The 122,752-nt window shown below is 34.2% G+C and overlaps 1 protein-coding gene across 1 annotated transcript; it reads right to left on the reverse strand.

Moving 5' to 3' along the window:
- Positions 1–11,045: 11,045 nt before the first annotated feature.
- Positions 11,046–120,600, reverse strand: LOC129216881 (protein dissatisfaction-like). The gene is made up of 9 exons (XM_054851096.1): positions 120,422–120,600; positions 107,703–107,761; positions 70,912–70,992; positions 60,691–60,852; positions 40,293–40,731; positions 35,083–35,347; positions 20,670–20,925; positions 17,351–17,602; positions 11,046–11,275 (listed from the first exon to the last, which is right to left on the reverse strand). The coding sequence occupies exons 2-8, from the start codon at positions 107,710–107,712 to the stop codon at positions 17,352–17,354; spliced, it is 1,464 nt and encodes a 487-aa protein (XP_054707071.1). The 5' UTR covers positions 107,713–107,761; positions 120,422–120,600; the 3' UTR covers positions 11,046–11,275; position 17,351.
- Positions 120,601–122,752: the final 2,152 nt, after the last annotated feature.

A 122,752-nucleotide genomic window follows, 5' to 3' on the forward strand; every position in this document is an offset into this window, starting at 1 on the left:
TAGTTTAACATTTTTTTATAGTTTTTTAATTTGAAGGTAACTGAAAAATAATAATCTTACTGTAATTTGTGACTTTTTGCGTGTATATTAATTCAGAATTGTATTTGCTAAGCGTACCTATTTGCAGTCATAAATTTTCAAATTATCGTGCAACTATATATTTTCTATTTACTATTCAAAAATATATTCTTTAAGGAAAAAAAAAATACAGTCGGACCTCCATATATCGAAGTAGCAAATTGCCGGAAAAAAATTCGATATATAGAAATTTCGATATACAGAAACGATCTTATTTTATCATAAAAACCTCCTAAAACATTCAAATTAAAGCTAATTTTCGTGCATGAAACCCAATTTCTAATTTATACGAGCATCGGATTAAACAAAAGTTAATAACCGAAAAATTAACAGAAATTACATGTTTGTGCCTTCATACATCTTCATTCTTCGGCAGTTCAACTTGATCAGGAACATTAGGGGATTTTAGTTTTGACAATGTAATCGAGAGACAAGTAAAAAATCAACCTACTTAACTTGAATGATTTTTACTGAAGCTAAAAAGACTAGGAATGATAATCAACAGACAAAAAGGATAACTCGAAACTAATTTTAGTGTTACTGGTTACAACTAAGATTTGAAATAAACTTGAGGGAATTTAAGAACTCCAGAACAGAACAACGACCTATTTACACACCCCTCAAACCCAGATTTCTTATGAGTTTCTTAGCAACTTTTAGTAAAGATAATTTTCTCTCCTAACCTTCATTTTTTATGAGACAAACAGTCTGAAGTAGAAAAAAAATCTACGAATGTCTCGAAAAATTTTTCGATATATAGAGATTTTTTCGATATATAGAAACAGTTTTTCTGTGTAATGAACATTGAAATTTGCTGGAATTTTGATATATAGAAAATTTTGATATGCAGAAGTTCGATATATGGAGGCTGGACTGTATTTTTACTGTTTTATGATGAGAAGATTACATTCTTTCTATACATAATAGTTTTGAAATCACACTTGATTTCAAAACGAACAACACCTCGTGATTTGCAGCGAAAAATTTGACTCTTTTCGTTGCTGAGAACGTCCCGGTTCCCAAAGATAATAATGTCGGACGATATAAAATATCTAAAATATACAATTGTATAAAGAAAAGCTAAAAATTTCTCTTACTGGTGCAACGAGCAAATATGGGGTTTAGTTACTACCCATTCGAACTATACGGTACGTCACAAATGCTTCATGTGGCTTTCGGAGATTTCAAATACTTCTCATTTAATTTCAAAACTCTCATCATTTCAAATATCACCCGTCGAATGCAGAAAACAAGTTTAAATAACAGAGAACCTCTCCCGCGCATCAGAAGTGGGACGCTTAAGCCGCGACAATTTCGGCACAGAATTCGAAAGTGATTAAAAGGGGAGATAGTTCGAAATTTGTTCAAAGTTTTGTGGCAACAGGGACGTGCTTCGAAGGGCAGGAATACATCGGAAGAATGAAGTGCCTCGGTGCTTTTGAAAAGGGATTTAAAACTACTCGGAATGCGGGGTTGAAATGAAGCTTGTTTACTTCGAACTGTTATTGAGTTCAGCTTTTAAACTTGGTGTTGTGCTTCGGTGTTGATTAAATGAGAGCTTTTGGTCAGAAATGGAAATTAAATTTCTGCGGTTGCTTTCAGCTGAGAGATAGGCCGCACGAGTTTAGATGTAGGCAGGAATTTCGGAGATATTACTCTTATACGAGGTTTCAGTTGCTAATGTTTATGTTATGCTTTACTTTTCGATATAAGGTAGAGTTCAGCTAAATACTTGGTAGACCTGCAAAAATTAAGAAGCTGCTTTTATCAAGAAGACATTATGGTTAAGTATTTTGATCATCATGGTTACATTTTTTGCTTGATTACGCGTTTTTTTCTAAAAGAAAAACCTTATTAAGATAAAAAGAAATTCCCGAATGATTGACAAAATAATTGCTAAAACGAAAGATTCTCAGTTCTTTAACTGTAAAATATGACTTAATATTAAAATTCTTAACGTGTTTTAACACCTTGAAATCTATTTTACAGTTGAGGAGGCACTGATAACAGCCATACTGTCCATTCTAAACTACTTTTCTGAGTTCACGAAAAAAGTGTTTCTAAACCTTTAACGTAAAAATGTATTTATATATTTAAATAGTTTGATTTAGTCTCATTAATATTCTTAAGGAAAATCTTTGACATAAAAAGAGACCAATCAACTCGTAATTAAATTTTTAAAGCGAGACATGTCTTTATTTGATTGGATCTGGTTTACATGTTTTTCTTTGATTAAAATCGTTTGAAAAAAAAAACATTTACAGACGTCTAGCATAACCTCAACACTAAGTAGCACAAAGTTTGACAGTGCAGGTCAACAGGAGGTCGCGTGACAAAAATTAGGGCCTCCTATTGGACGAAAAGGACATATTTTGTGATTGAAGCAAGCCTATGGACATGTTCATGTGTCATTTAGGACTCGTAAGTTTTAGTTAGAGCATACTTTAAATATGATGTGAATTTCTTTGACTAAAACTAACAATACAGTGAGGAACCGTCCCATAATATTTGAATCAGCAGGTTTAACTTATTTTTTGTTGAAACTGGCTATGTGTGGTTTTGATTGGAACCTCCTCAGTTATGTTCTTTTTTTTTTTGTTCAATTTTTGTGCTTTTAATCGAAAACAAACTTGAGTTACTGCAGTTAATAATTATTTTATTACATTTCTACAATTTTTGCTTTGTTTGCAGAGCTTTCATATCTTTCATCGATTAAATATTTTAAATATAAATGAAACTACCCTCTGACTCTTAGACAAAAAGCACGAGTACTACTTTTTCGTCGCTGTAATCAGTAGCTTTTTTCAGGAGTAAACTATTTAGGTATATTCTGTAAATAGTTAAACTGAATAGGATTTTATTTCATTTAGGTAAGCTTTTTCTTCATGCTGAATGGTCAGCGTTTTAGGAAGTAGTATGTATGAATTGGCCAGAAGTTAAAATATTAAGCAGCTATTGCCTGTTGTTAGACGGCAGTAATATGGCTTTGGGGCCCAAATGCAAACACAGTAAAAGATACTCTTCTGACAAAACATAACGCTCATTACAGGTTGTTTATTGCAGCCCCTTGTTGGTGATATATGTTACGTTTTAACCTGCAAGACCTTTACTGTTGCAACCGTCAGTCCTAGAGGCATACTTCCAATTGCAAAATGTTCAAAATTTGATGTAGAAATAAGATATTGAAAGTTTGGAAAAAAAAAATAAATAAAATACGTCAAAAAATAACAAAATGTAACTTTTTATACGGGCCCCAGGTACTCTAATTTATGCTTAGAGAAATAATCTCCATGGGAAAGCTATTACTGCCACAAAAAACTTGACATTTATGCGATCAAACCTCAAGCAGATATTCCAGTTCAAAGTTTTAAGGGACCATACAAAAGAGGAGATTGGAACTTATCGCCCTTTCAGAAGAATGACAGATTGTCCAAGTAAAAAAAAAACAAAGTATTTATACTTTTCATTGATATCCGAAAAGAAATGCAAATGTTATGCCGTATGCAAAAACACTACAAAACCTCGAAAATTTGAGTAATCACACGTATAATTTTGAACACTTGTTAACTGCTATATTTTCCCCCAAAAGGTGTCGTTGACGGCGAATGTAAAGTGGTCAAAAAACTCTGCGTTTCATATCTCGGTGACTATTGGTCGAACTAAGTTCAAACTTTTTCTGTTAGAATAATGTTTCAATCGAGATTATTTCTTTAAATATAAGTGTTAGGAGACTTAGGGCACGTATAAAAAATTAAATTTTCTATTTTTTGACTCATTTTTATTTTTACGTCAAACTTTCAATATCTTAACTCTGCATCTGATTTTGAAAATTTTTTTGCGATTGAAAGTATGCATCTGGGACTAACGGTTGCGAAAATAGACGTCTTACAGGTTAAAACGGAACACCCTGCATATATATATATATATATATATGACTGATTGGTGAAACTGGTTTTGAAAATATTCTATTTATACGCTGTTAAAATTGAGGGTTACATATATCATTTTTTAGGGTAATAAGTTATAGCATCAAAGGCACCCCCTTAAGAGTGTCATTTTGCCACCTGTGACACTGTGGCACCCTTAAGGGTGGCATAGGAAGATAAATGGCATCCTTAGAAGTGCCTTAGGTTGCTATACGGAACCAAATGACACCATAAAAGGGGACATTGGTGTGTAAAAGAAGCAAAATGGCACCCTTGAATAGGTGCCGCTAGTGCTACAACGTTTCATCCTGAAAAGTGTCATGCACAACAGGCAGTTTTAACTGTGTATAGGAAAATAACATGTTTTTGAGGCAAAAAAATCGCAATCAAAATCTCAATTTTAAATTTATAACAAAGCAACCAAAGCTAACGTTTAAAAACCGACCTACTGGAAAATTAATAGGGGGGGGGGTAACCCACATGGCCCTTGGTGTTAACACGTATTGTCAATCCTAATACATACTTTTTACATATGTAAGGGCTGTTATGATTCCCCCCCCCCCGAAAGGAGAATTCTGGCGGTGCCATTTTCCACTGGCAATGGTATACGGAAAAGTAGGCTAGTTCAGTTCTCAAGGAATTTCCTTTCTCTCTATAAATACGCCATTTCAATCATTGCAGTTTTTGTAAAAAATTGTGTTGCGCTTGCGATTAAGCTGGTAAATAAAGTATTGGAAGAATACTTTCACCAATACCGTCATAAGAGTCTGATCTTCGACAAGATATGCAAGTATTCACACGAAAGCAAACTAGTACCCTTTAAAGATACAGAAATTAAACACTTCTGACTGAATTTAAACTGCATCTCATGACGCACTTTGACGAAATCCAGAGTCCTTTAAAAGTAATTACAGAGCACGTAATTAAATTTCTCATTTCCCAAAGGATAACACCATAAAGTAAAATGTCGCGGCCACAATAATCTCCCAATGTTCATTCTCATTCCAGAAGCCGCGATGAATAGGACGTCGAAATTTAATTCAGAGTCTTAATGCCTCGACTCGGGGGCAAAATCGTAGCGAATATGATTTACCCGAGAACATTAGGAGAGTCTTCTAGAATTGTAATTGGACAAGCAGAAATTCCCTGTTTTAAATAGTGGGGTCTTGGTTTAGGGGAAATTCATTAAAACCTAATAAGAACCACGGCGTGTGTTGATGTTCTTAAATAAACTGGCCTCAAAAAGTTAAGGTACAACCGGTTTTTTGCGTCTGATTTGCAAATGAATGAATGTAGAAACAAAAAATTTGGAAGATATGTGCATTAAATAGTTTTTTATTGAATGCCTCATAGAAATTTGTGTTAAGTGTATTGCAAAAACGATTTATAATAAAAAAAAAGCAATCTTCGCGGAAAAGTTCATCATTGGGGAAAACAACACATCATAGTGTTATGTAGTAAAGTGTCTTAGAAACAATACAAAAATGGATTCTAATAAGAAATGTGCCCCCCCCCCCCCCCTAACTAGAATGCATAGACGGCATCAAGTTTTCATGCTATTTATTAAGTTGTCGGTACCAGAATAGGAAGCGAAGACCGGACACTGAGTAAGCTTGGTTCTAGCTCATGTAACGACCTTGGAGAAGGGTTTAAAGCAGCAACCTGTCAGCTAAGATAGTCCCAAAGGTGTTCTATCGGATTCAGGTCTAGAGATCTAGCTGGAAATCGTTCGCTCCAAACATCCTATGTTGTACGTCAAACTTCGTTAATTTCTGAGCATTAGTTTCACCCCTAGACAACTCGAAATTAGGGTCGTTTAGTTATCAACACTCTGTACATACATGTACATACAAAGACATATATGCAAAATATTTTTTACGGATGATTCTGGGAAAAACGTATAACAGGACATATCAAATCAACTTCATGATGAAATGAAGCTCATGTTTACCCAACATCGCTGCTCATTCGTCTATAATGATACACACTGGCCTCAAAAAGTTAAGGTACATGTTTTTCAAAGCTTCTGTGCTGTTCACAGACGAGTTCAGATTTACCTTGGAGAGTGATTCAGTTCGTGTACTGATCTCGAGCGAACAGTGCACTAAACACCATCAATCCAACACTGTTGAAAGACACAGTTATAGAGGTGATGGAATCACATAGTTTGGGCAGGGATCTCGCTCGGTGGTCACACTGACCTGCATAACAATCCGAGCTCGGTGAGGTCGCGCATTATCATCCATCAGAATGAAGTCATTACCAATAGCACCAGCATATGGACGGGCATATGGATTAAGGATCTCTTCCCGATATCTCAGACCAGTCAGAATTCCTCTATGGAACACATGCACGTCAGTGTGACCACCGAGCGAGATCCCTGCCCAAAATATGTGTGATTCCATCACCTCTATAACTGTGTCTTTCAACAGTGTTGGATTGATGGTGTCGTCTAGAGCACTGTTTGCTCGAGATCAGTACACGAACTGAATCACTCTCCAAGGTAAATCTGAACTCGTCTGTGAACAGCACAGAAGCTTTGAAAAACATGTACCTTAACCTTTTGAGGCCAGTGTGTATCATTATAGACGAATGAGCAGTGATGTTGGGTAAACATTGGCTTCATTTCATCACGAAGTTGATTTGAGAGGTCCTGTTATACGTTTTTCCTAGAATCATCCGTAAAAAATATTTTGCATGTATGTCTCTGTATGTACATGTATGTACAGAGTGTTCATAAGTAAATGGCCCTAATTTCGAGTTGTCTAGGGGTGAAACTAATGCTCAGAAATTGACGAAGTTTGACGTACAACATAATGAAGGATTATATGTTTGACATAGTTTAAAAGAGAGTTAATTTCGCCGCCAGATGGCGTTTTTACTGAAATACATTACTTCCCGATCATCAAACCTCGATCCATGTGACTTTTAGCTTTGGAAGCATTTGAAACGTCTCGAATGACTTTTCCGGGCCCCCTTCCATCTTGTTTATCCCTATATTTCACGCCGAGTTTGAAAAATATTGGGCCCCCTTCAGGGTCGGGCCCGGGCCCAACAGGTGTCCCATCACCACCCCCTGTGCACGCCCCTGCATACCACGACTGGTTCGTAGCACTTCGAAGAGCATACTGCGGTCAACTGTAGAACAGGCTAGCTCACGATTCCAGAATGGTAGACGAAAATGATCGATGTCATGTTGAACATGTTTTAATGCAAGATTTACTTTAAAACCACCATAATTCTCTACATAGTATAAAATGAAGTCTCTAAAAAGCGTCTGTATGTTTGAACTCTCAAAACTCGAAAACTACCCTTCCGATTTCGCTGAAACTTTCACAGTTTGTTCTTTTAAGTCTTGAAAAGGTTTGAAAACCAGTTTCGAAAAAAAAAAAAAATCAATGAATAGTTCTTTTTTTTATTCCAATTTAGGCCCAATTTTCACATAAATTCCCGAATATGGGGGTGAAAAATTACTTGCACATATTAATTTTATGTATCGTTGGAAAGAGTAGAATTTCCTGCGTTTTACGCAATTTGTTTCAATGCTCTGACCTACTTATGGCGGGAGTTTTTTGCTTTTCTAGCTCGACTGCTTAGCTGAAATTTTGGCACTACTTTCTTCATTGAAAACATTAATAAAAAGCGAAGGAATTGTCCCACAATTTTATTTTTGACACCATTGGATAGAGTGAGATTTTTTACTCCAGATCTATCTCAAACTATGGTCGAAAAACTAAGCTTCTATCTCCAAAGGAAAAAAAAAGTTACGATCCTTTTTAAATCAAGTTCAAAAAATCTCATCTGCATTCAAGTTGTTAACCATTTTATTTCCGCATTTCCACGGTTACGCTTTTTGAACCCATTGTTTCTTTCCACCTTTCTTTTAAACTTATGTTTTGTGTTTCCATGGTTACCCTTTGTAAATCCATCTTTCTCATTTTATTTTCTTAACTAGTGGTACCCGCACGGTTTTGCCCGCAATAGAAAAATTAAAAGGTCTTTTGGTTTTTCAGTATATTTACAAATAATTTATGGTGAATTTTCTCGCCATTGGCTTGTACCCATGTTACGGTTCCACGTTAGGATAATTTCGTATCTCGCCAATGGGCATGTGCCCATGTTACGGTTCCACGTTATGATAATTTCGTTATTTACTCGTCCATCTTATGATAATTCTGTTCTTAAAATTGGAATAGAAAAAGAACCACATCGAATTTTCGAAAAATCGCTTCGAGGTGCACACCCCCATGCTACAAATTAACTTTGTGCTAAATTTCATGAAAATCGGCCGAACGGTATAGGCGCTATGCGCGTCACAGAGATCCAGACATCCTACAGACCAGACATCCAGACATCATACAGACATCCAGACATCCTCCGGACATCCAGACAGAGAGACTTTGAGCTTCATTGTTAGTAAAGAAGGTATTTTAATATTTATCGCCATTGTTTGGAAGGGAAATTTAGCATGTTTTTTCTTTCTTTTATTTAAGCGTGATTGTTGAATATACGTCACTTGACACAGTTTTTATTTTCAAGGTAGACCGGGCAAAGGCGGGCAACGCAGCTAGTGTATAATAAACGTGTAACTCGTAAAAATGAGCCCTCTGCTGGCGAAATTTAGAACTATTTTTTTCTTGTTTTTTGATTCTCTCAAATGAATTCCAATCCATTCATTATGTTGTATACGAAATTTCGTTAATTTCTTAGCAATAGTTTCGCCACTAGACAACTTTAAAGTAGGGTCGCTTAGTGAGGGATATCCTGTGTTTTACTCACGGTACTGTTTCAGTTATATATGTATGAACAATTAGGTGGTCCAAAACACAAAAATGGTCAAATTTTGCAATTTTTTTTTTATCATTTCAAAAAAAAAAAAAAAACAAATTCCCTTTTTTTTCTTCTTAAAATGACGTTTGAATCTTGTTTCTATCTTAATTAGAACGGAAGATATAATTATTTTTGTTGCATGAATTTAATTAATATTATTTTTAACTTAAAACTTTAAACGCGTTTTTCTCCATGATGCAATTTTCCAGATTTCTTGCATTCAAACTCTTATAAGTCAAGAACTGATAAAGGTGAAGTATTGAAATTTGGAGTATGTCTTTTTCAAACAAGTTACTTTAAATTTAATTCGGCAAAATTGAAAAAAAAAAAAAGAATGTGTTCCAGACCCCCCTCAATGCACAAATCATTCAAAATTTCCCTACTTTAATTTGCAAAAAAATTTTGGTGTGCGCAGGAAAAAAATTTACTGGGCTTACATGCACCCATCTCACCAATTATGTTAAGAAACGTATCAAGTCACCAGTTCAGTGTTAAAGAAAACGTTAAAATGAAAGTGCCTCTCAAACCGTAGAAAAAATAATTTAATCTAAAATACGTATTACATCTAGAAAAAAACAAAACCCTCATCCTCCCTAGAAAAAAAAAAATTAAATGTGTGTTGCAGTAAGAGTGAAAAGAAAGTTCCACTCCTTCGGCCTAGAAAAGAAGTAAAATACTTATTACAGTTAGAACAAAATAAAAATACCCCAAGCCCGAAAGGAAAAATAATTGAAATGCGCATTACTATTAGAGTAATACGAAAATTACTCTCCTCCCCCTGTACAGAAAGAATTGAAATAACATATACATGTTTATAATTGAATCAAGCTGAACACTTAGAAAAAGGGTTTATTTAAAAACTAAGTTTAAATTAAAATAAAATAAAAATAAAAATCCCCGTAAAATAAAGTATTTGACAAAAATGCACATTACCATTAGAATCGAACGAAAATATCCTCACATTTTTTCCTTATGTCAAACAATTTAGTAAAATAGGCATTACGGATTGCATTTTGAACAAAATCAAGATCGATTCCCGCCCTCCCCAACTGAAAAAAAAAATAAATAAAATGAGGAAAAGACACATTACTATTCGAACAAAAAGAACATCCCATTTCCGCCTTTTCCAGAAAGAAAAAAAAAATGAAGTACGCATTACAATTAGAATAAAATGAAAATTATGCTATTTGTCGCAGATTAAATGACTACCGGTATTTACAAGAAGTCGGTATGTGAGAAAATGTCAAAAAATAATGAAATACTCTTTTGTGCATATATATTGTGCATTTTCTTGAAAAAATGGAGAGGTAAGTATTTCAACTTTATTATGTTTATTATTTTTGATAACTTTTTCGATTTTCTCTGGCAACAAGTGCTTGTTAGGTTTCTTGTTTTCGTAATTTCCTTCATAAAGAGTATTTTAAAAAAAATCCAAAAACACATGCATTATATACAGTGCTGGCCAAATTATTAGACTAAAGATTTTTGTTTTTTGTACACTATTTGTTCTAAAATACTATTTATTTTACTGTTAAAGTACAGTACATACTGTACACTGATTATTACGTTATTTAAGCATAATTTAATGTTTGCAGGTGGCAGCACTGTCTGCTTTGTTTATGTTCTTTGTTTATCTACCTCCCAGGAACATAACCTCAATGAGCTTAAACAGTTCACTAGTTCTTTTTATTAGTGTGTTCCGTTATATTTAAAGTTAGTTTTAGGTAAGTAGTGAGTATGTGTATGTGTGAGTATATATAATAGTGAGTATAAACAGTTTTTTACCTCTTTTTTTAAAAAGTTAAGAAATGATGTAAACCTTGTGAAAAGTATGCTAAAAAGACTTAAAATGCTCATCAAGAACAAGGGAATGCATACTAAATATTAGATAATTATTTCACCGTTCTTTAATGTGTCTATAGTTATGTAATCAAAAAAAAATTAGCTTTTAAAACAGTCTTAGTCTAATAATTTGGCCAGCACTGTATCTATTTTTTGTGGTGATTGAAAGAGGGTAACAGAAAAATTAAATCGTAATTAAATCTTTTTTAAAATACGGCCTTTATAAAACAAAATACGTAAGCTACGTTTTTCGACAATATCACTTGGTAAAGCGTAATCGAGACAAAATAACTGAACATTTGTGTGTGATACGTTTAACATTAAAGACACTCCAAACACAGGCTGTAGTTGCTGTACATAACACTGAACACTGTACATTTATTTAAAAATCATTTAGATGTGAAGTGTACATTCATATTCCTGTAAGGTAACTGACGTAACAATAACATCTTTTAAATGATTTGGAACATTTCTGCAATTCGTTTCACACATCTTCAGCAGCGAGATTCCTTCTTCTAGAGAAACAGTTTATAAAGTCGTCTCTTTGACGCGTGGAATGTAATGAGAAATGATTTCTGCGAAGGCGTCGATGAACGCAGCTTGGAGAAAAACAAAACAAAACAATTAGAACTTGATATCAATAGCATATTAAGTGATCTATATCTGATATTATTAATAACAAGAAGGAAATACTGTAAGGGCATTTATTTTTGCGAAAATGAGTCGCGAATCCAGTCCCGATATCGTAATCTGGCACTGGACACATCAGATAACTTTTAAATGGATAAAGATTTTTTTTTTTAAACACCAAAGTGAAGGTGCTCAATATGCGCACTTTTGGATATACGGCATATTGTCGATTCAGAGCGTCGGTGGTTTTGCGAGCTAAACATTTCGCGAATTTTATGCTAACAGAACTGAAAGTTGAAAAATTCACAGAAAAAAAAAGAGTATTTTGTGAGGCTTAAACTTTTGCGATTACGCAAAATTAAAACTTCGCAAAAATGAGTGCTTTTAAAGGAATTACTCCTCGATATTAAAAGCATTATTCAGGGTGCATTATTCAAAAATAATTACTGGTTTTGAAATTTTTGCATTTTTAGAAGAAATATCAAACGCAGACTCATCTGGGGCCTGATTACTGAGCAGGCCATTCAGGCCGTGGCCTAGGGTCCCCTCCTTAAAGAGCCCCTAATGGCTAAGGTTGTTTTCACCTATGTCTAAAATCGTAAAGTCTGCAGGAGCTCCGAAAAAGTGTTTGGCGTTGGCTCCCGATATCGTAATCGGGCATTGGACACATCAGATTACCTTTAAATGGTTAATTTTTTTTTTTTTTAAACACCAAAGTGAAGGTGCTCAATGTGTGCACTTTTGGATATACAGCATATTGTCGACTCAGAGAAACAGTAGGATATCTTACTGTAATTTTGAGACTCAGACTTACTGTTTCTCTGAGGCGACGATATGTTTGCGCGGTTTGTTATTTTCGTCTGATATGCAGTAACAGCAATGTGATTTTCCTTTCAGAGAAACAAATCTCTTTGTCTTTTAAATGTTTATACCATTTTCTAATCTTCTTGTTGCCATGGCATGGCTCCCCAAAGTCCTCATCAGGTTGTTCTCGATGAAAGCCATTCCGGGTGGTCATTCCAAGCTCGTCAGCTTGCGAGATCGAGATTTTCGCTCACGTGATCGGTTGGGACGTAGAAATGTTGCGAAGTAGTATTCTAATCTACTCGAACCTAGCCACAAGCTAAGTTCTAGTAGACTAGAATACTACTTTGCGACATCTCTACATCACAACCAATCACGTGAGTTAAAATCTCGATCTCGCAAGCTAACGAGCTTGGAATTAGTTACCTGGTTCATACTTTGCGGAGAGTTGAACACCAGACGCTTTTATAGTTCAGTTGCCATCTGCTCAAAAACTGTTGCGGCGGACGATCAAAATGAATTAAATCCCGAATAGTTTTGACTTTTATGAAATAGGGTCGTTCCTGCACTACCACTTTTCTTGCCCTTGCACTTTCAAGGAAACCTTTTAACAAGCTGCATGTTCTGAAAACAATAACGCCTACTCTATTAAAAATTCAGGAGAATTTTAAGCTATAACTATAGGACGGACTGTTTACAGTTTAAAGAAAATCTTACAGTTAACTTAAGGGGAATCAGTACCCTAAATGCTTTCAAAAATTCGATTTTATAATTTTTATACATTTTGAAATTCTATTTCAATCCCTTTTTAATGATACAAACTTCTTTATCGTGCTTATAAATAAGGTTAAATAAGCTTTAGAAAAATGTAAACCTATTTTGATGAGGTATGATTTTCCCCTTTTAAAAAGCAATATCTCGAAATGATATTTTTGAAACTAAATGTTTCTTTTTCTCAAAAACTAAATTGTGTTAGGATATGAAATTTTTACCACCTATTCCATATATCTAATTGCATATACTGAAGTAAATTTTTTCTCATATCAGAAAAATATTTTTTTATAGAGCTGATTTTGTATTGCAAAATTTCATTTTTTGAAAAAAATACAGTGACTTACACATAAGAATTAAAAAAAAAAAAAAAAAAAAAAACTAAGCTTTCTTTCTGTAAAATTTTACTTCGGTATAGAGAAAAAAGTCTACTTAAGGTACGGAAAAAAATTCATAATTGTATCTTTAATAGCATGGTGCGAAGCATACAATTAGTCTTTCTTCCATTCCTTTCGCGTACCACTCAGTGTAGGGGTGAGGCCGTGGTTAAGTTAAACCAAATTTTTTGATTAAAGTATCGACCAATGCCGTAGCTACGTGGGGCTGGGGGGGGGGGGGGACGGTGTCACCCGTGTGGGTGGGGGTGACACCCAAAGTGGAATTGCAAGTTTTTGAAGAATATGAAGCTAAAATGCATTTTTAAGACAGCAAATTTGAAAATTTTTCGGATGGAGAACCCTCGGGCCCACTCGCTCCCACCTCACATCATGGGATGAATACTATACTCAGGATTAGGTTCATATAGTTAGTACTTAGACTTGGTAGTGACTTTTACTGAAAAACTGAACCTCATTATCTTTCCCTGTGTTTGACATACGTTTGAAATAATAAGATACGTTTGATAACGTGTTTGAGATACGTTAAGGGGCCATCTATTTCATACACAAAGTTACTTTTTGCTGCACATTTGAGTCAAGGGCAAGTTACATAAAAAGCGATTGTAGTTTTTATTGGTCTTTTGTATTTTTTTTTTTTGATGTTGCCCACTAAAAATGTCATTACAATACAGATTTAGTTGTTTCTGAAAATTATTAGGACTCGACCGATGCTTCGGCCTGGCCGATGCATCGGCGCCGATGGTTCAACAATTTAGCCATCGGCATCGGCATCGGCGGCCGATGCTAACTTGCAGGAAACATCGGCCCATCGGCCTTAAAAAACATCGAAAAACCGATGGAATTGGCCGATGTTTTTGAAAAAAAAGGACCTTTGTTGTTTTACTTTTTAATACAAAGTAAAGGGGGTTATTGTTTTCATATAAAATTGTTTACTTAAACTTCAGTATGAATTTCTATTTTAGTCACCGCTGTAAGAATTTTTAATACTGCATTCAGGTACCAAACAAGTTAATTATTTCTTTGTTTCTTGCGGCTGGATGTACGTATGTACCTCTCATAAGTCATAACTCAAAAATGGTAAGCTGTAGAAGGCTAAATTTTCGCATGTGGGATGTGCGTACGTTCCAGTTGTACACTTCCCTTTTTGTTTTCGATCGAGTGTTCTAAAAAGCCTGTTTACTCATTTTTTGTGGCTATTAATTACTTATTTCAATGCAAAACTAATATAGCGTCTCAGACTGACGATCATTTGGTGATATATTGCCGAATTGGAGATTATGGAAACAAATATGAGATGGCGAAACCGGTTTTGTTTCATTTTGTTAGATTCCCATTAAACCGATGGTAATTTTTCGATATTTCTAATATGAATCATAGTAATGCAGTCTTTTCTGTATCGCTTCTGTGAACTACAAGTTTGGGGCCCGTCGAAATACATTTTTGGGCCCTATTTCTCTATCACAGAAGTTGTAAAACATTTATCAGAACCATTTTTGTAACTCCTACGGTGTCCCTATGGTTATGGGGCTTCTCGTGCAATTGCAACATTTGCTATATTTTAAATCCGCTACTGCACGTCAAAACAAACTCGGGTGTAAGTTTTAAAAGGGTTTTTCTGCTTTTCTTCCATTCATAAAATTAGAGATTTTTTTTTCAAGCTTTATCTATTGTTTAGGAAGAGTTTAGAGCATTAATGTAAGAAATTGATTAAAGACGTTTTGAATGGTGACATGATTCGGAAATCAAAGGCACTTTTGAATTTTTTCTTCGGAAGTGCTGAAGTAGATTCAGGAACTCTTCCGAGGCGTTGGTGGTAGCGGTTCTGTACTAAAAAAAATGAGGCCGAAGTTTAATGTTGTGAGTTTCTCCAAAATCAGAGGGTGACCCCCCCCCCCCTAACCCACCCTCGTCGTTTCAAGCATTTCTTAAATATTTAGCGATTATTTATTTTGGTCAAGAAATGTCACTTTGCGTATTACTTATACTTGTTTTACCTATATTTCGTAATGCGCCATCTTTTTTGCATCATTAATAGCGATCGATTTTTTTTCTGATGTAAGTAACTATTTTTATGTATTTATATAAAATCAATGAATAAGTTATTTTCGTTTTCATCATATTTTTAATAATATGTTATAGAAAAGTTTCAAGAATTTTCTATAATGCATTTTTTTAAATTTCAGAAAATTATTGTTAAATTGAAAAATTCAACTAGAATTTGTTTTTAATTCTTCATAAAAGATTAAACACAGGGGTGATTGTGAGTACATCAAAAAATACCTGAAAGTTTCAAAGCGAGAACGGGGGGGGGGTAATCTTTGGCCCCTATTACTTAAGTGCACCTTTGCCATAGTTTTAAATAGTTCTGAGTCAAAATATTGCGTGCACATTTAATTAAATTTTTAATGGATTACAAAGTTACTTTTGAGCTGGTGTTATACAAATTATCTTGACATTTGTCCATCTTAAGGGATAGTTGTCCATCTTAACGCTCTTGCAGGTATATTTGATGAGTATTATATAATTTAAAATAAATTGCGGAGGTAGGGAGATAAAAGCATAACGAAAAAGGAACATAGTTCCGGTATTTTCAGACATGAAAATACCGGAATTACGTCCGAAAATACCATAAAGTCGGTAAAATACCGGACCACAATCACCCCTGTAAACAATCAAATTATTCAATATTACGTGTGCAAACATCAGATCAAGTAGTATATGTATTCAGTTATTAACATGGTTTAAATACTGAGTTTGTTTATTGTAGCAGCGTTTTAAGAACCTCGCTCTTTTCATGGTTATTTCTTTTTTCTGCAAAATTCATGTCACTGTTATAGCTTTTATGAAAAATGCAAACTTTTCTATTCATAAATTTTAAATAAGTATAAAAATATTCCTATTATGATTCAATTTTGTAATTTATCTGTTACCTTCTTTGTTTAATTTGATGACTAAAAAAGTCTACGTGCAATCTACGTGCCAGGAGTCCTTCTAAAAGCTATACGAACGTTAGCAGAAAAGCATAGTCGTTCAAGGTGACTATTTTGTAGATAGAATAACTTCGGTAATGTGAACTATTCAGGGTAAGGTTTTATACAACTTGTCCTCTAACTTTTAGATTATACTACGTACGTATGAGTTTTCAACTTACTATCTCATAACGTTTTTGAGTGACGCTAGTTTACGCGCATGAAGACATCACAAGGGAATTTGCGATAATTAACTAAGGAGGCGTTCAAAGTGAATATTTCGGTCATTTATATGTTCTTAGGTACATATGCATGTACAGATGTGCCGAAAAAAACTTGTGAAGTTTAAATTGGGTGATTGTAAAATAGAAATTTAGGTCGAAATCTGATTTTTTTTTTTTTTTTGTGATTAATTCCTTATTCGTAGAAAGGAAGTAAAGTGAAATGAGTCAATGATCCTTTAAATCCCTGACAGTCTTATCAATTTATTTCTGTTAGATTTTTTTTTCTTTTTGCCATCGGCCAACGGCATCGGCCATCGGCCATCGGCAATCGGCCATTTGGAGGAAAACAATCGGCCATCGGCAATCGACCATCTTTGAACAATCGGCCTACAATCGGCATCGGCCCATCGGCCAAAAAATTCCATCGGTCGAGCCCTAAAAATTATATGAATTTCCTGTTCACATAAAACATTAAAACCTTTTTCTCTTTGCGTTTTGGGGGAGGGGGTTGACTCCACAAATTACCACCCCGAGTGTCACCCATGCTGGGTACTATACTGATGTATCTCTACATCAACAATGTGTGCATAGATAAAATGGAGTTAAAAATATAAGATCTTTGGATATATTTTTAACTCCATTAACACACCACATTTTTACCTATTCGCACACTTGAGTGGTGTCCAACAGAAGAGCAAAATTTTTAAAGAGAAATAAGGATCAGAAACAATGTACAGAACGATCGGTCACATGTCTAATATTTCCAATGCACATCCACTGCATTGTTCAACAGATGTGCAGTGAATCTATAGGAAATTGTGGCTAAGTTCAGTTTAAGTTTTAAACTAATGCATTTGAATAATGAATTTTGCACTTACTTCACTCAAGTCTTTCCATATGATACATGTCTCCTATGAGTCTTTCAATGGGTATGTCCCCTATGGTGTCTTTGAAGAAAAGTTTCTCTACGGCCTGCGCCCCTACGGCCCGCAAACAGGGGATGAGCAGCAATAGTCGTCCGAAGCGGGTCGGCTGTCGGGGGTATTTGTGGCGCACGTAGTCTCCCAGGATGCATTGCGCCTGGTCCTGGAGCATCTCGACAGGGTGCACGTCACACAGGCCTACAGTTTCTGTTTAAAGAGAGAAAATATCATATAGTCTACGTTTGTATTTTGGAAAAATAAAAAATTATACTTTTTAATAAAAAAAAGTGAATTAATATAGTACGTAATAGAGCAAGAGCCCACGAGTGCCAGACCTACGTCATAGTATAAAGGCCCAAAGTTTTTCTGCGTAAAGACCTCACAGCAGGTAAAAATGGTTCGCTGTTATTTATGCTGAGTCACGCTGGCTTTGGCAGGAAAAAGATAGCAAAGTTGCAACAAAAACTGAGTCATTCCATGTGAAGCGACCATCTCCGATTTCAATTTTTTATAGAGGTGCAGACATGCCTTTAAAACTCACCTGTTCAAATTTTCAGCTTCCAAGACCCAAATCCTGAGGTCTAGGATCGATAAAAAGATTGGGGCTAAAAATGGCGGGTTAGGTTTGTGAAGCAAATTGCCATGTTTGGCACGGTTTTCCCATTGGAGGCTATTTTGGAGCCCACTTTCTTTTTTTTTAAGGTATCCTAGATATTCATGATTTGTGTCTTGGAAGCTGAAAATTTGCATAGGTTAGTTTCAAACGCATGCCTGCATCTTTGTAGAATGTCCTCCAAATCGGAGATGGTTGGATACATACCACAGGATACGTGACATGGGATGAATCTATGATGTTCAGCTTTTTGCAGCAATTTTGCTCACCTTTGCTACCTGTTTCCTGCCAAAGCCAGCGCGACTCAGCTTATTTTTAATAGCGAACCTTTCTTACCTGATGTGGTGTCCATACGCAGAAAAATTTAGGGCCTTTATACTATGACGCAGGTCTGGCACTCATGGGCTCTTGGACTACAAATAAGTCTAGTTTTTATTTCTTCATTGACCTTTTTATTTGCAATAGTATGTTTGTAGTGGGGTCTGGGGTAGTAATAATAGTTAAAGCCTCTAAACTATGACGTCTTGACCTCATATTTATGCGTTTAGGAATGTGAATCCAGTGAATAAAGTGACTTTTCAATCATTGGAAAGAATAGGTGAATCAAGTCACGCACAAAATGGATGGACAATGTGGAAAAGTTCTTAAAGAACTTTGATACAAAACAGATGGAGAACATTGACGTTGAATAGATTAAGAATGGGGTAAGCTGATTGACACATCCTTGGCTGGGACTCCGCTGTAGAGTTAGTGAAGAGAATTTGCAGTGGGGTTTGTCAATTTAAGGCATGGTATAGTGTTTACATACAACAGAAAATCAAAGTTAGTGTTTGCACCGTTCTTCTGATCCTTTCACGCTGAATGAAATGGATGAAGCCCTAAACAGTACCAGCATGAACTGAGTAAGAAAATCCTATAAGTTGGAGGGAAATCTTGGCACATCATTTTCATGTGGGAGAGGTAGCATCAAAGAGGTATTGAAGCAGTTGGCGCTGTTCAGAAAATCTTCCAGCATAAAATGCAAGTCTTGAATGTTACATTTTGATCGAATTTGATGAAATAACTTGGAACAATTAACATAACTAATGAAAGCATTCGTTGTATTTGAGGATTTCACTGCACGTATCCAAAGTGTAACTACTTTCAGACCTTGGTGTCAGTGGTTCATTCAGGGAACATCCCGGATAGACCACGATCTACAAACCCATTAAATTAGCTATAGTTAGTTATAGCTTAAGCTATATCATAGATATTCAGCAGTCAGTTGACGATGGCAATGGTCATTAATTCGTTGAAGCCTTACCAGGTGTAAAAAGGAGAATAGCCTTTCGTATCGGCACTCAGTAAGATCTGGCGAGAACTGCTACTGAGTGCAGCGTCAGTAGTCAGCTGAGTATAAGTCAATAATGATGCAACTTCTTTTTGAGCTTGTAGGTCGTGGTCTACCACCAGGAAACATCCTGGGGAAAAAGAACCAGCTACAAGTCCAAAAATTAGCTATATATTGTTGCTATTCAATAGTTAGCCAAAAATGGGATAACTATTACTTCTTTCAAGTTCTGCAAGATCTGAAGAGGACAATAGCTTTCACTCAGCTGCACTCAGTGGCACCTGGAAAGAGCTGCCACTAATTTTAGCGTCAACAATCAGCTGAGTGCGGACCAATAAATTTAACTGCTTCTGGAGATTGTAGGCTGTGGTTCCTCCAGAAAATATCCTGGCTGGATGACGATCTGCAAGCCCAAAAGCTATATTATAGTTATTTTTAGTCAGATAAAGATGACATGATGATAGATGGTTGAAGGCTTACAATTTCTATAAATGACAGTAGTCTGTAAGCAGCAGCACAGTGTCATTTGGTGAGAGCTATCACTGAATTAACCCGAGATTGCTCGCGCAAGGTATGACATACCCACATCTTCGCTTTCAGTCAAATTTCTCCCCACCTTTTTTTTTTTTTGGAAGTGGACGATTCTTTGAGTAGCTGACCTATAGATCATAACCTTGAAGGGGTAGAAACGGTGGGGACATTCTAAAATTAATTTCTTTGGAATTGACTTCTACGGGTGTATCATACCCTGCGCGAGTGTTTCTGCTACAGTTCTGAACTAACGCATACGCAATGCTTCCAAGAGACTTAAAATCAAACTAAGATCTAGTGAAGACATTGCATCCCGTGCTAAAAAAGCAAAGTCAACGTACAAAAGCTGTACTGAAAGTCCCAATATGAAAGACAAAAAACAAATTTGTGTGTGAAGATTGTGACAAAAACATTTGAATGGACCATATGGCATGCATTTGCAAAAAAATGTAGAAATTGAATGCAAGTCTTTTAAGAAAGTATTTTATAATTATACTCTTTTCTCTTATTTGCATTTTCAACCTTTTTGAAAAAAAAGTGAACTCAAAAATACTAAAAAACCTCCTCGGGTATGAGATACCCTGCGCGAGCAGTCTCGGATTAAGTGTTAGGAGTCCTTTGAATATCCGTGAATTTTGAGTATGCATCACCAATGTAACTACTTTCCGAGCTTGTAGGGCCTTGTCTACACCAGAAAAATCTCGAATGGTCCACGGTATACATGCCCAGAAAGTAACTATAGTGTAGCTATTCATTAGTCAGCTAAAGATGCCAGAACTATTAGCTGGTTGGACTCTTACCAGGTCTGAAGAGGACAATAGCCTTCAAGCAGCTGCACTCTGTGGCATCTGGCGAGAGCTGCCGGAACCTCCTCATCACCTCCTGGACGTAGTGCATGTCCACCAGGTTGGCAGTCTCCTCGCCCTTTTGTTCCGCCGTGGCACGAGTCAGCGCTAGGGGAGGCCGAGGTAGCGAGCCCAACAAGTCGAGGGTTACAGACCACTGCGCCATGTTCAATAAGTAGAGATCTTTCCAGGATTCCTCTAGTAGAATTACCTATAGAAATAAAAGATTACAGCGTGTCTTTGTCGGTAGAACTTCATATTAGATATACTATCTATATACAAACTTCATATAATTTCAGGAATGATATAGCTATAGACATTTTTCTGAAACGCTAATACTAAAAAAAAAGTTGTTTTCGAGCGTTCGAAGCTTGTTTCGAGTTGATTCATTATAGTAACAAATTAAGCTGGTTGATTTATTCAGCCCTTGAATAGAGCTCTGTAAATGAAGATTCTTCACGAAATTTTTATATTTAGTGTGTATCAAGCCGAAAGTATTAGTAGTTTTTGGTATTTCCAAGTGACAAAAAACTTCTACAAAAGTCAGTCAAAACTAAGTGGCACTGCTTAGGAAAACAAAATATGATATAAATTTTACAACAATTTTATCAGCATCGTATAGTATTATATTTAAAATATACTTTTCAACAAAATTACCGCTGTTATTTAAGCATTTGTAGAGGCGTGGAACAAGCTTTCTGATGCCTTTTATAAAAAAAACCATCCAGTGCATCATCAACATTCTTAGGCTGCAGCTTAAACATTGTCATCCGAGGGAAAGTTCTCCTTCCCTGAGATCAAAAACAATAAAGTCAGAAGGTGAAAGGTCTTGCTTAAAAGTAGATTTTATCCCACACTTCCTGCTGAAACCTTTTCAGAAGTCGCACTCTTATCTTGCTGCTTGCGGTCTAGCATTGTTATTCAGAAGCACAATGCCTTTCGAAAGTTAACCTGCCCTTCGCTTTTAAGGTAAAGTTCGCAATCTTTTTAGTATTTTACTATAAGAAGGTGCATTAATGGCGGAATCTTTGGCATGAACTTTGTATGAAAATTTTTTTGTCTGTCGAAAAACAGCGTCATTATCACCTTTCTCGCAGATGCAAGAGTTTGGCTCTTTACTTGAGTCTGGGAAGTGATTGTAAGAAATTATATGCTCCACGCGGTTACATTGCGTAACACTTGACAGGGATCCCAAGATTAATAATTGGGATCTCCATAATTGCGTAATGGGACTTTCTGCAATTGCCTACTGCGCAGATGCACGAGAGCGCCCGAGCTCATAGACAGTCGTGAAGGCATGACTGGAAAAAATCTTCTGACCGAATAGCGGGATAACTTTACGGCATATCTTTTGACCGCTATTCGGGAAAAAGAGCAAATTGGCTGCCCATCATGTATATTGTGTCAGTGAGTAGAAAAATAAATTAGTTGTGTGTTGTGAACATGGTCTCTTCAATTCGCTCCCTCTCCAAAAGTTGATTTATGAAAAATGTGAAAAATAAGAAATAGCGAAGGTCCTCTTTATCAGTGGTTTCCACGAGTAAGAGAAAGTTTCTGGGTAATTTCGTTTGGTAATGGAAAACAGTGTTGTAAAAAAGAGAGAGAGAGAGCTTATTCACATTTATTAGCAGGCAAAAGGAGTTTTAGAGACATAAATTTGACACAAACGATAAAAATAAACCTTTGTTAAATGTGTAGGTTTTCATCTTTTGATAGATCTTTTTGCTGAAAAGACATAAGGTAGGTGCGGGTATTAAAGCTTGTCGGCTAATAAGGCCTGAACTACAAAAATACAATTTAAAATGTTCGTATCCACTCAAGGACGCATTCGTAGGTAGCTAGCAGTCATAGTTAGCACTTCATACTAGTCGCGACACTTTGCTCACTTGTTGCGACCATTGCGACGCGATTCGTTAGCGTGGAGTTGTTTTGCAACACGAATAATAAAAAATCGTCTGATGGAATGTTAAGTACTAATTTTTGTAATATTACACTATTAGATATAGTTTTGCTCTCCCGTTTTCTGTTGTCAATGCTTCTATCGATCATTGTGATGTCTGAATTATAAATATAAACCAATAGTTGTACTTTTGTGTACTTCTTTGTACCTGATGTCAGCGGCTAATAAAGCACACAAAATTTGATCGTAGGCCTTATTATACTCCTTTGTTGCAACAATGTTTGTCAGTTTTACATATTATTTTAAATCTTTCTCATTATAATATGGATGTTTTACTAGTTGGTTCAGTGTTATAGTACTACCCCAAGCAGACTTTCTAAAAAGTTTTACCTCATGGCTTACGGTTCTTGTTCGGACAATGAAAAGGACAATGTGCGGCTCGCTCCATTAAAAAGTACAGCATTTCAAGGGCTTATGCCTACACCAGATAAAAATTATGGAAAAAAAAAAAAAACACACACACACACTCACCAATTGTTGGAAGAAAAGCTGTTAAATATCAGGGAACCCCAGTCATCAAAGACTTGTTTGACAGAAACAAGTAGAAAAAATAAAAAGACGTAAACCCTCAATGAAGAAAATGATATTAAGAAAACGATGATCTTTGGTACTGTCACACACTTGTGAGAGAATAAGATGAATAACATGATACTATATCTAAAATGCGTCAAGTGGTATCATAAGGAATGCGTTGGTGTGACAGTCGATGACAAAGATAATTTTGAGTGCCCTGACGGTTGTTAAATATAGAATGTTTTTGTCATTTTGAAGACTTTATGCATGACTAATGCATATATATTACAAATGATCTAAATTATCAATGTTAGAAGCTTATTTTGATTATTTAAGAGTGATAAAGTTCTTAGACCTTATTATTCTATCATAGTATAATTAGCCCCGATGACAAGGTTTTAAAAAATGTTTTATTCCATGCTTGTTTTCTGCAAAACTGGTGATTTTTTGTTAGTTTCTTGTAGTATTTGATCTGTATGTTTAATTAATACTACAATTTGTTGATTCGGATTCATAGTTTTTATTTTATTGCCTATCTTCCGCAGATAATCCTTATCACTCGCACCTACCTTACATCATGTCATAAACGTGATTTTTACAAAACCATTTGTGTTTTAGGGAGATGGTTTTAATTTGATTAAAAGTAAGGTTCAGATTTTTTTGAAAATAGAAGGTGAGGGCGGGGGGGTTGTCAAAAGTTTACTGACTGGAGGGAAAAAACACCTTTTCATATTAAGTCTTAAACTAATTCTTTTGTATCAAAACTAAAATTTCTTTTCAGAGTAAGTTTCATTCTTTCGTTGATTCGGATTCATAGTTTTTATTTTATTGCCAATCTCCCTTAGATAATCCTTATCAACCGCACCTACCTTACATCATGTCATAATCGTGATTTTTTACAAAACCATTTGTGTTTTAGGGAGATGGTTTTAATTTGATTAAAAGTAAGGTTTAGATTTTTTTGAAAATAGAAGGTGAGGGGGGGGGGGGGGGGAGTGTCAAAAGTTCACTGACTGGAGGAAAAAAACACCTTTTCATATTAAGTCTTAAACTAATTCTTTTGTAACAAAACTAAAGTTTCTTTTCAGAGTAAGTTTCTTTTTATTTTCCTTTAAAAGCATTAGAACTTCATGACCAAAAGGAGAAACATATCTCCAAACTAGATTAGATTATAGGATAAAATGTATCAAAGAATCATCCTTCATAAATATTTATCCACAATGTTTCGTGCTTAGAGTACCTATTTTAATGGAGCGATAATAAAAAAATGACACGAGAGGCAGCTACTTTTTTTTTTCAAAATCCTCGTTCCACTTAAATGCGCAAGAAATACTAATCTTCTGCAAATGTTACACAATTAACTGAAAATTGAACGCTTAAAACTTAAATTGAATTTGCTTCTAGAGAGAGAGAGAGGAAACAGAAAAAAACATTCTAAGAAACTGTAAAAAAAATTCTTCGATGCATCTAATCCAGTCAAAACACTGTCACAACTTCCTTAATCCTACCGTGTTTTTGAAGTGGAAAGTAAAAAGTGTTCTTTTTTTCTTCAAATTCTCATTTTTTTCCTTCAGACATTTTTTTCAAAGTGATTTTTACGGCTGGTTGTCGTTTTTTCAGCTCAGTCCAAAGCGGCAGTGTGAAAAAGATCACTTTGAGATCTGAGTTTTTTTAAGATACTAATTAATTTTGCTCTGAGATGAAAGCGTAAAAGGATAAAAAGTTTCGACATCTGAGCTGGCCGCTAAGGTAAGTATGTTTAAAGCAAAAACGAGTTTTCATTACGTGCAGGAAGGGAAAAGATCAAATGCTTTTCTTTAAGTTTTTAATCTGATTAAAAAAGTGAGGAACATACTGGGGTAGTTACAGACATTCTTCTTAGATATATAACGAAAGGTATCAACGGATACACTGCATTACAACTATAAAACTTTTTGATTATTTACTCTGTTGAACTATTGTCTAAGGATGCACTTGCTGTTCTTTTTTGTCCGTGTCAGAAAAAATATTATCAAGTTCAAAACTGAAACTTTAAAACAAAGAAAAATTAGAAATTGATTCATGCATGCAAATAAAATTAAAACTAATTTTTAACTTTCTGACAAAAAAAAAAAAAGTATTCCAAAAACCGGAAAAATTTTGAAAATGCTTGTTAAAATTAAAAAATTTCAAATGAAGGAACGTTAGTTTAAGTTAGTATAAGTTAGTTTAAAATACATTTTAAATGAAGTTCATTTTTTATAAAGTTAACAAATTGGTTTTTAGGCTGAAACACATCACATGTGGATTTGAGGATTTTGGGCTTCGCAAACTCTTCATTTTTAAAATTCTACATGTTTTTCAGGCTCTCCTCGATTCACGTATTCAATTTAAAAACGTTTCTAAAAGCGTTTAAATAGTTTTTACTCTTGTTGCTCTGTCGAGAGAGGACACATCTATGGTAAAACGGAGATGTAATTGAAAGTGGAATTATGGAACACATCTGTGCAAAAATGAGCGGGGTTATGATAACGTGGTCGCTTCGCGCGATTGGTTTTCACCAATCTCAACGAAGATGAGATTTGCTCGCAAAGTGAACGAGTAAAAGAGCCGATGGATTGGTTTAACGTTTTAATGTAATTGAACAAACGAACATCATAAACTTGCAACAATTACCAAGTTTCAATTAACTACCAATTGATACTTAGTAATGTAATGTTTTAAACCGAAAAGGATCCGGTTCAACTTCCAGCTTCAATTTCTTAGTATAGCGTATGTCTCGTCTATCTTACTTTATGATTGTTGGTGTGTGAACTAAGCTTTTCAATCTTTGATAAAAACAAGAATGAGTAAATGTCAATATAAAGTTGATTTTTTGATAAAGTTAGCGAATTAATGTCAAGCTTGAACTCAAGCAAACATAGATTAATGTATTTTGGGCTTTTGAAATGCTTCAAATAAATCAGGTTTTCGACGTTTTCCTTCATGTAGGTGATCAGCTTAAAAGTGTATTTAAAATATTTTTTCACCATTTAGGTTTCGTTTCAATCATCTAGTAATGTATTACTAGCTGCTTCTCCCGATTTTGCACGGTCTACCTCGAAAATAAAAGTTATGTCAAGTAACTCGTGTTCAACAGTCAGGTTTGAACATTAAAAAAAAAAAAAACGTTAAATTTTGCTGCAGATTGCGGAAAAATAACCAGATAGGAATTAAATCCCCCCGATTACAGTAAAAGCCTCAAAACAAAAGCCAGAATTTTATTTGTTCGAGAAAAAATTCGGCAACAACGTTAATTCGAGAAAAAATGGCAACAGAGCTTCATTTAATGATTTTCTTCACGTTACAAATTTCAATAAAAGCATTGTTACGGAAAGTTAAGATGAAGCACTGAATAATAAATTGAATGGAGTAAAGCTTTCGAAAAATAGGGATTTTTATGTCGAAAACTAAGCATCATAATTAATAGTTTTTAATTGATATATCCGCTGATTATTATCGGAGGATTATGTTAAATAGCCAAACATAAAGACGGGAAAATTACGAATCTATCGATACCTGATTCGATGGTCAGTTCACAATCGTTCGGGAGAAGTAAATCGGACAGAGATACATACATACATGGTACGCTCAGTTTTTAATTTTTCAGGTAGGAACACAATCTCCAAATAAGGATGGGTAATATGATTCACAAATACGAGTAAAGAAAGCTCGTGTCCTTCCGCCCCTCCACGACCACGAAAAACAAAAACACGGAACAAATGCTGTCCAAGTGAAACGATACGCCATAACGTGATAAACGTGATGCAATTTCGCCTTCATGTTATCTCAGACCAATTTCATTTCCGGTAATTTTGATTCGTTGCGGCAGTCGCATGGAATGCCAAATATGCAAATCGCATTTCGTGATTTCTCACCTTTCTCGAACATCTTCAGAACTTCGGATCGTTCTCGGGAAAACACTTTCCTTGGAATCATCTCTTCCCATCTTCCTAAACGGCGGGTGATATTGGAACGCTTTGCATACGTTGTGTTAAACAAAACAAAAAAAAAAAAAAAAAGAGAGCGGCTAAAATGCCATGAGGATGCATAGAAGAGCGTCATTGCGGCTTTCTACTTTCCATTTAAATAAATACGCTGTGGAAATGACTCTCATTTGCATTTCTTTCAAGTTGAAATGGAAATAAAGGGCATCATTTACTGGCGCGATGGATTTTCCTTTGTGGTAAAAGAGGCTTCCGTGTTGCCTAATAGGGTACTTTGCATTCAATACGCCCTGGTGTTTCGTCATCATCATCATAAACTTAATAAAAGTAGAAGATCGGACTAGTTTCTATTTCGTCGGAAGGCTCGTGCGTGGACAAGGTTATCCGGAAATGAGCTGTAATATGTGCTAGGATATCCAGAAATGACACTAAATAAATGTCATCTTTACTAATAATAAAGCTGAAAGTCTCTCTGTCCGGATCTCTGTCTGGATATCTGTCAGGATCTCTGTAACGCGCATAGCGCCTAGACCGTTCGGCCGATTTTTATGAAATTTGGTACAAAATTAGTTTGTAGCATGGGAGTGTGCACCTCGAAGTGAGTTTTTGAAAATTCGATTTTGTGTTTTTTTCTACTCCAATTTTAAGAACATTTTTCCGAGCAAAATTATCGTAAGATGGACGAGTAAATTACCAAGTTATCATAACGTGGAACCGTAACATGGGCAAGCCAATTGGCGAGGAATTCACCATACATTATTTGCATTATTTGTAAACATACAGGCAAACCAAGAGTCCTTTTAATTTTCTACTACGGGCAAAGCCGTACGGGTACCACTAGTGTTTCATATTTTAAAAAATATTGGCAGTGAAAGTGTCAAAATTTTCGTGTTTGCATGTTATTTTAAGTAACAGATTTCATTAAATATTATTGTAGAAACCTGAGAGTTGTGTACAAATTTAGATGGCATGATTCTCCACGCATTTTCTCCATCTCAAAATCCAATTTTCTAATTTTTAATTCATCGATATTTATTAAAATGTTTTATTTATTTTTGACTTATTTGTTTTCTTCGCGATTTTTCCTGTCATTATTCATTCTTTTTGAACTTTTTTCTGTAAAGTAGGCTAAAAATGATAAAAGTGAGGTGCGAAGTTAAAATATTAAAAGTTTTACACGAAAGAAAAATCTGTCGAAAGATACGCAATCTAAATGTATGTATAGCCCCAGGTCCGTACAATAAAATTCAATAAAATCCCCTACTCAAAATAACAACACAAACACAGACCAAAAAAAAAAAAACGAAAATCTGATTCTTTCCGAAATTCGAAACATGACCCATTTAGTAACATATGCTGTTTTACACTCGTTTTCTTTTACTTATTTTCAAGGGCCATATAATCGCAACGAAGACGAATCTAGAAATATTTCTGGGGGGGGGGGGAACCACAGGTTAGGGCTTGAATTCTGAGGGTGCAATGATACCAGGAGTCTGGGGGAGTCATATCAAAGAACATCCCCAGAACATATAAGGGTCCGGTGACTTTCCTTCGGAAAATTTTGAAATTTACCTTAAAAATGCTGGTTTTTAGTTGATTTCAGTTAATTGGAATGATGTGCAAGAACTTAAAACCGCTCATATGATTTTTGATAAAGTATATTACAAAGGTCATGTTTTTTTGACTTTATCAGCCATGATTCTTTCAAAGTAAAAGCAATTGTATTGATGTACCATTTAATACCCACTTAAAGAGTATAAAACTATTACATGATACAGCATTGAATGATAAATAATTCATAATAAAGTGCTTTTCTTTTTTTTTTTGTAATTATGAATTTACTTTTAAGTAAATTAGAATTGCAGCTGCGAAAAAAATAATCTATTTTATTTTCCTAACCATGTTACCTGATTAATTATATATATATATATATATATATATATATATATATATATATATATATATATATATATATATATATATATATCCATATATTTGCCAAATCCAAACAAAAATGTTGTGGGTGATGAGCAACCTCGCACTCCCGTAAGTCCGCCTGTGGAGGGGCGCATTGTATAAACTCTATCTACTATACTGCCGTGTGCAGGTAAAGGGCAGTAACAGCAAATTTTTCTTTTTTTTTTTTGCATTTTTGTCATCTATTGTACGTTAGCTTTATTGTAGAAGCTTGCTTATTTGGTTTCCGATGAAAAAAAGGCGCGAAAAAATACTTTAATTCTAAGATTTCCCTATAGTTAACATTGAATCCGACACACATTTCTTTAAATATCTCGAAAACTAATTTCTGCAGATACCGCCGTTTACCTGCACACGGCAGTATACCTATTGCATATTGCGAAAATATAGGTCTTTCAGATTAAACGTGGAAACGCTGTGTGTGAGTGTGTGTCTGTGTATAATATACTTACAGAAATATAAAATCTTCAATTTTAACTCATTATAAACTTAACAAATAAATGTGTATTTAAGGTGCGAAGCAATTTGTATCGCGTCTACAGATCCTTATCGAGTGGTCTGAATGGGTATTTATTTTAAAATAACCCTTCGGCAGTGCATAGAGAAACTACTGCGGTTTCCAAAGATTCTGTTCGCTGTATGTCAATCAGTTGGCTTCTGGTTTGTTGTGAAATCAAACAAAGCTGAAATCTCGTTATCTTAACCAAACATGGGAGAGCGAATTGCTGAAGTCGAATGGCAAGTACGGAGTTTCACTAATTTAATCTCTCTGCAAGAACATATGTATAAATACTGCTTGATGTCAAAGTCCTCAGACGTATTGTTTCCATATCGTAAGAGGTCTAAGGACCTTTAACCTTCAAAATTTTCGACTTTCTGGAAAAAAGATATGTTATGCATATTTTAATTCTGAACATTTTGATACCTTATTTGTTACTATACACAAAAAACTTTCCAAGGTATCGTAAAAATACGTACCCTCTCCCCGTAGAGATTTATGTTAACATCAGCCCTTTAAGTGTCTTTTTCTCAGGTGCCGGTTTCTTCGGTTTTCTCGTTTTGCGCGCATGATATCTCAGAAAATCTCTTATACATTTCCGTAAAACATTTAATGTATGTTTATTTGACTTATATTTATGACCTGAACCTAAGTTTAGTTATTTTTTAAAAAATTATTTATCTATGTTTTTGAAATTTTGTAAGTTAATATCGAAAATCTCCAAAATTTTGGGCAAAAATATATTTTTTTTAAATGTTAACTTTTATTTTTAGTTAAAATTCAGGTTCAGATCATAAAATAAACTAGACAAATATGCATGAAAAGTTTTACGGAAATATATAAGAAACTTTCTGAGATATCATGCGCGCAAAACGAGAAAACCGAAGAAACCGGCACCTGAGAAAAAGAGGCCTAAACAGCTGCTGTTAACATAAATCTCTATGGGGAAAGTTTACGCACTTTTACGATAACTTGAAAAGTTTTTGGCGTATGGTATTAAATAAGGTATCAAATTGTTCAGAATTAATATATGCATAACATATATCTTTTCCAGAAAGTCGAAAATTTTGAAGGTTAAAGGTCCTTAGACCCTTAACAGAAAAATTTCCCAATAAAGTTTTTGCAATTGAAAGAAAAACTAATTACTGAAAATGAATTAGAATTGTGAATTTTAAGTATTCAAATATTCGTGACAAAATGAAGTGAAGACTCAGCTGAAAACAAAAGGAGCAAAAATGTATCAATAATGCAAAAAAGTATGAATTTGCAAAATATTGCAGACATGAGTTTCGCGGTTACAAGGAGCACCTCGCTCAGTGGAAAAAGATGTAAGCATTTGAAACAAAGACATTCGATAAAAATCTGTTTATTTATTTGCCTTTTGTAGGTGTGTCTGAGTCTTAAAATTGTTTGAAAATATATACAGGGTGTTCCGTTTTAACCTGCAAGACCTTTATTTTCGCAACCGTTAGTCCTAGGTGTATACTTCCAATTGCAAAAATGTTCAAGATCAGATGCAGAGTTAAGATATTGAAAGTTTGAAAAAAAAATGAAAATGAGTCAAAAAATACAAAATTTAAGTTTTTATACGGGGTCTTAGGTCTCCCAACTAATTTTTAGAGAAATAATCCCCAATGAAAGCTACTACTGACACAAAAAAAACTAGACATTTGTGCGGCTAAAACTCAAGGAGATATTCCAGTTCAAAGCTTTGAGGGACCATGCAAAAGATGAGATTGGAACTTATCGCCCTTTCAGAAGAATGACAGGTCGTCAAAGTAAGAAGAACAAGTTAATTTTATTTTCCACTGCTATTCCAAAACAAATGCAAATGTTATGCCGTGATACGCAAAAACACACTACAAAACCTCGAACAAAATGAAAAATCACACCAGATGCACACATGTAATTTTAAACACTTGTTAACCCCTATATTTTCCTCCAAAAGGTGTTATTGATGGCGAGTGAAACGTGGTGTAAGTCACAAAACGCTGCGTTTCATATCTCGGTGAATATTGGCCGTACTAATTTTAAACTTTTTCGTGTTGGAATTATTTTTTAATGGAGATTATTTTCCTATATATAAGTTAGGAGACCTAGGGCCGGTATAAAAAGGTAAATATTGTAATTTTTGACTTATTTTTATTTTCGCTTCAAACTTTCAATATCTTAACTCTGCATCTGATTTTGAAGATTTTTGCAATTGGAACTATACATCTATAGGACTAACGGTTGCGAAAATAAAGGTCTTGCAGGTTAAAACGGAACAACCTATATATGCATTTACGTATTAAAATAAGTTTCAAATATTATGCTGCTTTTGACAAGTAAAGGGCAGCAACTGCAAATTTTTCATCTTTCTTTCTTTTTTTTTTTTTCATTTTTGTTATCTGTTGTACGTTAGCTTTATTGTACAAGCTCGCTTATATGATTTCCACAGACCCCCACCCCCCGCTAAAATAACGTCTAATTCCAAAATTTCCCTGTCGTTAGTATCAATCCCAAACGCGTTTCTTCAAATATCTCTGAAGCTCACTTCTGCAGATACTGCCGTTTACTTGCCCACGGTAGTATATGGTTACTATATTTCATTTTTTGTTTCGTTAAAAATTAATCCCTGACTCTTGATACAGTACAATCTCATTGTAACGAATACCGATACAAAGAAAAAGCTCGCTTCAACGAAATAATTGTTCAGATACATTTGAACTGTTGCAACATTTCTTGACTTCCAATACAACAGCTGAGAATATGAAGTCGGGGAAAACATATCAGTTTAAGAATTCATTTGCAGAATATATTAAAAACCTTTTATTTTTGAGATGAGACAGTGATTGCAAAGCGAAAGCGTCAAATCATTAATTTGTGCTATTAAGTTTTTCCCTTTTTGAGAGAATAACAGCATTTTTTTTTTGAGCAATCACGATTGCTTACTGTTCTCATTTGACTGTTTTTGGCGTTACGCTGATTTTTCCCACCGCCACCCTCCGCACCATCACCGTGGACCGGCTGGCTCCTCACGATGCTGCTCCTATAGCGAAAGCCGTCTCCAGGTTGCATCCATGTCCTACACACACGCGCATACATACACAACTACACACACACACGCGCACATACACACACACACAAACACATACACACACATACACACATACAAACATTTACACACACGCATACATACAGACATCCACACATACATACACACACATACACAACTACCCACACATTCATGCATGCACACAGACACAAACACATATGCCTACACACACATACACATACCCCCCCCCACACACACATTCATACACACACATACACATAACCCATACACACAAACACACACGCCTACATACACACACTCGTGATTACGAGAAACATAATTTGAATTCAAGATGTCAAAATTCAAATTATTATTATTTTTTTTGCATTAAAATATATGCCCCTATTCTGATGACGATACATCAAGAACTTCTTTCCCGTCTAGTTGGTTATGCAAATTGCGATTCTTGATTCCTGCCTAAAATCTCACATCCCCTTACCACAAGATTTTGGAATGAAAGTCATGGGACGAATACTAATAAGGACCATCCTTCCCTGAAGCACCCTCAAAACTCGCACCCGAGGCGCGGTTTTGATATTCAAATCGCCTGCGAAAAGAAGCGTCCACCTTCTAAAAATGGCGAAATTGCTGCCGGAATGTTAACACCATCCGGCTCTGATGGCTAATGAGAAGTAGCTTGTTGTGTTCCTGACATAAAACCGGGCGTTAATTGGACGATGAAAATGTTCCTCGAGTTCCAGAACCACGCCCACGCTGTTTCAGGTAGCACGCGGGGATACAGGCCAAAGTCCCGAGCTATTTGCGAAAAGTGAGATTAATTCGTGCGTTGTTAGTAACTGTTTAGTGTGGTTTGGGTGAGGGATAATGGGCTTTGTAATGTTTTGGCGGCGCGAGCACCTCTTTAAAGATCATCTATCAAAATTGTATTAAAATGGTAATTCGCAATCTGCGAAGAAGATGTAATTGAAGCTATGCATTGCATAAAAGAGGTAGTTTGCGTTCAGATCTCATTAGTTGGAAGCGTTTCGAGTTTCAGTCTTCTTGTAAGAAATATATTACTCGGCACGTTATTTTAAAATGTAATATTTCAGTTTAAACAGTTCATTTGTTATGTGTTATTTTCTGGAGTCGTAACAAGTACGATATAAATGAATCATGCCTGACTTTTGTTTGTTTTTTATCTGATGAATGGTGGTTCTTTAGAAGATAATTTAAAAAAATAATAAGTCTCCCATTACACTTTCAACAATATTTCCTGAAAAATTTATTAACAATATTATGCAATTTAAAATTATCAGAAAGCAATTCGGGGATTATATGCAAGAAAAAAAAATGCACATTAAGTTGCAATGTATGTTTTGCAAAAGCATGCGAACATTGACTGATTCAAAACTAAAAAAACTTTTCACTTTCTATATTGAAATATCCTTCGTTCCAACCTATTATACCTTTGAACATTCTCAGTCACTTCATCCACATTCTTCTAATGATTGCACTGTCTTATTTAGTCCTTTCTTTTTAGCATTTTAAGGTCCATATTTGGAAAAGATGCAAAACTTGACAATCTTCCCATTTTTTATTTTTTCAATCGAAAGAACTTAGTGGGAAGTAATTCAAGATATCACCAGAATTTCAAATGGGATGGCATCATGGGATAGAGGTGCCCCCTTTGTCTTTCACAGAATTATGTAAATCATTTATCATGTGCATTTTTGAATCACCTTATGCAGATTTGATTATGGTCGTGAGACTCCCTCGCTATTGCAACATGGTAAATCCGCTCTTGGCAGAATGAATAAACTTTCCTTTGAGGAAGTTATTTCCCCATTAAAAAAATTATTATTTTTTCTTGGTATTTTAAAAATACATGTATTGTTCTTGTAGTTCTAATACTATGTCTTTAAGAAATTTGGGGCACCTTAGCAAGTTGGGACCCCAGGCCTAGTCGACCTGTGCGGTAATCAGGGCCTGGTGCGGTAAAAGTTCAGACAATTAGACACGCAAATTCAAGAATTCTTTTCACAACATGAAAATGATTGAAACAAATACTTTTAATGCAGAAAATTTATACTTCAATCGAATTTAGAACTACATATGCAGATTTAAAAAAAAAAATATTGTGTGTATACAGTTTGTATACAATTTTCTTCCTACTTTCTTGAGGCTAGAATTCTATTGCTTTGGCCTCGATTTTCACTCTTATCCCAAGTTCTTATTTTCTTTCACATCAGTCGTATGCTTTCAATTTTGCGTGCTCAATCGCAAAAAAAAAAAAAAAAAAAAATCAGGAGTAATAATTCAGGTAATTAGACATTTGATTCATAAGAGTTCGGATAACTAGCAATCTACAGAATCGTCTCTATCTCTTAATGATTTTGTAGAACTCATAGACTTACCTGGTCAGTTTTGGACAGCGTCTGGAAAGTGGGCAAGCACTTGACCCACCGAATCACCATGAATAGGAGTCTGGCAGTGATCTCTTGCACCGATTCCCTGTTCGAGCCCATGTGCTGCGTGGGCCCGAAGCTCATGAGGGCTCCGGCCCTTTGTCCGCCCCCTTCCAGCGGGGAGCAGAGAGGGGGAGGGGGCAACGGGGGAGAGAATCCCGGGAAGTGAGAATGGTCGACTCCTAGCTTAGGTGCTAGTGCGTTGGGCTTGATACTGGAAGAGATCATTAAAAACAATTTTTATCATTCTTATGAGAATTATATTACTATACAAGCAGTTTAGAGTCACAAAATAAATGAATAAATAAATATATATATATGTATATGTATATATATATATATATATATATATATATATATATATATATATATATATATATGTATATATATATATATATATATATATATATATATGTATATGTATATGTATATATATATATATATATACATATATATATGCATATATATATATATACAGTCGGACTCCGATTTAACAAACCTCTATTTAACGAATTTCGCGTTTTAGCGAATCTTTCTTTTTACCTGACTAAAATGGAGGCAAAACCCCCTACTTTCCGAATATTAAACACCGAATAAACGAATTATTTTAACAGCCGAATTTTTTACTTTCTTTTTTTTTTTTAATTTGAGTTAGGAAATATTGGATTGTTTCCCAAATGATATATATTCACCTTGTGCGAAGCAGAAAAAGACTTCTCTTGGAATCAGCAATGTTTGACGAGCGAGTGGGCAACCAATGAATAGCCATTCTGTTGCTGAAAGCGATTTTTTTTAATGCTTTACATGGAATGGAATCTGTGAAAACATATCTCATGCAGCAGGATGAGCAGGATGTAAATGACACAGTATTTTCTTCTTTACTAATAATAAAGCTGAAAGTCTCTCTGTCCAGAGGATGTCTGGATGTCTGTAGGATATCTGTAGGATGTCTGTTGGATGTCCGTGACGCGCATAGCGCCTAAACCGTTCGGCCGATTTTCAGGAAATTTTTTCACAAAGTTAGTATGTAGCATGGGGGTGTGCACCACGAAGCGATTTTTCGAAAATTCGATGTGGTTCTTTTTCTATTCCAATTTTAAGAAAAAAAATATCATAAGATGGACGAGTAAATTACGAAATTATCATAATGTGGAACCGTAACATGGGTCGAAGCCATTTGGCGAGATACGAAATTATCATAACGTGGAACCGTAAGATGGGTACAAGCCAACTGGCAAGAAAATTCACCATACATTATTTGTAAATGTACAGGCGAACCAAAAGACCTTTTGATTTTTCTATTACGGGCAAAGCCGTGCGGGTATCACTAGTTTCTCCATAAAGTCGAAAGAGAATTATTTCGAGTAAAATATCAAAGAAATTGTCAAAATTACGTACAACAAAATTTCAAAGTAACTAGTGTGTAATAAGTTTCGGAATACCGAATAAAACGTGTACACTTTTGTGCAGTTGCTTATTAGGGCTAAAAGATAAAAAAAAAAGTGCAATTTTTAATTTCTTTTCGCACCCCGATATTACGAATAATCTAACGTATAAAAGTTTCGGTCCCGATGAATCCGTTAAATCGGAATCCGACTGTATATATATAACATATAAATAAATAAAACAAACAGATAAATAAAAATGTCACGGCGATATTGATACGACCAATGAATGATAAAACAAGTGTGAGGATCGATTAAAAGAGGAGATAACTGCTTTTGAATAGCTACAGATTAAATTCTTTTAAATTATTTAAACACCTTTCAAATGTTTTAAATAATTTAGCTCAATATTTTCACAATAGTATCCCTTTTCTACAACGTTTTATAGTATTTTAGTTCTAAGTCACAAACCGAGCTAACATTCACCTGATATGGCTTCATAGAACTTTTTTTTATCTTTCCGTAATATACGTGTGCATTTAAAAGGAAACTTTCTGGCTGGAATTCAACACATCAATCTTGTGAAACCGAGATATTTCCGAACATTTCCTCTCAACTTAGAAAAAATGGCATCGTTATTGTTCAGCTTGTGGTTTTGAGCTTTGTACCGATCGCTTTTTTGCATGTACAAAAAAAAAATTGAAAAAAGAAAAAAAATAATAAAATTAATTTGAATTTCGTCATCTTGAATTCAAATTATGTTTTTCGCAATCACGAGTGTGTGTATGTAGGCGTGTGTGTTTGTGTGTGTGTGTGGGGGGGGGGGTATGTGTGTTTGTGGTGTAAGGGGTATGTGTATGTGCGTGTGTAGGCATGTCTGTTTGTGTCTGTGTGCAGGCATGAGTGTTGGTAGTTGTGTGTATTGGTGTATGTGTGCGTGGAGGCGGGGTATGTGTATGTGTGTGTAAGCATATGTGTTTGTGTCTGTGTGCAGTCATGAATGTGTGGGTAGTTTTGTGCATGTGTGTGTGTGCATGTGTTTGTGTGTGTATGTGTGTAGGTGTATGTGTGTATGTGTTTGTGAGTGTATGTGTGTGTGCGTGTGTGTGTATGTATGTATGTGCGTGTACGTGCGTGTATGCATGCGTGTAAGTGTAGGATATTGACGCAACCTGGAGACGGCTTTCGCTATAGGAACAGCATCGTGAGGAGTCGATCGACGGGGGTGCTGGCAGAGGGAGGTGGTGGGAAAATAAAATCATAGGACATCAAAACAGTCAAATGCAAGCAATAAGCAATCGTGATTGCTCAAAAAAAAAAAGAACAACATCGAATTACAAATTTAATTTTAAGCACAGATATTTATCAAGACAAAAAGCATAAAACTAAGCTAGCCTATTGGCTCTGTGCACCGTTATAAAATTTGCAACATTAGTTACATTAATAGACATGGTAATGCTGTACCTCAAAGATTCTTTTTTTTTAAACTAAAGTTCTTCAGGGATCCACTTGCTCGCATTTATCTGAGCATTTAAAACCGATAAACTAAGCAATTGGTAGGAGCAGGGGTTTCGGGTTTCAAATGTCAAATGAATCTCGAAGCGATTTTTTTTTGAGCAATCACGATTGCTTATTGTTCTCACTTGACTGTTTTTGGCGTGCTATCATTTTATTTTCTCACCGCCACCTTCCGCACCATCACCGTCGACCGGCTCCTCACGATGCTGCTCCTACAGCGAAAACCGTCTCCAGGTTGCGTCCATACCATACACTTACACGCACAGATACATGCACGTACACACACACACAAACACACACACACACACAAAAACATACACACACGCATACATACAGACACCTACACATACACGCACACAAAAACATACACACACACATACACACAACTATCCACACATTCATGCCCGCACACAGACAAAAACACAAATGCCTACACACACATACACATACCCCCCACACACACATTCATGCACACAACTACCCACACACTTATGCCAGCACACAGACACAAACACACATGACTACACACACATACACATACCCCACACACAAACACACATACCCCCACACACAAGCACATACGGTTACATACACGCACTCGTGATTGCGAAAAACATAATTTGAATTCAAGATGTCAAAATTCAATTTTTTTTTTATGGAACCAGTCTATGTACTGAAATCTCATTCCCCGACCTTCCATGTGAACGGAGCTGACTTGTTAACAAAGTGAACTAAGGTACTGATTCACTTGAAGTGAAATGAACTGAGCAGAGTGAAGTGAGTTCAGGGCCCCAGGGATCTCAACAGCTCGTCCGGTGGAAAAAATCGTTCTCTCCTCGGAGATTTTCACTAGATTTCTTTCGTTTGTTTTGTGATTACTTTTAATAATTTTCTGTGATTTATTTCAAAGGTATATAAATGTGTAAGAAATAAAATCGCGCAATTAAATGTTACTATGACAAAACCATCGTACATACGAAAATCGTTCGACTAACGTATGTAATTTCTATGTAATACCTAGTGTAATTTAAAGAAGGAAAGAAAAACGTAAAGGTCCTCGAAAGGGTTTTTCATTTCCTCCAGTTTGTGTATAAAAAGAGGTTAGTAAATGCTGCTTTACATTTTTGCAAAAAAGAGAAATTAAAAAGTTATTAAAAAAACTTTAAAAACACTTTAAAAAAAGAAGAAAGTAAAAGAAAAAAAAGAAGAAAAAAATCCAGCCATTGAGTGAAATTAGGATGATATAAAGTAACTGAAGTGTGTAATTTCAAAAATATAGGTATTACGATTTTTTTTTTTCAACAACATATCAAGATTTTTTTTTTCTTAAATGCCTTTTTCACAGATATTGCAATACTTCGGTAGGGCAACAACTTGAGATAGTCAGAGTTCCCCCCTATGTCCCCTACATCAGCGTTTCTCAACCTTTTTAGACATATGAATCGGCAAAAGCTTTTGAGAAATTTGGGGACCGTTGAGGTTTTTTTGTTCAGTTATTTTTTTGGTTAAAAAAAAAAAAAAAAATCTTCAACTCCTGGACCGTTAAAAACTTTTGAAAAATTAACTTTGAACAGGTTCCTTTGTTATTTTTTTTGTTGTTCCTTTTAAATCCTCCTTTTTTGAAAAAACCAAAATCGGAAAAAGAAAGCTTTAGACTAGTGGTACGCAATACTGGTGATTTTTTTTTTTTTTTTTTGCCTACCGGTGGATTTTTCTCTTTTTTTTTTATAAACAAATAATAATAAAAAAATAAAGAAACGAATAGAACTTCAATTAGCGTTAAAGAACTATCACAAAATATATTTAAAATGAAATTATCATAGATATACGTCAAAAAATAAACATCTGAGAAAATTTCAAAAAATAATCTCAAAATTCTCGTGAAAAAATGTCGTGTAGAATATTATTAAAATTAATATTTTAATTTTCTTTTATTTACCTATCTTAGCAAAGATGTTTTTAGACTTTGATAAACCAAGATCCCAGACGGCCGGTCAAACATTTGTACGGATAGGTACAGGTCTGCCAAAACACCGATTGAGAATCACTGCCCTAAAGGCTTTAAAAAAACAGAAGTTATTGAAACTAAAATCTTTTCGCAGAGGAAAATTTGTAAATTTTTACCAAGTTTTTTTTTTGGAGATACCTACTCTAACAGCCATACGCTTCAATAACGATGCGAAAATACGATTGCATCAAACTAAGCTTTATTAACAACACTTTGTTTGTGGTTGGAGCATGTTATGACAGACTCACTTGACACTGTTCCATATGAGTTCCTGCGACTTCTCCGCGTTGAGGAGCATCTGCAGCAGCCCCGCCGAGGATGCTCCGAGGAACGCCGCAGCCGCCGCCGCCTGCTGCTCTTTTCCCGCCATTTGCGACGGCGGCGCCCCGAAGAGTCCCCCGCCGCCCGGATCCGAGGCCGCAGCCGCCGCCGCGGCGGCTGCGGCGGCAAGGGAAGAGGGGAGCTTCGACATGTCGAAGGCCAGTTTTGCCGCCGCCGAGTGGAAGGGGGAGGCCTGGGGGTGGTGGTGGTGGTGGTGAGAGGGCGAGGTGCTCGAGAGGCGCGCCAGAGGGTGGTGGCCCAGAGGATGGATGGAGTGGTGGTGGTGGTTGGATTTGGTGATCTGCCCGTGCGGATCGGATGGGTCTTTGAACTTCGGTTTTCTGGGTCCTCGCTCGTGCTGGACCGCTGAAAGAGAGAGAAGTTGATGTTAATTTGTGCCTTTTGCAAGCAATGGGGTCGTTTCCAAAATTTTCAAAGTACTTTTTTTCTGAAAGAGCATGCTTAAAAAAATAGGATTTGACCATTTTTTAAATAATTTGTTTAAGTTTAATATTTTTAAAAAATTGCATAAATCGGTGAGCTTTCATTATTTACACTTCTGTCGTGTGACATCACAAGTGATGAAATGCCATTCAATGTTGCCATTCACAGAGCAAGATATTTAATTCGCATCTTTACTCACGTGTATTGGCAACGATAGGGTTGATAGCAAGCGTAGAGCGCAATTTTAATTCGTTTCTTTATTATCATAGCGTGGAAACGCGGGTACAAAGATGCACCAAAGAGCATCATTTGTGACGTCATCAAGACCACGCCTTGTTTGAAAAATCGGGCATTTAAAAAAATTAATTAAAAAATAACTGTTGGGAAAATAAAAGCATTTTCTGGGCCCATGTTATTATTTTTTTCTTTTTGCTTATTCTATCAATTTCAGTGACTAAAAGTATTACTTTTGACTGAAGGAAACAACCCCATTGCGATCTTAAACAAATAGCGCAATGGAGATATTTTTTTAATGTTTACATTATTACTTTAAAGAGTTAAATTTCTGAAATTTATTTCTCAGGATTTTTCATAAATTGCAACGGTGTTCACGTGATGGTAAAAGCAAATTCAAAAGGACTTTTATTTTTTTTTTTCAGTGTATAAAAAATAAGCATTGGGGCACTGATCATTCGGACTTTGATTTACCGGATCGATCAAGTTGAGTGCGTAATACCTATCTTTAATAAACTCAATTATATCGTGCAAAGTTGTTAGAACATAAAGAAAAAAAAAACAATTGGTTTACATCTTACAATACTTATTTGTTTACTCACAGAAAATAATGTTGGAAAAACCATTTGGAAAAAAAGAACCTTTTTAAAACAAGCGTAAATATTACACTGTTACTTCACTTTTTAAAAATAAACGTGCTAACAGACTTTTTGTAGATATTTTTTACGTATCAATAGCATACAGTATTAAAAATCTTCCTGAAACTTTACAGTGAAAAGTACTGGTATTTATGTTTTGGCAGTACTTTTTACCGTAAAATCCCATTTTACTGTACAATTTTACGACAGAAAACAACCAGAACCCTCTGGGTAGTTGCGTTGAATAAAAAAGAACGAGATACAAGCAGCGGGTTTTAAACATGGGATCCTTTGATTCGTTGACCGGTTCTCTAATCTCTATACCAATTGAGTTGACTTTAACCCCTTTCAGATCTGGTGTCCGGTATACCGGACATACACTTTAAACAGCTGCTAATCATTTAATTAGTTGATTTTTCTGTAGTTGACTCTTTACATTCTACTTATTATAATCTGTGAAATAATTTTTCGTTTTGGGATTGACAACACTGACATATAAGGATGGAGAGATAGAGAGTGGCTCATTATTCTAACCATGGATTTTCATCTGAAAAACGAGTTTTTTTTTCCTGATTTTTTAAAAAATATATAATCTTTAATTAATCGTTTCAAACGCTTATATTATGTTTTATAATTGCTTGTAGAACATTTTATGATGAAGTTTGTTCGGTATTTTATCGTTTTTGTATATGAAATATTGATTTCAAAAATATAAGTCCGGAATATTGTACGTGCCATAATTCTTTTAATTTTTCTCCTACAAACTGAAAATTTTGTCTATAAGATACCCTTTACCATAGTACACTGTGTACCAAATATCAACATTTTTTGTCCAATATTTCATAATTCCGACTGAAGGGGTTAAGGGAGAGCAAGAACGGTGAATTATATGCTTCGCTCTATAAGTGATTGGCGCTACAATCACTTACTTTTTCCAATAAAATTCACTGTAGAAGTTTTCTGTACTGCAAACACTCCATTTTACAATAATGTTTGTCTTAAATTTTTCTGAAATTTTAACGGTGTATGCGCAAGTATGTACTGAAGAAATAACTTTCTAAAAATGTAGTTCGTGAAACTCGATGAGAATGCTCTTTATTAGGGCTCTCATATTAGGGCTTTTCTTAAAATACTGCAAAATATTTTGAAATATACAACATTTTTAGTTTATTTTCAATTTGCAAAATTATTTTAGTTTTAGTAATAAGTTCTTAGCGAGTGTTAAAAAACTAGTATTGTGAAATTTTAAAATTATTAATCAGTTTCAAAACGTCGAAAAAAATCTAAAAAAATCTATCCGACCTTTGTAACTAAATAATGAAATGGGAATGTAAAAGCATAATAAAAAAAAAAGAAAAAGAAAGAAAAGAAAAGAAACGTTAGAGAACAATTTTTGTTTTACGTTTTCTGTAGCAATTAGCTATTGATAGCGATGTACAATAGTAATAAAGCGTAACTCTTCTTTTTGACCTTATGAAGAAAAAGTAATTTTTCTAATCAAATCTAGAGCCAATTTTCTCAACACCTTAAATTTTGTAGGAGGCTGAATGGTTGATAAAATGATTTCTTCTTAAATCTGCAAGTTTTAAGCTTTATACAGCAACGTACATGACGAACAAAATATTTTAAAAAAAATAATCCGATGTTCAAACGTGTTTCTTTGTACACAGGTCGCAGTGTTTGTTTGATTCGTTTCTGTTTCCTGGCGAAGTTGATTTTATTCAATGGCGTACAGTCTGCCCACTGATGATATTTAATCAGCAAACGTCCAGTTAAGACGAATCTATCTGAATGAGGGGGAAAAGTAAAAAAATGATGCGCACATGTTCCGCTCATTTGAATGTGACTCTACTTAATTTAAAGGCTAACTTACATCTGCAAAAGCTGACATCCCTGAAATCTAATAGAAGCGTCCATTTACGCCTGTAAACCGAAAATTTGCCTTTCCATGTAATCGGTGGTCAGACAGTAGCGTTTCTTTCATTTATCCCATTAAAAGTAGAAGTTGATTCCTTTGAAGGGTTTTAAGAATTTATTTAAATCTATTTAGAAGCTATGTTTAATAAACTAACTGACAATACTGATTACTAGTGGTACCCGCACGGTTTTGCCCGTAATAGAAAATTAAAAGATCTTTTAGTTTGCCTGGATATTTTCAAATAATGCATGGTGAATTTTCTCGCCAATTGGCTTGTGCTCATGTTACGATCCCACGTTATGATAATTTCGTAATTTACTCGTCCTTCTTATGATAATTTTGCTCTTAAAATTGGAATAGAAAAAGAACCACATCGAATTTTCGAAAAATCACTTCGAGGTGCACACCCCCATGCTACAAACTAACTTTGTGCTAAATTTCATGAAAATCGGCCGAACGGCCTAGGCGCTGTGCGCGTCACAGAGATCCTGACAGACTGAGGGACTTTCAGCGTTATTATTAGTAAAAAAGATAGTGTGCGGCAATGTTGATTGCATTGGTTTCTATTGAACGACATCCTTAAACCAATCAGCGACAATTTTCGCTCGACTTTGTTCTACTAACCATCCATTTTGAATCTAAACGGCAATGTTTACTCTATGACAACAACCGGCGGAATCGATTCAGATGTGTTTTCGGAGTTGCTTCATGGAGCAAGTATTTATATAGGCATTCTTTTTACTAATGTCAGCTGAACATAATCCCGAGCAGGGGTGCTTCAGGGGTAGAATTTGGGGGTCAGTCTCCAGAATCCTTTATTTTAAACCGTATTGCCAATTCTAATGTGATGATATGTATGCACGCAGGAACTGTTATGATTAAACTTCCCACCCCAAGAGAAAATTTTAGCTCCTTATGACTAAACCTCATAGTTTAAAACGCTAAATGGGATAGTGACCCAAAGTATCGTTTCTTGTTTGTCAGCAGTTTATGTTCAACTGAAAGCAGCAAAAACAGTAATGAAATCCCTTTATCTACATGGAATCGGTATGTACTATGCATTAGCTTATTTGGTTTGTTAGTAGCCTGAGTTTGTGTGAAAACAGCAATCTTGATCTTTACTAATAATAAAGCTGAAAGTCTCTCTGTCCGGATCTCTCTTTGTCTGTCAGGATCTCTCTGAGTCCGGATCTCTGTCTGTTAGGATCTCTGTGACGCGCATAGCGCCTAGACCGTTCGGTCGATTTTCATGAAATTTGGCACAAAGTTAGTTTGTAGCATGGGAGTGTGTACCTCAAAGCGATTTTTTGAAAATTAGATGTGGTTATTTTTCTATTCCAATTTTAAGAACAAAAATATCATAAGATGGACGAGTAAATTACGAAATTATCATAACGTGGGACCGTAACATGGGCACAAGCCAATTGGCGAGATACGAAATTATCACAACGTGGAACTGTAAGATGGGTACAAGCCAACTGGCGAGAAAATTCACCATACATTTGTAAATATACAGGCGAACCATAAGACCTTTTAATTTTTCTATTACGGGCAAAGCCGTGCGAGTACCGCTAGTTATAATAATAAAATGCCTTTATCCTCACGAAATTTGGTGCATGATACTTTGGCTTGTCTTGGTTTTTTAGAGGCCTATATTAAGTGAAACCAGGAAAAGCAATAATAAAATGAATTTATCTTGTCTGGAATTTTTCTATACTGTATTTTGGCTTGTTAGTAGCCTATGTTTTTTATCTTCACGGAATTAGTGGATGGGTATAAAGTAACCCCACTTTGGATTGTTTGATTTGTTAGTATACTGCTACCGAGTGAAAACAGAAAAAACAAGATTAAAATACCTTTATCTTCACGGAATCGGTGTATGGGTTTGGGTCTTCAGTGTACCCCACTTTGGGTTGTTTGGTTTGTTAGTACCCTGCGACCGAGTGAAAGCAGCAAAAACAAGATTAAAATACCTTTATCTTCACGGAATCGGTGTATGGATATGGGTCTTTAGTATACCCACCTTGGGCATATTTGGTTTGTTAGTAATCTGCGACCGAGTGAAAACTGCAAAAGCAAGATTAAAATACCTTTATCTTCTTGGAATCAATGTGTACTACATTTGTGTCTCTTACATGTGTCTTTTGCATGACCATTGGCCTGCCGAAATATAAACTACGTGATTCCTTCCCTCAACGGGGTATTTTCAGTCAGACATCCAAAGTGGAGAAACTTGATTCCTCTCAAAGTTGGAAGGTCAGACCAGTACTCATTCCATCTCCCTCCGGCTAAAGACTGCGCAAACATGTCCTGACGCGTTGCCGGGATTATCGAACACACCCCTTCCGCGCCCTCGCTCTGGCAGACGATCTGATGCAGAGCCAGCCTGGCTTAGGCGCCTTTTATCAGAGCAAATAGAAGACATGGTCGGAAGAACTACTTAACAGAACAGTTACTCCGAGGGAGGGTCGTGACATCCGAGTGGGGGGTGGAATCGCAACCTGATATCTCCGATTATGTATCGGAAATCTTTGAGGAACACTCGTGCACGTTCTATCTGCTGGAGAGCCCCCTCTCTTTTTGTTTCCGAGTTTGTTTGCTTCACTTTTGGGCAGCTTCTGTCAAACTTTCTCTTTTTTTTCTTCCTCCCGAGGCAGAAAATCAATTGGTTATGAAGTCTTTGCCTGGAGATGGTAAGATAATCGTTCTATTTTAGAAAAGAAGCATCGGGTTTTTCGCATTGCCGATAACAACTTAGTTCTTTGTCTTTATTCTTGGGAAATAAGTTCAATAGAGTCTCAAATGCTTTTCGTATGTTTGAAATTAGTATGTGAGAGAGAAAATTTTGGCGTGATCTGGTTGATTGGACATAGCACATTGGATTTGTCATAGCACATTTATTTCTTCATCAACATTTCTTTGGATAACCAAATAGACTTTTTTTTTTCATTTTAAAAAAGCATATGGGGCATTCTATAAAAATGCTTACTAACCTTCAAATTCAACATCTACTGTGTTATTTTATTGGTTTTTAACTTATCGTAACTAAGAATAAAATTGGTTACCAATTTTTGGTCCTGTAAAGCATACATTGTACAATAGTGAATTAAATATACAGCATAAATAGTATAAACAGAGTAAGTAAGCACAAGGTAATTATTTCCCCACTCTTTTGCTTAGTTTAGAAAATTGGTAGGCACACTTTAATAAATAGTTTGGATAATTTTTTTCCATTCGAAGATCATCGGAAGTTTACTAACTGCTAGCAGGTACCTTTTAATGAATAGTTTGGATAATTTTATTCATTCGAAGATCATCATTGAGTTTAGTAACAGTAAATATGCACATTTTAAAAATTAGTATAGATAATTTCATTCACCTTAAGATTATCGGAAGTTTAGTTACAATTATTAAGTGTTGCAAAGAAAATGTTAAAAAAAAAAAAAAAAAAAACATAATGAGTAGTAACCAGATGAAAGTTTTACTTTTTAAGAAGTCATTAAACAGTTTAGTTGCTCACCACGTGAAAAGTAGAAGTTTTAATGAATTTATTATTAGATATAGTTTTTAACTAAAAATGATGAAATGGTGTAGAAAAAAGATCAATATCTTTTTAAATATCTAATTTTGAATTTAAAAAAATATTTCAAAAACACTTTTTTTAGACGCTTTTTGAAAATAATTTGATGGGAAACTAAGTAAATTATAATAAAAATAATATCAATAAATTACTAGTTACAACAGGAGCTGAGACTTTCAACTGATTGTCAAGTTTTAACTGTAATGAATTATCGCGTTCATTATCTGTTATACATTGTGTTTCTTAAATATTACGTTCATTACATCGAAAAACATTCACCCCATCCTCTAATGACAACATAAAATTAAGTTATTGTCTACGTTAAAAGTATAGGAATTATACTTTTATTAAACGAGCGATGCAATTTTGCTTTGGTTTTCCAAATGAGCGATAATCTACTGCCGTTTCTTACAACGAAGACAGGCAGTTTTCTCTGCGTTGACATTACGCTGGTGGAGAAACAACTTCTACAGCGATCATTCGCTTTCAGGGATACCTAAGATTAGGTACCCAAATGAATGATAATCTCTTGCCGCTGGTGGAGCGCGGACAGGAAGTTTTCTCTGCATTGACATTACGCTGGTGGAGAAAACACTTCTACAGCGATCATTCGCTTACAGAGCTACCTAAGATTGGGTACCCAAAATGAGTGATAATATATTGCCGCTGGTGGAGCGTAGACATGCAGTTTTCTCTGCATTAACATTACGCTGGTGGAGAAACAACTTCTACAGCAGAGATCATTCGCTTAGAGGACTACCTAACTTTAGGTTTGCAAATGTGAGATAATTTCTTGCCGCTTCTTACATCGAAGACAGGCTGTTTTCTCTGCATTGACATTACGCTGGTGGAGAAACAACTTCTACAGCGATTATTCGCTTACAGGGATGTCTAAGTTTTTACTTCCTTTTACAAAAAAGGAAGTATTGTATTCACAAAAAAAATTTCACTCAAAAATCGATCTTAATTTCCGTTTTACTCATCCCCGAATGAATATTGAGTTTTTTTTCGACTCGACCAGACGTGAATAAGTGCCTAAGAACGTATAGACACGCGAAATATCCGTAATGACAATTCCCGAGTTAATTACAATGAATTTTCTCGTGACGTCTGTATTTACGTATGTATGTATATATGTGCGTATGTATATCGCATAACTCAAGAACGGCATGTCCTAGAAACTTGAAATTTGGTACGTAGACTCCTAGTGAGGTTTAGTTGTGCATCTCCCCCTTTGGTTGCATTCGGGTGTTTCTAAAGTGGTCTTTTACCCGTTTTTTTTGGGGGGGGGGGAATCATTGTTAATTTTTATGTAAACTCAAGTAGTGTTATAATTTGTCGGACTCTTGGCGATATATCGCCAGTCTTTTGGTCACCAAGGGTGACAAATTTGGCGATTTTTTAAAAATTTGGTTTCAATTTGGCCACTGTTGGTGATATTTAGAGAGTAGACTATTGAATCACATTAAAAATGCCAATAATGGAGACATGACATTAAATTGGAGTAAAAGGAAGTCATGTGATGCACACATCAGCTAGTTTTTTTCCAGAGCTATGTAGTCGGAGTCGAGCTGATTTTCATGTAAAGGAGTTGTAGTCTTCAGTTGAAGGGTTTGAATTCTAAGAAGGGGAAGTAGGTAATTTTATCTGGAGCTCTTTTCCCGGAAAGGAGGTCTCTAAAACTCCAGGAGTCGGATTAGTAGTCGGTCACTCTCCCGCTAACTCCAAAGCCCTGCTTTTCCCACTAGATTTTGCAGTTTTCGATAGAGATGTTGGGTTCTTGAAACGTAATTCGAAATTATCTGGATTTTGTTCTTCATTGGTGAAAATGATACGTTTATTAAATATTTAATCGATTAAACATAATATTTTCAAAAAAATATCTTTTTTTTGGCTAAGTAATCTACAATGGAGATTTCTTTCATGCACGTGGTGTGACTATTATATTACAAGATTGTGCTGGGGGGAAAAAACAAATCTTCCCCGCCTTGACCTAGATGTAATTTCTTTCTTTCTATCGTTAAACTTTATTACTTATTTGTCTTGTAATATCTAATAATTGTACCAAGAAATTAATAAAATCTCTTTTTTTTATTTTGGTAGTGTTAAGTATTTACAAAATTTTTAAGGAAATTGTTCCGAAGGAATGACTGTTGAAAGATCAATTATATAATATTCACTATACTTTTTTTTCTTTTTTAAAAATTTATGAAATCCATCAGCTATAATTATAACAAAAAAGAAAAGAGAATACATTTTTGGAATTATAAGTTGTATGATCTTGTTTTTTTTTCTTGGCCTAGATCTTGGAAATGTTATGAGCCCGATATTGGAGTTTACGAAAAAGCCCATTGACACCACTGATTCAGAACGTTTGATGACATTTGGTCATGAATTTATAGACAGGTTTCTGTGGCCTGCGATAGTGGCCAGAGGGATTTTACTTGTTACTACTACAGAAAAACCGTACCTGTAACTTTTTAAAAATAGTTAATTATCTGTTGCGGTATAGTTTTTACTAGTAAATAGTTGTTTATTTCAATAACCTGTTAAACTATCTAAGTTCAGACATTGCTTTTCATTATTGTGCCGTCACAATCCATATCTTTGAAACAAGTATGTGTAGGAGAACAATGGGATTAAAAAAAATCTTTTTCTGCTTTGGAAACAACCAGATTTACATTACACAGCTGAAAATGGACAATGTTGGTATGTAGTATATATTGGCGTAATCTAGAAATAAGGGAATCTAAGTAAGTTTCACTCCGAGGCTGAACCAATGAGTAACTTTTCAGCGTAATCTAGAAATTATTTAAGGGAAACTAAGTAAGTTTCACTCCGAGTCTGAACCAATGAGTAACTTTTCAGCGTAATCTAGAAATTATTTAAGGGAAACTAAGTAAGTTTCACTCCAAGTCTGAACCAATGAGTAACTTTTCAGCTAGGATGCCTTATTTCTACCAATAACATGTCTGGCAAAAAACAGGAATTTTTCTCGCTATAAGTCAGTAACCTTCCTAAAATGAATCTAAAATCATTCTGAGGAATTAAGAAACTTTCCCAAAAAAGGCGAATGACGTTTCAGGATTAAATAAGGATTTTTCCAAGAAAACCGGGATATGTTAAAAGTAATGGCTTTGAGCCTTCCTGTTTTCAGGAAAGCTCCTAAATAACGTATGGCCCAAGCTAATGAAGATTTACAAAGGAATACCGAGCACCTTATTTAACTGCAATTCTTGCAAACACTACAATAATATCCAAATATGACATTTCACACTTTTTAGGGGCTCAGTAAATCTGGAGGAGAGGGAACGTAAGAGAGCTGATGGCAAAACTCCTAATAAGGAAACCGAATATATTTTCGCGCTGGTAGCTAAAAATGTTTTTCACATCTATGAGAATGCTCATGACACTTGTAGCGATTCAGGAATTTTTTTCGCAAGTACAATTGATTTTTACAGGAAACCATTGGAAACTAGTGAAATACCGGAACGTGGATTGGAAACAGTGGCGCACACAAGGGGAGGGTCCAGGGGGTCCGGACCCCTCCCATGGTCCTTGAGTATTTTACTGGAGCATAATCCTGTGTGTGTAGTACGTAAAGTAATTCCAAGCAAAGGTTACAATAATTACAAATTTAATAAGTGGAAAAAAATAAAATTCATTTTCTCTCTATCTATCCCAACAAATTCAAGCTATATGTGAAAATAAATTGTTTTAGAATGATCATTTTGCTTTGTTGTTTTTATTTTTAACTACGAGAAAAGTAACGACATTTATTGTTGTGCATTCTAGTATTTGTTATTGATAAATTTATTTTGCTAATTAATGCTAAGAAATTAATTACTTATTTTTTAAAAATGTTTTTTGCTCGGGAAAATCGATCAAAAGAACATGTTTGGATGCGTGTTGAAGTATGAAATGAGAGTAGTGGACCTTCGGTCTTGGACCCCCACCCCCCTTTTGAGAAATCCCTGTGTGCGCCACTGTTCGCAAGTATATATTTTTTGGCATCGATCATTGATTTTTTCTAGCTAGGATCTTGTGATTTCTAACTCATATTAAAAACAAAAAGTTGAAATGTCGGGACCATGTTGAGTACCTATCACTCTAGATAAGGGCTCTGCAAACATGCTCCCGGTTGGGATTACCAGACGATCCTTTTCCGTCGGCGCTACTTTGCAGACGATCAGGCCGGCTTACTCGCCTTTTATCAGAGCAAACAAGAGAGGACATGTGGACTTTAACCTTCTGTGACTCTGCTAGGTGGGTTATTCCTTTCAACGTTCGATTTAATATTTTGCTTTTAAATGCCAGAGGAAATAATGCAAGAGTTTTCTTAGATATGCATACATTCATGCACCCACACACGTGTTTATGTATATTTTATTGAGCAATCACGATTGCTTATTGCTTTTATTTGACTGTTTTGAGGTCCTATCATTTTATTTTCCCGCCATCACCCTCTGCAGCATCACCGTCAACCGGCTCCTCACGATGCTGCTCCTATAGCGAAAACCGTCTCCAGGTTGCGTCCATATCCTACACTCACACGCATACATACACGCACCTGCACAGACAACCTTACACACATATACATATATACACCTACACACAAACGCGCGCACCTACACAGATACACGCACACACATATACATATATACCCTACACACACGCACAAACACATACACACACACATACATACACCTACACAAATATACAAACACACTAACACACTCACATACACACAACTACCCACACACTCATGCCTGCACACAGACACAAACACATATGCCTACGCACACATACACATACCCCCCACACTTCTACACACATACACACGCTTCTACCCACACACCAATGTCTGCACACAGACACAAACACACATGCCTACACACACATACCCCCTACACATAAACATACACCTCCACCCCATACACACGCCTACATACACACACTCGTGATTGCGAAAAACATAATTTGAATTCAAGATGACAAAATTCATATTAATTTTCTTAATTTTTTTTTCCTTTTGTTAGATAATCTGGTTTTTTTGAACACATTTATTTGTAAAAATTAAGATTTATTATACTTCTTAGCCAGAGCAAGGTGGAACTACAAAATTTAGTAAAAGTTATCAGCTACGAAATTGAAAGTAATCTCAGCTTTAGTGAGAAGTTTACTACCTCCAGCTTTGTTAGGGCTATTCCGGACATATGTTCTCAAATAAGGGTGAAACTGTAATCTGTGGATGAGTAGCGAGCTATTTAAAAATTTCTAGTTTGTTAAGGTGTTCCCATGAAGTTCAAAATTAAATTCGCGGCTAAAGTCCAAAATGTCTGCAAATATTTGTGTCGAATTAAATTTGTGCAAGAGCCGTACTTTGAAATGAGGTTTTTAATTCAGGGGGGAAAAGCTTAATGATTTGCCAAAAACCGGTTGGAAGAATACAATTGCCTATTTAAATAGAAAAATAATATAATTCGATGTAAAATTTGGTGATGCGTTTTTTCTTTCTAACGCTATTAATAATAGAGTTCTTGTTGCAATCCAAAGTGACAATTATGAAATCTCTGCTTCTTAGCTCTTGTTTCGTGAACGTCTGAATTATTGAAAATAAATTTCAGTTTAAAGAAGCTTGGTTTATTGCTTTTTTTTACTGCAATTATTACGTAATATTCGTAATCTTGTAAGAGACGGAAGATAAACTTTCATCTAACCGAATACTGATAATAGTTATGGTATTTTTTGTGTGAGTGTATACGATGTTTTGACGAAATTAAATACCACTTAAAATTAATTGAAAAAGATAAATATATACGTTTTTTTTATCAATATATTTGCTAGACGAAGTACCTTTTTTTTTGATGACATTGTGCTTTTCTACTTAAATTTGTACATGCTGCGCTAAACACAGAATTGGTATCTGCAGTTTACCTCAAAATGAGAAAATGATGATTGAAGTTATACACCTTTACTTGATTCAGGTAAAACGTTATTCAGAAAATTTCACAATATGTTTCGAACGCACATGACCAAAAAGTTTGGATACGCCAAAATAAATAACAATCTATAATAGATAAGTTATTCAAATGCATTTTTTTTGCACAACATGTCAATTTAGTGCTAGATAAGTATTTTTTAATTTATTTTTCTTTAGTCTATGTGGACTATATTTTTTTACAATGAAAATAACAGAGGGCATTTTATTTTATTTTTTTAATACAAGTATTAAGTGAGTTATTTAACTTGACCTTTGGAGTAAAAAAGAAAAAATCTATTATGAAGTAATTTTAAAATATTGAGGATAAATCTGGAGCTCTTTAAAAAGAGTAGCTTTTTAGCCATGAAATAGAAACGCCTTAAGAACAGAAAAGAAAATACGAAAAATTAAGCTGATATTTTCACTTTTTTTTTCTTGCAAGATCATTGTAAGTATGCAGAAAATATTTGATAGGTAAATTATCAGAAAAATAAATCATCTATTAGAAAAACAAATTTCGATAAAGTTAAGAGGTCTTTACTTTTTGCTTGAAAATAAAAATCGATCAAATTTAAATTACTCGATCAGAGAAGTAAAATAACAAAAATTACCGCCTATAATTCTTTTTGTGAACAGAAAACGCTCACTTAAAATGGCTAAAAGAGCAAAAACAATATAAGCAGAAGGAAAACGGATTGTAAAATTGGAAACGGAAAAAAAATCAATTACTTTTGCAGGCATATGAGGTCTGCAACACGTAAATTGGTTTACAGAACTTTTATAGTTTGCATTTACCCTGGTCTGTGTTAAAAGATCATTTCGGAAAAACTTGTAGAAATAAAATTTAAAAAAAATCTTTCGTTCTTTTAAGAGAGGGAGAAAAAAAATGTACCTAATTTTTCCTAAGGCTATGTTTTCCTAACTCTTCCGACTTTGTCAGAAAGGGTTGAGTGAAAATGTCATCGTTTGTTTAAGGGGATGTCATCTCAGACGATTTTTTTCTTCCTATTTTCTTTGTGGTCGCTATTTTTCTAAGTTGCGATAATGGTTCTCAGGATTTGTTTTTGCGGTTGAGGGAATTTCTGCGGCAAATGACGTTGGCTGATTTTTTTTCTTGACATTAAGTAATTACATTTGCACTTATATCAAATGAAAGCAATTGTATCAGGTTTTCCTTTATAGAACTAACCGTCTAGAACTAAACGAGCCTACTTCCCGTATACCCATTCTACTTTCTAGTGCCTGATCAGTATTCTCAAAAATGGCTAAAATCGAAAAAATTCTTTAACAGCTTTCAAAACGAAAAAATAATAATTATAATTAATAAGCTCATTAAAATCATATCAAAAAAAAAGTTTCTTTTGCCCCTGTTGCCAAAAATAATTTTTAAATGAATTAATGCACTTACCAAAATAAATAAAAACAATAAAATGTCAACTTAAAGAAATAATTTTCATTGTCAAAAAAAAAAGTCTAAGCCTTCTTTCATGCTTTTTTCTTTTTCTGACTTTTACTGGGAAAGTAGGCTAAAAAATCAAGCATTATAACTGACTTTTGAAAACTTTGACTTTTTATCATGTTTGTTAGGAAAATAGTTCAAGTTTAGAGAGTTAATATGTTTGAAAAGTTCTTTTCTGTTATAGATACAACACGCGTTTGAAAAGCGCTTGGCGATTTATTTACTTTTTAGCTTGCCGAACGCAGAAAAATATCATTTACGTCCTCACCGTGTTTGCTCCTCTTATTTAAATATTACATTTTAAGGAAGCTTTTATTGTATTTCACGACTTAATTTTGTGAAATTGATCATTATTTTGAGGGAATTTTAATGTTATGTCATTGCTTGTTTTTTCATTTGACGAATTATTTTACCTTTCAATGGATTAATTTAATTATTTCGCGTATTATTTTTCTTTCTTAACAAGCTTTTTGTCTTCTATAATAGCTTGTTTTGTTTAAAAGTCCATTGAAAACGTGAATAGTGTGTAGTGTCACCAAGCAAGTAGATCCTGCCTCGTTTTAACCAAACATGGCGGCGACCAATAAAATGAAAAATAATGGAGTTGTTTCCTTCAGTCAAAAGTAGTACTTTTTGTCACTGAAATTGATAGAATAAGAAAAAAATAACATGGACTCAGAGAATACTTTCATTTTCCCAACAGTTATTTTTTTATTAATTTTTTAAATGTCCGATTTTTGAAACAAGGCGTGGTCTTAATGACGAATCAAATGGTGCACTTTGCCGTATCTTTCTACCGCGATTCCACGTTATGATAATCAAGAAGCGAATTAAAATTGTGCTCTACGTTTGCTATCAACCATGTCGTTGCCAATACACGTGAGAAAAGATGCAAATTAAATATTTTGCTCTGTGAATGGCAACACAGAATGGCTTCTCATCATTTGTGATGTCATCGGACAGAAGCATAAACATAGAAAGAGCGCCGATTTAAGTATTTTTTTAAAAATGTTAAACTTAAACAAATTATTTAAAAATGGTCAGATTCTATGTTTTTAAGCATGCTCTTTCAGAAAAAAATACTTTAAAATTTTGGAAACGATCTCACTGTCAATGTTAAAAATGCGCGAAGTACCCATAACGAAAAAATGATTTGAATCAGTTTTGAACAGGAAAACAATTTCTCTATTTAAATGGAGTAATATTTGGAAATATTTGACTCGGCAAATTTAATTAAAGATATCCTATAACGTCATTTTTTTTACACTGAGGCATTGAACTTTTAAATGACTGAACGGCAAGCAACCTCCACAGCTAAATATATGAAAAAAATAGTTTTTTTTCCAGTGAGTTCCTTGAACCTTTTTCGAAAAATGTGCTGATTTTTATTTCAAAAATGTATAATTTTGTGTCATATTAGCTTTGTTCTTAAAATTATAAAGTGTTTTCTTTAAATTACGTAGAAGAAGGCAATTTTGAAGTTTTGAATTTAATTTTTTGCATCAGGGAATAGCTGAACAGATAATAGATTTTATTAAACGCATGAAAATTTATTATGACACTTAAGTTGCCACAGCAGAATGATTTTTTTCTGTTTAATAATTTTATTGTAAAACAAAATAAATATTTATCTCTTAGCTTAATTATATCTTTTAACTTAAACATTTTCAATTTTTAATAATTTAACTAGCTACGTGACCCGGCTTTGCACAATCTACCTCGAAAATAAAAGTTATGTCAAGTGACGCGTGTTCAAAAATCAGGCTTGAAAAAAAAAAAAAAAAATCTGCAAAATTTTGTGCAGATTGCGGAAAAATAACCAAAAAAAAAAACATTTTAAATCAACTGATTACGGGAAAAGCCTCAAAATAAAAGCCAGAATTTTATTTGCTCATATTCGAGAAAAAAATGGCATCAGATCTTTTGTCTCAATGATTTTCTTCAAAAATAATCAACGAATCAAGAGACACTTTGATTCACTGTATTTGAAGTTTAAATAATCTGGATATGTATTATAGTCATCTTTGCAGTTATATGAATTCATTCGTTTCTTATTTAATGGATTTTTCTCGTGAAAATTATCTAGTTAACCAAATTCACAACTCAGGTTGCAACAAATGCATTTACCATAGTAAATTCAAATATATTTCTTCAAGTTGTAAAAATGATTTTTTAAAAAAATTTCGAAAATGTTTTCAGTTTTTTCCAGTAAAGATGTGTAAATAGAGATCTAATTGGAATAGCAAAAGTATTGAGGAAGAAATGTCAACAGGTGCTTTGGAATTAGCCTGTAACCAAGAGTGATGCACAAGACGCACGGCTACTTACGTTGTTTCAAAATAAACTAACTGCGTCTCCCGGCTTTGCGCGGTCTGCCTCGAAAATGAAAGTTATGTCAAGTGACGCGTGTTCAACAATCAGACTTAAAAAAAAAACAGTAAAATTTTGCGGCAGAGTGCTGAAAAATAACCCAAAAGGAAACATTTTAAATTCCCCTGATTACGGGAAAAACCTCAAAACAAAAGCCAGAATTTTATTTGCTCATATTCGAGAAAAAAATGGCATCAGATCTTTCTTCTCAATGATTTCTTCACGCTACAAATATCAATGAAAGCATTGTTACGGAAAATTGAAAGGAAGCACTGAATAATAATTTGAATGGAGGAAAGCCTTCGAAAATAGGGATTTTATGTCGAAATTCTAAGTGTAATAATTAATATAGTTTTTGATTGATATCTCCGCTAATTATTGTTGGAGGCTTATATTAAATGGCCAAACATAAAGACAGGAAAAATTACGAATCTCTCGATACCTGGTTCGATGATCAGTTCACTGGCGTTCGGCAGAAGTAACTTGGACACATGTACATACGCTCAGTTTTTAATTATATAAGATAGTTCGATCTCACTAAAATAGTTTAATTGTATGCATACATTTTGGAGGAGAATTTCTTTTGTTATAGCCGATAAGTACGCCCAATGCTCATTTGTGTGTGGAAATGCATCGGCCATGTCCCTTTCCTTTTTGCTCTGAGTCGATTTGAAGGAGTGTTATAATAAAATACCTTACCAGCACGATGAAATATAGTTTAAAGAACTAAATAATACTAATATAACCACCAGTTGGTTAACGATACAATAACTATCTTCAGTGATTTGTAACAGTATTTGTAAATCTGGATGTGAGACGTAGTAGACTGACACGTAAGTTAAGCTTTTCCGTGAAAGCACTCGCTGTGGTGGGTAACCCGATTTACAGCGAGTATATCGCCGCTCAAGTTCCGAAGCCAGTTATTCCACAAATTCGCAACATATCGCAGCTTGCAAAGAATAAAGACACAACTCAAAAAAGTAACTTTTTCAGATGACCATTTTTTAAGCTATTGAGATTCGTAATTTATTGTTGTTTCATATAGAACAGTTCCTAATGGGGTTGTTTCCTTCTCAGTCAGAAGTAGTACTTCTAGTCACTGAAATTGATGGAATAAGCAAAAAATAAATAAATAAATAAATAAAATAAGATGGACCCAGAAAATTCTTTCATTTTCCAAACAGTTATTTTTTAATTAATTTTTTAAAATGTCCGATTTTGCAGCTAAGGCGTGGTCTTGATAACGTCACAAATGATGTTCTTTGGCGCATATTTGTACCGCGTTTCCACGTTATGATAATCAAGGAGCGAATTAAAATTGCGCTCTACGCTTGCTATCAACCATATCGTTGACAATACACGTGATTAAAGATACGAATTAAATATTTTGCTCTGTGAATGGCAACACAGAATGGCATTTCATCATTTGTGATGTCATCGGCAAGAAATGTAAACAATGAAAGCGTAACGATTTAAGTAATTTTTTAAAAATATTAAACAAATTGTTTAAAAAATGGTTAGATCCTACGTTTTTAAGCATGTTCTTTCAGAAAAAAAAATACTTTTAAAATTTTAGAAACGACCCCATTATTATAATGCTACTTAAAAATGGTTAATAATATTATGTATTTTTGAGCAATCACGATTGCTTATTGCTTTCATTTGACTGTTTTTGATGTTAGCTGATTTTTCCCACCCGCCACCCTCTGCACCATCACCGTGGACAGGCGGACTCCTCACGCTGCTGCTCCTATAGCGAAAGCCGTCTCCAGGTTGCATCCATGTCCTACACACATGCGCATACATACACAACTACACACACACACACACATACACAAACACACATACATACAGACACTTACACATATACACACACAAAAACCTACACACACACACAAAACTACTCACACTTTCATGCCTGCACACAGACACAAACACACATATCCCCCCCCCCCCCACACACACACTCGTGATTGCGAAAAACATAATTTGAATTCAAGATGTCGAAATTCAATTTAATTTTTTTTTTATTTTGTTTATTTCATTCCGTTTTTGGGCTAGCCTTTCAGGGTTCCTAGAAATTTTAATCAAATTTAGGTCAAATTAGGTTTTAATCAAAGTTGCCATCTACCGGCAACTATGCTATCTACGACTTGTGTTTTCATTCCATATAAAAGATCATTTTTTAAAGTATTATCAATTAAAAATCTCATTTTCGGTATTTTTTGAGCTGTGTCACTATTCTTTTCAAGCTTCGATACATTTATAAAGCGTCAACATGCACAAACTTGCAGGAAACGGCAGACACGTGTTGCGGGTTTACAAGGAACACCTTCTCAATTCAAAAGAATTGATCTTATGGAATAAAAACCTTTACAAAATTCAGCATTTTAACGTTGCATAATTGTATCTTCATTTTTAGAACACAAGGGAATTCATTTACATCTTATTCTAGAGAATATTTAGGAAATGAGCAGACCAAAGAGAGTGATACCTTAAAGTGTGGAAAACTGTTTTACTACTCAAATAACCTAGGGTACCTGAAAATTACCTATGCAATCCACAGTTTATCTACTAGACACGCGTTAAGGGAAAATTTATTTAGATTTTGATACATAAAGAATCAAGATAATGCAATTTAAAAAATAACATCAAACTAGGTTGACAATAATTAAACTGTTTAAAATAATATGAAAACTAAAGAAATTAATTAGTTACTTATTTTTCGATTTTGGGAACACGAGAGCTACGTTACAGTACAAATATTTTTCAATTTAATGTCGAAAATGAACTCTGTACCTATTAAACGTTTCCATTTCATATTCATTCATTGTTCATATTCATGTTCATTTCATTAAACTTTCCATTGTTCATATTCATTGTTCATATTCATGTTCATTTCATTAAACTTTCCATTTCATTCAATTTAATGTCGAAAATGAACTCTGTACTTATTAAAATTTTCCATTTCATATTCATTCATTGTTCATATTCATTGTTCATATTCATGTTCATTTCATTAAACTTTCCATTTCATGCTCCTGAAGCTGTATCAACACACCAATCATGATTTTCAATGGATTTAAGGCTACTCACATACAGTTTTGTTTGTTGGTATTCCAGTCTTTTTAGAATTTGATGAACAGTCAAACTGATCGTGTTTTTTTTCGCATAAAACTGAATGAAAGTGGTAAATATTATTATGTAAAGATTGTAAGGGACCCCCCCCCCTAAAAAAAGAAAAGCACGGGGAACATTGATCCATCTTTATTTTAGATTCAAGTTTTCAAAACATTATTTCCGCTCATAACCGAAGTTAAATTAGAATTTTCGATAATGTAAAACTTGCTTTTTTAACTAGTTTTATTGGTTACTTGACCTAAAGCAAAAAAAAAACTGCTGTTTCAGTTTACGTATTATAAGTAAACTTACAAATACATAAATAAATAAGTAAATGCTTAAACGCTGATTTGAAATCTGTAAAAAAAAAATGCTGGGATTCTTAAACTGATGTTAGTTTATCATTTCATATGAAGACGACGCCATAACAAAGCGTTAGAATGGATATTTTGTGCTGTTCATCATACCTACTATATTGAAATATTTCATGAGTTTCAAGTGCAAATATTACTCAAATTTACTTTTTCGCGACACAACCCACCCAAACTGTAGATTAAGAAAATACAGTAAATGTCTTACCGTCTTTGTTCATACAAGCCTCAAAACACCTTTTGAGTCTGCACGCCCTGCACTGGTTCCTATGGGTCTTGTCGATGGGGCACTTTCCCTTTAAATCACCCTGCGCTTTGCAAGTGTAAACTCTGTTACGATGGATGCTTCGCTTGAAGAATCCGGAACAACCTGCAGGAAAAAGTTTCATCGTAAAGAATTATTTTGCAAAGTATAGATGCGAAATAGATTCTCTTGATAATTGAATAACCAGCTTTGAATGATTGCAATAACGACTTTGGTTGGTTTGTAGCAAACTATACGTTGCAGCTTTTTTCAATCGATCGTTAATTTTGAATATACAGTGAAACCTGTGTAAGTTGACCATTTGCGGTGCAGTATTTTGGTGGTCAACTTATAGAGGGCAGCAATGAAAACTGTTTTTTTTTTGTCATTTCTTATCCCATGCATTCTTTTTTAACTAATTGGAATACTTTAAACTCACTTTCATTGTTTAACATTACTTTAAAACAATAAGAAAAATTGTTGTTTAAATATTTTTAGAGATTATTTACCAGAATGACGCGTAAAGCATCATACATATTTAAAATTTCTGTAAATCGTTCAAAAAAAAAATTGTCTCATTGATTATAAAAAACTACTTACTTGATATTAACAATTCCTAAAAATTCATAACAAGTCAAAAGTGACTCAAATTCTTCATTTGATTTTTTCTATTACACTTGTAACCATGGTAATCTACTTTTCAACAAAATAACTCCTTACTGAAGTTTGGTGCATTTTTTGGGACTTAACATTAGCCCAATGTTTTTCGATGAAAACATAAATATTCATAGGTTTTTCTAAAAAGTCTGTTTGCTTAGTTGGGGATAACTGATTAAACTTTTATTACAATCTAATGCTTTTGCCAAGTGGTCAACTTACAAAGGGTTTTCTACAATACTCCAAATCAAAGCTGGTGTACATTAGTGGTCAAGATAGACAGGTGGTCAAGTTACAGAGGTTTTCATTCATTATATAAGATAGAACTACTTCCGTTCCTGACAAAAGTGGTCAACTTACAAAGGTGGTCAACTTACAAAGGTGGTCAACTTACAAAGGTGGTCAACTTTAAAGGTTTCATTGTAATATCAAAATCTTCACGTATCTAGATTAATTAAATACATTTCATTTTTTTAGTGTTGTATTGCTCACAGAACTAGTATTAATTTTAATGTACAGTGAAGTTGTATTACAACGCATTTCCGTGCATATTATGAGAAATTTATTGAATTGAAAACTCTTCTAAATGAATCTTTCAAGTGTCTATTTTATGGCTGTAGGCAGCATGCTAAAAAATAGATTAAATAAGTTAACCTAACGAATGAGTAAAACTAGATTCCCTTGTGATAGACAACCAAATGTGTTAATGTCTTTCTGTCAGTGCAATCCATTAACATCCTTTTTGGAAGCATAACATTAATATATTTTATGCGTACTTTTACAAAAAAAAAATATTTTTACTTAAAAAGCAATAATGCTTTTTTCATAGCCAATTTAAAACGTTCCACAGATAAACGTTTGATACTGTTGCCAATCTTAAGCAGCTAAATGTAAATGAGTATTTCTCAAGATATTGTAGCTGCAAAGAATGCGAAATCGTTGCTGCAATGGCAAGAAAGTAAATACGAGCCGAAATGTCAAAAAATGTAAAACATACAATAAAACAGAAGCCAGAATTCGAAAATTCACAAAAAATGTATCAGAAGAAAGAGAAAATTAAGGTTAAAAGAAGTAAAAAATGTACGAGTTGAAAAAGCCGCGGAGCTTCAACTTTTCTTATTTGAAAATAGCAAATTACGGAGGCGTTCTGATCTGAAAGTTCGAACTAATTTCATCTTGCTTAAGAAATCTGGCCTTTCGTTTGAAGTAATAACCGAAATACTTGTTAGGATAGTTTTCCATCAAACAATTGGAAAATTCCGCTAAAAATAGGAATAAAATAAAAACAAAATTGAATTTTAGAAACTATGAGGCTCTTTTGTGCAAACCTAAGGCTAATACGATTTGAATTATTTAAATTTCTGTCCCTTCCTTTCATAATAAGTTCTAACAAAAAAGAGGGAAATTTTCCATTACTGGTTTATTAATTTAACAATGTGAGGCTTATAAAATATGTGAAACAGATGAAAAAAAGTCGAAAATTTTCTTAAAAAGCTATTTTTGACCAACAAGTCATTTAAATTTATTCCTACAATTTTCGAATTTCATATTAAGATGAAACACAGGTAAAATGATTAAAATGAATAAAGTTATGTATTTCTCCAGGTAAAAATTTAAAACATTTTAAGTAATAACTTGTGCTTTGTAAATACTTTCAGATAAAAATGTTCAAGTACAAATTGAAAAGCAAAGGGAAATATTCAATTTGTTTTGTTAGCTTTTTTTAAACTAGAAATTCTGTTACATATGATTAGATAATGATCGTTAAATGACCCCCATATTTCATGGAGTTATCCAGATGAAGAGAAAAAAAAAGTGATCGTAAATTTAAAATAACGCAAATACTTCGGTAAAATTAATGACCCTGCAAACACAGTTGAAACAAATTGCAGTACTATTTGTTTTTCTGCATTGAAATATCTTTTCGTAATATCAATACGAAAATAAATTAGCAAGAGTTTTTGCAGGAAAAAAAATGTTTCCATTCACATGGAAGCAAAAAGCATTTAAGGTAGATAGGTGAGCTCTAAAGATCGTCTGGGTACATACCCAATTATGTGCACAAAAAATAACAAATACTTTTAGTTTCCACATCTGGCAACAGAAGAGGTTTTCTCAGAGCGCCCTGTGCTAACTGTGATCGAAAAGTAAAATACTTTCTAATTGGGTTCGGGTATGCTGAAAAGTTTCAATGAATTGTTTTTTTCTTTTTTTGTCTTTTGGAAACAATCAGAAGGCTTGGTTCACGTGTTTTAGTAATTTAAATGCAAAATAAATGAAGCATAAGAAATGTGGGCTGTAAGTTTAGCTTCAGAATGCATTGAAAATGAGTTTTAATATTTATGTCAACAAATGTTTTTTTAAAAGGAGCACAGCTATGAATGTTATAACAAGAGATATTTTTAAATCTTTCGTAAGTGTGTTTCACGAGATAAAATCTGAAACATGCTTCAAGCGCGTAATTTCAAACTTTGTATTTTAAATAGGAACTTGGTACTGTGGAAAAGGGGGGGGGGGATAATTCGAGTATTTTAAATGTTATATTTTAACGCCTTGTTACTTTTAAATACATGTAAAGGATTCTGAATGTTAAAATAAAAATAGTAAACACATCTTCTTTCTCTGTCTTCTTCAATTTCATTGTTAGAAAGTGAGTTTTTTAATGCATTTGACTAGGTAGTATATGATCATCTGTATTTTCTTTTCTTTCATCTCTCCAAAATGAACTTTTCGCCTCTAAAAAAAGTTAAGGAGATTTTTCCCACTTCGATGAATAAATCTTTACTAATAATAAAGCTAAAAATCTCTCTGTCTGTCAGGATCTCTGTCCGGATATGTGTGACGCGCATAGCGTCTAGACCGTTTGGCCGATTTTCATGAAATTTGGCACAAAGTTAGTTTGTAGCATGAGGGTGTGCACCTCAAAGCGATTTTTCGAAAATTCGATGTGGTTCTTTTTCTATTCCAATTTTAAGAACAAAATTATCATAAGATGGCCGAGTAAATTACGAAATTATCATAACGTGGAACCATAACATGGGCACAAGCCAATTTGCGAGAAAATTTTCCATACATTATTTGTAAATATACAGGCGAACCAAAAGACCTTTTAATTTTCTATTACGGGCAAAGCCGTGCGGGTGCCACTAGTAAATAAATAAAGCGCAGCTATAACTCTGTTTACAACTGTAGGCTAAATGATTATTGGAAGAGGTACAACAGTCATTCTGGGTGTACATTTTTAACAGTACGAATGATACTGAAATCCTGTTGTTTCATGTTATACAAGAAGATTGAAATTCGTCAATTGCTAAATTAAACTTTAAAAAGCTGATATTATGTTTTTATAAATATTTCTGAAAGTTTGAATTGTTTTTCCGAGAGACATTCATAAATTGAGTGCGATTCTTTATTTTATCACAATTATCAAACCAAGCATTAGCAAAGGTTGGATCTAAAGGCTATTTTAGCCTGATATGGAAGGCTGAAAAAGAGTTAAGTTTTATCTTACGTTAGAAGCACGAAAAAACTTTCAAATGTACGTTTTATTTTAATAAATTTATTGCATAGTTTAAAAAATCAAGTAGAAAGAATACGATATATCTGTTGCCGTGAAGTGTTTTTGTCTGGTTTTTTTTTCCAGAAATTGCGTAAGAAATAGCCGCTGCAGAAATATTAACGTTCGTGCTTAGTTGTTTATATTGCCGAAACCAGTTCATAAATAAACGCTAGAGTTTTTTGAAATTTCGATATTTAAGATGAAAATATGAGAAAACTACTGCCAATAAGAGAATTAAAAAAATATTTTTAATAGAAGAGTTTGTGAAATTTAAGCAGCGTTGTATTTTGTATGCATATAAGTGTATCAAAGATAAAATGTGAACTGATTTGCAACAGAAATATCTGCAGGAGCAAGCATTCCCCGAACTTAATCGTTTTTGCCTTTGGTTATTACACCATTTTTAAGTTGATGAAACATATGCAAAGCAGAGATACAGCTAGATTATTATTATTTTTTTCAAGGCATGGAAATACTCCTCGATATTTTTGAGAGCTGCATCGATTTTCTCTTGAAACGTAGCCTGTTACAGCTACTTTTCTTTAAAATCTTGAGGAATATTGGTCGGAGACGGCTCAATATTGCACAAAACGAAATATATATTACTTTTATCTGTACTGATAATAAAGCTGAAAGTCTGTATGTCTGGATCTCTGTCTGTTACTCGTATAGCGCATAGAACGTTGGGCCGATTTTCAGGAAATTTGGCATGAAATTAGTTCGTAACACGGGGGGGGGGGGGGAGCACCTCGAAGTGACTTTTGGAATATTTGATTTTGTTCTTTTTCTATTGTAATTTTAAGAACATTTTACGAGCAAATTACCATAACATGGATTAGCAAATTACCGTAACACAGACGAGCGAGTTACTATAGCATGGTTGAGCGAATTACCGTAACATAGACGAGCAAATTACCATTACATGGACCAGCAAATTAACATAGCATATTGGCGAGAAATTCATCATCCATTATTTGTAAATATACAGGCGAACAAAACCTTCTAATTTTCTGCTACGAGCGCAGCCGTGCGGGTTCCACTAGTTTTTCATATATGTCAATGTAAATCACAAACCGCCAAAAAAGTGGAGCCGTCCCTCACTTGCACTAAAGGCTTCAATTTTTAAAATGCTCTAGTAACCCTAAAACATTCTTTCCGACCGGCTCTTTTCTGCATATCGACCATAGCAGAAAACTCGTTTCCAGAGAAAAGCAAATTACGCACGAAAATCGGGAATCAAACAGTAGAATCCCTGCGATCCGCAGAAAAGCAAAGCGCGCTCGAGGTATCATAGCCATTTCGAAACGCAATTAAAGAGAATTTTCGCCAACAATTGGGGCTCGCACGCGAGCGACTTCGCTGCGTGTTTAATTGAGTCAAATTTTGAAATAAAATTATTAAGTGGATTAAACCCTTCGTGCCGGAAGGGAAATGAAATCGTCTGGGATCGAGAGCGGGTGGGAAAGGTCACGTGTGAGGATGCAGTTTCTATGATTAAAGACTGAACGCATTATGGTAATTTATATGTCATTTCGTGATGGATGGGAGGTTGTTTATTTTATGATTGCGGAATTGGTGAGACATTTACTACAACTTCCACTTTTGTCAGAGGCTGGCTTGGGAAAAATATGAGTGAAACTTACAATGAATTAACTTATTTCTAAAATTTTTATGTGCTTTATGTGATTAAAAATATTTCTTTCTCTGTATCGCACACACACGCACAAATACATACACAAAATCATGTGTGTGTGAGCGTACATATAGATTGAGAAAGACGCAGGGACAGAGAAAGATGATTTTTTTTTGTTTTGAGCGCAAAATATTTGCGTAAGTAAATTCAAATTTTTGTTTTATATAAATATACATCATTGGGGGCTGTAAAAACAAATAATCAACTTTAATAGAAATGCAAATAGATCTCTTTCTACCGAATTACGAAGGCAACGCGAACGATTAAAATATTTGGAAAATATAAAGAAAGAAGATAACACAGAATAAAAATTAGTTTAAATTAAAAACAAATTGTTTCCACTTCTTTCTCAAAAGCACCAAAGAGCAGTGGGTTTTAAATATTCAATCCTTCACAGAGCTTTCAGACGTCTTTAAGTCCAAATGCCTCGTGATTCCATTGCTTCTGTACCTCAAATTTGTTGTATTTGAGCAAATAACAAAGATTTTGACAGTTAACTCAGGAACTTTTAATACTTATATTGTGTATTCAGTAAATTACCGCCCATTAGTCAGGGCTAAAGCAGAAATACGTGAAATACGTGAAATACACCGCCAGCTCAGTCATTTCCAGCCGAAGACTGCAGTTTCGTGCTTATTAGCTACCAGTTTGTTTGGCACTCTTGGCTTCCTTAAGAGGTTTTCCATCTCCAGATCAGTCACTTTCCTATGCCGGGCTGATGAGTGCTAATAAGCACGAAACTGCAGTCCTCGGCTTTAAATGACTGCGCTGGCGGTGTATTTCACGTACTTATATTGTGGTTCCCATTTTTATTCCAAAAATCCAAATATAAAATTCTGTACTTGCCTCAAAGCATTTACGGTCCCCCCCCCCCCCCCGTGAATATGCGAGAATCTGTGCGACTAGGGTACAGTGAATGATAAAAGTTGCGTATAGCTGAAAAAAAGTTTAAAAGGAAGATCAAGTTCGGTAAAAATGTTTCTTACTTAGAAACTTGATCGTAATGTTTCTAAAACATGATCCTAACAGTGAAGATTCGTTCATTGTAGCAAATATTATTTGCATTTCATATAATGAGGAACGTTAAGAAGTGAAGAAGAATTTGATATCCGATGAAGATTAGGTAAGCTATTTAATTCACTAAATTCGCATTACAGCACCATACTGTAGAAAAATAAAAGAATAATAATAAAAATCTGAATTTACAATATTTTGAACAAATCTTTTTTTTTTTTTTTTTTGAGCAATCACGATTGCTTATTGTTCTCACTTGACTGTTTTGATGTGCTATCATTTTATTTTCGCGCCAGCTCCCTCTGCAGCATCACCGTCGACCGGCTCCTCACGATGCTGCTCCTCTAGCGAAAACCGTCTCCAGGTTGCATCCATGTCCTACACACACGCGCCTACATACACAACTACACACACACACGCGCACACACAAATACATACACCTATACACATACACATACACAAACACATACACACACAAACACATACACACACAAACACATACATACACACACGCATACATACAGACACCTACACATACATACAGACACCTACACATACATACAGACACCAACACATACACACACAACTACCCATACACTCATCACACTCATGCCTGCACACAGACACAAACACATATGCCTACACACACATACACATTCCCCACCACACACAAACACTCATACACACAACTACCCACACACTCATACCTGCACACAGACACAAATACACATGCCTACACACACGTACACATACCCCCTACACACAAACACACATAACCCTCCCCCACACACATAAACACACACGCCTGCATACACACATACTCGTGATTGCGAAAAACATAATTTGAATTCAAAAGGTCAAAATTCAAATTAATTAATTATTTTTTTTTTTGTTGATGCAAAAACACACGATAAATCCAAAATTTGTAAGTTAAGTCAAAAAGTAATGTTCAGTTGTCTTTTCCTAATTGCGTACAGTATCTTTTTTTCTTCAGGATGCTCGCGTATCAGCAGCAACGCTGACAATCCTTTCGCAGATATAACCGGAAGTTTGCTACATTCGAAAGAAGTGATTTTGTTTTGACTTCTATAAATTTTATTTCACACTTGGTTTTATTAAGGTTAATTTTGAAGTACAGATAAAGACATTTACTTTGATAATCATATTTGGAACTTGTTATCACTTAACAATTACTTCGGGGTACTCACTTATTTTTTAACAACTACTTTTTTTGTATTTATTGAAAACTATGCCTCGTAATTAGAAATGTTATGTAAGTAATTATCATTTTAAGAGGACAAACTCTTTTCCCTAATGTTTATATAATTACTGAGGCATGCATTTTCTTACAAAAAAAAAGCATTTTATTTATTTAAAACATGAAAAATTTCAAATGCTTTTTCAAAACACAGGACTGCATTCCAGATATGGATTTCTATATATACACTTTCTTGAGTTGAACTCAGATGCTAAAAAATGTATTTTTGCGCTCAAAGGACACCCAATAGTAAAAAAATATTCAACTTGTTTGCATTTTCTTCAGAAAAATGAGGAAAATATTGTTGCTGTAAAATTTTAGAAATAAAATACTTACGTAATAACTAAAAAACTCGCAGAATTGCTTAGTTATCTTTACTAATAATAAAGCTGAAAGTCTCTCTGCCCGGATCTCTCTCTGTCTGTCAGGATCCCTGTGACGCGCATAGCGCCTAGACCGTTCGGTCGATTTTCGTGAAATTTGGCACAAAGTTAGTTTGTAGCATGAGGGTGTGCACGATTTTTCGAAAATTCGATGTGGTTTTTTTTTTCTATTCCAATTTTAAGAACAAAATTATCATAAGATGGACGAGTAAATTACGAAATTATCATAACGTGGAACCGTAACATGGGCACAAGCCAATTGACGAGATACGAAATTATCATAACGTGGAACCGCAACATGGATACAAGCCAATTGGCGAGAAAATTCACCATATATTATTTGTAAATATGCAGGTGAACCAAAAGACCTTTTAATGTTTCTATTATGGGCAAAGCCGTGCAGGAACCACTAGTATTTATATAACTTAATTAGTGCATGAACTAAACTTCATTATTTTCATTATGTTTTTTCACCGTTTATAAACAAAATATTTTCATATAACTCTTATTTAAGAATTGATTCTCTCAGAAGTATCATGAAACCCAAAAATGCTTTCACAATAGAGAAAGAAATGGCTCCTCGGTCTTTTGAAGAGTCAAAAGTTGCGAATAATCCTTTTTTCTCCATCACGTGTGGAGTTGTTCGACGCCCCTCCGGAGGCGCCCCTTTCGCAAGATAAATTCGCATGCCGGGGCTATTTTTCATTGATGTTTAAGCAGACAGCTCTTGTTGTTGGACGCTTTTTGGCGCCCGGACCCCTCGGCGGGCCAATACGGAAAGCGATAGCTTTCCCTTTGTGGGCTGAGCAAGAGATTAATTTCGCTCCCCCTCGCTCGTTGTCATGCGACGGTAATTAGAAATCCAGATGCTGGGAAGTTGTTCGTTTTGGGATTGAAAGAGTTTCTTTGAGGGGCCGTCTGCCAATTACAGAATGCACCCTTTTGTTAAGTTTTTTTGAGCAATCACGATTGCTTATTGCTTTCATTTGACTGTTTTGATGTGCTATGATTTTATTTTCCCACCAGCACTCTCTGCAGCATCACCGTCGACCGGCTTCTCCCGATGCTGCTCCTATAGCGAAAGCCGTCTCCAGGTTGCGTCCATGTCCTACACACACGTGCATACACACATACATACACACATACAAACACATACACACACATACACAAACACATACAAACACATACACAAACACATACACACACATACACACACAAACACATACACACACTCAAACACATATACACACACGCGCATTCATACAGACACCTACACAAACACACATACCTACACACAATTACCCACACACTCATGCCTGCACAAACACATATGCCTACACACACATACACATTCCCCCCACTCACAAACACTCATACACACAACTACCCACACACTCATACCTGCATACAGACACAAACACACATGCCTACACACAAACACATACCCCCCCACACACACACATAAACACACACGCCTACATACACACATATACTCGTGATTGCGAAAAACATAACTTGAATTACAGATGTCAAATTTAAAATTAATTTTTATTTATTTATTTTTTTTTTTTTGTAATGGATTGAAAGAAGCTGCGATAGAAAGGATGGAAAGAGTACTCACCGTCACAGCTGTAGATTCCGTAGTGTTTTCCTGAGCTTCTATCGCCGCAAACTCTACATGGGATGTCCAGGAGCCGATCCTCTAGTCATGAACAAAGGGAAAAAGGAAAAAATGGCATCTTAGAAGTGATAAAAACACAAAAACTACTATGTTCAAAAGTTGAAGAAATATCTGACAAGTATTTATTTATGTGAAAGAAGCATTTGAAAACTGTTTACAATGGAATGAGTAAAAGTATGTCAACGTTTATACATGTAAAAATAAAAAAGAGTTAAAAAAGGTCTGCAAACAGCTGTTTCGGGGTTATAAAACCAAACTCATCAGCGCATAAATGAACAATGGAACACAAAGTCAAAACGACAGACAAGTGCTATTTGTTTGTACATGTATACGTAAAAATAAAAAAGAGTTAAAAAAGGTCTGCAAACAGCTGTTTCGGGGTTATAAAACCAAACTCATCAGCGCATAAACGAACAATGGAACACAAAGTCAAAACGACAGACAAGTGCTATTTGTTTGTACATGTATACGCGCTGTCATACTTTTACTCATGTACTTGATTAGTTAATCAAGTTTTCTTTTCAGAAATTGTTACTTGCAGTAACCAAATATTAAAGGAAATATTATTTTAATAGACGCGGCCCCCTCCGTCACACGACCGTAGGAACCCCAAAAGAGTACAAAAATGCACATGTTAGATATTTTCCATTATTTGGGATTGATAAAGGGGCAATCAAAAGTGCATTTCGAAGAGCCCTCGTTGATACTCAAAACAATTACTTAGGTTCTGTTAAGCAATATAAAAGTACTTTCTTCTGTTGCGGCTTCGAACACATTATTTTTAAATATAACAAACTTTCAAACTGTTTCTGTCATTCTGAGTCCATATTAAATATGATATCGTAAACATAGTTTATATACATGGTACAGGAGCTGGAACGATGTAAAGCTTGAGCAAATGATGATAAACTAGTGTTATTTAAAAACAAAAATAGAAATCTTCAGGTTTAAGTAAATTTGCGGAGTGCTTTTTTTTAAAAAAACACTAGAGCGCTCTGTCCCCTACTCGCTCACTCTCACCAACCCCCGAAGATTGCTTCGCAATCTTATTTGATTCGTAAGATTTAAATCGTCAATTAGAAAGAAGAAGATTAAAAACGTATTATGAGCTCCGTTTGGAACAAAAGTACCCCTTCCCCGGGCTTCAAAATAACTTGTACCAACTTGCAGAGCCGTAAGGGCTAAGGGGCTCCTGAGCATTGCATAGCTGCAGTTTTGTACGTTTGAAAAGTCACTTTCATATTCGTGGTCTCTAGTAATATATTTTGCTCTTTACCTCGGGGCTTGAATTGAGTTGAGCCTAAGATTTTCTGTTAAAATCGAAACCCTTAACGTTCGTGAATAAGAAAGGAGAAACATGTGAATCGAAAAGACGTAACTATGGCAACGCCAAATAAAACATCAATAATTTTAATGGAGATGAGATTATTCTAACTTGATTTTTAACTGCTTGTAACTTTTTTTTTTCCTTTGGAGATAGAAGCTTAGTTTTCCGACCATAAGTCAAGTTAGATCTGGAGAAAAAAAAAAGCCGTTCTTTTCAGTGGTGTCAAAAAGAAAACTGTAGGACAATTCCTTCACTTTTTACTTTTAGATTTAATGAAGAAAGTAGTGCCTAAATTTTAGCTAAGCCTAAAAAGTTTGAGCTAAAAACGCAAATAACTTCCGCCGTATTTAAGTTAGAGCATTGAAACAAATTGCGGAGAACTCAGAAAATTCTACCATTTCCAACAATATGTAATATTAATATGTGCAAGTAATTTTTCACCTCTTTAATAGGCAATAATAGGTAATTTACGCGAAATTCGAGCGTAAAAAAGTAATTAAAAAGAAACTAATTCGATTTAAAAAAAAAACCCCAGGCGCACACCCCCGGATCGAAATAATTTTGTACAAAATTTTAAGGCTGTAGGTGCTATGGGGTCTCCTAAATGCACATCCGACACAGACTCCCTTCCAGAATTTCTTTGAAACCTTACTTTTATTTACTTTAAAGAGATGATACGATTTTTTTTTTTAATTTTCTTTTCCTCTTTTTTTTATGTTCGTTTAAAAAAGTTACACTGTTACGTCACTTTATTTTACAAAACAACGGCAGAAATTATTTAAATAATACGAAACTTAATAGGCACTACATCAACATATGACTGCGCTTCTCACAGATAATGGCTGCGTTGTTTGAAATTTTTCAGCCTGAACACTGATAAATTTATCATGAGCCTGTCTTCACTTCAATATGATTACTTACATTCCTCCTAAAAGAATAATTTGAACGTCATTTTATGAGCAGAATTTTCAGAGAGCTCCATAAAGCTAAGTAGTATCTTTCGTCTTCCCAACATAAAATTTTCCATAAGAGAAAAAAAAAAGAAGAATAACAGAGCTTCCGTACCTAAAGTCATCAAGTTGATGCTTTACGTCTAACTTAACACAAGTTAACTTTGGAAAAACCTCAAAATTTTAAGCGGTAATTACGCGAAAAGGCCTGCATATTATACTGATGGCTTCCTTAACAGGGGTATGCATTAGGGCGGAATAATGTTTTCGAAGATTTTGATCATTTTTGATGACTTTTTTCCACCCTTGATAGCATGTAATTTAGTTTGACTTAGGGCCATCTTTATTTTTTGGAATCGATCATTACATAAAAGAGACTCGTGGTAGCGAGAAAAGGGAGATTTCTTATGTAAATTGAATAGACATTAGGTGATGATGCGTCATCAGTTTATCAGCGTTTTCTTGCTTTATCGTCGCATTTAGTTTTTCATTATATTTGTGTTTATGATTAGTCAGTTTATTGTTGCACATTAAAATTTTATGTTAATTTCCTTCCGAAATATCATACTAAAGCTACCGCCACAGGCAATGGCCCATTATAATAAATAATACGTTCGTTTCTTTTTTCAATTCTTAGTATTAGTTCGCACTCTCCTTATATATTTATATATCTTGTTCAAATCTTCAATCGTTAGTAAAATACTTTTTATTGATCCACTAAAAGTGCAAATACATTTTTCTAAACTTCTAGTGGATGACCCGTGATGTTAATTCAGTTTTTTACTTCCTTTTGCAAAAAAGGAAGTATTGTAACTCGCGAAAAAATTTTCACTCAAAATTTGCCCTTAATTTCCATTTTGCTTAACCCCGAATTAATGTTGAGTTTTTTTTTCAACCCGACCACACGCGGATAAGTGCCTAAGAACGTACAAACACTCGAAATATCCATTTTGTCATTCCCCGAGTTAATCACAACGATTTTTCTCGTGATACTATGTATGTATGTGCGTATATGCGGATGTGCGTATGTGCGTATGTATGTCGCATAACTCAAGAACGGTATGTCCTAGAAAGTTGAAATTTATTACGTAGACTCCTAGTGGGGTCTAGTTGTGCACCTCCCCTTTTGGTTGCATTCGAGTATTTCTAAAGGACTCTTTTTTCCTTTTTTAGGAGGAAATCATTGTTAATTTCGATGTATACTCAAGTGGTGCTATAATTTGGCGGACACTTGGCGATATATCGCCAATCTTTTGAACCCCTAGTTTTGTCGCCAAAATGGCTACAAATTTGGCGATTTTTCTTTAAAAATCTGGTTTCACTTAGGCCACTCGTGGTGATATTTAGAGAGTAAACTATTGAATCACATTAAAACTGACAATAATGGGAAAATCACATTAAATTGGAGTAAAAGGAAGTCATGTGATGCGCACATCAGCTCGTTTTTTTTTCAAACATTAATTAATTCATTAATTTTTGTTAATTAATTCTCTTTTGCCACTCAATACTGTGATTCTGTCATATACATATACATATTTATATTTATTGTAATTATTTAATAAAAAGTTACTAGAATAAAAATTTTCTTTGTTGACTTAAGTAGAATTGACTTTTTTAAAAAAAATATATTACTTGTTTTATGACATTTCAATCGTTGTACTTCATAAGCTATTTAAATTTTATTGCTGATAACACTGGAGAATGGCAATTTGGCTGAGTTAGATCTATGAATTGCTTTTCACTAAATTATGACTTCTGAGTTCAAAAATGCCCTTAGTTTTAGTGCATTGTGCTACATGGAACTCAAAACGATCAATTGACAAAATATAGGAAATCTTAAAAAATATAAGACACAAATAAATAAATAAATAAATAAATAAAATAAAAATTAATTTGAATTTTAACATCTGGAATTCAAATTATTTTTTTCGCAATCACGAGTGTGTTTGTTTTTGTGTGCTGGCATGAGTGTGTGGGTATGTGTGTGTGTGTGTGTATGTGTGTGCGTGTGTACGTGTGTGTGTGTATGAGCGTATGTGTGTGTGTGTAGGTGTGTACGTATGCGTGTGTGTGTGTAGGATATGGATGCAACCTGTAGACGGTTTTCGCTAGAGGAGCAGCATCGTGAGGCCGGTCGACGGTGGTGCTGATGAGAGAGGGGGGGGGGGGGAATAAAATCATAGGAATTCAAAACTGTCAAGTGAGAACAATAAACAATGTGATTGCTCAATAAATAAATAAATCTTTACTAATAATAAAGCTGAAAGTCTCTCTGTCCGGAGGATGTCTGGATGTCTGGATATCTGTTGGATGTCCGTACGATGTCTGTGACGCGCATAGCGCCTAAAACCCGTTCGCGCCGATTTTCATGAAACTTGGCACAAAAGTTAGTATGTAGCATGGGGGTGTGCACCTCGAAGCGATTTTTCGAAAATTCGATGTGGTTCTTTTTTTATTCCAATTTTAAGAAAAAAAAACTATCATAAATTACGAAATTATCATAACGTGGAACCGTAACATGGGCACAAGCCAATTGGCGAGATACAAAATTATCATAACGTGGAACTGTAACGTCGGTACAAGCCAATTGACGAGAAAATTCACCATACATTATTTGTAAATATACAAGCGAACCAAAAGACCTTTAATTTTTCTATTACGGGCGAAGCCGTGCGGGTGCCACTAGTAAGTAATAAAAGAGAAAAGAAAGAAAGGTAAACAACAATGGCATACATCGCTTACACAATATTAAAAAAAGAATCTTTTGTGTTATTAACGACTACGGAATTGTTTTATACCTCTTACTGACAATTTATTATTTTAGCGTGATAGAACGCTGAAGAAATAACATCATACCCCTACCGAGTCGGAAGCATATTTCCGAAGCAAAGGACAATTTTGCATGTTCTGATATCAATTAACGGACTATTAGAACTGCTTTAAATCTTGAACTTTCTTGGTTTATGAGAAAAGAAGTTCTAACATTTTTCTGGAGCAATTTGGTGTCAAGATGATTTTGTGCTCAAATCCAGAACGTCGAAACAGTTCTGGTTTGATATGACTCTACTCCTTTCAAGGTCTTCGTGTTCCGTGATACTCATCGGCAAAACATATCCAGAACTTCATAGCAATTCTTAAGGAACACTGTTTCTTTCAAATGCTTAGTTTTCTGTGAATCTTTTAGGCAACACTTATCAGAACCTCGAAGCAATTCCAAAGGTGTAATACTTCTTTAAAAGTATCAGTGTTTTGTGAGTCTTTTAGACAAAATTCATCCAGAACCTCGATCCAATCCTAAAGGGACAAAATTGTTTTTCAAAATCTCAGTTTTCTGCGATTCTTGTAGGAAAAATATTTAGAGACTCGCAGCAAATTCTGAAGCGAAAATACTTCTTTCAAAGTCTCCGTGTCTCGTAAGTCATTTAGAAAGTAATCATCCAGAATCTGGATTAATTTCTGAAAGGACAATATTTATTTCAAAGTTTCTGTGTACTGCAAGTCTTTTAGGCAACATACTTAGAATCTCGAAGCAAATTAATTCTAAAGGGAAAGTACTTCTTTCAAGTCTCAGTGTTTTGTAAGACTTTTAGGCAAAACTCATCTAAAACCTTAAAGCAATTCAAAAGGAACACTCTTTCTTTCAAAGGCTTAGTTTTCTGTGAGTCTTTTAAGCAGACCTCACTAGTACTTTGAAGCAATTCTGAAGGTTCAATATTTACTTAAAAGTGTCAGTGTTTCGTGAGTCTTTTAGACAAAATTTATCGAGAGTCTCGATATTGCTCTGAAGGGGCAACATTTATTTCAAAGTCTCAGTGTTCAGCGAGGCTTTTAGGCAAAATATTCAAAATCTCGAAGTAAGTTCTGAATGGAAAATACGTCTTTCAAAGTCTCAGTGCTTCATTAGTCTTTTAGGCAAAATTCATCCAGAACCTTGAAGCAACTCAGAATGGTCAATATTTCTTTTTTTATGTCTTAATGTTTCCTGATTCTTTTGGGCAAAACTCAAAACTAGTCAGAAGTAAGAAAACAACTCAATTCTTCGCTTTGCTTTTAAAATCGCACTTTCCCATCTTTTAAAAAGCCAGGAAGAGAACATAAAAAATGCTAGAAAGCTTCTTTTGAATCGATTCGGTCAATTGGAGGAAGGGGGAAAGGCTCCCACAGTTGTCATTATCCAGGACGGACAGGCAGGCAGAAACAAAACTAAATATTCCGAGGGTGGGAGCGGGAGCTCTGTTTTGCGATTCAGATGTAGCAAAAAAGAAATCGATGAACAAACTGTACAAATGTGAAATAAGCATGCACTGCTAGTTTCGACTAATGGAGGGGGCTGTTTCTTTGCTCTTCTTATGGGGAGAGTGATGAAAATGTCGGAAGGTGCCTTAATCACGTGGGAGAGCTTTAAACGGGGATTCTTCTTCTTCTTCTTTTTTTTTAATTCAAATGATTAAGTCAGGAAATAGCTATGATGGATGATTCTCGGTGAGTGTTTTTTGTAAATAAATGAGATTTTTTATTGACCTTTTCTTTACTTGTTTTTTACTATTACTCCCCTAGTATTGAAACACATCTTTAATAAGATAAATAAATACCTTTGTGCTGAACAGTAAAGCAAGAAAAACAACGTTAAAAAAAGCACAAATTTGTCAATTACAGCAGACACGCGTTTCGGCGTTCCCATAATTTGGTGTTTGGCTAATCTGCTATTTTTATCTTTTAAGCTGCATGCTTATCTGCTCTTGGCTTTTGTCGGATGTCTTTTCATCCATAAGCTCAGGCGTTCCCTGTAACGCCGAAACACGTGTCTGCTGTAATTGGCAAATTTGTGCTTTTTTTAACGTTGTTTTTCTTACTTTACATCTTTAATAGTTCTAAGAATTGCACCGTTTATCTCAAGAGTAATTTTTTATTTCAACGTTTTTCCATAAATCAATGAAGTTAAGTTATAACAAAAGTAACTAAATTTGATAAAATACAAATGCTGTTTGTCGTTGTATTTATAAGTCAGTTGTACTAATAGTTGTTGCCAACCTTAGACTTAAGATGATTTTTTAATTGTTCAGAGGTACACATTATGCAATGTCTGACGACACAACTTTTTTTTAAAACTTTTTCTACAAAAAAGTATGATTAAATGAAAATCAATGTCACGCGTGATTCATGCTCGTAATAAGCTATGTAATGAAAGACCTTAGACATTTCATGCAACATTTTACTATTTAAGAAGGCAATTTTTTGGTTAATTTTCTTTCTCCTTCTACTATAGATTTCCAGTAAGAGTCATTAATAATGTCACACATATAGCAGGACCGTGCATAGATATATAAATATATGAAGATATATAATTACATAAAGATAGGACCGTGCACTTTTTGTTTAAACCACATTCTAACACTTAATAAATAAAAAAAATATATAATATAAAACTGGGTATAAAAAAAAATATATACCCAGTTAAAATAGATGCCTTCATTTGATGGTACTCATGAAACTCATTGTAAAGAGATTTTAATACTTGATATGGTAAGAGGAGATATTTTCGGCGAGTTGCTCTGTTTTGATTTATTTTACCTATAAAGATTTTAACATTTCTGACATAGAGAACGCATAGAGAATCATCATTCAAAGTTTCTTTCCGATTCAGCAAAATAAACTATGAAATTAATTTGTTAAGTTAATTAATAATTCCTTTATTTATTTTTTGGCAACAATTAAAAAGCAGAAGTATGATAACTTTATAATAACTATTACTTTTCATTGTTTTTGGCAGCAATTAAAAACTAGAAGCAAAACGCAGGGATTATGACAGAGAAAGTAAACTGAAAAATAATCTTAACTGGTAAAAATAGCATAACTTGCAGAAAACTTGCTTTGTTTAAAAAAGTTAGGCATGATAAGTCTAAAAAAAAGTGGCATAAATTTGAAAGTACGAGTGACAAAAGCTGTAAGGGAGACAAGTTGAAACCTTAAATAATTGAACAAATTCTTAAAACTGATGCGTTGTAGCATCTCTCTTAATATGTTTATTTGTAACCATTTACGTACATTATAAGCTATAACTTTTCAATCACAGCAAATAAAAAAATAAAGAAAAAATATACTGCCGTGCTACGCACAAAAATCGTATCTACACTTTTTGTCAAAATTGAGTTACCGTCACCAGGTGGTTTTTTGTCACATAAAATACAACGTTTTATGGTTATTTGTCAAAGGGAAATATTCTTTATCTTTACTAATAATAAAGCTCACAGTCTCTCTGTCTGGATGTCTAGATGTCTGGATGTCTGTGACGCGCATAGCGCCTAGACCGTTCGGCCGATTTTCATGAAATTTGGCACAAAGTTAGTTTGTAGCATGGGGGTGTGCACTTCGAAGTGATTTTTCGAAAATTCGATGTGGTTCTTTTTTTATTCCAATTTTAAGAAAAAAACTATCATAAATTACGAAATTATCATAACGTGGAACCGTAACATGAGCACAAGCCAATTGGCGAGATACGAAATTATCATAACGTGGAACTGTAACGTCGGTACAAGCCAATTGGCGAGAAAATTCACCATACATTATTTGTAAATACACAGGCAAACCAAAAGACTTTTAATTTTTCTATTACGGGCGAAGCCGTGCGGGTGCCACTAGTTAAAAATAAATCTGAAAAAGTTGCATCTGAATCAAATACATGGAGGCGCAAAACTTTAAACGGCAATTTATCCTTTTGAACTCGGCTGCAGATATGACTTTTGTCTTTAGCACGAAAGTATAGTGATTCTACTAAATAAATAACAAGAACATAGTTTTACCTGATTATTACTTGATATATTATTTGTTCATGTAGTTAATTCATGGTAAGTTGTAACAATCAACTAATGTTTGTGCCATCACGAGCACATGACTCGTTTGTTTATGAAAACGAGCTGATGTGTGCATCACATGACTTCCTTTTACTCCAATTTAATGTCATTTCCTCATTATTGGCAATTTTAATGTGATTCAATTGTTTACTTTCTAAATATCACCAACAGTGGTCGTATTGAAACCAAATTAAAAAAAAAAAAATATCGTAAAATTGGTCGCCAAGTTGGCGACAAAACTTGGCGACCAAAAGACTGGCGTTGTATCGCCAAGTGTCCGACAAATTATAACATTACTTGAGTTTACATCGAAATTAATGATTCCCCCCCCCCAAAGGGGCCCCACTAGGAGTCTAGGTACCAAATTTCAACTTTCTAGGGCATACCATTTTGAGTTATGCGAGATACATACACACATACACACATACGCACGTACATACAGACGTCACGAGAAAATTCGTTGTAATTAACTCGGAGGTCGTCAAAATGGAAATTTCGGGTGTCTGTAGGTTCCTAGGCATATATCCACGTGTGGTCGGGTCGAAAAAAAACTCAACATTCATTCAGGGGTGAGCAAAATGGATATTAAGGCCGATTTTTTAGTGAAATTTTTTTCGCGAACACAATACTTCCTTTTTTGTAAAAGGAAGTAAAAAAATGTAAGCTTTCAATTTATACAAAACCTATTTTAAAGACGTCACATGCGCATTGGCGTAGAAACGTGAAATCAAAATGAGCTGCAAGAGCTGCAGCTTTTTCGTGTGTTTCGGCTATCAATTGTGTCACTTTATCGCCAACGTGCGTGAAGCGAAGAAGACATTTGTGATGAGAACGCACAGCAGGAGTCCTTGGCGAAAGAAAAGACAGACGTCGTCAAAAGATTAAATGATTCGCTTAAAAATCGAAATAAAATTTTCGGCCCATTTCTATTTGTTCGCTCATGAGGCGAATAAACGCTTTCATGCAAATTGTCCCCTTTTACTGGGATGGCATATTAGCGGAAACGTCTTCTCCAATGGGGGAGTGGATTTCTTTTATTGGATTCGAGGATTGGGGGTCGTCCCCAAATATGAATGTCGTTGCTTTGTAGGTTTCGATAAGACGGAAATCAGTTGTAAAAAGTCTTCGAACCGAAAACCAGGGCATCGAGCTGTAATTTTTTTTTGAGCAATCACGATTGCTTATTGCTTTCATTTGACTGTTTTTGGCGTGCTATAATTTTATTTTCCCCCCACCACCCTCCGCACCATCACCGTCGACCGGTTCCTCACGATGCTGCTCCTATAGCGAAAGCCGTCTCCAGGTTGCATGCATGTCCTACATACACGCGCATACATACACAACTACACACACACACACGCACACATACACACACACAAACACACACACACATACACCTGCACACATACACATACGCATACATACAGACACCTACACATACACACACACAAAAACATAAACACACAACTACCCACACATTCATGCCTGCACAGACACAAACACATATAAAGTCAGACCAAACAACGTAAGTAGAAGCACAAATTTGTAAATTACAGCAGACACGTGTTTCGGCGTTACAGGGAACGCCTTTTTCAATGCAAAAAATAATGAGCTTATGGATGAAAAATGTCTTTTCATCCATAAGCTCATTATTTTTTGCATTGAAAAAGGCGTTCCCTGTAACGCCGAAACACGTGTCTGCTGTAATTTACAAATTTGTGCTTCTACTTACGTTGTTTGGTCTGACTTTACTATTCAGCACAAAGGTATTTATTTATCTTACAAACACATATGCCTACACACAGATACACATACCCCCCCCCCACACACACATTCGTACACACAACTACCCACACACTTATGCCAGCACACAGACACAAACACACATGTCTACACACTCACACACATATCCACTACACACAAACATACATACCCCCACACACAAACACACACGCCTACATACACATACTGGTGATTGCGAAAAACATAAATTGAATTCCAAATGTCAAAATTCAAAAAAAATTTTTTTTTCTTTGCTCTAACTTTTGTTGCAGTTCAACTGATAAAAAATCATTGCTTCTGTTTCGGTTTTCGTTAATCCAAAAATAACGGTTGTCGGTTAAGTAGCAAATGAATAGTTTTACTATATGTATGTTCTTATTTGTACTGAAATGTAATTTTGTCACAAGTGTAGCAATGCAAATGCAATGATGATAATTATTTGTTAAAGCTAAACCAGAAAATATTCATAAGTTGGTTGAATAACAAAATAACTGAAGATATATCGAACCAAAATAAACTAATATTTCTTTTCGGTTCAGTTCCGGCTTTCGTTCCGACCAAAACAACGTTTTTTTCCCCCAGCTATCGGTTTTCTTCTAAGTTTCGGTTCAATTATGAAATTATATGTTCAGCAAAACTTTTGATGCTAAAATGAATTTTCATTTTAAGTACTATTTAGCCGTTTATGTGTTAGGAGAATATTTGGCGGAAAGAAAAGAAAAATAAAAAGTAAGACGGGAAAAAATATAAGACATATAAAATCTCTTCATTTTTATTTCACCACATTACAAGATTTCGGTCATTTTTTCTTTTACACAGAATATTGTTAAAAAGGGCGTAATCTTTTGATTGCTTCAAACGAATATTTTGCAAAATAAAAAAGTAGAAAACGGATATTGTAATTTTTCCGATAGAGTCCAGCATTCTGCATTCTGCAATATTTTTTAAAGCCAAATATTCGAAAAACTATTAAGAGGTGTAATGTCAGCCCTCATGGTTTTAAATTACTGTTACTGAATAACGGTTTTTTTCCTTTTTACTTTCTTCTATATCTAATATATAGAAGAAAGTATTGGATTCGTGCAAATTTTCGAATTTCGAATTTTGACGGATTCGAACGTTTTAAGGTGTGCTGAGTCCATTTCGACCATTTTTGGAAAATGTCTGTCTGTCTGTGTGTGTGTGTCACGTCTGTGTGTGACCAGTTTTTTGTGGCAGCTCTACAGAAAATGTCTATGGTGATATTTAATTTTTGTTGACAGATAAGTTGAAAACATAAATTTCGTTGCAAGTAGTAAAAATGCCAACAAGAAATTTCGTGACAATTGGGGACACTCATCTTTAAAATTACATCAGAATTTCACTGGATGGTATTATTTTTAATTTCTTGTGCAAGGAAGGATAATTTGCTATGTCAATAAAAGAATCGTTTTACAGAGCTTACATCATTGTGAAGGTGACAATAAAATGGCTTTTTAATCCACGATTGATATTTTCTCAGTGGAAAATACTCATTAGACACTGAACTCAAATCTAATTTTTAAGTGACTAATTTGACAGTTGTGTAAAAAAAAAGATAAAATAAAAATGCAAGTTTTGTGGAACCCTTGAGTGATCTCCATGGAACCGTGGGGTTCCGCGGAACACAATTTAAGAAGCGCTACTACAGACGGATTCTTGTTCGATTTAGGATAAAACTCAAACATGATATGAATGTCTTTTACTGCAACTAACAGTGCAGTGTTGTAGCTTTGGTGTAATATTTGAACTAGCAGCTAATTCAATTTGTGTTCAAAGTAGACATGTGTGGTTTTGATTGGTGCCTCCTCAGTTTTTGTCGCTTAAGAATTCATATAGAGAGGTAAGGGGGGGGGGGTGACAGAAAATCCGTGAAACGGCATGTTTACGAATATTAATTAAAATGACTGAATTTTTGGAATTAAAAAAAATCCAAAGAGGTCTAAACATAAATTTTGAGTCAGAAAATTGTTCTTTTCTCCACTGTGAAAAAAAAAAAATCACGAAATTTTACGGTAAAAGTTACTGGCATACATGGTGCCACTAACTTTTACCGTAAAATACTATTTTACTGTAGAATAAACGCGAGTTAAAAAAACGCAAAATGCCAGCAGCTGTTTCGCTCTCTGGACCTTCGGATTGGCAGGCGGCTTTACTGCTGTCCACCATACAAGTAGGGACACATAGAGTGAAGGGAAAATATGGTGTTATCTGCTCCGCACTGAAAGTCGTGTATCAATTGTCCCTGCAACCGTTTATTTTTTTTCGGTACAATTTACTGTTATTTTTTTCTGTACTGTAAATACACCATTTTACAGTAATATTTACCCAAAAATTTTAAAGAATCTTTAACAGTGTACACTGTTAAAAATCCAGGAAGATTTTCTGGTAATTGTTACTGTAAAATGGCGGACTAACGCATAGCTGATTTTTACGGTAATTTATACCGGAGAAATAAGCGATCCCAGCGCCAATTGGTTATTGTGGCCTACCGAGGATACCGTAAAATTTTGCAGTAACATTTGATTTTTACGGTAATAGTTACTGGCAACATGGATGCCAGTAACAATTACCGTAAATTTTCCGGAAAATTTTTAACAGTGTACACATTGACAGGATATTGTACACTATATTTTTTTCCCCTTTTATTTAAGCCTGATTGTTAAACAAGCTTCACTTAAAACAGCTTTTATTTTCGAGGTAGACCGTGCAACACCTGGCAAGGCAGCTAATCCCATATAAAACCGTCACTTCTTTAGAAATGACGATTTACAACGCTTCCCTCTTAGTCATTCACGAAATAAATGCTCGAAAATTCACAAAATTTGACTCGCATTTTCTACTTCCCCCCTCGACAACGACATCCTTGTAACTTGTAGAAGACAAATAAATTCATCATTTGCAACTGCCTCTTTAAGCGCGACAATTCCTTCTTCCGTCTCATCTATTTGCTCTCGTCATATGAAAGTCTCGACTTTAAAAATCACTTCGGGTGAAAAGATTTTCATTTAAATGTTTAATGTCTGATGTAATAGCTTTGCGGGAATTTTTCCGCGTATTATTTCGCGTATTTTTACAACCGTTTAATTGATGTTTTCCCCTCGCAGTGCAACTCTCAAAGTTGTTTTCTTAAACGCCGATTCCGCCCGTATAGTCGCTTCTTTCGGGGCGAAATTTTAAATAAATAGCAGAAACTCTCACAAATGTTGCATTCGAATCGCGTATTTACACACGAATCGGATTAATTGTTGTTTACCCTGATTCGAAGATTTAAATTGCATTCATATTGTCTCCGTATTTATACTATCATGCGAGTTAACAGTTTGTTTCGTTTTTGAAATAACAACTCCCTCTCGATTTGAATGCTGTCTAATTAAAAATCGTTCCGTACCCTCGAAAGATTTTCATCGGAAGTGATTAAAAGTCGTCTGCGAAAATAAATGCGGGTTTGAACATGTTAATATTGTTTCATTTTGTTCCAAAGAGGAATTCAACTGCAATTATTAAATAGCAATGGGTATTTTTAAGGAATACAATTTGCTTTATGTTTAGAGTTAATATTTATTACAATTTCAATTATTAATTTCAAGCTAGTCAAAAATAATCAACGAATCAAGAAGCACTTTGATTCACTGTGTTTGTATGTTGAAGTTTAAATAATCTGGATATGTATTACAGCTATCTTTGCAGTTATATGAATTCATTCCCTTCTTTTTTGATGGGTTTTTCTCGAGACATTTATCTAGTTTACCAAATTCACAGCTTAGTTTGCAAGGAATGCATTTACCGTTGTAAATTCAAATATATTTCTTCAAGTTGCAATTTTTTTTTTTTTTTTTTTTTGAGCAATCACGATTGCTTATTGTTCTCACTAGACTGTTTTTGACGTTCCTTTGATTTTTCCCACCGCCTCCCTCCGCACCATCTCCGTCGACGGACTCCTCACGATCCTGCACCTCTAGCGAAAGCCGTCTCCAGGTTGCATCCATGTCCTACACACATGCGCATGCATACATAACTACACACACACATACACACACATACACCTACACACATGCGCATGCATACATAACTACACACACACATACACACACATACACCTACACACACACCTACACACACATACACAAACACATACACACACACATACACATACACACACGCATACATACAGACACCCACACATACACACACAAAAACATACACACACATACACACAACTACCCACACAGTCATGCCTGCACACAGACACAAACGCCTACACACATATACACATACCCCCCCCCCCCCCCACAGACACAAACACACATGCCTACACACACATACACATAACCCGTACACACAAACACATACCCACACACACAAACACACACGCCTACATACACTCGTGATTGCGAAAAACATAATTTGAATTCAAGATGTCAAAATTCAAATTATTATTATTTTTTTTAATCTAAATATTTTCCGTTTTTTTCCAGTAAAGATGTGTTAATAGAGATCTAATTGGAATAGCAAAAGTATTGAGGAAGAAATGTCAACAGGTTTTTTGGAATTAGCGTGTAACCAAGAGTGATGCACAAGACACACGGCTACTTACGTTGTTTCAAAATAAACTAACTGCGTCTCCCGGCTTTGCGCGGTCTGCCTCGAAAATGAAAGTTACGTCAAGTGACGCGTGTTCAACAATCAGGCTTGAAAAAAAAAAAAGTAAAATTTTGCGGCAGAGTGCTGAAAAATAACTCAAAAGGAAACATTTTAAACCCCTCGATTACAGAAAAAGTCTCAAACAAAGGTCAGAACCATAGACTAATAATAAGAATAGACCGAGCTATGGCAACCCTTTTGCTGCTCATAAACCAAATCATGTGACTGGTGGATATCCTAGCAACAACGGGCGTTGATCATAGCAGACGATCAACGCTCGCGAGAAATAAAATAAATAGAATTGATGGAACACGGAAGAATGATCTTTTATGGAGTCCGATTTGTAAATATTTTGTTAATGTAGTGAGTTTTTCGTTTAGATAGTACTGTGCATTTTCTTTAGTCAATTTCAATAACTCTAGGCAATTAAAGCTGCAAGCGCCCAAAAAAGAATCGACAAACGGTAAGATTTTTACCTACAATTTCAATTTAAGATACCGATTAGTACATTTTTGCGTTAACGCAAAACGTTTACGCCATTACGTTCACGCCAACGCTGACATAGCAGTTTCGAATGAAATAAAAGTTACTGAAAACTGTGATCAAAAACTAACTACTAATGTCAAAATAATGCATAACTAAAAGAAAAACTGTTTAATCTCTGCACCTGGAAAAAAATTATCATGAAAACACATTACGTCTTAAAATACATGTCGAGTGCCAAACTATAGATAATGTTGCCACCTAGCAACCATGCTGCAAAAGCTTTCGCCAAGCCTTCCACCAGTCACATGATGTATCCATGAACCAATTTTTTCATCAGCAAGTCTGGGAAAGCTCGGTCTACTCCTATTATTAGTCTATGGTCAGAACTTTATTTGTTCATATTCGAGAAAACAAAATGGCAACAGATCTTTCTTTTCGTTGATTTTTTTCACACTACAAATTTTAATAAAAGCATTGGTACGGAAAGTTGAGATGAAGCACTGAATAATAATTTGACCGGAGGAAAGCCTTCGAAAAATAGGGATTTTATGTCGAAATCTAAGTATCATAATTAATAGTTCTCAATTGATATCTCTGCTAATTATTTTCGGAGGATTGGGTTAAATAGCCAAACATAAAAACGGGAGGATTATGAATCTATCGATACCTGGTTCGATGGTCAGTTTCTGGTGTTCGGGAGAAGTAACTCGGACATAGATTGATAGATAAATATATAGATAGGTACATACTCTCAGTTTTTAATTATGTAAAATAATCACCATATGTGATAATTAGTGCTTCAGCTGTTAAATTTTTATCTAGCACTAGCTGTACCCGACGCACGTTGCTACACCAACAAAAAAATACGTCATTATACTGATGATTTTCATAACAATCGGTTGAACGGGGCAGAGGTTGCTACTCTGCAGTGCCACCTGGTGGCGAGCGGCTTCAATGAGCATATTATGCACCTTCTTCGTGGAAAAATACATATATATAGCAATTTTCATAATAATCGGTCCAGGTATCAAGTGAAGCCGTGACTATAGTCAAATTTTGTACTCACGCAGTTTGCAAGATCAATCAATCGCTAAAAATATCAAATAGAAAAAGTTTTAAATCCCCCCGTTGCATGAAAAGATATAAAACAATAAAGAAAGAATTTATTTGTGCAAACTCAAGAAAAATGGCAACAGCTAACTTCTAATCAATGAGATCTTTCACGCGAATTAATTTCTGCAGCCGGTAATTTTATTCGTATTTATCCAATGGATTGTGACTTAAATTGGAATAAAAAAGGAACTATCGATCGGATTTTTTTCGAACTGGTCTATAAACATTCCCAGTACCAAAAATAACAAACGGTGAAAGTTTCAGCCAAATCTGCCGGGTAGTTTTTGAGTTCATGGATGACATACAGACAAACATTCATTTATATATATATAGAAGATATCAACGTGTGATTTTGAGTTCATGCTACTATGAATTAGGGTTTCCAATCCCGCACCAAATTCAGTTCCGCGGGGTTTCGGGATTGTAATTAGTCAATCCTGGGATCCCGCGGGATTGACTTTATTTTCCTAAAAAATTAATTTTAATGTCAAATAGAAAAATTATTGTTTACAGGAAGAACTGCTTTTGTTACTTGAATTAGTAATTTTCCCGAATTCCATACATCGATTGCAGAGCACTACAAAGTCAGAAACTAGTTAGCAGTTATCGTTTTGTACGCAAAAGTGTGCCTTAAAAAAGTCGAACGCGTAATGAAAAAGCATTGCTCATATGGAATGAGAAAGGATTTTTGCTCAAAAAATAATGTTATTGATGAAAACACGTGCTGTTGCATCGGTGCAGTTGGTTTTACTGAGATTAAACAACTGGGGACATTCTGCAAAAAATCCCCGTTAACTTCATCACCTTCTGAAGTAGATTTTTCTTTTCATAGGCTTGGCTTTTGCTCAAGAACTGCAAATTTCGGTTTCGGACGAAAACGATATCTATTAGATATGTGTTTCGCTGCATCCAATTTAACTTGCATCGAGAATACTCGTATGACCTCAGTAACGTTTGTCATAGTGTCAGTGCATTTGATTCATTTCAGTGCATTTGATTCATTTAACATTTTTGCATTGCTCACAAAAATAAAAATAAAAAAAGGCAACGCAGCGGCTCAAAGCACCAAAAAAAAAAAAAAAAAAAAACTTAAGGCTCAACATATAACTATACCTTAAAACTGTTGTTTAGGGTTTGTAGATTGTTTTAATAATATTTTCAATGTATCACTTTATGTTAAATTAAACATTGACCTTGCTCGTTACCTAAAATAATTCCATTTTAATTATTTTTTTAAGGAAAAAAAAACACGATTTGCAGTAAACATTACCATGTTTTTACACGTCCGTTCCCCTAATACATGTACATATACCCACTTTTGCACACACTCTTACATTTACTAATAATACAGCTCAAAGTTTGTCTGGATATCAGTCCGGATCTCTGCCTGGATCTTTGTGATGCGCATAACGCATAAACTGTTCGGCCGATTTTCATCAAATTTGGTAAAAAAATTAGTTTGTAGCATGAGAGTGTGCTCCTTGAAGCGATTTTTCGAAAATTTGTTTTTCTTCTTTTTCTATTCCAATTGTAAGAACATTTTACTGAGCAAACTATCATAACATGAACGAGTAAATTACCATAACGTGGACGAGCAAATTATCATAAAGTGGAGAAACAAATTATCATAACGTGGACGAGCAACTTATCATAACAAGGGCGAGCAAACTAACATAGCAAATTGGCGAGAAATTCATCATCGATTAAAAATTACATTATTTGTAAATATACGGGCGAACCAAATGACCTTTCAATTTTCTTCCACGGGCAAAAACGTGCGGGTACGGCTAGTTTATCTATATATAAGCTATCATGTTTTGTAGAAAGTTCAGTCTTCTATTCAACAGTCAGAAATATTGGAAATTTGATCTCTCAGCTGAATTTTTTCGTACCATCGTTCCAATATCTGAAGAAGAAAAAAATCCTTGAATAGATTTAATTTTAGATTTCTCACGAAACGATAAATAAGGGCAAAATAGATCAAAAAAAAAAAAAAAAAAAAATGCTTTGAGCGTTCGCCTCAAATTGAGCATAAAAGACGGAATAAATGCAAGGTAAATAATAAAAAAGAAACTTTTCGAAAAAAATAAAAAAAATCCTATGGTATTTGTTGGAATAGCCAAGCGGCGGCTTGCTGTTCCAATATTCAGGAGAAAATGGTTTTGCTCCTTAGGCTTTTTCACAAGTCAGGGAAGAAGTTTGTTTCGACTTTTTAGGCATCATACAGGGACGGTACACAAATGGCTTGAAAAAAGAACTTTAAGTCTGGTTCCAAAGAAGTCAATTTGCTGAACAGAACTTCCAAGTCAATGTTTCGTTTCTAAAGGGTGTCCCAAAATTAACGCAAGATTTGAATTTGCCGCCATTTTTGATATAAATGGTTGGCAACCCTAAAAAAAAGAACAATTTGACAGCTGAGAGTTTAGGGTAATCAAAAATGGAGCGTTATACGATACAATAACGCGCTTTCATTATTGAACAATTGTTTCAAAAATAATGAAAGTTGAGGCTGGTCAAGCAGTTACTGTTATCGGCGCTCGGTATCGCAACACGGTAATGCACGGGTGGTTGTGGACTTGTTGACATAGACCTTTGAATTCAAATAATCCCATAAGAAGAAATTTAAAAATGTTAAATCACACGATCTAGGGTGCCAATTCTGATGACCGAAATGAGAGAGTACGCGACTAGGAAATGCCTTATGCAGTCATTGAAATGTTTCACTCTCTCTAGCTGTATGGTGCAATAACACCCCATTTTTACTAACCCTAAACTCTCAACTGTCAAATTGTTCTTTTTTCATGGCTGCCAACAATTTATGGAAAAAATGGTGGCAAATTCAAATCTTGCGTTAATTTTGGGACACCCTTTATATGGTGCGACCCACAAATGAGTCATAAACCATTTTTTTCCCCGCCTAAGTTGTGTTACTCTAATAATCATTTAAGTTTTGTTATTTGATTAGAGAAGTTATTTTCAATTGGCTTGAAATCCTTTTTTAAACGGAAAAACTATCGTAAAGCATTGTATACTTGAGTGTTTTTTCTTTCTTTTAATTTCCAAAAATTCGGTTGGCATATACAACGGAATCAATATGAAAATATGCCTAATGCTTGAAAAATTTAGTTTCCACTTTCTTAAACGTTTACTGTATTCTGTGTAAGATGATAGCAAAATCGGAATTTAAATATTTTAATTGATATCGCAGTTAATTAAATTGTATAGTCATAGAGTTAAAATGTTCGAGTGAGGCACTCCTTCCACTTCGTTTTACTCATTGATATGACATCGTAAATTTAACATAACACTCGGATGTCCTCTTCTAAGGTAGTATTAAAATTTGATAGTAAATTTGGGAAATTAACTAATTGCAGCGAAACTTTTTGCGAAATGCAAATTAAGTTTAAATCAAATTACACTCTGTTGCGAAAAATATTTAATATATATATATATATATATATATATATATATATATATATTACTAAATATAGTATAAACGAAAGTTGATAGGCCAACGTGTTTCAAATAAGCATCAACAGAAATTTAATTCCATTGGTAATCTACAGTTTTTAGGTACTCATTTTTGATATTAACTTGTAAAACATTTAATTTAAGATAACTAACGTTTTTCGAACATCTAAATTCAAGAAATACATCATCCCAAAGTGTTATTATTATATCAAATAACGCACAATGAAATTTCTTTTATATAAATATATTCAGAACGAGTTTTCAAAAATCTATTTTTATTGGAAAAATTAAAAAGAAATCTTAAAGAAATAAAGATATGCATTTATTCAATTATTTGTTTAACTTTTAACAATTTCAAGTAGCGAAAATGAAAAAAAAAGGAGGAATTATTATGATTATTGTTTTGCTAATTTTATAGTGAATGAAAAATTATAATTAATTATTTAAAAACTATACCAGCTGTATGTCGATGACTTAGAAAAGCGTTTATCAACCCCTTTGATCCATAGATCGGCAAAAGCTTTTGATAAAAAATTTTAGGAGTGATGAGGAGCACTTTTTTTTTCTTTTTTGCCGGGGAAAGAAAATAAAACTCTGACCATTAATACCTTGAAAACAAAATATTTTATAGCAAGTGAAGCCCCCCTACCTTTTTTTTTTTTTTTTTGAAAAAACTGTCAAATTATATTTAAACTTGAAGATAAAAAAGAAATTTTAGTAAGTATACACAAGTAAATAAACATTTGTAAAAAATCGCCTAAAATGAATCACGAAATTCACTTAAAAATATCGTATAGTATATTAACATTATGTTGTTGTTTTTTTATATTAAGGAAATTTTTTTGCGTGGACGAGAAAAAATCAATACGGACCGGTCAAATTTTTCTACGGACCGGTGTTGGTCCGTCGGACCACCGGTTGAGAATCACTGGCGTATACTGTAAACCCGCTGACTCCATGATGGTAACTTTTTAAGAGGCAATTAGAACGTTTTGCAAGTTGTGTAGTTAGTGGGTGGGTTTGAATAGTGGGTTGGGGAATTTCTCAATTTGTGGAAAATATTGGCGTTATACTTTTTTTTCTCTCTCTACGGATGCAGTTTGTTGCCTATCCTATCCCCCTGGTGTAGGAAAGCCTATATCAGGTTCAAAAGATCCCAACGCGCTAGATCCTCGTAAATGAGATCCTGCTCTTCACACATTTGTGAAGAGCCAATACAAGAAAGAAGATGAGCAGGACTTGCAAGAAGGGAACGGGAACATGGAGAGAAAATCTTCTCCCCGTTTAAAAACTTCAAACCCTTTAAATGTCCACTACGGAATAATAAAAAAGTCGAGGGAGAAAAAAAAATCTTATTTTAGACAATATCTGGATTGCAAAAAAGCAGTCGAAAACTTTGTACTATGGAATGAATAAAAATGACAACAACGTGTATAAAGTACAACGATAAATGCCACGATCCATTTATCGTTCGGTTCACATTGTGTGGACTTTTAATTCTTCTTTTTAGCACTGATGAAGGGGCTTGCATGTGACAGCCCCGAAACAGCTGTTTGCTGAGTTTTTAACTCTTTTATACTACTTTTGTACTTTATACACGTTGTTGTCATTTTTATTCACAATATCTGAAGTTAGCTGGTTTACAGTCCAACCAAGTTCAATGGATCAGCTCGAAAAAGCTGACGACGGAGCCCAAAGAACGGACCCCATATTTTCAAATCAGTCCGCCAAACAGGCAAAAAGAAGCGTGGCTTCCTAGTTACGAGTTTTTCAAATGCTCCCTGGCGTTGAATGCAATCCAGAATGACTACTCCCTGCAGAAAAGCTCATGTTTTGGTAATCCGGGGGTAAGTCACGGAATTCGGCTTTAGAGATTCCACAGACGCCCCTTTCCCTGATTCCTTTACTTCAGAAGGCTTTGCAAGGGGTTGTTAGGAGAGAACGTGCTTGGAGTGGCGTGAATGGAATAATGCCATTTTTTTTTCGCCCTCACCCAATATGTCTAACGGAAGCTAAGAAAAGGAGCAATGTTACCTAATATTAAATGAATGAAATCTGAGATCGTTAACTTGTGTTACTTTTACCGTTATTCATTCTGTGTTTATGGCGTTTTTTTCTCTGCGTTTATTGATTTCTCTTTCTACTTCGAAAAAGGAAAAAAAAAAAGATTGAAAATAGTTTTCTGCGATAGAGGGTACAGTCGTTCATGGGTGACTTTGAGTCACTCACATTTTAGTCTTGTTATTATCAGGTCCACTCGCATAAAATGGGAGAACTATCAGTAAAGTATTGCATATTTTTAAAATTTTCTAAAGTATTTCTAAATTATTTTCGTTAAAACCAAAAAATTGTAGGGGAATGTGGGGCAAAGTGACATATCGGGTAAAAGTGAAATGGTGAAATATTTACTCAGCTTTTAGCGCCACCTATCTGGTATTATTTTAACTATATAGTTGCACATACAGTCTATTCCAGTCAGGAAAGAAGTTCCGCAGAAGGTGAAAGTATATGACAATACAGGTAACTACTACTTTATTTATTTTTAACTACAGGTACACTAATTACTCTATTTTAAATCATTAATTTAATAAATCATTTATTTTCAAAAATTGATACCCTTATTGTAATATTTTTTTGTAAGTCAAAAATTATTTTTGCTACTTAAGGGGGTCCGGGACACAAAAATCGTCAATTTTTGCATTTTTTTTAAAAGCTTTTGAAAGAAAAATTCCATTTTTTTTCTGCTTAAAAGAACGTTGGAATCTTGTTTCTATCTTAATTAGAACGAGAGATGTAATTATTTTTGTTGCCTGCATTTACATAGTTAACATTAAAACTTTAAACGCGTGTTTCTCCATGATGCAATTTTCCCCTATTTTTTGCACTCAAACTCTTCTAAGTCAAGAATTGATAAAGATAAAGTAATGAAATTTAGAGCATATCTTTTTCAAACAGTTGACTTTATTTTTTGTTCGGCAAATTAAAAAAAAAAAAAACGTTTTCTTTTTTTTTATTTTTTTTCTTTTTCAAAAAATATGATTTTTTTTTTAAAAAAAACGTATCTTTGAATTTTTCGAAATTTTTCTTCAAATATTTTTTATTTTTTATTGAATAAATATTTTGGAAATCGCCAAATAAAAATCAAAGCTTAGATATTTCTGCATAATTTTTTGAAAAAAATTTGAAAATTGACCAAGAATACTTTGAGTTTTAGCACTTTAAAGCAACCCCATTAAAAAAAATAAATAAAATAAAATAAATTTAAAAGAAATTTTATAAAAAATATTTATGTTATGATTTTCCTTACTAAATAGATGTTGAATCAGTGCAAAAAGTTTCAAAAATCTAAACTGTATAATAAAAGTTTTTTTTTAAATGTGTCCCGGACCCCTTTAAGATGATAAAGTTCATGTTATTAACGTTTTAAATATTAATTGAGACCTTCTAATATTTGGTGCAGTATTATTAAGTTAATATAGGGCTTATTTGTATTTTGAATATTTTGTCCAACTAAACAAGTACTTGCATTTCAAAGTCGATGGGGCAAAATGAAATAGTTAATTTCATTTAATTATTTTATCATTTATTGAATCTCATACGTTGTTATTTACTAATTACTTTATCTAAAAACATTATTTTAATAAATCAATGGGGCAAAATGAAATAGTTAATTTCATTTAATTATTCTATCATTTATTGAATATCTTACGTTTTTATTTACTAATTACTTTATCTAAAAACATTATTTTAATAAATCAATGGGGCAAAATGAAATAGTTAATTTCATTTAATTATTCTATCATTTATTGAATATCTTACGTTTTTATTTACTAATTACTTTATCTAAAAACATTATTTTAATAAATCAATGGGGAAAAATGAAATAGTTAATTTCATTTAATTATTCTATCATTTATTGAATCTCTTACGTTTTTATTTACTAATTACTTTATCTAAAAACATTATTTTAATAAATCATTTATTTACTCATTCATTCACTTATTTTTCATTTTCGTTCTTCTTTTTACTCACTCATTTAGTTTTCTTCATACATTAATTAATTAATTTATTTAATTATTCGTTTAACTTTTTCAGTACCTTTTCATTTATTCATTCAACTTTTTATTTACTACGTGTACCGTAACTACATGTGCTATTTTCAGAAAATTTGCAATTCAGTCCACAACTCAAAAAAGTTCATAAAAACGTCCTTTATTTTACTTAAAATATTAAAAGCAACTAAAACATTTGTAAATGATACTAAAGAAATTAAGGTTAATCATTTGATTTCAAGAGTCAAGAAATAACGTTCAAAACAAGGCTAAACGAACTAAGTACAAGACCTCAGAAGAAACAAAACAACAGAGAGACAAATTAAACAGACATGCTATATATATATATATATATCAGTTTCCCAACTGCAGCACCTACAGTTAAAATTAAAGTTGCAAAGCTTGAACAGATTCATTTGATCAAACATATTTTTTATAATCAAATAGAAAATATTTCACTACAAAAAATAATATATTGTTCACTTTGCCCCCCCCCCCCCCCAAAAAAAAAAAGTGAAAATTTTCCACTTTTTTTTTTTTTGAAGGCTCAAATTTGCTGCCAAAAATAAAAAATGCTGTTTCAATGCAAGTTTTGTTAAAAATAAATTTTTTTTTTCTTTATGTACTGTGATTTTCTAAACCAATTTTACAATTTGTTCATTTTGAAAAAGTTCAGTCATCTTAACTCTTTCACTTTGCCCCACATTCCCCTAATTATAGAACTAAAAAAGTACTTGTATGAGGTATCAAGCTGGATTTAACGTGAACTTTTCACACAGGGTCACTTTGTCCCAGGTGAGAAATGGGAAGTAAAATAAATCTCTACGTAGTATAAAATGAAGTCTCTAAAAAGCGTCTGTTTGTTTGAGCGAAGAAAACTCGAGAACTACCCGGCCGATTTCGCTGAAATTTTCAGTATCTTTCTATTAGCCCAGAAAAGGTTTGTAGGCCAGTTCGAAAATAATTCGACGAGTATTTTTTTTATCCCCAATTTAGGTCCAATTTTCACATACATTCTCGAATATGGGGGCGAAAAATTACTTGCATATATTTATATTACATATCGTTGGAAAGGGTAGAATTTTCCGCGTCCTACGCAATTTGTTTCAATGCTCTAACTCAATTACGGCGGGTGTTCTTTGCGTTTTTAGTTCAAATTTTTTTAGGCTTCGCTGAAATTTCGGCACTACTTTCTTCATTATATCTATTAATAAAAAGGGAAGGAACTGTCCAAGACCTATGGTCGGAAAAATAAGCTTCTATCTCGAAAGGAAGAAAGGTTACAAGCCTTTTTTAAATCAAGTTAAAAAAAGTCTCATTTCCATTCAAATTTTTTTAACCATTTTCTTTCGCATTTTAACTCTTTAAACTTGTTTTATTTTGTGTGTCCTTGGTTATGCTTATTAAATCCATCTTTCTCGATTTAGTTTCCTAAAAGTATTTTAATATTTCTCGTCGTTGTTTGGGAGGAAAATTTTTGAATGATGTTTTTTTTTTTTTTTTTTTTATTTTTTTTTTTTTAAATTTATGTATTTAAGCCTGATTGTTGAATATGAGTCAGTTGACACAATTTTTATTTTCAAGGTAAACCGGGCCAAGCCGGGCAAAGCAGCTAGTTATTTAACTACAATTACTGCCAGTTTTAACCATGGAAATAAAAGTTCTAAATTTTTAAAAACTTTTTTTACTTCACTGCACCACACACAATTTTTATAATTTATGGTGTTGCATGGAATATTGCAATGTAGGACTATGATAAAAAAAATAGTTAACGGACATTATACACATTAGAATTCCCACTATCCGAATCAATTAGAACCGGACCCTATTCGAATAATCAAAAATTCGGATAATTGGGTATTTCCAAATGGGTGTTCAGTTACTGAGTTGACGCACATCAACTTCAAAAAAAGTTTTTGCACAAAACCGCAAAAGTTAAATCAATTTTTTCAAGATAATTAAATTGATCAATTGTGAAACTTTTAGTCATGAACCAAATGCCGCAATTTTTAACGAGGTCATGAGTTTTTTCTTGAAAATGAAATTACTCTTAGGTGCTCACTCATTGGCCGGTCTACCCTACTGCAAAATGAACTGTTAGAGCGTAGAAAATGTCTCTTAAACCTTTCACGTCAACAAAAACACAAACCCATCATTTCATTGATTCGCACATAATTGGTTTTTGAACGATTTGAACTATAAAACGGCTATCAGCTTAGGGAAAAATTCAAATGGGTTAGAGTCCTAGTCTAAGAGGACCATTTAAGAAACACTACGAACTCCCGCAAACACGCAAACGTGCGGTTGCACAGAACTTCAAAAGCCACATCAATATTTTTGAGCGAATCTCCAATACTTTGGAAAAAGAATGACTAAACAGTTTGGCAAGGCAGCGTTTTGCTTTTTGCGAAGGCCATCAAGAAACGCCAACTCGCCTCCAAATCGGCATATTTTAGCTTACGACCCGTCATTTGCGTCCGGAAAATGCATGCAGTGCATGCAGTCAAGTACTTCAACATCCGAAAATCGGTGGCTGAAAAAAAAAAAAAAAGAGTACACGGAAGACGGAAATATTTTTGGCATCTTCTCTAACAGTAGTAAAAACAAGGAGTCTTTCCTTTAAGCGAAAATATTGTCAGTATCTTCAATTGAAACAGTAGAAATGCGGTCTATTAAATTATTGCAATTTCTTTCTATATTATGGAGAGCTTATGGATGGCGTTTAAGCAGCCAATGAAAATGTTGGAATGAGGTAGTTTCCTTCAGTCAAAAATACTACTTTTAGTCACTAAAATGGATGGAATGAGCAAAAAAAAAAAAATTACATGGACCCAGAAAATACTTTCATTTTCCCAACAGTTTTTTTTTTTTTTTTTTTTTGAGCAATCACAATTGCTTATTGCTTTCATTTGACTGTTTTTAACGTTCCTTTGATTTTTCCCACCAGCACCCTCCACAGCATCACCGTCGACCGGATCCTCACGATGCTGCACCTCTAGCGAAAACCGTCTCCAAGTTTCGTCGATATCCTACACTTACACGCATACATACACGCACCTACACACATATACATATATACACCTACACACACATACATGCACCTACACACATACACAAACACATACACACACAAACACACACTCACATACACACAACTACCCACACACTCATGCCTGCACACAGACACAAACACACATACCTACACACACACCCCACACACAAACACACACGCTTACATATACACACACACTCGTGATTGCGAAAAACATAATATGAATTCAAGATGACAAAATTCAAATTAATTTTTTGTCTTATTTTAAACTAATTTTTCAAAATGTCCGATTCTTCAAACAAGGCGTGGTCTTTATGACGTCACAAATGATGCAATTTGGCGCATCTTTCTACTACGTTTCCACGTTATGATAATCAAGCAGCGAATTAAAATTGCGCTCTACGCTTGCTACCAACCATATCGTTGCCAATACACGTGAGTAAAGATGCGAATTAAATATTTTGTTCTATGAATGGGAACATTGAATGGCATTTCATCATTTGTGATGTCACACGACAGAAGTGTAAACAATGAAAGCGCACCGATTTAAGTAATTTTTTTAAAAATATTAAACATAAATAAATTATATAAAAAATGGTCATTCTATGTATTTAAGCATGCTCTTTCAGAATAAAATACTTTTAAAATTTCGGAAACGACCCCAAGCCGAATCTTACAATCGAGCAACAAAATTTCAAGCAATGGCTGAAATCGACCAAATGCTACAGATTGGGGTACATTAAGATAATGCAAGAGTTAGACTTTTTAAATGTTTCGTGCAATAGATTTATGTATACATTTATTTTATAAATGCATTTGAAATCAGATTCGGCTGCCAATGATGGTGGATATTTTGATACTTGAGATTAAGAGGGATCCAGCTTCGGATTTGGGGAGGGGAGGGGGGATCTTTGCCGGAGGAGGGCTATTAAAAATCGTTTTTTGTCCTTAATGGGGGATCGGCGTTTTTCGAGATATGTATCTAAAACTTAGCTTTAGGAATTCTTTGGTCAATTAAAGTGGAAGCATGTCATGAACCTCATGATCCCTTTCTCTGAATCCACATCTGTTTGTGATCCTGACACACAATCACCAAATTTTATTGAAAATGAGAACGCTTCCACATAGCTTTTTTTAAGGCTGAAATATTTTTATTGAGCAATCACGATTGCTTATTGTTCTCATTTGACTGTTTTGAATTCCTATCATTTTATTTTCCCGCCAGCACCCTCTGCAGCACCACCGTCGCGTCGACCGGCGTCACGATGCTGCTCCTCTTGCGAAAACCGTCTCCTGGTTGCGTCCATATCCTACACACACACGCATACACACACATACACACACGCATGCCCGCGCACAGACACAAACACATACTCCGACACACACATACACATACACACACTCGTGCCTGCACAGACACAAACACATATGCCTACGTACACACTAACGAACGCCTATACACGCGCGCACGTACACACACAGCACTGCATACACAACACGCACACACATGCATACATACACACACACGCACCCACACACATGCGTCTACACAAACACACACACGCATACACTGTTAAAAATTTTCTGGAAAATTTACGGTAATTGTTACTGGCATCCATGTTGCCTGTAACTATCACCGTAAAAATCAAATGCTACTGTAAAATTTAACGGTTTCCTCGGTAGGCAACAGCAACCAATTGGAGCTGGGATCGCTTATTTTTCCGGTATAAATTACCGTAAAAATCAGCGATGCGTTCAGTCCGCCATTTTACAGTAACAATTACCAGAAAATCTTCCTGAATTTTTAACTGTGTACATACACACACACGCTCGTGATTGCGAAAAACATAATTGGAATTCAAGATGCCAAAAATTCAAATTAATATATATATATTTTTAATTATACTTCTGCGAGCATTCTTAAAACGATAGGCGATTTCGTCAGCATACTCTAACATAGCGTTGGAGTCCCCTGGTCTGAGTGTTCGCAAGTTTTTTACAATTTTCTAATGAGATCTTAATTGCTACTCATAACTATTTTGCATTCTCATATCGTTCCACTCAATTTTGACTGTGCTATGGCAGCGATGTAAGTTTCACAGCAAATTGAATCCTCATTATTATTATTGTTATTATCATTATTAGATATTCATTTATTTTTTAATTTAATAATTTATTAATTTTATTATTTATCTTTCTCAATCTACATATCTATATATATAAAAATGAATGTTTGTCTGTATGTTATCCATGAACACAAAAACTACCCGGCAGATTTGGCTGAAACTTTCACCGTTTGTTAATTTTTGGTACTGAGAATGTTTACAGACCAGTTCGAAAAAATTCCGATCGATAGTTCTTTTTTTATTCCAATTTAAGTCACAATCCATTGGATAAATACGAATAAAATTATCGGCTGCAGAAATTAATTCGCGTGAAAGATCTCATTGATAAGAAGTTAGCTGTTGCCATTTCTCTTGAGTTTGAAAAAATAAATTCTTTCTTTATTGTTTTATGGCTTTTCATGCAACGGGGGGATTTAAAACTTTTTCTATTTGATATTTTTAGCGATTGATTGATCTTGCAAACTGCGTGAGTACAAAATTTGAGTAGAGTCACGGCTTCACTTGATACCTGGATCGATTATTATGAAAATTGCTATATATATGTATTTTTCCGCGGAGAAGATGCATAATATGCTCATTGAAGCCACTCGCCACCAGAGGGCACTGCAGAGTAGCAACTTCTGCCCCGTTCAACCGATTGTCATGAAAATCGGTATAATGATGTATTTTTTTGTTGGCGTAGCAACGCGCGTCGGGTACAGCTAGTATATTTATAAATCTAAATATCTGTATATATGTGTGTGTTTGAACTAAATCAAAAATATATTTTTAGTTATTTCTATCACACGAATGGAAGAATATTGAGAACATTCTACCTTTCTGACAATCGTCATTTTTCATTGTCGAGCTTCTAACGTCATTAAGTTCGATTAAATAAAGTAACCCTGAGAAAAATATCGTTAAAAAAATCCACTGAAATATTCTTCTTCAGAACGCTTAAAAGAAAAACTTTTTTTTATGATTGCCAAGCTCAATTTTTAATCTCTGTTTTTTTAAGTACTCTTAAGCGACTTTTTTTTCCTCATCCTCCAAAAGTTTCGCATTGGATTTCCCCACTTACAGAAAAAAAAGTCTCGCCTTATTAAAGTAACTTAAAATTACACATCGAGAGAAATTAAGATGATTATGAATGGGAAAAAAGGGGCTCACTGCATTATGATGAGTTGCGCATGATTAACAAGAACTATTTAAAACTTTTGAGCTAAGAAACAACTTATCTGTTTTTTCCGACAGAAGCGAGGTTGGAGTTCAGTCCTTATTGACTCAGAATTATTGGATTAGCAATTACGCGAGAATTTTTCGGTCAGGTAATTTTTCGTACTTTTTTTGCAGTCCTTATTATTTCAGCAATTTGAATTTTATCGGAGTTTCATCAGAAAGCGAAAAAGAAGTCGAATTTTTGTTTCGAAATTAAGTTTTTAGGTATCGTCGATTCAGAATTAGTATCCTGCTTTAAACAGGAAAAAAAAAAAAACATTTGAGAGTCGTTAACTACGTGAAAAAAGTGAAACCAGTGATCATTGGAGAAATTGAGAAGTGGAAGAAAAAAAATCCCGAAAATTATCTCTAATAATTCTGATTTTACATTTTCGCCATTTTAATGGACCAGATTACTATTTATCGGTAATGACCACCTGATTTCAACAATAAAAATAATGCGTGGTATAAAATATTAGAAAGCAGTTGAAAAACATAAATGACCTAAAAATATTTTTTGCCTAGAATCCTAGAATTTTAACAGGACAAAATCCTTGCGTCATAGTATTTTTTTTTTTTTTTTTTTTTTATCACGTTTTTGAAGTCGGTATTGTATTACATTTTATGTTTGTTCATTATTGGACCAATTTCAACTTGAAATGTGTTTCAACAGCATACAAGGAAAAACAAAAAATGACTCAGCTATTTATTTCTGGCCTTTGTGTCAAAAGAAGAATTAAAGTCAAAAAGAATATTACGAAGTTAAATCTCACGAATTTGCAGAGAACTGCATAGACTGGTTCGGGATTTTTCAATGCAAAGGAGGTGGCCTCATTGTTGTGTTTTTTTTTTTTTTTTTTTTTTTTTTTTTTTGAGCAATCACGATTGCTTATTGTTCTCACTTGACTGTTTTTGGCGTGCTATCATTTTATTTTCCCACCGCCACCCTTCGCACCATCACCGTCGACCGGCTCCTCACGATGCTGCTCCTATAGCGAAAGCCGTCTCCAGGTTGCATCCATGTCCTACACACACGCGCATACATACACGTACCTACACGCATATACATATATACACCTACACACATACACACACAAACACATACACACACAAAACATACACACACAAAAACATACACACACATACACACAACTACCCACACATTCATGCCTGCACACAGACACAAACACATATGCCTACACATACATACCCCCCCCACACACACACATTCATACACACTACCCACACACGTGTACCAGCACACAGACACAAACACACATGACAACACACATATACATACCCCCCACACACAAACACACACGCCTACATACAGACACTCGTGATTGCGAAATACATAGTTGAATTCAAGATGTCAAAGTTCAAACTAATTTTCCTTTATTTATTTTTTTTTTACCTTTCTTCACAAAGGTATTTCTTTATTTCTTAAATTTCAATTTTTCTGATTTGGACTATAAGAGAGAGATTCACAAATGACACGTCTAGCATTAGAGTGGTGTAAGTGTAAATCTTAACTAAGTTTCGAATAACTGAAGGTTTCGCAAAACCATCTACAAAAAATCAAATGATGACTTTCAGAGTAGGATTTGTATTTAAACATAAGTACATTTTTATTTTCCATAAACTTTTATCCAAAGTTACTTCACTACTTGTTTAAAAGCAACTTTAAATGACCTACATAATGCAAGGGTATGACTTAACACATAGCACACAATTCTGGCATCTAATCCAATCATGTAACTGGAATTTGACTTATACCAGTGTCCTTCTCGTCGCAACAGAAGCTCGGGTGAATTGACAATTTTTGTGCTTACCCATTGACCAATATGTCTGGAATATTTCTGCGCAATGTTGCACTAAATCGAGAAATTAAGCAGAAATCCAAATCTTAGCTTAACTCAAACTATTAACTTTTTGACTTACGCCACTATTATTTTAACCTGTCTGTATAAGAAAAACTTTTAATAGCCAGAACATTAGCAAGCTATATGTTTATCTTTATTGCTCAATGTTTTTCCTGTGGAATTCACGCATGGTGCATTATCTTTTCTTAATTTTCATAGAAACTTAATTTTAATAGAAAAAACATTTTGTTAAAGTATTTTGGAAAGTACACACATTTTTAAATATAAAAACTTTACAAAAGAACATTATAAACGTGTTATACACGTTCTAAAGACAGAAAGGATTAGGAATGGGTAAACGTCTGGTCTTTCCACTTTTCCTGCAGAAAACGAGGGAAAAACGAGATTTTTATAGAAAAATAGTTTTTACAAGGTCATCAGAATAAAAATGACGTTATTTAAATTACAAACCCATTACTAAAAGAGAGCTTAAAAATTCGAGAAACATCCGGGTTTTTAATCTCTGTAAACACTGAGAGCTTAATCCTTTTCATTTTTATTCTTCTCATGAATGCTTCCATCTGAATTTTAAAAGAAAGTCATGTTTGTGTAACTTTCTCCTAACTTTTTATCCAGACGATCTTTTTTCTTTGTTCTTCTTTGAGCTCTGCTCGGAATGTAGATCCGCGAGAGTAAAAAAAAACTACTACTACTTCTACTTTGAAACCTGGACTCATTAAATTTGCTCACGGTTTAAAAAGAGCCCACTTTGACGCATATTCTAGTTAGGCATTTTTGCCTGCAGCAGTATATTTACGTAATTTATTTATTTATTATTTTTTTTGCATGTTTTAATTTCTCTTTAATGAAACAAAAAAATTATCTGACATTTACGTCGCTAAGTTAAAACATTGCGTGCAGCCCAAGACTGAAATTTTTATTGAAAAATTTCTAAGTTAAAGGAAGTTCGTTTTTTCTCCTCCTTCTGCAAGTTTCGCCCGAGCGGTTTTTTTCCCCTTCATCTTCAGCGTCTTAAAGTCGTTAAGGTTTTGAATATTCCATATTAATGATTCTTTTAATCAGAATATAAAACATTTTAATTACTTTGGCTTGTGCCTCAAAAACGGAGGCTGCGAGTGCATGAATATGAATGCCCTAATTAAGTCGAAAAAGGCAAGGAAGGGGGAAAAAAAAAGCGCTTTGCATTTATAAAGAGGGCGGTTTTAAGTTTTTAGGTAGCTAAGCAGAGGCTTATCTTTCATTCTGCAGAACGATATCGATTAAAAAGTGGAATATTTAAGATATTTCAGAAAAAAAATAATTGAACTTTAAACAACTTTATTTTCAAGCGCATAAAAAAGTATGTATAGCAAAACTGGCTGAATTTTTTCAAAGTGGAAAACGAAAAATATGCAGTTTAATTAAATCGTAAGAAAATATGTATGACGAGTAGCTGTTAGTCATACATTCACGATTCATAAGATGGTTTTAATGAATGTCTGAGATTGATTTTTTTTTTTACGATTTTGAATATCAATGTTTTGGACCTAAAATGTTGCGTGCATCAGGAATAAACACCTGCGCTTGCAACTGGTTTTTTTGGCGACTGCACTAAACCCTATACTGAGGGCCCCATCTAGCCATACTGGGGCCCTTGCCCTTGATCTCATGCTGGCCCTCTCCTCTCTCATTAGTGATATGAACACAACTAAAAGGGCTACATTTTTTTTCTTTTTTAAGAATATTTCTCTATTTGTTAAAACTGCAATTTAGTTTCAATGTAATTCTATGAGAAATTTTGTTGCTCAAATTACTTTTAACGAAGTATTGGACAAATTGAAGAAAAAGAAACAAAAACATTTCAACGGATATTTTGTTTCTAGCATTTTTTAAACCTAATTAATGAAAATTCTTTCACATATAATGTCAATTTGAAGAGAAATGGGGACGATAGTCCTTAGGGACCCCTGGGTCTGAACCCAGTTGTCCTACGTGTAAATCAGGACGTGTCAATAGAGTCGAACCCGCTTAATGGAATAGCCATTTTGCCAAGAAAAAATATTCTAATAAGCAGGATATTCCATTAACCGAGATCAATATAACTCATTATATTGGTTTGGTACATTGAAAATGTATTACATTGAGCGGGATATTCGTTTAACAGATATTCTAATAAGCGGGCTCAACTGTACTTTCAATAAAGCATGCGGATTGATAGATAGATAAAGTTTTGACTGCTTTTTGAAGTTATTTATTCTTACAGATGGACATACAAATGTTTTCTTGATGAGTAAATATACTTGAAGATTTTTTTGAAAAAGTTTTCCATCTCTTAAGGCATAGGCTAGTTCACTCCAGAAAGTGTTTGAAGTGTTTGTGAGAATATTTTGTGTCCCAGCAAAAACAAATTTTAACATCGACACCATTCTTCTAGTTTTCGCGAGTAACAAATTACTTGTGAAAATGGAAACGTCTGCCATGTTTTCATCGTCTGTATTAAAGGAGTCATTAATTAAGTTTTTAAATCCGACTGTTATGCTAATTGGGCTCTGCTTAAATTTTTGCTGTAACAAATTTGTTTCTAAAGCAGACCAAGGACCTCAAGCTGCTTCTTCGCTTCTAGATCAAGGGTTGCTTTCGTTTGCTGTGTTTTTGTCCAGGAATAGAAATAGTTTCTGGAAGTATTTTTTCGCCGCGAAAAGCGGTTGCGACTTAAAGAACAGGTTCATCCATGGTTGTTGAAGAACTATTCGTGTTTGGAAAAATATTTTTAAAAAGTGGAAAACGTTGTTGCTTGCTTTAGAATTATATTTATGAAAGAGCTGAGATTATAAAGAAATAAAAAAAAAAAAAAAAAAAAAAAAAAAACAGAAGTGCTCTATTTCTTAATTAAGTTTCGAGTGTTTGCTAGATTATAAATCCATAATAAACTAATAAACTGTTTGTTGCACTTCTTATTCGTAGCTTAGGCTAAACTAATGTGCCTTGAATCTTATATACAGAGTGACGATTTTGGCGGGAAAATGTTTACTCAGTATCGTCTTTCTGATATTAAAGGCACTCTAGGTTAACTACAAGCATTTTGTTTGCTGAGAGTTTATCACCTGAGTTCTGCTATGGCTATTCCATAATCATGGTCCCTAACAAAGGTGAAACTGTAGTCTCTGGTTACCGCAAAGAACTCCTCGGTATTTGTTAACATATTAAAGCGGAACGGAAATGACATACAATATATCTATTGTCTGATTAGGAATGCTTAAAGAACGGAACGACGTCATAGAACTGACGACGTAAATTAAATTTTTCTGCAACCGAAGAAGTGAACAGAACGTTACCACCAAGATAATAAGATAACTCAATCTTTTCCAATATCGGATTGAAATTCAGATTTATCCAAAAGATAAGAGGGCTAATAAAACGGTATTTAGGTTTCACCCTCCCCCCCCGATCATGGCTCCACTTTCGCTACTGTTGTTTTGGATTTCAAACTTCTGGGTAAAACTTTGCAAGATTAGAAAAGGAAAGAGATAAACTCATATAAACTTCAATCTTTGAACTGAACCAAACCATTGCTTCAGTCACTCGTCTTGTCAGTGCTAATTCTATATTAGCTACTAGTTTGGCACTCTTGGCTTCCTTAAGAGGTTTTCCATCACCAGCACAGTCACTTCCTGTGCCGGGCTGATGTGTGCTTATAAGCACGAAACAATGTTATTCCATGTATAAACTCAACAATCGTTCCCATGCTTTTTTTATTCCAAATACTGCATAGAAGAGGAATGAGTCTCTAAGAAACTTACTTTTTTCCATCCTCTGTGAGGCACCCCACCTGCCGGAGCATCGGATCACATCGGGACTTCTGAAAAACAACAGATTCATTGTTAAATAGTAGTTGGAAGAATAGTAGACGATATCATTGATAGTTACACAAAAAAGATGCTAGAATGAGGGTTGCTAGGTTTGACAAATACTAGCCAGTTTGGCTCTTTTTGATTACACTTGGCAAGGGCGGAACCAGAAAGTTTTGTAAGGGGGGTCAAGTTTCAATGTCCAGCGTCATACCTCCTACGTAAAAACGCATCAGTTAAGAACGGATGCTTATCCCCCCAAGGGTGCACTACTCATATGCTACGGAACATTTCTTCCCCCCCCCGAGTGAGGCCAAATTCCTTTCCAATCCCCCCCTCATTATTCAATACTGCAACTTGCGCCACAGATCATATTCCTTGAATTTTTTCACCAAAAGTCGTATTTCTTTAGGCAGACAAGCTGGACATGTTACCGTAAGCTTTAGATTTAATACAGTTTTGAAACAGTTGGAAAAAGCACACACACACACACACATGTGGTTTGAGGTGGAAGAGTGCTCCGAAAAAACGTTAAGCTAATTATTGGTGATTATTTTGTTGAAAATAAACAAAAAACTCAAAATAGCAATAGCCGAGTACACGAACAATCAATCCTATGAAGTATTACGTGTAGAGAAGAAACATCTTTTACAGAATCAAGCCAAAAAAAAAAGGCTAACATTGATTTCACTAGTATTTTTTCGGGTCGAATAAGCTGAAGTTTAATAATACCTAATCACAATAAAATTTTCGTCACAGTGGGGACAGCTGACCCTATGACCCTCCCCTGAATCCGCCCTTGACACTTGGTAAAAAAAAAGTTTAAAGAATTCGCCAAATCTACTTTTGATTACTTTTTAGCCGAACCATTGCTCGTTTTTTTTTTTTTTTTTTTTTTTTTTTTTTTGCACTTTAAATAGCTTTACATGATTTTAAAATCCCACATCTATATTTTTCATTGAAAAAATTAAAAGTCCTGAAACTGTAAGTAGAAATACTCAAACTAAAGTATACTCTTAGTCCCTAAATTAAAGTTGTCTGAAGAAACTGTTTACCAGACTGTAGTCAAAAAGCTTTATAACTGAAAACGGAAGTTTCCCATAAGTAATGCTACATCTCCTTTTTTGTTTATGAATGTTAAATTTAGGAGATTGGCAGCATAGATTGAAAGCATTTAAAAAATCGAAAAATTTAAAGATAAGAAGATTGAAAAAGGATATCCAGTCAGTTATTTAAATGGTAGATTTATAAGAAAATTGAAACATTAAATGTAGAATTAATAACAAATCTTGTGTACAGAAACACAGGAAGGTCTTAGCAATTTAGGTTTTCTAAACTATTCAAAAGGGGGAGCAATTTTCATTCAGGTTTTGGCTAACTTCACGAAACGGTTTGGCTATTTTCGTTAGTTGTCACCTATTAACCCTGGCTAGTGTATCCCGACCAGTTTTCAAATATATTAATTAATAAATAAATAAAAATCAAAAGTTTCTTTCTTAGGTGAATAATTAACAACTAATATCTCTGTATCATTCTGTGTAGAAAACTGCTGGAAAATGGTGTGTATTTCCACTTGTTGGACTTATTCATTTACGACGCTCCTTTCCCTTTAAACCCTCGAAAAAGCTAAAAGATAACTATGCGTAAAAGTACTCCTTTTTTTTCAGTAACAATTATATCAACAGAAATAATTTTAATATCATGTAGCGAATGCTAAAATCAAGCTCAGTGACACGACAGCCCATGGGGGCCAAGGCCTACTCTTCCCATCTCAGTCTTCCTGACCAACGGTTCTGGGATGCTAACTATGCAGATGTTCCGATTGGTCAACCGAACGCGGAACCCCCAGGTTTTAGTTAACAAGCACGCTTGGTACTCATTTTATGGACTCACTGAAGGGATGAACGGCTGAGTCGACCATGCTCGACCCCGGGAATCGAACCCGGGCCTGCCGCGTGGAAGCGCGAAATGCTACCATGAACTACTGGGCTCAGCAAATGTGTTGTAGCAAATGTAGGGCATGTAGCAAATGCTACTAAGGAAAATAAATTCCGAAACGTCACATAATACTTCCGCGCAATGTTCCGGGTTTCCATTAGCTTTCTGTAAAATAAAGCAAGTATGTTTTTCAAAATTCAATTAACATGTGCATTATTTATTACATTAGTAATATTTTTGTAAAATATACATATGCATATAATTTACGCTCGAGTTTATGAACCCATAGCCACAAAAAAAGCTTGTAAAATCGATACTTCATGCGATCGAAAACACTAAAAACTAGCTACTAGATGAGCAATTTACATTTTCAAGGTAATTTATATTGAAGGCTTGAATGTTTTACCAGATACATTGAAAAACTACAGCAAAAATAGTACATGTAAGACATTTTCTTACTTTATGTCATTCAGGCATTACACATAAAGTTGTTTCTAATTTTAGTTCGTTTCAATATAATTCTTTGAAAGAAACATGACTAAATTTTTATGAATGCTTATTACCTCTTGATTATAGTCTTGTTGATCAAAAGAAAAAATGAGAGAGAGAAAGGTAGAGAGAAAAAAAGTAAAAAAGAATGCGAAAATTCAGATAATGTCAAGGTCGGTTGATCAGTTTTGAAACAGATTAACTCTTAGCATGAATAAAAGCAAAACAATAGTGATTAAAGATGAAATTACAAACTGATCCAAATGCTGCTGAATTCTAGACTCAGTTTCGCGACAGCCACCAAACTAATTCTTCTGTTGTCCTGCAATGTATTGTTGCAAATAGCAAAACTTAGTTTTGCTTTTTTTTTAATTATTATTATTGTCAAGCGTGTGTAACAATAAATTTTCCCCCAAAAGTTTCTTTTTTGTTAGAAATTAATAGACATGGTTGTGAGTTATGAGGAGCGCGGTTTATTTATATTGATAGATATAGAGACATAAATACACGGTAGTTCGAACAGAAATTTTCACAAAAAAGGAAATTCCAATTGCTTTTTGCTTAACTAATCGATAAAAAATTTAGCGTTGTTGCAAGGTATGCGTTGGAAATTGGGATAATATTACCTCACAGTTACGGTAGCAGAGAGAGAAATTCAAATTTTTCGAATGGCAAGGCCCATTTTTTTCTTTGCTCAAATTGATCAGCGTATTGAAAAATCCCAAATGGCAAAGGAACAGTTAGTGTGTGAGACGAAAGTCGCGCTTTGACACTTTCGCGCACCTGATTCAAGAAACTTGGCAACGATTAGCACTTGGTGTTCTGTGTTCAGATCCTGGTATACCTATAGGTACATAGAGTCCATAGGGAATCTCTATCTCCAGGAGCCCCCAAAAAATGGCAGACCATAGCGTCACCTCAGAGCAACAATAAGATATATAATCCTAGGAATAACCCTAATGTATCCTCTGTTGCTTTGAGATAACGATATAGTAATTTGCACTAAAATATGGCTTTAATTTGTTATGGTGTTTATACATCAATAGCGATTTATTAAGTGTAGCATTGTGGCTTTTAACATAACAATAGCTATTTTTTGATATTGTACCCTAGACTGTATAGCATGGCCCATATGCAATTAGAAACGAGCTGTTGTGTGCATCACATGCCTTCCTTTTACTCCAATTTAATGCCATTTTCCCATAATTGGCAATTTTAACGTGATTCAATTGTTTACTCTCTAAATATCACGAACAGCGGCCAAGTTGAAACCAAATTTAATATTAAAAAAAAAAACATCGCCAAATTTTTCACCAAGTCAGCGACAAAACTTGGCGACCAAAAGACTGGCGATTTATCGCCAAGTGTCCCACAAATTACAACACAACTTGAGTTTACATCAAAATTAACAATGATTTCCCCCCAAAAGGGGGCAAAAAAACCCGTTAGGAACGTCCGAATGCAACCAAAAGAGAAGGTGCACAACTAGACCCCACTAGGAGTCTACGTACCAAATTTCAACTTTCTAGAACATACCGTTTTTGAGTTATGCGAGATACATACACACATACACACATACGCACATACATACGTACATACGGACGTCACGAGAAAATTCGTTGTAATTAACTCGGGTGTCGTCAAAATGGATATTTCGAGTGTCTGTACGTTCCTAGGCATATATCCACGTGTGATTGGGTCGAAAAAAAAAAACTCAACATTCATTCGGGGGTGAGAAAAATGGAAATTAAGTTCGATTTTTGAGTGAAAATTTTTTCGTGAATACAATACTTCTTTTTTTGTAAAAGGAAGTAAAAAGGAGTAGTTGCATCTCTACTGCACTTTTGTTGAATGTGCCGCTCCAGGGAGCCCTTGCAGGTGCGCCAGGCCTACTGTCCTAAAATGTCTAAATCGGGCCCTGCCCTTGATCACTACTTTTTCTACTATATAATTCAAAACCATTTAATTATTCTAAGTGCTCCGTAGCTCGTCCTCTCTTGTGTTGTCATATGTCCATTTCAAATCCTTACAACACACTTCTTTGCAAATGTTTTATACTGGAAATGTTTGTTCATGCGCCTGTCATTCATGACTTTTCAACGTTCTGATCAGTTTTTGTAAGGAAGACGTAGGTGTTGCCATTCAAAAATTTGAAATTATCTTACTGTTACCATGCCCGTGAGCACTGAATTGTTTGAAATCGTTTAGATATCCAGGGTATACTTTTTAACAACTATGTGGGAAATTTTGGTTTGATCGGCTGAAAGGTCGCAAAAGTTACATTTATGCAGACATTTTTGTTTTGAATTACCCTGTTTACTGATAAATATAGAAATATTGCCAATTTGGATCAAAAAATATGTAGGATATATATATATATATATATATATATATATATATATATATATATATATATATATATATATATATATATATATATAATAATAAACGCAGATTCATTGTTATAGATTCAGAAATTGCTTTTGATGAATTTTCACGTACGTATATACGGATATATATCGACAGTTAGAATTAAATAGCTACTCGTAAATGCAGAGAGTGATATATGTATAGGTACAAACAGGCATAGATAAGTATAGATCAATAATTATATAGAAATTAGATTATTTTAAATAAATATGGTGATATATATACATAATTCATATATTAATGGTCATGTAAATACAGATATAGATAGATTAGATGTACAGAGATACAGATAATGATTGGGATTCTTTTCACGGCAACAAAATTTATTTAAGAAGCTGGATAAGTATATACTAATGGTTATTGTTAAATGTTAATTCAGTTCAAATAGAAAATTTACATTGCACTTTATGTTTGTTAAATAAATATTGCACTATTTATACATGGGGAACAATATAGTGATGAAGGAAATAGCGTGATATCAGGGAAAGATTACGGTGGCACAAGGTAATGAACAAACAACAGTTTCGTCCCGAAACTAAGCAAGCCTACTTTCCCGCATACCAACATCGATTTTCTAGCAGCAGCCATACATCTCTTCTCTACATAGTATAAAATGAGGTCTCCTAAAAGCGTCTGTGTGTTTGAATGTGCAAAACTCGAGAACTACCCGGAAGATTTTGCTGAAATTTTCACAGTATACTTTTTTAAGTTCAGAAAAGGTTTGCAGACCAGTTCGAAAAAAAAAATCGACGATAAATTCCCGAATATGGGTGTTAAAAACTACTTGCAAATATTAATATTACGTATCGGTGGAAAGGATTGAATTTTTCTCGTTCTATACAATTTGTTTCAATGCTCTAACTTAAGTACGGCGGGAGTTATTTGCGTTTTAGCTGAAAAATTTAAGTACTACCTTCTTCATTCAGTCTATCAATAAAAAGGGAATGAATTGTCTCTCAGTTTTCTTTTTTACACCATTGGGAAAAGCGACATTTTTTACTCGATATTATAGCTATAAATACTAAGCTTCTATCTCCAAAGGAAAAAAAAAGTTACAAACTTTTAAAAATCAAGTTTGAAAAATCTCATCTCCATTCAATTTGTTAACCAATTTATTTTTGCGCTTCCACGGTTACGCTTTTTAAATCCATTGTTTCTTTCCATCTTTCTCAGGAAATTTCTTAAATGTGTTTTATTTTGTATTTCCTTGGTAACACTTTTTAAATCCACCTTTCTCAATTTAATTTCTTCAAAGTATTTCAATATCTGTCGTCATTGTTTGAAAGGGAAATTTTTTCATGATGTTTTTATTTTTATTTTACTTAAGCCTGATTGATGAGTATACGTCACTTGGCACAATTTCTTTTTCAAGGTAGACCGGGCAAACCCGGGTAATGCAGCTGGTATATTTATAAATCTCAAATGGGGCTTTGTCTCTAAATTATTTCAAATACATCCATTTTTCAGTAAACACAGTTTTCATAAAAAAAAAAAAAAAAGAAATATAATTATTATGTTTCGTTTTATTATTCAATATATTTTTAATGTAAAAATATATTGTTGATGTAAAATAGATATCGCATCATTCTTTTCGACTGTTAAGCATTTTGTTTCAGTAATAAAACATCAGGGAATTGTTTGTAAAAGTAGGAATAAAATAAAGCAAGGTAAGCACATAAACGAGGTCTCCCACGTTAGGGTCATAGGTAAAAGAATTGTATAACAATAATGTCTCACTACGAAATTTCGAATCTGAATGGATTGAAAAATTACTGCAGTGAAGAATTTTCTTACTGTCTCTCTACGAAATTTCAAATCTGAATGGATTGAAAAATTACTGCAGCGAAGAATTTTCTTACTATTACTTCCACTGAATAATAATCTTTACTAATAATAAAGCTGAAAGTCTCTCTGTCCGGATCTCTATCTGTCGGGATTACTGTGAAGCGCATAGCGCCTAGACCGTTCGGCCGATTTTCATGAAATTTGGCACAAAGTTAGTTTGTAGCATGGGGGTGTGCACCTCGAAGCGATTTTTCGAAAATTCAATGTGGTTTTTTTTCTATTTCAATTTTAAGAACAAAACTATCATAAGATGAACGAGTAAATTACGAAATTAACATAACGTGGAACCGTAACATGAGCACAAGCGAATTGGCGAGATAAGAAATTATCATAATGTGGAACCGTAACATGGGTACAAGCCAATTGGCGAGAAAATTCACCACACATTATTTGTAAATACACAGGCGAACCGAAAGACCTTTTAATTTTTCTATTACGGGCAAAGCCGTGAAGATACCACTAGTTAAAAAAAAAAGTGTATGGTTCATCATCGGCACACAAAAATTTTAAGACATTTTTGAGAATTGAACTTTTATCTGCCAACAGACACATTTCAGTTTCTTAAAAACAGTTTCTGAAATTTTCTAGTGTAAATCTGCTAAAGAGAGAAGGGTGAGGATGGGGGGGGGGGGAGGTGAACGGTGATACTGTGTGACAGAGGGAGAACAAAATTTTGAAAAAGTATGACATCATTAGTGGACATTTCTCTAAGTTCATAAATAAATTTAAAAAAAGTAAATAAATAATTAAGTATAAATGTTAAAAAACCGTGTTAATAACGTCTCAAACATCAAATTTACGTCTAACACAACCTCATTTATAGCAATTCTTTACGTAAAAAATCAAGCGCTTAAAATTCGCTCAATGAATCAGTCTATCTACAACCCTCCTCAACGTTGTCTACCTAGAAACAAGTTTTAATTTCCGTTACTAAATCCTTTACTGATTGCTAAAAATGTACCTCTGAATCTTTTTTTGTTGGTGCTAAAATATACCTTTGAATTAATATTTATTGGTGCTAAAAATGTCTTTTAGTGTTTGCACTTTTTTAAAGAAAAAAAACCGGTTTATACTTTTTTCTTCCGTATACGCTAATGTGAACTTTTTTTTTTTTTTTTTTTTTTGACTTTTTAAAACTTGCTTTAAAAACATTGAATTGAAAAAATCCTTCTCTTTCTATGTTTTGTGTCAAAAATAAAAATAAATAAATAAATAAATAAAATCTGATTAAGTTTTGTTTGCAGCGAATTTGTCTCATGTTAAGCTTTTTTAACTGCTTAAAATTGAACGCAATTTATTTTGATAAAAAAAAAAAAAAAAAAAAAAAAAAAAAAAAACATGCAAACAAACAAAAAAAAAAAAAAGAATCATGCGAGTGAAGTTCCTTGGTTAATCGTTTTTGGACAAAAAAATCTTTGTAGGAATCAAAATGTTCCTTCAAAAGTTTTATGAGGAAATAGGAAGACTGAGATAACGGGAACTTCTAACGGGAAATTGAGGGGAGACGCAAACCTCCCTCAACTCGTATATCTCACCTTCTTTTTTTACTTCAAAACATTTATTTACTCAAGCAATATTTTTCTGACTCTTTTTTTTTTAAAGATATCTTTATGAAACATATCTCTTCTTATGCTTTTAGCAACTAGGTTCGTTTTGAAAAAAAAAATAAATAAATAAATAAATCTTTAAAGCAGTTTTTTTTTTAATTTTATGATTAAAGTTCTAAAACGGCGTATTTTTTGGTTCATTAATTTGTAAAGTAAAATTGACTTTTTTATACATCAATACAATAATGCTCTGTATACGAAATATCTTTTGCAGAACAGATTCTTGGCGAACCTCACTAGTCGCCTGCTAAAATAGTGAGACCACAGGAGGGATTTTTTGTCAGTGCCTATTCACTCACTATCCCGAATTGGTGAATCGTCAGTTGGCGCTATTTTAGAAAGAACCAAGTTCCGCAGATAATGCTGAGTGCTGAAATTTTTATTGGTAGTTTAAAATTTTGAGAAAAAATTCGTTATTGACAACAGATGACCTACATCAATGCAATATTCTACATATATTTCTACATCAATGCAATAACGCTCTGTATACGAAGTATCTTTTGCAGAAGAGATTCTTGGCGAACCTCACTAGTCGCCTGCTAGTGAGACCACACGAGGAATTTTTGTCAGTGCCTATTCACTCACTATCCCGAATTGGTGAATTGTCAATTGGCGCTGTTTCAGAAAGAACCAAGTTCCGCAGATAATGCTGAGTGCTGAAATTTTTACTGTTATTTTAAAGTTTTGAGAAAAAATTCGTTATTGACAACAGATGACCTTGCAGTCTTAGATTAGTTTATGTAGTTGTTATTTGCATTCCTTGAAACTTCGTTAACATTTCTGTGCTTTGCTTTAACTTCTTTCACAGAGAAAGCAAAGTAGCACAAAATACCAGTTTTCTATTCACTGTTTCAACTAATGTCAGCCACTACTCATATACGAGAAGTTGAATTAACTGACAGCAAAAATCAAATGTATACTAAGCACTAGCGCGGCCAGAAGTAGCTTCTGGGGGGGGGGGTGATCAAAAATATCTTCTGGTTGCGATTTTCGATCAAAATTACCTTCTGAAGGTGAGTTTTTTGATCCAAACAGCCCCTTCACAGGGGTGGATTCAGGAGAGGGTCAAAGGGTCAACTGACCCCCCTGTGACAAGATGTTTTTAATGATTATTATTCAAACTTCAAACTTTTAGTTCCGAAAAAATAGTATCTGGAGATGATGTTTTCCTTTTTTTGCTTCGTTCTGTAAGGTTTTTCTTCCCAATACGTCGTAATGCAAAGGATATGACTGAATTCGTTTACAGGGCTACTGCTATTATGAGTTTTTTTGTTCATTTTCAAAAGAACAATCACCTCTAATGAGCTTACAGTTTTTTCAGAGCACTCTTCTACATCAAACCATAACGTTTTGTGTGCTATAAAATATTCATGTAAAGATATTCAACTATTTAAAACGGTAACGTGTCCAGCCTATCAGCCAAAGAAAGATTATTTTTAGTAAAAATTTGGAGGAATATGATCCATGGCAGAGGTCACACCATTGAAAAATTTAGAGGGGGGGGGGGATTTGAAAGGGTTTTGATCTTAATTTTTGGTATGGGGGAGGGAGGGGGTCGTTACCTATATGAGAGGGTAGGCCATCACCCCTGGGAGAATTGGCACCCCTGTTTAACTGATTTTGTATACAGTATAACACGCTGACCATTGAGCCTTGACCCCCATTCCAAAAAAATTCTGGATCCGCCCCTGCCCTTTCATACGCATAAACTACTGCATTAGAGTTTGCATTTATGTTAAAAACAATGCCTTTGGGTCTTGTTTTCACCCCCAAAACTTCGCTGCGTCACTGATAAGGCAAAATGTAAATTTTAAAATGGAACTAAATTCGAAAGACTTACATACGTTCTTTTAATGAAGGAAAGAAAAAATGCGAAAACTTTTAATCTCAGCTTGTTATTTTATCCACTCCAGATTAAATACAAGGTTTTTTCTTGACAAGGAATGCTACGTAAACGAATCTAATTTGCTTCTTTCTTTACCTTTCATTTTTACTGCTTTGATATAAATTAATTTATGAGCAGACTACATGAACCTTAAAATAGTTTAGTGCTGCAAAACAGTGTATCGCTCACCAGCAATGTAAGTAGGTCATCTATGAAAAAAGCTTTGGAAAAAATTGAGGCTAGATATTTTACTATTTTAAATGAGGACAGTACATTATAGAAAACGAATGTATTGAGTAAAATGATCTTGGTTTAGTAGTCTAAATTTGTAGTTTATATTTAAAGTTTGAAAATTTCTTTTATAATGAGAAATTTGAATTTTGTGCCACTGTTGATCAAACCGTTTACATACCACCACAAAGCAGTTGCGTTAACTTTGTGCTAGAATTATGGCAAGAAAAAAAACATTCTGATTTTTAAAAAAAAAATTAAATTCTGATTTTAAAAAAGTTTTTGTTTTTAATTTTTGAGATAGACTACTATTTTTACCCGTGAGTTATATGTTAAAAATAGTATTAAATATAAAGATATAATTTTAAAAAATGAAAACAAAAAGCCTGAGAATTAATACTTCTAATATATTTTTATGACGTGAAATTCAAATGAGAAATCTTTTATAATCATGTTTTTACTAAAGAAAAAATTATTTTCTAACATTTTTCTTTGATTTGCTCTTAAATACAAGGCACCGTCGAAACGGTTTTAAGGAATTTTAACATCACACCTGCCATAATCCCACTTAACATACCCGCATCATATATGTCTAAAATGAAGTAAGAGTTTGTCAATATTTTACGATTAAAAATGAAATAAATGAGGGCAATTCACAACAGTAAATCTTTATCCATTTCCTTTTTAACATCAGCAAACATTTTTATTTAAATGTTTAAAGTATGTCTAAAGCAAGAACTGGCTAATAGAATACAATTGTAGGAATTTTAAAGTTTTCAAAACTTTTGTTCATTCGTAAATCGCATGAAATTTGTATGATTTAAGAGCGAAATTCATTGGGTGCGGGGGGGGGAGGTTCAGAATAGGAACGTATGTAAGCTCTCGTGCAAAATTAACCTTGTCCCAGTTTTAAAGTATATCTAAGTTCCGTATTGCTGTTATCATCAATTACTCTGTTTCGTGAACTAGTTCAAGATACCTTTAAAAAATTTTAAAGGAAAAAAATAGTAATATCAGACATTTTCTAAATTTTTCTGGGTTTATTATTCAATTTGTTTAAAAGTGTGAACAGTAAAAACAATACTTCATTTTAAAAAATAAACTTGAAGAAAAGCTTTCCTCTTCAAAATAGTTCAGTAGCAAATTATCTTATTTTTAGTTTCATTCAATAAAAAAAACCCCCTCCCAAAAAAAAAACCATTTATAATCGTATTTAATCACAGGAAGATTTTTAAGAAGATAATTGTTTTCTATTTTTTAATTAGAAAGAGAAAAGGGAAAAAAAATGATCACGCTTTTTAAGTAATTAAAAAAAAAATAGTTCGATAAATTTGCAAGAATTGGATATGCTAATGTAATAAAAATTGATCTTAGAATTGATCACTGGAGTTTTCAAAATTACATTTTTGGAACATCTATAAAAACTACTGTTGTTAATTGTTCAATGTTGAAATAAAAGGAAATTACATCATAATACTACATATGCGTACATGAGCCAAAGACAAAATCACAATGTATATAATATTTTTATATCTACATTTTTTCCCTTCAAAATAAAAACGTACCAAAGTTTATCGAATTTCCAAAAATAATAATCTTTTCCTTTTATTTCATTAAAACTATCACGATTATTATTTTTTTTTTTAATTTTATAGATCGGGGTTCCTTTTCATTTTTCAGAAAACGGTATACTCTAGTCTAGTATCAATTGTGAAGTACTTTACGAAATATATGTATTTAATATCAGTGCATGAATTGAAAAAAAAAAAAAAACTTAAGAACTCAACGCCTCCTTTGGGTACAAAGTAGCAGAGATAGATATAAGGGCAGCAAAAACTTTGTACCCAACTGAGATAGTTCTTTCTATTCACATTTTCCTTGTTGCCTTCTAAAGATAAGTTTCAGTCTTAAGAAACAGGTAATTAATATTTAAAATACTTTTTTCAAAACTATAGTTTTAAAATTATGAAATCGTTACTTAATTTGTTGTAATAAAACAGGCAAGAAAAATTTATGCTAAATCACCTCTTCTAGGCTGTAAATAGTCCATCTGCAAATTTACTTAAATATTAAACATGTAACTAGCTCAATACATGGTAACTATCAATAAGTTTCTAATCTTTTACATTTTTTTGCATTGCTTTACGAGAAAATTTTTATTTTAAGTGATTTTTTCACAGAAGTTGTTTTTCTGTAACTTACTAAAAGTTACAACTATAAATTAGGATTTTAAATTTTAAACTTACCTCAACAGAAGACAAGCAGTGGATCCCGGTGGAAACAGTTTGAAGTTTGAAGTTGCAGCTGGAGAAATGATTGAATCTTTAAGGACTTCACGAGGACATCTTTGGGGTGATTTCAACTAGTAAAAGTCAGTAGGCAGTGAGTTCAATTCTTGCTTTCCCAAACACGTCGGTCATGATTTAGTTATTAATATTCATAGATTCTTTGTAGAAGCTTCATCTTTACAAAACTACAAAAGTCTTGTTAAAAGAACTTCTTGTCTTTTAAGCTAACAATAATTTGTTTCTTTCATTAGCAGACAACAAATTTTCAGTGTTTTTTTCAAAAAGAAAGCAAGGAATATGGCTGTAGATATTAGTATGATTGTGGCCTAACTTTACTTTCTTCAGCATTTTGCTCTTACAGTCATGTCTTGATGTATTTTGTAGTATCTATGTGTGATAGCATTTTGTAATAAGATTATGTTAATAGAAATTTTCCCTAATTTTATTGCACAAACATGAATGAAAAAAATAACTTTTTTCAGAAACTTCCGATTTCATTTACGAGTGTTTTTCTTCTTTCAAATATTTATACTACACATATATAGCTCAATTGGAAATCTTTTTGAAAAAGTTAGTATTGCACGAGAGATGAATATAGAAAAATATTTTTGAAGTCCATAACTGACAACTCAAAAGCTGTTTACTGGAACAAAACTGATGTTCATCTGATTGAATGCGATGAACGTTTTTCCCTTTGTGAGCGCATCGCCGTTGATTCTAAAGTGGCTTTCTCTTGCCGGGACTTTGCTATATGAACGGCCATCGCACAAATTAAAATAGTTCTCCCGGATTGAGCGGGCACAGGTGCGATCGTTCGGATTCTGCGCGGGGTTGCCCATCCCCCCAGGCTCGAAGGGGGTTGGCCGGATGCCCCTGAGGGAGGCGGGGCCTATGCGGGGGACGAGGCAACCACGTGCCGGCGCGGACTTTTGTCCGTGTGTGTGGGTGGCCGCCCCAATTATGTTCTGGAGAAGAGCAGATTTTTCGCTTTACCACTCGTGTCGAGGAAAACCACAAAGACACAGGTTATTTGACATATTATTTTTATTTATGAATGTATCCGGTACAATTCCTTTAAACCGCCTATCTGTAAAACGCAGTTCTCTATAAACCGCACACTTCTTCATAAGTAAACAATAAGTTGTGCTGTTCAAAAAGCGCTATATTCTGCATTGTAAACTTAATGGTCGTTCAAGCAAATTACAATTTGGAAAGTTTCTCATCTCCCAACCGAAAATCAAAACTTAATACTGAAAAGTGTTATTCACTGCAATGAAAAATAGTACGTCTGTTCCACGGAAAAAAAAAAGAAATATTGTCCCGCACGTGACAGCTGATACACATGAAAAAAACAAATGTTTTTAAAAGGTAATGAGCAAACATTTGTTGCTTAAAAGATCGCAAATGTGTGTGAGAGTTTATAAAGAAACATTTTGCTCATTATCTTTTAAAATTATCTTTTAAATGAAATACATTAGCTGTCACAGGCAGAACAAAATGGCTGCTTTTCCGTTTGGCAAAAGTGCACGGATTGAGCACTTACTTTTGATTACTGAGCTTATTTCATTGTGAATGATAATTCAACTGCATAACTTGGCTTTTAGTACTCACAGTAGTTAAAAATTATTTTAATGTGCAAATAAATTTATAAATACAAAGTATCTTTACATAAAATGAATTATTATAAATTAAACTGAATTAAAATTTGAAATGACCTATATAATGTCAACATCAATAAAGTACAAAGCCGACAGTCCTAAGGATTGCGTTATGATGATCTTGTACTATATTTATTTTACGAACTGCTAAGTTCGCTTACAGAGCTTTACAACAAGATGTTGATAATCGATGAACAAATTTCTTGAGCAAATAATAGAATTTTTCTCAAAATTTTAACTTAATAAAGGAAGTACATAATTTGAACTTAAAAGGTTCCTTTCAACTTCGATGTCAGAATTCTTGAGTGATATAGTTAGCTGTGTACAATGTTGCCAACTTACCTTTTTAAATAAAATGTAGAAAACAGATTTTATAACCTTTCCAGCAAAGTGCAACACTAGTAACGCTGCAAAAGAAGCGCTGCAACCCTTTTTTTTCAATGTCAAAATAACTAAAAATATCCCTAAAATCTAGGTAGTCCCGATATTTTAAAGGCACAAAATCATTTTGAACTTGAGGTTCGCGGCTTGAAATTTCAACAATGACTACCTGCTATAAATCTGTGAAAGACAAATGTTGATAAGCTTTTATTTTACGTATTTATTTTAGCCAAAGCTTCTTATTTGTTTC

This window comes from Uloborus diversus, chromosome 2 (assembly GCF_026930045.1).
Source record: "Uloborus diversus isolate 005 chromosome 2, Udiv.v.3.1, whole genome shotgun sequence".
Classification (NCBI taxonomy): Eukaryota; Metazoa; Arthropoda; class Arachnida; order Araneae; family Uloboridae; genus Uloborus; species Uloborus diversus.

Excerpts from the sequence above, each read along its gene's own strand:
- LOC129216881 (XM_054851096.1), bottom strand. Across the intron at positions 35,348-40,292 it reads CTCATATGGAACAGTGTCAA|TATCAAGCCCAACGCACTAG; the intron begins GTGAGTCTGTCA and ends GATCTCTTCCAG. Across the intron at positions 20,926-35,082 it reads CGCTGTCCAAAACTGACCAG|GTAATTCTACTAGAGGAATC; the intron begins GTAAGTCTATGA and ends TTATTTCTATAG.